The sequence below is a fragment of the Camelus ferus genome, chromosome 7 (assembly GCF_009834535.1).
Source record: "Camelus ferus isolate YT-003-E chromosome 7, BCGSAC_Cfer_1.0, whole genome shotgun sequence".
Classification (NCBI taxonomy): Eukaryota; Metazoa; Chordata; class Mammalia; order Artiodactyla; family Camelidae; genus Camelus; species Camelus ferus.
This window is the reverse complement of record NC_045702.1, coordinates 71,555,676-71,699,854: the sequence shown is the minus strand read 5'-3', so window position 1 is coordinate 71,699,854 and position 144,179 is coordinate 71,555,676. Positions and strand designations below refer to the sequence as shown.

The 144,179-nt window shown below is 36.0% G+C and overlaps 1 protein-coding gene across 7 annotated transcripts; it reads left to right on the top strand.

Moving 5' to 3' along the window:
• The first annotated feature begins 66,621 nt into the window (after window positions 1–66,621).
• On the top strand, window positions 66,622–139,947 carry LOC102523265 (platelet glycoprotein 4). 7 transcript variants are annotated; one of them, XM_014562323.2, is made up of 17 exons: window positions 90,026–90,085; window positions 104,202–104,279; window positions 109,573–109,731; window positions 111,162–111,255; window positions 111,738–111,949; window positions 120,397–120,557; window positions 124,539–124,686; window positions 125,123–125,302; window positions 126,872–126,963; window positions 128,940–128,986; window positions 130,754–130,823; window positions 131,924–132,111; window positions 133,040–133,158; window positions 134,106–134,179; window positions 134,719–134,773; window positions 135,609–135,773; window positions 139,008–139,947. In XM_014562323.2, exons 5-16 carry the CDS (start codon window positions 111,830–111,832, stop codon window positions 135,771–135,773), a joined length of 1,419 nt encoding a protein of 472 aa, XP_014417809.1. In that variant the 5' UTR covers window positions 90,026–90,085; window positions 104,202–104,279; window positions 109,573–109,731; window positions 111,162–111,255; window positions 111,738–111,829; the 3' UTR covers window positions 139,008–139,947. The 7 variants fall into 7 exon arrangements, with proteins under 7 accessions (XP_014417808.1, XP_014417810.1, XP_014417806.1 ...); XM_032484124.1 differs by lacking the exon at window positions 90,026–90,085 and adding an exon at window positions 107,402–107,499 and having other exon boundaries at window positions 104,065–104,279; XM_014562322.2 differs by lacking the exons at window positions 90,026–90,085; window positions 104,202–104,279 and adding an exon at window positions 66,622–66,772.
• Window positions 139,948–144,179: the final 4,232 nt, after the last annotated feature.

Sequence of the window (144,179 nt, the reverse complement as noted above, 5' to 3'; positions counted from 1 at the left end):
ACAAATTAGACGCTGCCTGTCACAGAGCTGAAATTCTACTGTGTGTGTAGGGGGTTCACACAGATAATAAATGCAATACATATTTAAAGTATATAGAATTATAGATGGTGACAAGTGTTAAGGAAAAAAATAAGAGAATGGACATAAGGACTATGGGGTTGGTGGTGAGGATGAGAGATGAGAATTTTATAGACTTTATCTAGGAAAGACCAAACTGAAAAGGTGATTCTTTTAGATCAAGTTCCATACAAACTGACTTTAACATGAAAAATGCCCGCAAAAAGTTTATTGGAAAGTGTCCTTTGGAAAAATCCATGTAAGTGAGTGAAGGAAGATGGAATATTGGCAGAAGGGGAAATTGGAGTGTAATGTAGTTGCAGCAGGGAACTCAGCCAACCCTAACAGCTGAGGACTGAGTAGGGCAGTAACAGAGGCTTCCATCTGACATTCTTCACTATGCTAACTCCTAGTGTACAAGCCAAAAAAGGAATTCTGCCACGTATATTCATTCCAACTGCCACATATGTTCATTCCGGGTATACATTCACGGACTCAAGAAATGACTGCTGGCTGGGTCTGTGAACGACTGTAATATTAATATGGTCCAGGATACCACTTACTACCTGGCTCCCATATGTGTCCAGTGTCACATGAGGGCTGCCGTGCTACTGCTGGTCCACAAGTATCAAAGTCCATGCACACCTCATAGGATTTGTTTGGTGAAGCTTCATTCTGTCCATTTATCGTGATGTTGAAGATTTCTCCTTCATGAGGACCTTTTAGTAATTGGGTTCTGCTTCTGAAAAATAGCTCTGTTCTGGAAATAGAAGGGATCATGACATTTTTTGACATTATCCTTCTAATGATTACCCTTGACTCTTTAGGTTGTTTAAATTCAGCAAACTTACACGGCCTGCTCATTTATTTTGGTTTTAAGAACACTCTGCTCTATTAACCATTTCCGTAGGTCAGTGCATAGCAGGCGCCCCAGGTTGCCACTCTGACCTTTACTCCTGTCTTTATAATATTACACCTGCTGTGGTTCTCATAATTAAATGCTGGCAGCTGGTCTCTGTTATTTTGGGGTATTATAATTCCCATTGCTTTGAGAAAGCCTAGCTCTTTAATTGCATTTTCTCTCATCAACCCCTTGCCTATATAAAGAACCATATCAATAATTCTGAAATTCCCACTCCCCAACTAGTGCATTCTTTACTATTTTAATACATGGAAATCTATTTGATCATTTTCTAAAATCTGATTATTAAAATTTTCCAATCAAGGATGCCAAGTTCTCTGAGCCTTTTGTTGCCTTCCTCTACCATTTGCCATGGGACAACAGTATATCCAGGCTTCCAAGAGCCATCCTGGAAAACATGTTGATACTGACTCTTAGGGTGTTGGCATCCTGTGTCATAGGAAAGGGCTTCTGTGTGATACAATTCCTTTATCCAACTTTATGCTCCACCTTCCTTTGATCTAGCGTCCTTAAAATACTAATATATGTATATATTATGTCTGGAGAAGGAGTATGGTGTTTAAAAAACAGAAACATTAAAGAATCTGCCTTTAGAAAAGAGTAACATGGGAAGTACTTAGTGAAGACAGAAGTCATGAGTGAAGGCAGAAAAGGGTAACAGCCATGCCGTGAAAGCCCCTGTGAACAAGGCTTCAGACAGTGTACATAGACACATATGTACACTCTTCCAGTTTCTGCAAGTACTTGTTGGTTAGTTTCTGGAGCTCTTTTGGTATGTGGACTCTTTCTTCAGGTAGCAGGTCCTGAATGTCCCTGGTCAGGTTATATCATAAGTAGATTGTAGCAATTTAACCTGGTCTCCTGGAGCAGTGAGTGTAGAGCCTCATTAGGTTGAATATTACAATACGAAGGACTGTGCATTGTCTTCATGAAAGAGAGAGTGCTAACTTTTAAAAGGGTAGAGTCTAATACTTTTGCCAGGCTAGAGGGTCCAAGTAGAATATAAGGATTCCAGAGTTTTTGATGTATCAACCCAGACACTGAGAATTCGAATTCTTTAGGTGCCATTCCTTTCCGTGAAAACCTTAACTTTGGTGTAGTAGTCTTGCCAAGTTTGAAATTCAGTCTTCTGTGGCACTCTCCTATCCTTTTAATTAAGTCCTTTGCCTGATCATTACTTCTCACCTTCATCTCTACTACAGGGGGTGAAAGTCCCTTTTTTTTTCACTTTTTAAAAAAACTAAAGTATAATCAGTTACAATGTGTCCATTTCTGGTATACAGCACAGTGTCCCAGTCATGCATATATATATACATGTTTGTTTTTATATTCTTTCTCATTAAAAGGTTATTACACGATATTAACATAGTTCCCTGTGCAGTGCAGAAGAAACTTTTTTCTAAATCTATTTTTACATATAGTGGCTAACATTTGTAAATCTCAAACTCCAGATTTATCCCTTCCTACCCCCTTTCCCTGGTAACCATAAGGTTGTATACTATGTCTGCGAGTCTGTTTCTGTTTCGTAGATGAGTTCATGGTGTCCTTTTTTTCTTTTTTCTTTCTTGGATTCCACATATGAGTGATGTCATATAGTATTTTTCTTTCTCTTTCTGGCTTACTTCACTTAGAATGATGATCTCCAGGTCCATCCATATTGCTGCATATGGCATTATTTCATTCTTTTTTATGGCCAAGTATTCCATTATATAAATATACCACAACTTCTTTATCCAGTCATCTGTCGATGGACATTTAGGTTGCTTCCATGTCTTGGCTATTGTATATAGTGCTGCTATGAACATTGGGGTGCATGTATCTTTTGAATTAGAGTTCCCTCCAGATATACCAAGAAGTGGGGTTGCTGGATCATATGGTAGGTCTGTTTTTGGCTGGTGGTTTCCTGTTAGAACACTAGACAGTTGATTCACAAGAGAGAAGGAAAAGTAAATAAATACAGAAGCAGGTAGCAGTTGGGTGTGATGGTGGAAGAGTTTAAATATCTCCTGATTGCTTCTATTTTCTCAGTGAAAGAGGAAACAAGAGTGGGAGCATGTGTTGGAGATAGCAGCATGAAAGAGAAAGAATGAAGGAGTTACCTACTGCCTTACCAGCTCTTCTCTAAATAACCCTTTATATGAGACATACAATGCCCCCCTTCCAGCTCTACCAAAGGTATCTTAACAGCCAATTTACGTTCTCCAAATCACCAAGTCCTTTTTCCTTTTAGAGGTTGTCCTTGAATTCTTTGCAAATTTGGAGATTGCTAACCACTCATTACTCTGAAGCCTTGTTCACAGGGGCTTTCACGGCATGGCTGTTACCCTTTTCTGCCTTCACTCATGACTTCTGTCTTCACTGAGTGCTTCCCATGTTACTCTTTTCTAAAGGCAGATTCTTTAATGTTTCTGTTTGTTAAACACCATACTCCTTCTCCAGGCAGTCTCTTCCTCTTTAGGGTTCAGTAATCATAAGATGAAGCCCCAGATCTTTACCTCCACCTAGACGCCCCTCTCTCCAACCCGGTCAGTTTGTGGCTAGTCTTTTAGCACTTCAAATTGATCGTATTTGAAATTGAACTCACCATAGTTGCTTGTGAACCTCCCTATTCCATTGTGCGGCAGCATAATTCTCTCCATCCCTTGCGCTTGAAATCTGAGTCATTTCTGATTCTCCCTTTCTTCCTGCATTTAATACAGTTCTATAGTGCTCAAAAGCACTCTAAAATCTTACCTCCCTTTCCGCTTCCTTTGCCAACTCTCTTATCCAGGTACACACTTCTCTCTCCCTGGTTATTGGGGCAGTCTCTTAAAGAAGCTTATTTCCTCTTTTCTTTCAACTACACTTCTATTCAGTCTAGCATCATGGGGCAGGAAGTTGTATCTTCCCAAGGAATAAACGGCAACATACCTTAGACAACTCTGTTCTTTAACACAAACGTTCAAGCTTGCATTCATCTTCCTCCTAAATTTTCGATTTCTCTCCTATATTTTAAAATTTTTTTAACATTTTTTTCTTCAGTTACAGTCGTTTTACAATGTTGTGTCAGTTCTCTCCCATATTTGTTCTAAATCCTAATCAAAATGAATCACTTACTATTTCTCACACATTTTGTGAGCCTTCATGCCTTTCATCATTAGCCTTGGGCTATCCTTGTTGCCACAATACCCTTTCTCATCTCAAAAAATTTGTTAGTGCCTGATTCTGATGTTGCTGCATTGAGTACTTTCAACTCCACCTGAACTGGAAAATTATTTATATACTCTCTGAGAAATAGAAAATTTTACTGGAAACTTTTTTTTTAAACATTTTTTTTATTGAGTTATAGTCATTTTACAATGTTGTGTCAAATTCCAGTGTAGACCACAATTTTTCAGTTATACATAAACATACATACATTTGTTGTCACATTCTCTTTCACTGTGAGCCACCACAAGATCCTGTATATATTTCCCTGTGCTACACAGTACAATCTTGTTTATCTATTCTACATTTTGAAATCCCACTCTGTCCCTTCCCACGCCCCAACGCCCTGGCAACCACAAGTTTGTATTCTATGTTTATGAGTCTGTTTCTGTTTTGTATTTATGGTTTGTTTGTTTTTTTTTTTTAGATTCCGCATATGAACGATCTCATGTGGTATTTTTCTTTCTCTTTCTAGCCTACTTCACTTAGAATGACATTCTCCAGGAACATCCATGTTGCTGCAAATGGCATTATGTTGTCGGTTTTTATGGCTGAGTAGTATTCCATTGTATAAATATACCACCTTCTTTATCCAGTCATCTGTTGGTGGACATTTAGTCTGTTTCCATGTCTTGGCTATTGTAAATAGTGCTGCTATGAACATTGGGGTGCAGGTGTCATTTTGCAGTAGGGTTCATTCTGGATATATGCCCAGGAGTGGGATTCCTGGGTCACATGGTAAGTCTATTCCTAGTCTTTTGAGGAATCTCCATACTGTTTTCCACAGTGGCTGCACCAAACTGCATTCCCACCAGCAGTGTAGGAGGGTTCCCCTTTCTCCACAGCCTCTCCAGCATTTGTCATTTGTGGACTTTTGAATGATGGCCATTCTGACTGGTGTGAGGTGATACCTCATTGTAGTTTTGATTTGCATTTCTCTGATAATTAGTGATATTGAGCATTTTTTCATGTGCCTATTGATCATTTGTATTTCTTCCTTGGAAAATTGCTTCTTTAGGTCTTCTGCCCATTTTTGGATTGGGTTGTTTGTTTTTTTCTTATTGAGTCATATGAGCTGCTTATATATTCTGGAGATCAAGCCTTTGTCGGTTTCATTTGCAAAAATTTTCTCCCATTCCGTAGCCTGTCATTTTGTTTTACTTCTGGTTTCCTTTGCTGTGCAGAAGCTTGTAAGTTTCATTAGGTCCCATTTGTTTATTCTTGCTTTTACTTCTATTGCTTGGGTAGACTGCCCTAGGAGAACATTTTTGAGATGTATGTCAGATAATGTTTCTTTTCGCCTGTATTTTCTTCTAGGAGGTTTATTGTATCTTGTCTTATATTTAAGTCTTTGATCCATTTTGAGCTTATTTTTGTGTATGGTATAAGGGAGTGTTCTAGCTTCATTGCTTTACATGCTACTGTCCAGTTTTCCCAACACCATTTGCTGAAGAGACTGTCTTTATTCCATTGTATATTCTTGCCTCCTTTGTTGAAGATGAGTTGACCGAAAGTTTGTGGGTTCATTTCTGGGCTCTCTATTCTGTTCCTTTGGTCCATATGTCTGTTTTTGTACCAATACCATGCTGTCTTGATCACTGTAGCTTTGCAGTATTGTCTGAAGTCTGGGAGAGTTATTCCTCCAGCCTCTTTCATTCTCTACAGTAATGCTTTGGCAATTCTAGGTCTTTTGTGGTTCCATATAAATTTTATTATGATTTGTTCTAGTTCTGTGAAATATGTCCTGGGCAATTTGATAGGGATTGCATTAAATCTGTAGATTGCCTTGGGCAGTATGACCATTTAACAATATTGATTCTTCCCATCCAGGAGCATGGGTTATCTTTCCATTTTTTTAAGTCTTCTTTAATTTCCTTCATCAGTGTTTTATAGTTTTCCATGTATAAATCTTTCACCTCCTTGGTTAGATTTACTCCTAGGCATTTTATTACTTTGGGTGCTATTTTAAAGGGGATTGTTTCTTTACTTTCTTTTTTTGCTGATTCATCATTAGTGTAAAGAAATGCAACTGATTTTTGAACATTAATCTTGTAACCTGCTACCTTGCTGAATTCTTCGATTATTTCTAGTAGTTTTTGTATGGACGTTTTAGGGTTTTCTATATATAGTATCATGTCATCTGCATATAGTGACACTTTTACCTCTTTTCCAATTTGGATCCCTTTTATTTCTCTCTCTTGCCTGATTGCTGTGGCTAGGACTTCCAAGACTATGTTGAATAGGAGTGGTGATAGTGGGCCGCCTTGTCTGGTCCCAGATTTTAGTGGGAAGCTTTTGAGTTTTTCACTGTTGAGTACTATGCTGGCTCTAGGTTTGTCATATATAGCTTTTATTATGTTGAGATCGGTCCCCTCTATACCCACTTTGGTGAGAGTTTTTATCATAAATGGGTGTTGAATTTTATCAGAAGCTTTTTTGCATCTATTGAGATGATCATGTGGTTTTTGTCCTTTCTCTTGTCGATGTGATGTATTACATTGATTGATTTGCGTATGTTGAACCATCCTTGTGTCCCTGGGATGAACCCCACTTGATCATGATGTATAATCTTTTTTATGTGCTGTTGGATTCTATTTGGTAGTATTTTGGTAAGAATTTCTGCATCTATATTCATCAGTGATATTGGTCTGTAATTCTCTTTTTTTGGTGGTGTCTTTGCCTGGTTTTGGTATCAGGGTGATGGTGGCTTCATAGAATGAGTTTGGGAGTATTCCCTGTTTTACAGTCTTCTGGAAGAGTTTGAGAAGGACTGGTATGAATTCTTCTTTGTATGTTTGGTAGAATTCCCCAGTGAAGCCATCCGGTCCTGGACTTTTATTTGTAGGGAGATTTTTTTATTGCTAATTCTATTTCATTTCTAGTAATCGGTTTGTTCAAGTGAAGGACTGGTATGAATTCTTCTTTGTATGTTTGGTAGAATTCCCCAGTGAAGCCATCCGGTCCTGGACTTTTATTTGTAGGGAGATTTTTTTTTATTGCTAATTCTATTTCATTTCTAGTAATCAGTTTGTTCAAGTGGTCAGTTTCTTCTTGATTCAGTCTTGGTGGACTGTATGTTTCCAGAAACTTGCCCATCTCCTCTAGGTTATCCATTTTGGTTCCATACAGTTTTTCATAATATTCTCATATGATATTCTATATTTCTATGTTATTTGTTGTAATTTCTCCATTTTCCTTTCTTATTTTGCTTATTTGTGCTCTCTCTTTTTTCTTCTTGTGAGTTTGGCCAGAGGTTTGTCGATTTTATTTACTTTTTCAAAAAACCATCTTTTGGTTTCATTGATTTTTTTCTATTTTTTTTAAATCTCTATTTTATATATTTCCTCCCTGATCTTTATTATTTCCTTCCTTCTTCTGCCTTTTGGGGATTTTTGTTCTGTTTCTAGTTCATTCAGCTGGTGGGTTAAATTGTTTGAGATTGTTCTTCTATTTTGAGGAAGGCCTGTATCGCTATAAACTTCCCTGTTAGGATTGCCTTTGCTGCATCCCGTAAGTTTTGTGTGGTTGTGTTTTCATGTTCATTTGTCTCGAGATATTTTTTAATTTCAACTTTGATTTCATCATTGACCCATTTTTTTTTTAATAGCATGTTGTTTAATCTCCATGCTTTCCTTTTTTTCTCCTTTGTTTCTCTGTAGTTGATTTCTAGTTTCATCGCATTGTGGTCAGTAAAGATGCTTGAAATAATTTGTCTTCTTAAAATTGTTGAGACTTCTTTTCTGCCCAAGTACATGATCAATCCTAGAAAATGTTCCATGTGCATTTGAAAAGAATGTATATCCTATGTTTTTCGACTGTAATGCTCTGAAAATATCCACCAAATCTAATTTTTCTATTGTATCATTTAATTTCTCTTGTTGCCTTATTTATTTTCTGTCTGGAACATCTGTCTAGTGATGTTAATGTGGTGTTAAAATCTCCCACAATGATTGTATTCCCATCAATTTCCCCCTTTATCTTTGTTAGTAGTTGTTTTATGTAATTAGGTGCTCCTATGTTGGGTACATATATATTAATGATTGTAATATCCTCATCTTGTATTACTCCTTTAATCATTATAAAATGTCCTTATTTATCTTTCTTTATGGCCCTTGATTTAAAGTCTATTTTGTCTGAAATCAGTACTGCTACACCTGCTTTTTTGGCTTTTCCATTTGTATGAAATATTCTTTTCCATCCTTTCACTCTCAATCTATATGTGTCCTTCTCCCTAAAGTGGGTCTCTTGTATGCAGCATATTGAAGGTTCTTACTTTGTTATCCAGTCTGCCACTCTACGTCTTTTGACTGGAGCATTTAGTCCATTAACATTTACAGTAGTTAATGATAGATGAGTGTTTATTGCCATTTTGAACTCATTTTTGCAGTTGATTTGGTATTTCCTCTTTGTTCCTTTCTTCTTCCTTTTGTGGTTTGGTAATTTTCTTTGTATTATCTTGTATTTTATTTAGTTTTTGTGACTCACTTGTAAATTTTTGGCTTGTGGGTCTATTAACCTATTAGTATAACTGTTTGTACTAAACAAATAATAATATAATTTCAAACCCATCCTACTGAGAACAAAAATTTTTTTTAAAAAGAAGAAAGAAAAAAATACTTTGTATTTTCTTGCTTCCCTCTCCCCCTCTTAATGATTTAGATGTCCTCTTTTACAATTTCGTGTTTATTCTATTTGTAATTCATGGTAGTTATCACCTTTCCAGTTATGAGTTTCTCATTTCTATAGCATCCTGCTTCTTTTCTATTTAGAGTAGACCTTTCAATATTTCTTTTAGCATGGCTTTAATGTTGCTAAACTCTTAGTTTTTGCTTGTCTGTGAAATTCTTTATGTCTCCTTCTATCCTAAAGGATAGCCTTGCTGGATAAAGTATCCTAGGCTATATCTTTTTTTCATTCAGGACTTATGATATATCTTGCCACTCCCTTCTGGCCTGTAGTGTTTGTGTAGAGAAATCAACTGAGAGCCTTATGGGGGTTCCCTTGTAACTCACTCTTTGTTTTTCTCTTGCTGCCTTTAGGATCATTTCTTTATCCTTGACTTCGGCCATCTTGATTATGATATGTCTTGGTGTTGGGTCTGTTTGGGTTCTTCCTGTTTGGGACCCTCTGAGCCTCCTGTATTTGGATATCTGATTCCTTCTTTAGGTTTGGGAAGTTTTCAGTCATGATTTCTTCCAATACCTTTTCAATCCCCTTTGTTCTTTCTTCCCCTTCTGGAACCTCTATTATGCATAGATTGGCACACTTTATATTATCCCAATGGTCCCTTATATTGTTTTCATTGTTTTTTTATTTGTTTTTCTGTCAGCTGTTCTGACTGGGTGCTTTCTGTTGTCCTGTCTTCTAGGTCACTTATTCGTTCCTCTGCATTATGTAGCCTGCTTTGTACAGCCTTTAGATCAGTTCTCATTTCAGCCAATGAGTTTACGAATTCTACTTGGCTCTTCTTTATAGCTTCATTTTTGACATATTTTATGTCTCTAAACACTATCTCTTTTAGTTCCTTCAGTACTTTGGTCACTCCTTTTTTGAAATCTTGATCTAGTAGGTCATCAATGTCTATTTTATTGATCGTGCTTTCAGATGATTTCTCTTGCTCTTTTAATTGGGAATGTTTTCTCTGCTTCTTCATATTGCTCATATCTCTCTGGCACTATGGCCTAAGGAGTATCAGTTATCTATTGTGGTCCATAAGGAGTTTATTTATCTATCTATCTAAAGCCTATGCAGGAATAAAACTTAAAAAAAAGAGAGAGAGAATTTTAAAAGAATGGAGAAGAAAAAGGTTTGAAAACTGTATAATCAATAATAGAAGAGCAAGTTAAAGCAGAATAGCAATTGAGTTGAGACGTCTTTTAAAAACCTTAATAAAAAGGAGAAAAAAATCAAAAACAATATTTGAAACCTGTGAATAATGAATAACAGGAGATCAAAACTAAGAGAATTAAAAATGAAATGAGGTGGATTTTTAAAAAAATAATAAGTTTTAAAAGAAAAATTTTAAATGGATTAAAACTGTAAACACATACAACTGTTTAAAAAGTATAAAGATTAAAAAGATAATAGAAAATAAAACATATAAAAAATTAAAAAAAAATAAAAAGATGTGTTCTCCTGGAGACTGTGCGCTCTTAATGATTTTATTGAGAAGTCTTTCTGTGTTCGCCCTGTTTTGTGAACTCAGCTTGCTGTTTCCAGAGGCCCTCCTTTGGCGCCCTCGTCTGTGCTGCTCCCAGTGCCTGTCTGCAAGAAGATGGCGCCCCCTCCCAGCACTGGGTCAGGTGCTGTTCTCCTTCGCGGTGGTTGGGCAGGTCATTCTCCCTCTGCGCTGGGGGCTGGTGGGGAGGCAGGTGGGTGGATCACGTCCCCTCCCAGCACCGCAGTTAGGTGCTGCATTCTTGCCAGGAAGTCAGGTGGCCGCCCGCCCTCTCCCAGCATGAGTCGCTCCGCTGTTCTGTGCTGCTGCCCGCTCTGCCTTGGGTAGGTGCTCCTTGCCGGGCTCGGGGAAGACCACGGAACAGCCCCGCCCCTGCTCCATTCCAAAACTCAGCTCCTTGTCTGTCTTACCTGCGCGAGTTCTCTGAGGTACCAGGGCAGAAAGATCCTATCTGCCTCAGGCTGTAAACAAGTCTCAGTCCTCCCTAGGAGGTTGCGGAGCCCTCAGGTGCGTAGTCAGGGCTCAGCCCCGCCCCCACCTGAGTGCTGGACACAAGAGGTAATGGCGGCTGTGGCTGTGCCCCGCTGCTCTTCTGGCGAGAAGCACCAGTAATGGCGCTGTGGGTCTGAGGAGACAAAGACTAGGCACCCCTTCCCCTAAGGGCACACCAGCAGTGTTGCTTTGCTTTTTTTCCATAATTTATGGGGGGCCCAGGTTGTTCTGCTCCATATCCCCTCCCAGCCACGGTGCACAGCACCCTGCAGTCCCCCGGGGCTGCCGCAGTGTAGCTTCCCCAGTCCTCTGTCCAGCTCGGGCAGCTTGTCCTGGCCCCCAGCTGCTGGCTGGGTGTCACAGGGACCCTTTGTGCCCGTTTAACTTGGTTCTGATGGTCAAGGGGTGCTCTGGGCAGATCTGAGCCTCGCGGGCTCTCCCTCTGTCCCTTTGGCCTCTCCGTTGGAAGGGGAGAACCCAGTGAACGAGTGCTATTCCTCCTTTGCCACTCCCTCCCTGCAGGACCAGTCCCGCACTGTTTTGCTTTTTCTTCTTTCTTTTTTCCTTTTCTCCTACCGGATTTTTGGCGTCTTTGTCTTTCAAAGAGGGCAATGTTCTGTTGGAGTTCAGCAGATGCTCTGGTTGCCTGAGTGGGTCCATAGATGTGAGTTTTGCTGTATTTATGGGAGAGGGTGAGCTAGGAGTATCCTTCTACTCTGCCATCTTGCTTCTCTGGGACCACTTTTATAATACTAATTGAATTTATTGCAATTTATTTCAATTCTTTATATATCTAGTTTATTACTCATACTAATTGATACACTATAGGTTTTGGAAAGAGAAACCTGAAAGAATACTGCATGTTACTTACAGTTCACTCAGAACTCTTCTACAATGAATGGAAATTTTCTGTGTCTGCACTGCCCAAAACAGCATCCACTAGCATCTTGTGACTGTTGAGCACTTGAAGTGTGGCTAGTACAACTAAAGAACTAAATTTTAAATTTTATTTAATTTTTATTATTTTGATTGAGATTTATATAGCTACAAATAACATTTAGACTGTACATGTTTGGCCTGCATATGGACACTGAGCTTTCCTGAGTCACCTTCCTCTGCAAAATCCATTGATCTCTCCAAATGCAGACCCTTGCTCTGAATGCAGCTTTGAGATTCAGACCTCCCCCAACTGTTGCAGAACTTCACTCTATGTGTCAGCTTTGGCACCCTGTCTATGACTCATGCTACGTGAACCCTAGTCTGGCTAGTTCCCTTTCTCCCCATAACCACCAGAACACGTCAGATCCTGAAGGCAGTCATGAAGCCATTACTCTCCTAATGCTAACGCACATTCCTGTAATTTTACTCTTGTTGGTTGTCATTTCTATTTTCTACCCACATATGGATTAAAGAGATATGACTGGCTGCTTGATGGATGCAGGAAGAGAAAGCAGTCTGTTTCAGTGACTCTGTATATTTGGGAACAATGGGAGATACATTTAGAAAAATAGATTGAAACAAAATTGTGGAGGGCATGTTATTCCAAGGTAGGGAGTTTAATATACAGGGTTGGAAGGAGCCAGTAAATATTTTGATTAGAAGTGACATTTTAAGAATAGAAACCTATCAGTACCACGTCAGCTGGCTTGGAAGAAAGGGAAATAGAAATAAAGAATCAAGTCAGGAGTCTATTACAGAAACTGAAACACTAGAAAATAAGGATGAGATTTAGAGTATTAAATATGGAAAAGTAATTTTAGAATAATATACAAATGCAAGAACTAATAATAGAAAAAGGTAATAGATGCTTGATGAAAAAAGGAACAAAATGAAAAAATGGTGTGGTGAAAGAAACCCCTTTTTTGGAGTCAGAGAGTCAGGCTCAAAAATCCTGCCTTCACTCTTTTTGAGTCTAATCGTATCCCCAAATCTCCCTGAGACTCAGTTAGCTCATCTGTAAAATAAAAATAATGATTCCAATGCATTTGCTGTGCGGTTATATATGATTAAATATTAAGGCATTTAAAAATCTGAATAGAGATAATTATGGAATAAATAAAGAGGATTTGGGGAAAAAACAACATATCTGAAATAGAGAATAATAAGACTAACATTTTATTTGTCTATTTTGACATAAGAGCAGGATCTCCTTCAGGCACCATATAATAGACTTTTCAAAATTCATGACTAGTACTCAAGATGGAGACTTAATATATTTTGAAAATGGAGGTTACAGGATATTTTAGAAGTACAGGAAAGGAATCTAGGCCTGGTATGACACCATCTTGTGAGGTTCCTGAATATACAGCCCTCCATCCTTGGGTTCAGACCATGATGAAATCTTATTTAGTCCATGGTAACAGGTTTCCTAGTCAGCTGCTGTCACCTCTCCCATTCAGTTTCCATAATTCGGCCAAATATATTCTCCTAAGCCCTGTTTGAAAATCTCCACTGATTTGGTGAGCCTTGACTTTTTCACCTCTCTGCTCTATGACTCCAATGGACCCATTTAATTTCATATCCCACTACTTTCCTAAAGTTATTTTGCTGTTAAATGTCAAATCTCCCAGAACTTTTCAGTGTTCCTCAGAACAAACACTTTGCTTTATCTCTCTGTGCCCTGAAGTTATTTCTAGGTGAAATATTACCATGAAGCCCATACACATCCAGGATACCAGGGTTACATTCATTCCAAAACTGAAAATATGTTCTATGTAAATTAGAAAGTTTCTTTTAGGTAAGCATAAGTCTATCAGTAAGAGTATTAGATTTAATGCTGTTATGTGTTGATGCAAACAATTTGGGTCAGATGCAGAATAAGCAAGAATCAGGTTGTCCTTCCTCTTTCTTAGCTTTAAAAAAATACTGCAAACCCAAACATTTGCATTAAGGACAGTAATGAACCATTGGCAGAATGTATAAAAGGCTTTATTATCCACCATGATTTTTGCCTAGAATGGGGCAGCTAACACTACTGAATTATCATTGAGTTATTTTTATTTGACCTGAGATGAATCATTTTAAAGAGAGTTATCCTAATTTAAAGTGAGTGAAATAATTATTTGTACCATCCTGTTTCCCTTCTCATACCTCTTGGTAGATTCTTCCTTAAAAGCTCAGAGTCCTCTCAGAACTTCCCATTTTCCAAATGTCACACTTCCCCCAAAGCCTCCCACTAAACAGAATGTTGTGATTCAGACCTTTCTGCCCTCTGAAGATGAAGTTATCAAAACTGTCTTCGTAAGCAGTATCAGGAAACAGAGAGTCAAGTGAATCTCAGTCAGCTTGTCTTCTTATCTAAAAATGAAGATACTAAAATACGTTGCCGTAAGTAAATGAACTAACACATGAGAGAATATCAGAACAGTGCCTTGTATATGGCAGTTTAAAAAAGTGATATTCTTCCTGGTCCTGTGCCAAAAAGAGATGTTCTAATAGCATTCCCCTAGGTAATGAGTAACGATACTCCAGCACGGTTCTTTATCCTGAGGGTGGCCTAATGGACATCTTGTTGTACTAGCCACCCTCACCCTCCTTCGGAGCTGAAGGGCTTACTCCTCTACTTGCTAGAATGTTGCTGCCTGATAGCTGAGAGCTGTCAGTTCTCTCCAGAAATTTCCCTAAGCTGAAAATGTCTACCTCACCTAAGATCACACACCTCAAAGGGGGCCTAGTCTATATGCAATGACTGGGGCCTCAAAACAGGACAACTCTGAAGGGCATTCCCAGTGTCAGAGATCCTGGTGGGTTGTCTGAGGCTTTATTATTACTGCACTGCAGCCCAGCTTCTCCCTCTGCTAATTTCACTTTCCCTACAGATGTTGATCTTGGGAACATTCCCTAATAAGCTTCCTTTACAATAATCTGTTTCAGAGTTGGCTTCCCAGGAAACCATGCAAAGTAACATTCCCCAAGCCAACACAGACTTATCACCACGCCAACTTTGAGGTGCACACTGCATTTGAGTGCTAAACAGCACCATTTTGACTCATCCTTGTCACTCATTCTCACCCTATTCCTGCACTCAAGGAAACACTGTCCATTCACTTTTTACTAGACTTTACTGTTTAAAATAGTTTCAGGTTTACAGCAAAATTATCAGAAGGTACAGAGACTTTCCCCATATCTTCATCTCCACACATGCATAGCCTCCCCTGCTATCAACCTGCCCCACCAGAGTGGTACGTTTGTTAGAACTGATGAATCTACGTTGACGCATCACTGTTACTCAAAGTCCATAGTTTACGTGGGGTTCATTGTTGGTGGTGTACATTCTATAGGTTTGGACAAATGTATGATGACATGTATCCATCATTATAGTATCAGAGTCGTTTTACTCCCCTGAAACTCCTCTGTGTTCTACCTGTACATCCCTTCCTCCCTGGCAACCCTTGGCAACCCCTGAATTTTTTATTGTCTGCGTAGTTTTGCCTTTTCTAAAATGTCATATAGTTGAAATCATTATAATATGTAGCCTTTTCAGATTGGCTTCTTTTACCTAGCAGTATATATTTAAACTTCTTCCATGCCTTTTTATGGCTTGACAGTGCATTGCTTTTTAGCATGGAATAATATTCCATTCTGTGGATATACCATAGTTTATTTTTCCATCACCCACTAAAGGACATCTTGGTTGCTTCCTAATTTTGACAATTTTAACAATAAAGCTGCAATAAATATCTGTGTGTAGGTTTTTCTGTGGATATGTATTTTGAACTCCGTTGGATAAATACCAAGGAGCATAATTATCTCATTTTATTGCTAGGTAAATACACCTCAAGGATTGCTATGTCTTCTTGGAGAGTTGAGCCTTTTATCATTATGTAATGTTCCTCTTTATTATTATTTCTCCTTCAATTTTGAAGGATAATTTCAAAATGCGGAATTCTAGGTTGGCGTGTTTTATTCCCGCAACAGTTTGAACATTTCACTCTATTCTCTTCTTGCTTGCATGGTTTCTGAGGAGAAGTCAGATGTAATTCTTATCCCTGCTCCCCAGTAAGTAAGGTGTTTTGTCCCTGTGGCTTTTTTCAGGATCTATCCTTTATCTCTGATTTTTTTAGTTTGAATATAATATGCTTAGGTTTGGTTTGGTTTGGTTTAATTTTTTATTTACATTTATCCTGCCTGGTATTCTCTGAGCTTTCTGGATCTGTGGTTTGGTGTCAGACATTAATTTGAGGAAACTCTGAGTCATTATTGTTTCAAATATTTCTTCTGTTCCTTTCTTCTCCTTTTGATATTTCCATTACACATATGTTACGCCTTTTATACTTGTCCCACAGTTCTTGAATATTCTGTTCTCCTTTTTTTCCTCCATTTTTTTCTCTTTGCTTTTCAGTTTTTGGAACTTTCTATTTAGATATCCTCAAACTTAGAAAATTTTCCTCAGCTGTGTCTCATTTACTAAGTCCATCAAAGACACTCTTCATTTCTGTTACAGTGTTTTTGATCTCTGGCATTTCTTTTTGGTTCTTAAAATTTGTAGTTCTCTTCTTATGTTGCCCATCTGTTATTGCATGCTTTCTACCTTATTCATTAGGTCCCTTAGTATTGTAATCATAGTTATTTTAAATTCCATTGTGGTAATTTTAGCATTCCTGTCATATTTGAATCTGGTTCTGATGCTTGCTCTATCGCTTTGAACTGTGCTTTTTGCCTCTTAATATGCCTTGAAATTGTACTAGGTAAAAAGAACTTCTTGTAAATAGGCTTTTAGTAATGTGTTGGTAAGGTGTGGTGGGGGAAGAGAAGCAGTCTACTGTCCTACGGTCAGGTCTCAGTTAAGTGAGTCTCTGCCTCTGGACTGTGAACTTCACAAGTGCTTTCAGTCTTGCTCACCCACCAGCATGCGACAGTATGTCTAAAGTGAGCTGGAGTTGGATGTTTTCCTTCACCCAGTTCCAGTTAGGCTCTGATAGATTCCCAGCAGGTTAGACTCTGGTTAAATGGCTTCTGCTGAGGACAAACCTTATAAAGAATAGAGTGCTCTGACATGTTTCAAAATGGTTCCCTTTTCCCCTCCCTCTGCTGAAATTTTTTTGTTGATACTCACAGTGAGAACCTGGTCGAGCTCTACGAGGTAAAACTCATCTGAGTATGAGAGCTTTCCTAGGATTGGGCGCACTTGGAATCTCAGACTTGTCCACAGTGAGCCTCCAGCAATTTGTCAATTTCAGTTCAGGTTTTCCCACCCTGGCCCTGATTCCCACAGGGGTTTCTGCTCTGGTAAGTTGTGATTCTCTGAATGTATTTGCCTTTATGTCTCTACAATTGGTGGGGAGGGGAGCAATTTTCCGTGTGATTTGACTTCTCTTAGGGATCTAAAGAGTTGTTGATTTTTCACTTTGTTCAGCTTTTTACTTGTTGTTAGGATGCAGTGGTGACTTCCAAGCTCCTTACATGCGAACCAGAAATTGCAAGTTGAGTCTGCATTTTTAACCCTGAAATCCCTCTCAAACCTATGACTCTTTTCCATTCATATTTCCACTCCTTTTGTTCACTCATTTCTTCTCTGATTTGTTGTAATTGCATACTAATTGGTGCCATGTTTTTCTCATGGGTCCTCTTCAATACATTTTAAATGTATTTGTATAGATTCATGTACGGATTTTTAAATATTCAGTGATTTCCTTAGGTCCCACAAGAGCACACTTGTGATTTATAGTAATTTTGAAGACAGAAGATTCTTAGATGGTTTGTTCAAAGAATCACTACTTCCTCTTCAAAAAACACAGTTTATATCCAGAAACATAAAAATGCTGAGTAACTTTAAGGTAGATTTTTTGAAGGAATATTGTTGTTACCATAAACCAAAGTTAAGTTGTTATTTTTCTCTGCTTTGCAGTGAATGAACAGACAACTGCTTCCTCAAACTAGATCTTGCTAGGAATTAAGGTAGAAGGTCATGAGGACTTAGAAGTGTGGTAAGGGTGTGGAAAGGATAACACGAAATGGGAGAAATTGGACAGAATAAATGAACTAGAGGCACAAATGGCAACAGTAAATTTCCAGTTTACTTAGGAGTTGACTTCCTGTAGCTCAGGAGCAAAATTTGTTCCTGAACATCATTGACCTTATTAATATTATCACTGTTATCTTCCTTCACCTGTAACACTACGTGTTCTCTGAGAATAGTACACACATAGTTTTGCCTGGGGTAACACTTATTCCAAGAAAATCACTAGTGGGAAGTAAATTAACTGCACATGTTCAATATATATTACTTCTGGGGAAGAAGAACACACCCATTCTTCTAAAAGAGTGATTTTTGAGTTTTTAAAAATTTTTCAATAGTATTCTAGAATAAACACACATGAAATGTTGTCGTCTTTTTAGATACATGAACTAGCAAGAATTAAAACCTTTCTCACAAAAGACTATAATGACAATTTGTAAATTGTTTCCATATTAATATGTTTTTTCAGGTTTTATGTTTTAGATTAGTTCTAACCAAATTCCAAGACTTAATTATTTTTATGGTTTCTTTGAAATATTTGGTTATTAGCAGTGACTCCAGTTCTTTGGGGAATTGTTTTCCTAGCTGATGCACTAGCATTCTCTAGCTTACTTCCCACAAGTGGAGAGAATGACTTACTTTAAGAATTTTATATTTTAATGTCTTCAGTTACTGACAGTACAGATTATGGCACTTTGTTAGGTGATAATATATATCACCTCCTACTATTGCCCACTTTCTTCTAGCTTACTGCCTCCTTCTGTAGGCTATAGTCACAAGAAAGAACCAACTCTACCCATGAGTAGAATAGGTAGCTTGATAGATGTATGGTGTAAATTGAGTGGTTTCAAATCCCTCACCAACCAGTTCCAGCGTTTTACAGTCCCACACTGGCCAGGCTTTGTGAGAGTAGCTATTTTGGCACATTATAATGTTAACTGAAACAAAAGTGTTAACTCGTCTTTTCTTTACTGTTCCCTGTTTTCATGTTTTATTTCTCAGAGTTCTAAAGAGCAACCTTAAGTTAGTGAGTTCCTTTAGAAATGTAAATTAAAAAGGGGAGAGGTAAGAAAGGCTTCATCCACAGGGTTTGGAAGGTATTAGCATAGCTCAAATCAGTCACTTCCTTTCTTGTCCCATAAGAATTAATCAAGGGAAGATCAGAAAGAGTCAAGGAAAACTATATTTCTTCCATGACTTGGAATACATTATTTCTTCTGTGAAGTAGGTGATGTGTGTGTGTGTGTGTGTGTGTGTGTGTGTGTGTGTGTGTGTGTGTGTGTGTTTCTTAATCCTCATTTCATTGACTTATTTCAAAATCTTCCAATAATTTCTCTAAGTTGAAAGATAAGTGGTAGGAAGCCACCCAATTCCTTTATCATTATTCTCATCCAGTTTTGCTTAGGTAAGATTACATGTCTCCAGAACTGGCCTGAGGACTTCCTGGGTAGAGTGATTCCATTTTTCTCACGATTTCAATAGTACCGGAGACATCAAGACCTTTAATAAATCTTATTAGAGTAATGAATGAATAAATGTATTGATGGATATACTTTAAAACATTATTCATTTATTAAAGAGGTTTCTGGAATAAAATCTATTCTTGTGAATAGTTTTAAAACAGATTTAAAATTTACTTTCCAATAAGCAGATGATTCAGTATACTCAGGTGAATTCACAAGATTGATATGAGCAATTAATAATGGTAGGTCAATTATCCTTCCATGAGAAACACAACGTGCTCAGCAAATAAGTTACCTTAAAAAAAAAAAAAGTGTATTTCCCAAGGTGCTTTTAAGAAGTAAGCCATGATGTACCAACCACAAAGAACATATAATCTGCTAACCAATTTTATCAAGGAAACCATATCCATATGAGTCCGAGTAGGCAATGATTGTGGCATCCAGTATCTCATTGGGGAGATTAATTGCACTATTTATGGAAATTTCTTTGGTATTAAAGTTAATTTGGGGCTTCTTTTTTGAGAAGGATCTTAGCCTCAGAATCCCATGACCTCTCCACTGAATGCACATGGGATCTCTATGTTACTTAATTTGTGTCTACGCCTCTATTTAATTTCTTCTTCAGCATAACTGTGTAGTATTAATTGTACTGGATTTATCAACATCAACAAAATTATCTTTGTAAGCAAATACAAAGAATACTTATAAGTATGCTTTTCAGCTTTTTTTTAAACAAAGAAAAAAAAATCCTTTTTATGCCAACAAGTGTGAAAACTAAAAATTCCTTACTGTGCAGACCAGTATCAGGCCTATGTGAGAGAAACACAAAGGAATCGCATGAAAGAGAATGTTAAATAATCAGTCCAGAATTCAGATACAGGAAATCAAAACAATTCAAAGCCTTACACTGTTTTATCATCAAAGTCGGTCATTCTCTCATGACTACACAAGTTGTCATGGTCAGGTGAGAATTAAAACGTTTCCATTTTTGCTATCATTTGTGTGTTATGCTAGTCTCTAATAATACAAGTAGTTCTGAAAGTTTGGCAAGGAAATTCTAAGTTGTTCATTTATATCCTTTAGAAAATTCCATGAAATGAGTTTTCTTGCATTTTACTTTCTTAGAGGCAGTGAAGTGCAGAAGAGGATACTGGGTGTCATTGGACTGATAAGAATCTCTAAAAGATTTCTTTTTTCCTTGACTACATCTGTAATTTGCCTATAGCCTGATTTTAAGGCTTTCTACCTATTGACTCATCTTGACAACCAGCCAAAAGGAATTCCAAGCAGGCATAAAGTGAAAAGGCTTATTCAGTTTTTTCTGCACTTCTGGGAAAGCATTTCTGTGCACAAAGTTATTCTTGTTTTCTTTTAGTTAAAAGTTCCATCTAGAAAAAGACTATGGAGTGGAAAATTTGGGGAATGTTTGGGGATTTTGAATTTTTGGAAACATTAAGTTGTCCTGAGGCTTTAATTCTTATTAGAACCTCTCCCTGCCCCTCCTCCTCCTCTCTCCTCACAGACCCCACAAGTTTACTGCTTCCCCTGGAGAACGAACTATGGAAGTCGAGAACTTAACTGAAGATATTTATGAGCAGGGAATATATTTTATCTTTTTTATTTTTGTCTCCCTTAGAGTCCCTAAGGCATAAAAGACCCTTAAGCATATTAATTGATTTCTGACTGCCTTAAAGATTAAATATGTCAACTGAAATAAAATCACACAATGTGAGAGTTGTGGGTTAAGTTTTACTGGGGGCAAAATGAGGACTATAGCCCAGGAGATAGCATCTCAGGTAGCTCTGAGGAACTACTCCAAAGATGCGGGGAGAAACTCAGTATTATACATGATTTTAGTGAAGGGGATACATGCAATCAAGCACACATTTAGGCAGAGGCTTGCTACTAGTCACGAGGAGCAGACGTCACCATTTTAGTGTAATCATTTTAGTGCTTTCCTAGGTATGAGGAGATGTAAGAATTTGAGCACATAAAATCTTCTCCTGAAAATATCTAACTATCTGAAGGCCTGTTCAGCCAGTTTTCCCATAGCACAGGGTGCCTCATTTCTGACCTCCACCCTGAACGCCTTTCAGGGAATGTTGGAGGTCATTGGCTGCAGTGGCTCATGATTTAATCCAATGAGAGGTAGATGGCAAGTGCCAATTTTTAGTTGGCAAATATCTATGGAAATGAGAGATTAAGTGATGAATAATCATACTGATTATTACAGATAATCTCCTACCTTACTCCTCCTCTGTTATTTCCAGTTATTGTAAGAGGATAGGCATTATAATTAGCTTATCTTCATTATATTTTGAATTTTAAAAAATAATTCTTAACATTATTTTGGTTTATAGCCTACTAAACTTGTTCTTTTAAATGCCTTAAATTTAAGATTAAAATAAACATGTAAAACTAGTGTGCCCTTATAAATATTTGAAACCCACATTGTTTTCTTTTTCTTGTTTTCTCTCCTTTTCTTTTTTTTGGGAAACATTAAGCCCAAAGAAAGCTCAGTTTGTTCAGGTCAAGGAGGTATTTCTCAGAGGGGATACAGTCTGCTTTCTTGTGGTCTTTATCTTTTCCTATAAAGCTTTCAGGAAGTAATGTCCAGAATCTGTTACCCTTAGGACAATTGGGAAAATGCTTTATTTTGCCTGCTGTCTCCTACCACTTCTATGTCTCTGTGGGTAATAGGAAATTTAAAAAGTGGAAGTATACCTGTCAGAGGTACCAAAAAAAAAAAAAGAAAGTGGTAAGGAAGCAATAAACAAAGTGGAACTCTTACTATAAACAAAGTGAGCAAAATGCAAATAAAGAATATTGTAAAGTAAGATATTAATAAAGTATCGACATGAATATCTGAGAAAAGCATGGGAGCTTATGAAATCTGGGAGAAATCAGAAATTTGGAATTTTATGGCTAAGTGACATGTTGTGATTATATAATAAAAGTTTTTAGGTCATGAATTAGAGACCTGGATATTTTTCTCAAGGTAATTCAGCCAGTTCAGGGCCAAGACAAAATTAGAAGCCACGTTTTTCTACTTGAAGCCTTTAAAAAAATTATTCATGTTATTAATATAAGCTTTCTGAGAACAAAGACTTTTGCCTTCTTCACTGTGGTGTCCCCAGGGTCTGAAACAATGCTGACCATATTAGGCACTCAACTAGTATTTGCAGACTATATGAATTTGCACTGATAAATCGATTCATTGAGAACCTTTTGAAAGGTTTGTGACAAAGCTTCCATGTTAATAATAAGGTCCAAGATATAAAAGCCCTAAAGTATTGGATCTTATTTTCTTTAAATACTCACAGATTTTTAGTAAATAAGTTGAATTATGTAAGTAATTATGTAAGTATGAAGTATGTAAGTACTGATATTTGAACGTTTTTGACCTGTAAAAATGGCAGTTTCACATTTCAGTTGAAAAATCACTGACAGAAATTCAATGATGTGTAATTCTAAGAATATGAAAAAATAATAGTGCTATACAGTGTTGGAGAAATAATTTATCAGCTATGTTAATGATCTCTGATAATGGCAAAAAGGTTATTTTATCCGATTAAGCTGGATGATTTAGCAAGAATCGTCCTGGAAGCTGGTTAAAATGTTCATTTTTGTATTCCTACCAGTAGAGACTCTGGACTAGACAATCAAGTGTAAATTTCTCGGTCTGGCTTTCAAGGCCCTTTGTAGCAGCTCATAGTTTCAGTGGGGTGTCCGTCACTGTCTCTTCACTGGCACCATTCTACCCTCTTCACTGTTAGTTACACATCTTTGCTGTCTTCATCTGAAATGCTGTACCAGTTTGTCAAATTAATACATTTCTCAGTCATTTCTTCTCAGATTCACTTAAGTGTTGATTTATTGTCTGTCTCACGTCGTAGTTTATAAAATCCCAGGTGGCAGGACCATTCACTTGCATTTACCAGAACCCTGGTACATTTTTCTGGTAAATTGAATGTGATCACTAAATATTTGTGATATCTGTAACTGAATGGCATGTGTCCACTTTCCTATAGTATAAAGCATAATGACATAAATATGAAATAGAAATGCATATTCCATGCAATGGGACTGTAGAGACTGGGTTTATTAGTTCTCTGGGGGTTGAAGGGTAGTGCTAGGAAAGTCTTCATCAAATTGATGGCAAGTGAGGGTTGAGTTTATGACTGAAGGCTAGGGGTTTTCTCCATAGGCAGGGACTGACTAGGAGTCTTAGTTTTAGTTCTCTGTCACTCTCTAGCTCTCTTACTCTTTCTCTGTCTCAAACTGGCACATGGCATAAATAATTTCTCGCCTGTTTATTACTATCTACTCCTTATCATAGTTTGAGAGCTCAGCTTTATCTTAATTAGTGATTGTGCCTTTTGTTGGCTTAATATAACTAGTTTATTTTTATACTATGACTGTTTTTCTCTTTCATAGTGAATTCCTATTACTTCTCTATAATTCTCTTGGTATTTGTGCTCAGTGTAAGAGGGAGTTGGCTTTTGGGAGCATTCCAGAAACTTTGACCTATGATTTACAACATTTAGTTAATGATGCAAAAGAAAACAAAGAGAAGAACATTTTTGAGCGTCCCCAGAGACTTTCCCCATTAACATCTAATTTTAGATGGCTTCAGTTCCTGCTATTGGAGGTCTTAGGAACTGACAGTTCACACAGTGCTTTCAAATTTACATAAGAAGGCAATAAGAACATATGGGAAAAAAATTCTGTTTTTGACAGTCTCCATTTTAACCTTTCCCTTTAAAATTAAGTCAACGTGAGAGGAAATAAACACTTTTTGTCTCCATTGTACAATGAGTGATATCCTCCTCCATTTCCCTGATGATAATCAGGTTCCAGAACGCTGCCTTAAACTGCAAATTTTAAATCAGGTTGACTCCAAAGAGCAATTTGGCAAGTATTTTTTACCAAGTGGAGGCCAACTGTTTCTAAAGTGGAGCTAAAGGTCCAAATACTAATCCAAAACTATTGGTAGGACTTACAACTCAAACTTGGAGTAAGATAGCTTGTGTTAAACAATTACTTGACATTTCACCTGAGATGTAACCCAGAAGGGAAAATAATTATGAGCAGACGACTTAGATTCATGGAGCACTATGCAGTTGTCAAAAAACTGGGAGTTGTAGTACATAATATTTTCTGAACAATTATCAAAGTGTAAAATTTAAAAGATAAATAAACAGAATTATTAAAAACCCACTGTTTTAATCTGAGCTATTTCTTCAGGAAAAGGAAAGAAAGAAATACTTCTGAAAACCCATATATCTTAAGACTTCTACCCATTTTTGTTTTTATAAAAGGAAAACCAAAAAGCATTAAATACCAGTTTCTCCATCCTGGTCATCTGTGAAATGGAATTCCCTACGTAGATATTTACTCCCTGTAGTGTTCACACTTAATGATTCTGCATTTTATTGACACCAGAATTAAAAACCCAAATTCTCTCTCTTAAACCTTAGAGGAGAAAAATATTCTAAATCTAAAAGAAGAAAATTTTACCTTTCAATGATTATACCATTTTGATGAAAAATTGAGTCTCTGTCTCTGTCTCTCTGTCTCTCTCTTTTAAGGAAGACTTGACAAATTTATATCAACTCCTAGTTCAAGAACTGGCCTGTGAACCCCAATAGACAAATTGAGACTCAGAGGCAGAATTTTGGGAGAATTAGAAAAGAACAGCTCTATTGTTTTGACAGGCAAAGAAAGGCACAGCAGGCTAGTGCCTTAGAGACTGTGAATCTGTCTTGGGGTTGGTGTCCTGAGGTTTTATAGAAAAACTGGACAGAATAGAAAGGTGACAACAGTTAGGGTGTTCTCTGGGGTACTGTATTCTTCTTCATCTTGATGAATCCACCTGGTGTCAAGGAGAAACTCGGGGAGGGTCTGTTCATTCTTCTGAGGCTATCAGCCTGTGACCACCTTTCTGGAATGCAGCTTCTGGGTTAAAGGATAAGCTATTCTGGGTAAAAAAAATGCACAGGGAGTGGAGAGTGTAATGGAAAGGTTAGGGACTGTTTAGCACAAAAGCTGTTGAGCAAGTGAAGTCAGAGAAAAAAGAAAAACAAGTTGCAAGAATTTTAAGTCAGAATGAATCAGCAAGCAGCTTTAGCATCAGGAAAGCCATTTTGTTAGTTTCCTACTCTATCATAACCAAATATTTTTGTTACTGGCTACAGTCTCTAGATAGTTTCACCAATTAGATGACTTCATCATTTAAGAAACTATTTTTTCCCCACAATGTAAAATAAATGGGTGATATTTTAAGTAGGAGTAATTTTTGTTAATTGAGCTCCACTTGTGCACAAGGGATTGTGGCAAGAACTTTGTACATGTCATCTCTAACTTATCAGAGTTTTTTCATGTATAAAGGGGGATAATAATGCTATTTTCCTCTTTGTGCTGTTGTATGGAATAAAGAGTTGGGAAATGAAAGCACTTAGAACACTGCTGGCCACATGGTAATCTCTATGTGTTAAGTATCATTTAATATAATACTTATAAAATATATGTATATTACAATATACATATAAATGTTTATACTTATATATAATATAAATGTTTATATTTATATATTGCTTAATAGAATTGTCCCATAAGGTTAATATTTGAATGCTGAGAAAATTGAAACTTAGAGAAGTTTAAGTAAGTGGCCTAATTTTATGAGGTAAGTAGAGAAGCCAAAATCTTGAACTCCAAAGCCCAAGTTTGTAAGCTGCCTCTCCTGAAACTGCTCCAGCATTCCCCACCCTATGTATGATACCATATATACTGGATGTATATATAATATAAACGTGACGGAGGACTGAGCCTTAGCACATGTGTGCAGCTATGAACCTGCCTGTTTTGCTTACTGGAGAAGCACTTGTCTGAATTATGCTCTACATATAGGCTCTTTCATTCCATTTAATATTTGCTGGACGCTACTCCTTTTTTCAAGTCCTATTTTTGTCTTAGGTTGGTTGCTTTCTGGATCTCCTACCCATTCTTCCTCTGATTCTGTCTTTACTTTCCATGCAGAGGTGGAGGAAGGTGACTCTAGAGTAAAGCTGTCCAGTCTTTCCTAGTGAAAAGCAGAAGGTTTTCCCCTACAGCGTCTCAGTGATCAGTAGGCACAGCACAACCCTCGCCTCAATTAATCTCTAAAGACTTTACATTTAGTTTGCAATTTGTAAGCATGGTTAAGAATACTTGAAATGACTCTTCAAAGATTAAGGTAGGCTCTCTGAAGTGACTTTGTGAATTTGTGTTGAAGAAATGAAACACCAGTGCATTTTTTTTATTTTTTATTTTTTTGGTGAATATGATGCTCAGAACCAAACAACATGATTGCTGTAAGGAGGAAAGGTTTATCCCTCCATAAAAAAGGCTGACAGAAAAGTGTTTCATTTCACAACTTGGTGCGTCACATGATCTTTGTAAAAGTAAAACCAGACAGAAAAAAAAAAAGATGTTTTAGGCAAGAATCCACAAATCAGGAAGATTTGTGGGAAATTTGGGGGGAAATAACTTTGAGATTTTATTTCATCTTTGATATTATAGATAAACCTGTTTGTCTAGGTCAAGAGACCCTCCTGTCTCTTTAATTAACAACTTAAAAACATGTAGTTACTGGGATGAAAATCAAGAGGAAAAGTCACCCTGCTACTTCCTGCCTCTCAGTATAAGCAGACCTTCCGTTACTGTTTCTGTTTCTCAGTGTTAACCTTCGGTCTAATGACCTAGAGGTAACCTTTCCTGATAATAAGTTTTTCCAGCACAAATAAATCAATTATAATTTCTCATGTAGAGTTGCTATGGAAATTGGGGCTACTTATACTGAAATTTCTTAAGATACTACTCTAAAATGGTTACTTTGAATAGTTTCATGCTTTAAACCTGCTTAAGTAATTTGTCAGGACATAGAACTTACATCTGTAATTTGTAAGACATTGAAAAATTCACACTGCTCCATTATATAGTAGTTTCTCTTTTTCTGACTTTTACTATCTCTGGGCCACAAATCCTTTAATGAATTGATCAGGTAGCCGATACAGCATTTCTAACTTGGGAGCAAGTGAAGGAGTCAAAATTACTAGTTGAGAATGACTAAATACTTAGTCTGAAGTAAGATATTTGTGGAACTAACTTAGGAGTACTTTCCACACATGCGGAAAAACTATCTGGAAAGTTGCAACTCAACTTCCAGGTGCTCATCTCTCAGTGATAACTTATTTATGAGACCAAATATATTCTTATACATGTAGTAATCCATTCCTTTTTTATGAATCAATATCTCTTCTGTTTAGCTAATTTCCACATCTCTAATAAACATTTTTAAATGTTGCTCAATTTACCAAACGTTATTTCCTTTAATTCTCCTCTTATGACTCAGAATCCTATGACATGCAAACGTTTAAACATGTACTGTGCGGTGTGGCTCTGCAGTCTGAGGATAAACAAGTGATGATTTCACTTGGCTGAAACTTGGATTCAAGTCTTAATAGATACTTTTGGGATGGAAAAAATGATCTGGTATGGAATGATCCTAATCATCAGAATTTTTTCAGTCATCTAGAAAATTGTTAATAATTTATAGGGAATTTTAATTTTCTTTTCCAAATTTTTCATTAGTTTCTCATGTTGAAAATATTTCTTTATAGTGTTTTATTGTTGTCTTTGCTGTTGTCTATTTTATTTTTTCTTCAGTAATTCTTTATGAAGCCAATTCTACTCACAGAATATGTGTACTAGATAGGTATGTCTCTTTTTTATTCAGCTAAGTATGCAAGATACTAGGTGCTATGGACTGAATGTGTTCTCCTAAAATTGGTATGTTGAAGCATTAATCCCCAAAGTGAAGTTACTTAGAGATGGGACCTTGGGGAGACAATTAGACTTAGTTGAGGTCATGAAGGCAGGGCCCCCTGATGGGATTAATACAGTTCTAAGAAGATGGAGAGCCCAGAGCTTGCTTTCTCTCTAAGAAGGAAGCTGTCTCTATGCCAGGAGGAGGGGCATCACCAAGAACAAGACCATGCTGGCACCCTGGTATTGACTTTCAGACTCTAAACTGTGAGAAATAACTGATGTTTAAACCACCCAGTCTGTGGTTATTTTTTTGTAGCATTCTGAACTGGCTAAGATGTTAGGGTTGTCTACTGAAAAGAATGCACAAGTGAGAGTTGTGAGTTAAGTTTTACTTGGGGCAAAATGAGACAGCCTCTCAGGTCTGAGGAACTGCTTCGAAGAAATAGGGGGTAAAGTCAGTACATATGTGATTTTGGTGAAGAGGGGATATGGGCAGTCCGGCACACAATTTGGCATGAGGTTGCTGCTAGTCACGAGGGACAGATGTCTCCATTAATGATTTTAGTGCTTTCAGGGTGTGTTGAAGGACAGTGACTGCAGTGGCTAGTGACCTAATCCTTATAGAGGCAGATGGTGACTGGCAATTTTTGGTTGGCAGCATTTATGTCCTTTTTTTGAGCTGTTCATATTGTGTGCACAGATAAGTGAGGCATGCATAAGCCCACATGGAGCTTACAATCTAGAGCCAAAATCAGTATATATACACCAACTGGCTACAATAACAAGCTGAAAATTGAGAGGTAGTATGAGACCCACATTCTACTTGCCACGTAAAAAAGAAAAGAAAAAGAAAGAATATGTCCAGTTTAGGGAGTTTTTTTTACCCTTGAGGAACAAGTTGGATATCTTTAAAAAATATTTTAAATATTTATTATCAAAATTTCAAAAATATGGAAATCTGAAAGAACAGTATAGTGAAACCCACACACCCAATCCCTTAGATTCAACTAGTGTTAACATTTTGTCATATTTATTTCAAAAAATTAGATTTTGATGGTAGAAAAGCCAGAGTAGACATTTTAGCTAAAAGAAACTATAAAGAAAGGCACTGAAGCAAAGTGTTTCAGGGATTGCTTAGGAACAAGACATTTAAGAGGGTAAGGGACAAACGGGAAAGCAAGGTTATCATATAACTGGTATCTGGAGCTTATGAACATCAAGCTCAAGGACGTGTACGTAAAGGGGTGGTGGGGACAGAAGGGGTCTGACTTCTTTTGTGTAAAGCACCATGCTGCGTGTTCTCCTCTATGTTATTTTGTATAAGATGTTCCGAACTGTCTATTGATAACAGATTTTCTTCTTAGAGTTGCTATTTGGAAAGAATTTCTAGCATGTTGGGTTGCATGGCTTTCAGGGCTGGAAGCATGAAAGCATGGTGGTGAGTTTCGGGGGCTGGATGTGAGAGCTATTTGAGTGCTGATGAAATGAAGCTGAGCACAGGGCGTGGCAAAGGACAATGGGTACATTTACGAGTACATTCTTAGGTCAGCTTTCAAGTATGTGACAACTAACTTGTGTGGATCATGAAGGGAAGGAAGAGGCACCAACGAAAAAGGAATAATAAAAAGTTAGTATTCGATGAACAATTACTTTGTGTCAAGCACGATGCTAAATATTTAACTTGAATTATTTTATATATTATCTGTGAACTTCCAAGTCAAATGCCGTTGGTTTTTCTATTTTTAAAACGAAGAAATGGAGGCAGAAATAAGTGAGAGCACTTTTACCCATAAAAAGAACTTGGAAGTTGAGGACTATATTCCAAGTCTACTCCTGTAGTTTGATTCTGCAGCCGCTCATTTTTCTTCATTACTTCCCTAAAATGCATTCAAAAGGGGAGTTTGAGTCTCACTGAAGGAAAAAGGGATGAGGCTATGGATTTAATGATGAAAGGAAAACGAGCCATAGAGAATGATAATGAGTCTGGTTTGGATACTGAAGCAGAAACTGCCTGCCATGCCTATCTTCCTCTTCTTCCAGAATCAGTTTCCTTCTAATTTTTAATAGCTACCTAGCTGGCTGGCTGGAATAAAGGGTACATTTTCCAGCTTCTCTTGCAAACAGGCTTTGACATGTGACAAAATTCGGGTCCATAGGAAGTAGGTGAGATGCTAAGTGTCCAGGGAATGTCATTAAGGAACAAAGTTATATTCCTCTTCCAACCTTTACCCTGATAAACGGAAGGCGGGGGTCATGGCTGAAGCTTCAGCAGGAATTCTGAGAGATTTATTGTTTGGATCGTGAGACCGGACGCTACAACCAAACAATAATAAGATAGAAGTAGCCTGGATCTGTGCCACTGTGAAATGAGAGGGAGGATAAACTTGTTTCAATTATGATTAATCTAGAATTTTTCCCATAAGAAAAACATGATCTTGTCCTACCAGATACAAACATAGTGATTCTGATTTCTCTTGTAAATTTCTCTTTTACTTATTGTAAAAGTAATAAGTACCTTCAGTGTATAAATGCCTGTACTTTTATTTACATGTTATTCTTATTCATCATCTTGGACTCACTGAATTACTATTTTAGCAAAATGGTTATTGTTAACATTCCTTTCTTTGGTTAAAGCATTTTGCGTAGCTGGAATGAACTTAGAAGTCAGATATAATTTAGGACTAAATCTCACCTATGTCATGTGTTAACTATCTATCCATGGAAAATTCCTCAATCTCCCTGAAAATTATTTTTCTCATCTATAAAATAAAGGTAGGAATATCTGTCTCAAAATTTGCTACGTAGATTAAATGAGCTAATACATAGAAAATGTTAAATAAAACTTTTTTTTGAGGTTCTTTTTGTTTTTCAGTGGAGGTGTTGGGGATTGAACCCAGGACCTTCTGCATATTAAGCGTGCACTCTACTATAATGAAAAAGAATATGAAAATGAATATATGTATGTACATGTATGACTGAAACATTATGCTGTACACCAGAAATTGACACAACGTTGTATGTAAACTAGCTATACTTCAATTAAAAAAAAAAAAACTTAGTTATCCTCTAGTTCCTGATTAGTGCTTGGCACACAATAGGTGATATTTGTTGAGTGAATTCCAGTTTTACAGAGGATAACCCCAAAATAAATGTAGTTTAGGTATTGAACTCGACCATATTATAAAAACTCTGGTCAAGAAAGGCTAAGTGGCTATTACAATTTTTTTTCCCCTAAGAGTTGACTATAACTTAATGTTTTACGTATTTTTTTATTTAAATTTTTATGAAAGAAAAGACTTCACAGAGAAGTAAGCCCCTGGTTGAGGAAGGAATGTAGATTAAATTTAAATTGTTAAATTTGCATGTAAATTTCTCAAAATTTACCGAGTACTGAGGTAATACAAAAGTAATGCAAACATTTGATTTTCATAATATATAGTATCCCTTAATTCTGATTCTTAGTTGAACTCTGGTAGACTAATCGTATAAATTTATGATAGTGGATCACATTTAAAAGGCCATAGACATTTTGAGCTAAATAAAGATGCTAATATTAGGATTGTTTATATAATTATCATCATCATCATCAAATAAATACTACTACTAACTGCATGAATAAGATAATAGTTGGAAAACCTTCAATGAAGAAGAAAAGCTTCTGAAATCACTAATGAGTTTTATATGCAGTACCTTCTTTGGTTATCAAAATGACCATGTTTGACTTCCAAGAAAATTGTGGGAACTTTAAAAACATACCTGTCTCTTCAGAATGAACTGTTAAGCATCTGTCTAGTCCTTACGGGGCTACATCTTGTTCCAAGTTACTTCCCTCAACAATTAATGAATGTATAGTACACAATCAATAATACAAGAAGTGTCTATATGGTCTGGAATTTGGGGAGAATTTTCATGTGTGTTCCTCTTGGTGGACTTGGAGGTAGCACTTTGCCTGTTATTTACGTTACATAGTGGTTGTAACATGAAAAGGTTTTTGATTTTTATTTCCTAATAAGGGCTGTTCTAACTATATATAAAGAGATAACAGAGATACTGAGACTAGTGGACTCTTCGGCTCAGATATACATGAGAAACAGTGTGGAGCCGTCGTTCCAGGTGACACACACTGCTGGTGTAGCAGATGCAGGAACTCCGGAGCTAAGCAGAAAGTAATGATTGAATTCTTAGTAACTAACCTCACACTAGGGCATCTATGTTTTGTATGCATTTCTAGTATCCTTTGGAAGAGGAAAACTAAAAGTATTTATAATAAGAGATGAAATCATGAGGATGCTCATAGGTATAGATATTGTTCTTCCTTATTCTGAAATAGAAAGCAGGCTCCTTTAGATGGAGACCAGGTCTGGTTTATTCCTAGCCTTAGGACAGAACTTAGAATACACTCAACAATTATTTATTAAGTGGCGAATTTCAATGCCCATCCCACCTCATGCTAAAAGAATATCTCCTTTGTGTGTGTGTGTGTGTGTGTGTGTGTGTGTGTGTGTGTACAGAGAGAGACTATGAGTGAGAGTTCGTACATAAATGTATACATTTCATATATACATGAATATAAGATCATACATAAAATATGTGTATTTATGTGTATATATAGGCAATATAATGAGATAAGTAATAGTAATAACTGTAGTTAACATATATTAAATTGTTTTTATGTTCTAGATACAGTGCTTGGCACTACATTTTTCTGTTTAAATAGTAACATAATTCCATAAACTATAAAATTCCTACAAACATTGTACTATTAGGAAATGAATTTTAATCAAATATCACTTAGTGGTAGTACAGAATTTGAACCCATGTATATTTGATTTCAGAGACCATGCTCTTAACCAGTGTGTATACATTTATGAAGATGGCTAAAAGATCAAATGGACAACTATGATTTTACTCGTTTTTCATGAACTAAAGTGTAACTCACTTTTAACAAAATGTATATAAATGTTTTCACTTGTGTACAGAGTCATATACACATGCACAGAGTAAAGAAAATGGGATCCTAGTTACATCATTCTCTTATTTTTAGTATGATAGTCTAAAGGTGCCAGAGTGCCCCAGTGAAGCTAACTATGAGTGTGTTCAGGGTTTTAAACTGTATTATTACTTGCTCTTTTTGACTTAAGCAGGAATCTGATTCCTAGTGCTATTCATTATGTACATCTAACAGAATAATACACAGAAGACAAATGTCTTATTCTACAAATTATGAAATCAGAATTATTTTTATCTCTATTCTTTCTATTTTGGAGTCATAGATTTGACTTCTGGATAAGTCTCTAGTCTGAAACTCTTGGCATGTTTCTCAGCTCTTAGTCTGGACATCCTCCAGAGTTCTCTCACGTTCTGGGCTCTCCTCAACACTGGCAGCTTTTGAGTCACCTGCTATATTAGTTGAAGTGGTATTTCTTACATGTCATATATGCTGCTTCCAAAATCCAAATAGACTAACCAAACTGTGTACTTTTTCCTTGGAGGTAGCAAATACAAGGTATAATAACCTGCTCTTTGCCTTAAAGGGGCTACCCTAAAAATCAACCTACCACTGGGTTCCTGAGACCCTCTCTGATGAGCTGGCCCATGAATCTTGGTACATTTGTCTTCTACTCTCTAGTTTAAAAGCATCATCCAGAGTACTTGTGCTTTATACTCAACAGTTCTAATTTGCTTATCGTATTCTCTCTCTCTATGGAGCTAGAGTGCCATTCTGCAGAAAACGAAGGTGAACAAGTATCCTGTGCACCATATTATGACAGAGGACAAGCAGTTTCACAAAGCCTTGGACCATGGCTGTAAATGTGTATTGCTGCCATTCCCATGTAAACACAGACAGATTTTTAAAATTCTCTTTATTGACAGAGAAGAAAAAAGTATTTTCCAGATCAATAGGTACATACTAAGTGCTCTATGTTGGGTTGATGTGTTTGAGTAAAAATAACACATCCACATAGCAGCTATAAATCGAGCCACTAGGTTAACTCTATGGTATTCCATTGTCATCCATATAGTTTTTGCAAGAACCATTCAAAATAATTAAATGGGAATATCATTGAAACCACCACACTTATACCATTAAATCTTTGGGGGTGATACTAATCACTGCAATTCTACCCAGAATATATGGTGGTGTTTCTGAAGTTTCAGTGGTGAGAAATTTCCAGGGGCTTTCACTTGGTTATTATGCTATCATAGTGGCTTTTACTCCACAGATCAAAGAACCAAGAAGATTTTTTCCAGCGGTGAAATGTATCCACCCCAGTTAGGCACATGGGGATCAAGGAAGCAACCACAGAGTGGGTCTTTGATTTGGACCCTAGACTCTTTCTATTACTTGGTCTACTTTAATCCACAGTCTAACTGGCGAGCCATGCTTTTATGTTCCTAAAAGCAATGTTAGATTATGTCTTGAGGCACTGAGAAGGTCTGAATATTCCCATTTCTCTTTGTGGAAGTATTCTGGTAAATGGCTTGATGTCCTCTTGGGGAAAGATTGATGGAGTATTTTATTCTATATGTTGCCTGAGGTGTTACAGTGTTCTCCCAGACACACAGTCACCTCTGCAAACATCACTTAAGTCCAGCCCCCGCACCCGAAGGAAAGGAATTAAGATCTACCTCTATAAGGAAGGAGCGGCAAATAATTTGTGGATAGATTTTAATACTGCTATAATGTCTGAGAGCAGAAAGACCATGTTAAATACAGATTTTTGTTTTGTTTCAGGAAAGATCCCAAAGATACTCTTTAATGTATTCCACTCCTCTTTGGTGCTTTGTTTCTCTTAGAATTGATGAAACAACAAAAAGAAGTGACTTCCTGGCCCTGGTTGTCCTTAACTTTTTTTTTGGCTGGATAATAAACTTTTTCTATGTTTAGGATAAATTATTTCCAGCTGAATCATAAGATTATTTCAAGTGGAAATAATGTATCCAAAATATACAACAGATACTCTTAACTAGTGCAGAGCTTTTAAAATCTGGCTGTGGGCATGTTTTTTGTTTTTCCTAGTATCTCTGCTGCACTTTTACCCGAGTAAACAGAATTTCCAAGCACTGGCTCCAGCTATCTGAACTTTTAACAAACTCTACAGCTGATTCTTGGTCTATTGGGTTGAAAACTGCTAGAGTTGGTTAAGTTTCTCTTTGTCTTAAATCATCACTTTCAAAGTTCTGTTTGGATTATATTTTCCTGTTTCACTAATGAGATATACATTGAAATGATGGCCTAGAGCCTAAGAAAATAATATACATCTCAATTAACCTATTATTATATTATTAAATTGTACTATATATTATATATATTATATCAAATTATATTATGATTATAGTCTCTCTTTCTAGGACTTTGTAGACTTCACACAGATTCCTGGTGTTGGTTATCTTATGTAATGGACTTATTTCTGAATTTTATTCTTAGATCCTAAGTTCACATAGGAAAAGAGAAAAATCTTATTGAGGGTGTGAATTTTGTCAACCTTGTGATTTTAAAGTTATGGCTCTTTAGGCTTTATGTACACTTTTAAATATTACAGAGAGTGGTCATAGAACTAATTGAAGGTTGAAAATGTGAGTTTCTTAATAAGTGAAGTTTTTTGGTTCTTGTTCACCTTTATGATCCTGGCATGGAAACTGAAAAAGAAAACTCTGGGCTCTGCGTTCGGCGGATATGAATATATTCACATTACTCATTACTCAATATTTTTAGCACCCTTGGTTTCGCTTCTTTTAGTAAATTTTGTTTATTTAATTTTAAGTAATATTTCCAAATGTTTATAAAATATGGAACCTCTAAAAAGGAAAAGGCTAATCTGTATCCCATTTCTGCCTGTCTGTAGTCCCATCTCTCTGAAATAAGCACTTAACTGATTTCTAGTTTCAGTTCTTGCTGTAGTTCCTCTGCAGTTGTATGCACAGTTAGCACAGTCTGGTGGCTAAAAGTGTGGAGTTTGAGTTCAAAGCCTGCCTTCACCACGTATTAACTGGGTGACCTTGGTCTCACTAACTTGCGTCTCTGTTTTCTCATCTGTAAGATAGAGATGAAGTATCAACTTTATAAGTCGTAATACATCAAAGTATTTTAGAATGATGTTTGGCATGTAGAATATTAGCTATTCTTAAAACCTCCAAATGTCCAAATACTATAGTTATATCACTGTTTTTTGAATCATCAATTTAAAATATTTTCTGTTAATGAGATGAAGATCTAACTGACACAAACCAGGGTTGTCTATATGCCCCACGGTAACCATTTCTGTGTGTGTTTTAGACCATGACTTTCTTGTTTTTACTTCACCTTTCAGTAATTTTTTTTTATCCCTTTAGCTTTTTCCAGAAATGTGTTGAAATCTCCTCTACACTGAAGGTTCTCCTCTCATTCATTTTAAGAGGTTTATACATTTACTATGTGTTTACTATTATTTGAGTGGAGTTTTGGAGGAAAGGAGGTAAACAATATGACTTTAGTGTCATATTGTAAGGTTTGACAGCTTCTTGAGTTTAAAAACCGTATGTATTTTCTTATAAAATTAAGAGGGAGATAGAAGAAGGATAAAAGAAATGGACTTTCATGTGAATAGGGAAGAAAGAGAAATTTTTGCAAAGTTACTTTAAGAGTGACCTAATATTTCTGATACTTAATTTCCCATCTGGAAAATAAAGTGGTTAAATAAGATGAGTTGTAAGTTTCTTCCACCTTGAACATTTTATCCTTATATTAGGTTTATTTTCCCTACAAATCTCTACCTTCCTTTTCACTGAGCTATGCTGGCCTAATCAGTTTCAATAAAACAGTCTGTACATACTGCTTTTTCCTTTCATCCTCCCTGTGTTCATGACTGCACATGAAATTTGAAAGATAGCGTAGAAGTATTCTGCCACCCTTCATTAATGATTACCTTCTTTAAAGGTTAGCAATTAAAGGCAAAGAATTTATAAGCTTTTTGATCTTAATTATTATTGAAGACTAGGCTCAGAAATAGCCATTTTTGTTAATGTAGTTGGGGAATACTTAGTTATGTATTTGGGAAATATATGTATATTTTGACCTAATAAAGCTGGCAACATATTGCTCTTTTCAGGAACATGTACTTGTTCCCCAAGGCTGAGTTTGACAGCCCTTCAAAGGCAGATATCTAGGATTCATCATGATTTTTCCTGTGACTCCATATTCAACATCCAAGCAACTCATCAGCGACTATGTCTTTACTTCTAATATATATTCATCCAGCCTTTTTTTTTTAACAGCTACACCAATACTACCCTTTGTTGGGTCACCCCTGTGCCTCTCTGGCCTCCTGCGCTAGTCTCCCAGCTGGTCCTCTTGTTTCCACTCTTTGTCCTACATTCCCTATTTTGAAATGGTTTCCCAACACACATAGATTCAAATCAAACTCCTACCATGATCCTACAGACCTTTCCTAATCTGACACCACCTCCTCCCACCTATCTTCTCTTAATCTCTTTTCCTCTCCTTTACTCCAATGCCACAGCACCGGCTCTGGTATTTCTCTAATGTGCCAAACCCTTTCCATTTTTTGCCTTTGTGATTGTAGTATCCTCTGCCTAGAATAGTCTCCCTGATGTTTCTATGGCTGATCTATTTTCCATTTACTTCTTGGCTCCAATACATCCCCTCAGAGAGGACTTTCAAAAGAGCTGTGCTTGTCATTCAGCTCCAGACACTCTGTTCCCTTTGCCCTAGTTTATTTTCTTCAGAGCACTTTTTGTTTTTGAGGCTTCACATGAATTATTTATAGTATGTATTTATTTGTATTTTACTTCTCTTTGTCTCCATCCCTCTGTCTCTCCATCTCTCTCTCTCTTCCTCTTCTTCCCTTCCATAGAAGGGTAGGGCAGAAGTTTTGCCTGCCTCCTTCACTGATGTTCTGCTTTTTCTAGCACCTAGGACAGTGTCTGAAAAATAATAGGAACTTAAAAATATTTTTATGTTGAGAGGGCCAGGGTCAAGATGGCAGACTAGGAAGACCCTGAGCTCACCTCCCCCTATGAACATATCAAAACTACAACTACATATAGAGCAGCTCATACTAAGAATGATCTGAAGTAGCAGAATCACTCTTCTGTGAACAAGACTATGAAGAAAGAATCAAATGGAGTTGGGTAGGAGGTGACAAGATATATAGTAAATATATAGCAATATATGTAGCAAATATATAGTAAAGGCAGTAGATCACTTAAATAAGCTACTATGAATGGTAACAAAAACTGTAAAATCAACTATAAGTACTATAAACAGTTAAGGGACAGACATGAAAATGTAAAATATGGCATCAAACACACAAAACATGGAGGATAGGTGAGTAAAAAATGTTCATCTTTTAGAATGTGTAATGTGTTTAAACTTAAATGACTATCCGTTAAAAAGGTATAGTTATAGGTAAACATACATGAACTTAATGGTAACCACAAATCAAAAACCTACAAGAGATACACAAAAATTAAAAAGAAAGGAGTCCAAACATAACACTAAAGAAAATCATCAAACCACAATGGAAGAGAGTAAAAAAAAAAGAGTTAAAAAAAAAAAAAAGAAACAGAACTATAAAAAGACCCAGAAAAAATTTAACAAAATGGCAATAAGTACATAACCTTCAGTAATCACTTTAAATGTCAATGGACTAAATGCACTAATCAAAAAACATAGGGTGGCTGATTGGGTAAGAAAATAAGACAAATCTACGTACTATTCACAAAAGACTCACTTCAGAGCTAAAGACATAGACTGAAGGTGAGGATGGAAGAAGATACTCCATGGAGGTGAAAACTAAAAGAAATCTGCCATATGTTAGACAAAGCAGAATTTGAAACAAAGTCTATAATAAAAGACAAAGGAAGTCATTATTTAATAATAAAGGGGTCAGTCCAAGAAGAGGATATAACATTGATAAGCACATATGCACCTAATATAAGAGCACCTAAATACATAAAGCAAATACTAACAGACATAAAGGGAGAAATTGACGGTAATACTGTAAGAGTAGGGGATTTTAACACTCCCCTTAACATCAATGGATAGATCATCCAGACAGAAAATCCATAAGGAAAATGTGGCCTTAACAATGACACGTTAAACCAGATGGGGTTAGTTAAACATCTAGAGGACATTCCATCCAAAATACGGCAGAATACACATTCTTTTCAAGTGCATATGAAATATTCTCCAGGACAGATCTTATGTTAGGCCACAAAACAAGTTTCAGTAAATTTAAGAAGATTAAAATTTTATCAGGCATCTTTTATGACCACAACAGTATAGAACTCAAAACCAATTACAGGAAGAAAATTGGAAAAGTCACGAACATGTGGAGACTAAACATTTGCTACTAAAATACCAATGGGTAAATGAAAAAATCAAAGAGCAGATGAGAAAATACCTTGAGACAAATGAAAATAAAATCACAACCTTCCAAAATCTATGGGATGCAGCAAAAGCAGTTATAATGGGGAAGTTTATAGTGATACAGGCCTACCTCAAAAGACAAGAGAAACCTCAAATAAAAAACGTAACTTTACATGTAAAGGAATTAGGAAAAGAACAAAGTAAAAGTAAGAAAAAGTCAGCAAAAGGAAGAAAATAATGATCAGAGCAGAAATAAATAAGAGGCCAAAAATAGAAACAATGAAACTGAGCTGTTTTTTTTGAAAAGATAAAATTGATAAGCCTTTAGCAAAACTCATTAGGAAAAAGAGACATTATAACCAATATCACAGAAATACAAATATTCATAAGACTACTAAGACATTTACATGCCAACAAATTAAGACAACCTGAAAGAAACAGATAAATTCCTAGAAACATACTATCTTCCAAGACTGAATCAGGAGGAAACAGATAACCCAAACAGATGAATTACTACTATTGAAACTGAATCAGTAATCAAAAAGCTCCTAACAAACAAAAGTCCAGGACTGGATGGCTTCACAGGGGAATTCTACCAGACATATAAAGAAGAACTAACACCTGTCCTTCTCAAACTACTCCAAAAAATTGAAGAGTTGGGATCATTTCTAAACTCATTAACCAGGCCAGCATCACCATGATACCAAAACCAGGCAAAGGCATTATGAAAAAAGAAAATGACCAGCTAATATCACTGATGAACATAGATACAAAAATCATCAACAAAATATTAGCAAACCAAGCTCAACAAGCGTAAAAAGGAACTCAGATGATCAAGTGGGATTTATCTCAGCGACGCAAGGATGTTCAGTATACACAAATCAGTCAATGTGATACGCTACATTAACAAAACAAAGGATTAAAATCACATCATCATCATCTCAATAGATGCAGAAAAAGTATTGACAGATTTCAACATCTACTTAAGCTAAAAACTCTCAACAAAGCTGGTAAAGAAGATACATACCTCAACATAATAAAGACCACTTGTGACAAAACCACAGCTGAGATCATGATCAACAGTGAAAAGCTGAAAGCTTTTCTTCTAAGATCAGGAAAAAGACAAGGATGCCCATTCACCATTTTTTTCACATAGTTTTGGAATTCCTAGCCACAGCAGTTAAACAAGAGAAAGAAAAGGGATCCAAATTGGAAAGTAAGAAATAAAACTGTCACTAATTGTAGATGACATGATATTATATATAAAAACTAATATTGTAAGTCAACTATACTTCACTTAAAGAGGTTTCTTTTTTAATTGACATACAATATTATTATTAATTTCAGGTATACAACGTAATAATTTGATGTTTGTATATACTGCAAAATGATCAATACAATAAGTCTGGTCTAGTAAGATCTAGTTACTTAGCAACTTTCAAATATGCAATACAGTATAATAAAGAAGAGGCATCATGTTACACATCACATCTAATTATTTATTTTATAACTAGAGATTTGTACCTTTTGAACCCTTCACCCATTTTGACCACGCCTGCCCCTTACCTCTGGCAACCATCAATCTGTTCTCTGTATCTAAGAGATTGTTTTCTTTTTTTCGAATTCCGCATATAAGTGAAATCATATAGTATTTGTCTTCCTCTGTCTGACTTAGTTCAGTTAGCATAATGACCTCAGGATCCATCCAGGTTGTCACAAATATTAAAATTTCTTCTTTATGGCTGAATAATATTCCATTGTATGTATATGCCATATTTTCTTTAGCAGTGCATCCATTCATGGGTGGGTTGTTTGAGTTGTTTCCATATCTCAGCTATTTTAAATAATGCTACAGTGAACATAGGGGTACAGATAGCTTTTTGAGTTAATGTTGTCATTTTCTTCAAAAAATTCCCAGCAGTGGAATCGTTGTATCATATGATAGTTCTATTTTTAATTTTTTGAAGTACCTCCACTGTTTTCCATAGTGGCTGCACCAATTTGCATTCTCACCAACAGTGTACAAGGGTTCCGTTTTGTCCACATCCTTGCCAATACTTGTTATTTCTTGATTTTTTGGAAATAAACATTCTAACAGACATAAGGTGATAGCTCATTGTTTTAATATGATTTGCCCTGATAATTAGTGATGTAGAGCATCTTTTTGGTACTTGTTGGCCATCTGCATGTGTCTTCTTTGGAAAAATGTGTATTTAGATCCTCTGCCCATTTTATATACATAAATAAATATATATAAGTATATATGCACTTATTGAAGTATAGTCAGTTTACAGTGTTAATGTCAGTTTCTGGTATACAGCACAATGCTTCAGTCATATATGAATACATATATATTCATTTTCATATTCTTTTTCACTATAAGTTACTGCAAGATATTGCATATAGTTCCCTGTGCTATGCAGTATAAATAAACTTGTTCTTTATTTTACATACGGTGGTTAGTATCTACAAATCTTGAACTCCCAATTTATCCTTTCCCACCCCCTTCCCCCTGCTGGTAACCATATGTTTGTTTTCTATGACTGTGAGTCTGTTTCTGTTTTGTAAATAAGTTCGTTTGTATCTTTTTTGAGGTTCCACATATGAGTGATATCATACGGTTTTTTTTTTTTTTCTCTTTCTGGCTTACTTCACTTAAAATGACAATCTCCAGGTGCATCCATGTTGCTGCAAATAGCATTATTTTATTATTTTTAATAGCAGAGTATTTATTCCATTGTATAAACATACCACAACTTCTTTATACCAGTCATCTTGTCGATGGACATTTAGGTTGTTTCCATGTCTTGGCTCTTGTAAATAGTGCTGCTATGAATATTGGGGTGCATGTATATTTATGAATTAAGATTCCCTCTGGATATATGCCCAGGAGTGGGATTGCTGGATCAAATGGTAAGTCTATTTTTAGTATTTTGAGGAATGTCTATACTGTTTTCCATAATGAGTGCACCAAACTACACTGTTATTAACAATGTAGGAGGGTTCCCTATTCTCCACAGCCTCTCCAGCATTTATCGTTTGTGGACTTTTGAATGATGGCCATTCTGACTAGTGTAAGGTGATACCTCATTGTAGTTTTGATTTACATTTGTCTGATAATGAGCGGTATTGAGCATTTTTTCATGTGCCTGTTGGTCATTTGTATGTCTTCATTGGAGAATTGCTTTTTTAGGTCTTCTGCCCATTTTGGGATTGGGTTGTTTGTTTTTTTCTTATTAAGTTGTATGAGCTGTTTATATATTGTGGAAATTAAGCCTTCATCAGTCTTATCTTTTGCAAAAATTTTCTCCCATTTCTATAGGTTGTCATTTTGTTTTGCTTATGGTTTCCTTTGCTGTACAAAAGCTTATAAATTTTAATTAGGTCCCATTTGTTTAATTTTGCTTTTATTTCTGTTGTTTGGGTAGACTGCCCTAGAACACTGCTGAGCTTTATGTCAGATAATATTTTGCCTGCGTTTTCTTCTAAGAGGCTTATAGTCTCTTGCTTATGTTAAGTCTTAAAGCCATTTTGAATTTATTTTTGTGTATGGTGTGAGGGAGTGTTCTAAGTTCATCGATTTACATGCAGCTTTCCAGTTTTCCCAACACCATTTGCTTAAGAGACTATCTTTACTCCATTGTATGTTCTTACCTCCTTTGTCAAAGATTAATTGACCAAAAGTTGGTGGGTTTATTTCTGGGCTCTCTATTCTGTTCCATTGATCCATATGTCTGTTTTTGTACGAATACCCTACTATTTTGATTATTGTAGCTATGAAGTATGTCTGAAGTCTGGGAAGTTTATTCTTCCAGCTTCATTCCTTTTTTTTTTTTTTCCCAGTAATGCTTTGGCAACTCTGGGTCTTTTTGTGGTTCCATATACATTTTAGGATTATTTGTTCTAGTTCGTGAAGAATGTCCTGGGTAATTTGATAGGAATCACATTAGATCTGTAGATTGCATTGGGTAGTATGGTCATTTTAACAATATTAATTCCTCCAATCCAGGAACATGGGATCTCTTTCCATTTTTTTTAGCCATCTTTAATTTCCTTAGTCAGTGTTTTGTAGTTCTCCATGTACAAGTCTTTAACTTCCTGTTCAGATTTATCCTAAGTATTTTATTTTTTGGATTCAATTTTAAAAGATATTGTTTCTTTACTTTCCTTTTCTGATACTTCATTGTTAGTGTAAAGAAATGCCACTGATTTCTGTATGTTTATATAAAACAAAAAGGTTTTCCCATGGAATTCTAAGGGCTTGTTTAATTGCTTCAAATGCCCACTAGTCTTAAAGCCCACTAAGTCCTTTAAGCTTAAAGGAACCATGACTGCCTTATTTTATCCCCAGTACTGACTAGAGTACTTGGCAAAATAACTCCATTAAAAAAAAAAAAAGACAAACCAGAATATTTTCTGAATTCAATGATGAGTCTTATTTGGAAACTGCTCTCTAAGACATTTATATGAAACATTCTAATAAATTATTGGCTTCATAGCATTTTAGGCTGATGGGCTCTTTGAATAATTAAAAATGACAGTAAATTTAAGAAATTTTTAATGTATTCAAATCTTACTTATGGCCATTTTGCAAGTTATTTGTGATTTTCTGTTACACATAGGCTACTTGAATCTATCAGTGTTCTACATAGCAATTGGACAGACTATATTAGAAATGAGGACACCTTCAACTCTATTAAATAACAGTATGCATTTATGCAAGTCACTGAATCCTGGGGTATTCCATTTGCTTTGTTTGTAAGCTGAGAAGAATGGTATACCTGCTCTCCAAAATGCTGTTCTTGTCATACCACATGTTTTGTTATAGCAATAATATTGGCTTTCCATTAAAGAGTAGATGAGTTATCATTAACCATATAGTCAGACTTCAGTATTACTTGAAGATGGATTCAGTTCTAAATGACTGTTTCAGGAACATTGTTTTTGTGTGCAGGCAATAGTGACCTAGTAGAACATTTTTTAATGAGCTGAGTTCACTAGCATTTGCTGTGCTGTTTGTATGGAAAAATACAGAGCCTCTTCAGTTAGGCACGTTACTGACCCTTGAGATTATTTGCCTATTGGATCATGATGACTTATTAAGGCGGGTGATTTTCTTTGAATTAAAAAAAAAAGCTACTCTAAAAAATTCTAAAAACCATGTTCAAGGCTTCATGCTATTGTTTACCAATATTTAAAGGTAAAACAAATCTATTTTTTAGATTAATAAACTGTATGTTCAGTGGTGGTTTCCACTCAACTATATCCTCTTACATACTATATTCATATCAGTTCTTATCTCAATTTTTTTTTTTTTTTACTTCTCTCTATACCACTATTTGTCTAGTCATTTTTAGGTCTTTCTCATGAGTTACTCTGTTTTTCAAGTTTCACTTAATCTAGAACCCAAACTGCAAAGGCAGGACAATGAATATGATTAACAGAGAGCATAAAGGAATTCCTTTACAATACATTCATTTTCTGCTCGCACTGTAGTGTTATTTAATATTGCTTAATTTTTTTAGAAAAAAAGAAAACACTGGTGGTATAAATCAATCTGAGCTCTATCAGGAGCTTATTAGTAGCCAGAGATAGATGTGATAGGCTACGTATAATGATTAGGGGCATGCACTTTGCTTTAAAATAAAACAAACAAAAAATACGAAAAAAGGGGGGAAATCAATGAAAATGAAACCCAGGCCACCATTATTTTTATATCTTTAAACTGTTTTGGTTCTATAGAGCCACCTACTGAGTTGAAAATGTCCTCATGTTACATTGAGTAATAAGCAATATCAGAATGTTGCTATTTAGTTGTAATTTCTTTGTTTTTAATTTTTCTTTTTTCTTTTTAACATTTTTTATTGATTTATAATCATTTTACAATGTTGTGTCAAATTCCAGTGTAGACCACAATTTTTCAGTTATACATGAACATACATACATTCATTGTCACATTCTTTTCTCTGTGAGCTACCAAAAGATCTTGTAAATATTTCCCTGTGCTATACAGTATAATTTTGTTTATCTATTATACTTCTTGAAATCCCAGTCTGTCCCTTCCCACCCCTGCCCCCTTGGCAAACCACAAGTTTGTATTCTATGTCTATAAGTCTGTTTCTGTTTTGTATTTATGGTTTTGTTTTTTGTTTTTTGTTTTTTTTTTTAGATTCCACATATGAGCGATCTCATATGGTACTTTTCTTTCTCTTTCTGGCTTACTTCACTTGGAATGACATTCTCCAGGAACATCCATGTTGCTGCAAATGGCATTATTTTATCATTTTTTATGGCTGAGTAGTATTCCATTGTATAAATATACCACAGCTTCTTTATCCAATCATCTGTTGTAATTTCAAAGTTTAGAATACAAAACAGTGTGTGCTGTAGGTCAGTATCAAGGAGATCAGACAGAGTCAAGAGCAAAACACTAGAAAAGACTGGAGAATTTATAGATTAGAATTAGTGTTCTTTATAGGTGTAAATCAAGATAGGCAAGTGAAAATCCTGGCAGCAGATTAGATTGGGTTGTCAAAAATTGTAGAAAGAACAGACAAGGTAGAAACTAAAGAAAATAGTAAAATTCAGGAAAGGATAAAGAAAGAGGGTAGATCCTAGAAACATAAAATTGAGGATCTGGGACCCCCTATCATCAAGACGCAGGGCCAATGACCATACAAAGGGGAGTCTTTATTTTACTGAGGAAAAGAACTGAGTTCACAGGGGTAAGAAAGCAGAAATATCTGAGTTATGAGACTGGTGATGTTTTATTACTCCCTGCCAAGTTCAGTTACTGAATCCTTATCACCTAGTAGGAGTTATCTGAAATAGGGCTCAGGGTAGTCACCTCCAGCATTTGTAGATATGGTTTCTAGTGGATCTGGCTTTATGCCACCAACTGAAGAATGAGAAACATGGCATATGCCTATGCCTTCGTTTTATGCACTCAGATTCAATTGTAAGAATCACATCAACTGGGAGGATTCAGTCGCTGTTATTACGGATGTTTTCTCTCTTCCTATCAAGGTTATGGAAAAATCCTGGAGAGTTAATCTTCACGAAACCCCTGGAGGCTGTTCATGTCTTTTGTTTTCACTGGTGATTACTAAGATGCTCAATGATCAAGTCTTCATGGTGTTATAGTTTGGGTACCAAAAAACCTTTATGGAAGGTAGGAGTCCTGGAGACACCAGGAAATGCTTCCCCAGGCTCAGCTCAACCATTGAAATCCTGTGCCCCTCTCCAGGGTACTGTAATAAAGATGGAGGAAAGTCCTCTTTCTTTGGACTTTGAGTCCTTCCCATCCACCTTCTACCAAAGTCACTTTTCCTCCTTTCCTCTCCCTGATATCAAGCACAGCCTTTTCAATGAGTTTAGACACTTAAAAAGCCCTAACATGGTGTTAATGTTAACAGACTTCAGTTTTCTGCTCTACAAAAATCTTTATGATAAGAATATTCAAATGGCATAACAGTATGCTTAGAAATATGGGAAGGAAAAATGGAGTTCAGTCACATGTGTATAACCCAATCATTTCTCTAGTCGCTTTCCACCATTAGTAGACCTTTATGTCCTCTCAAAAACACTTCGTTCCTGTTCCTCGCTGACCACGTACCATCACCACAGTCACCATCTCTCCCACCACCAGAAAGCTGAAACATGTACACATTATCCCATGTGATGTGACCCCAGCATACCGTGACACGTACACAAAGCAGTGCCTGTCAACATCTCATGACCTCTTTTAGAAGCTCACTTTTCTTAATCTTTCTTCTCCCGCCATCAGCTCCATCGCACCCACGGTCTCATTCTTAAAGAGGCTCTAGGGCCTGCTTTCCTCAGAGGTGTTTGTTCTAAACATAAGCAAGTCGGACCTAAAGGCAGTTACATAAAGTTTCTGTTTATAACTGGCAATTATAGCACTGAATATTAGTCCCAGCAGAACCATGTCTTCTTCCTGATCATCCCTTTCCTTCCACTGCATCTGTATCAAGATCTCCTGCTGATAGTTTCCTAGATTATGCTAGTTTGGCCTCTCTATCTCACCCATATGAGGTTCAGGCTTCGAGGGTGAAAGAAGAAAGAATTGATATCCACTGCAGCTGCCCAAGGCTCAGGAGAGCTGCTTTGGATGCATCCCTTTGCATCTTCTGCTATGCTCTTACTTGTTTTTTAATCTAGGCAATTATATATATTTATAAATTTATATTTGTATAGTCTGTATTTTGTTATATATTTATATTCATGTTAGTTACTTTATTTTTACATAAAACTGCCTAATAGCCCATATCATGAGACAGTAATAAGAAGTATAAGAAAGAAAAGATAAACAATGGGTAAGACCATCACAAACTGTGTATCTATGAAAGAAAAATATGCAGGACACTGCGTATTTCCAACATGATTAACGAGGCTGATAATCTGCATTCAGAAGCATGTAGTCCATGTAGCACACGCTACTTAGGGCTCTCAGACTGATGATCAGAATAATAATCATGAGTAATTTTCCTGAATGCTTACCAAGTGCCAGGCACTACATTAAGCATGCTATGCTCTTTTAAAGTCAAATATTCTGAAATTCTACAGTGTGTTTTATGTAATTATGACCAAGTTTATTGAATTGAGGTAGTTTTCCAAGGAGTGACTTATGTCTTGACAGTTTTAATTTGGAACCCTTAAAACATCATCTATGATGGTTTATTGCGCATAATGACCACTGATGAATATTTGTTGTTTGAAAAGATTTGAACTTAGTAATATCGGTATTAAAGAAAAAGGAAGGCATAGATGCTCGCTAGTTTGCTGTTCTCTAAAATAATCTTTTAATGTGTAAAGGAGTCTTTTGTTTCCTGGCTTTAATCCTATTCACCCTTTTATACAAAAGTGTTACTTCCTAAAAGAAGCCTTCCTGGGCTCCCTAAAACAGGGGTATTCTGATTCTTACAGCTCCTTGTGCACGTATCTGCCCCTGTACCTGCCATGCTGTCTTGTGTTAATGCTGCTCTATCGCTATGCCTGTCTTCCTGGCCAGACTGTGAGCTTCCTAAGAGCCAGGAATATATGTGTTGCATCTGCTATGCCTGGAGGATAGAATGTACTAAGTAAGTGTCTCTAGAATCAATGTATCCATTTCTTTTTCACACCACTTACTATAGTATTGTTCCCCATTTTTCTCTGTCCTTTCCACTATTTCCCGAGCACCTTTTGCTCTTTGGCCTGGACATTGAATATGTTTCATCATATCTTAAATGGCCTGAGCCAGAGGTTGCCATGATAATCTCTGCTTAAGTGTTGGCCAAGGTGCCAGGGAGGCGGGAGGCGTGCCAGCACATTGCATAAGTGCTGGGATCATGTAATCAGATACTGTGACACAGGACAAAGTGAGCAGCGGGAGCCAGAGGAGTAATACAGAGTGAAAGGGGAAGGAGGAGACCGCAGAACTGCTCCCACAGTGCATTGGAAGCAGGGGAGGCTACCGGGGTCTTCTGCAGTGTGCTGTCATGGAGTTTACGGGCAGAAAAAGGTTTAATAAAATCTAGAATCTAACCAAAGGCGGAGTTATTAGACCACTTGATCGATGATCAAAGACAAGAAGTAGACATTTCCTTTGCGGCACTGAACTTGTGATCTCCCAAGTAAAGCTGGGACACGTGAGCTGTGGTGGAGCCTGGGTTTGCTCACTGTTTGTACTTCATTTTTTTCTGAAATTTGTTACAGATTTTGTTCCAAAGGATTATAGGAGAATGAGGAAAAGTTTTAGAATGTACTTTCATGCAATCTCTGAAATGTCATTTGTTTAAAAAATTTCAAAGGAAAGGGGTTTCACTTCATACTGCATTTCCCTCATTTTCGGCACCATCATTTTCTATTTATCCCCAAATGATTGTTTTCTAGTATTTTTGCATATGGGTCCAAAAAAAAGGTTAACCAATATACTCTAACTTTATATATAGCAAAGGTTAGAAAATGATTATGGTAACGGATGCTTAGAAGACACTAACATCTCTACCTGTCCCTGTGAAAGAGGTTTAAGATGTTATTTTTTCAAACCGTCTTCTTCAGCCTTTGCTGTTAGAGATCTTAATGTCACCAGTTAGCTGTACCCGAGATTTTCTAAATAGCTTTACTATGACAAAAAGAAACATTCTGGGAAGGGGTGTATAAGAAATGTCTGGATGTTGATAGTTTAGGATCTGAGCTCATTCTGTTTATTTACAGCTTGGTTTCTCTAGGGAGGAAATGTATTCCCTTTTTATTTACAGGATCTCCCTGGTGGAATACAATTGTTTTTAAGTCATTCTGCCTGCTTTTTCAATCAAAGTTCTTAGACTCAAAGCTGATATTTTTTTCCCAAGCCTGTATATATCCTAGAGTTGGTAGAGGAGGGTTCAAGATGGAAAAAAGGGTACATAGATTATGAAGGCAGTGATTCAACATAATATTTCTTGTAAATCCTTAATGCATTTTTAATTGCATGATCAACTTCCTAAACAGAATGAATACTAATTTTACACTGAATTAATAACTCATAAAAGAGTTATAAAGGCTCCAGAAAGAATACTGTTTATGAAGCAATGCTGGTTCTATTTCTTACTCTAATGTAAGTAAATAAACATTTATATTTTTAGTTCTTAAACTTTTATGCAAACTAAGAATATAAGTATAATTCTGGCAGGTAGCATAAAGTGATATTTCCTTGGAAAAATATTCAAACTGTAGCTTTCATGTTGTCTTTTCATAATTTTTATTTTTAGAAAAGTAATATTTTTTCTGTATTAAGATGAACATATTCCTCAAGTGTAATTAGGGAAATACTCAGAAATGAAAAACAAATACATTATTTACTCCACTAACTGAAGATGACCACTCTAAAGGTTTTATGTATTTTCTTCCAATGAAACGGGTATTTCTTACTGCTTAAGAGTAGTACTTAATGAAGATCAACTATTGTATAAACAAATTAAGAAATTCAGTGTAATTAATCAGGACTTGAAAGAAATGATAGAAATGAAATAGTCATACTAAATTCATCATGACAACTTAGTCCTCATTCATTTAGGCTTTGCTTCTATTGGATTCATATATATATATAATTTTTTTTTTCTGGCTGGGATATTTTTCTGATGCTCTAAATATCTGTTATTATAGTTCATTTGACCCCTATTTCTAGATATTATGACAGGAGATATCTATAGAGCATGGAAAAAAAACCCCAACTTGATTCTGATTTCAGGCCATTTGTGCATGTCCATTTCAAATTTATATAGTGGTAAGTCCAAGGCCAAGTTTAGAATACATACAACCCACAATCTAACCTTCGAGGGCCCAGGATTCTGAATCCTCTTGTTCATAGCTGAGAAAAAGTGGTCCTTAGTTTTGGCGGGGTGGGGGAGATGTTGGGGCAGTTTAGTACTGAGAAATCATCCAAGTGACCGTGTTTAAAAAATATAGATCCATGGGTGACCCATTGAACATTCATTTCCCATTCAGAACTGTAGTTGTAAGGGTAAAAATAGTAAGAACTGACTCCCAGGACAAGGAAGGTTGTTATAATCAAACTAAATTTGACACTAATGGAATGAATAATGCCTGGCTAATAAACAGGATAGCTCCCTCATCTAGTAGCTTATCTGCACTCTAGTGGTCTTCACAAAGAAGACTTAATGAGGCTTAAATGAGATGGTTAATATGTTCATTCCCTGATGGCTAAATAACCGTAAGGTGCAGAGCAGCAGGAGTAGGAGTGGTAAAAGCATAGTTATAAACTGTACATCGAGGGACCGTAAGTCCCAAGTTATGCCTTGGAGTCATAAACTCAGTGTCACATAAAGACCAGGAGTTTGCGATGGAGTCATCCACTGGTAGCTTTGGAACCTTAAAAGACATATAACTTTCTTCATCTGCCACATGTGTGATTTCAGTTCACACTCTTAATTTGCACTCAACACAAATACATAGCTTTATGTATATGTGTCTGCAAGTCTGTTTTTTGTGGTCACAAGTCATCAGAAGAGAGTTTCTCTTGTCAATCTTGTTTAGAAAATGAAAACATAGGAAGTCACTAAGAATGGCTTGACATTAGAGAGAATTCTGGGATGCAAGGGGAAAGATGGTTTAACTTGATTTTAAAGCTAAACTTTAAAATTGTTTGATTGTACATAGGAAGTCCTTATATGTAATGAAGACTCATTGTTCATGATTCTGATAGACAGTACAGATGACCAGGATTCAATCAAACTATTTATTGATAATTGATTATTCCCTTAAAGTATTAATGAATCCATGCCTCAAAAATACTGTTGGGCTTCCACTGTGTTCTAGATACTGTGGTGACCATAAAGCCACAATCACTTCCCACCAGAGGCTTCTAATTTAGTGGATAATAATAATAACACAAAGTGGCATTTATTAATTTTCAAATGAGTGTCACTGACAGTAAATTCTCCAAGAGTTCGTAAGAAGAACCAATCTGTTTGAACAGCGGGGCTCATTAAGTCTCTGTGCTTCCTGACAGTATTTTGTCTGGCTTCATGGGAAACTAAATGTCCATGAAATGTACTAAGTGTAGTTACTTAAGAATTACTAAGTGTAATTCTTCCCCAAGGAGAAGCAGCTGGTGTTTATATAGAATTCCTTTTGGCTTTATTATTGCCGTAAGTGAGTTGTTCTTTATTTCTGTTTTATAACATGGCTGGGAGCAGCAACAAACAAATGAAGACCTTACTAATATTCTCTAAACATGTTTCATTTATGTCTTTCAAACATATTTTTAAGCCATGTTGCAAAATTACTAGAAGTTTATGTAACATGACTGTAAATGTGAAAATTTTGCTTAAAAAGGAAACTCCCATGTCTCATAAGAAATAAAGAAAAATGTCACTTCTACTGATAAACTAAATCAAGTGAAGGTTTATCTAGGACCCAGGTTCTTGGTGAAGGGAAAAAGAAGTTGCTTTGATAATATGTCTTGATCATTCTCTTGCATTACAGTTGTATAAATACATTTAAACATTGTATTAACCCACCAAAATAGTTAATCTAATTGTTCCTTCCTGAGGGAAACCATGAGAGAAAAGGATATGTTCCACACAGTTTGTCAAGTAGTTATTCAGAGGTTTGCAAAAGAAAGTTTGTGAATTCATAGAATGATCAATGGAAAAGTTAAGATGATTGCAAAAATTTTCATTAACTCCAAGAAACCACTCAAGGGCATACACTGAGATACCTCAGATAATGGAGGCATATAAATATCTTCTAATTTTTATGTACCCCATCTAAATGCTGCTTCCTCCAGGTTCTAGAAGGGATCTAAGTGTGCGTCAGTGATTTGAGACAAACGAGACGATTGTTGAGACCCTCCTAGGATATTTTCAAGCTATTTACAGATCAGACTGCTGCACGAGTTACTTATATTGTTCCTGGGAAGGTGGGAATGAAATCCTCAGCATGGGAAAGAGAGGAAGGGGGCCTGGAAATCTGGCTGAATTATACGGTCTGAGAAGATTTTCAAAGATGGGGAAGGGAGGCTGGGTTTAAGTAGGAGAAAGGGAAGATAGAGAGTCACTAGTTACATACACCTTTGGTTCTTGGAGCTTCTATGAGGCTCAGTGGAGTGTGGGAAGATTTGCTAATGTCTCTGAGTGAGCTCAGCTAACTCTCTCACGTGTCAGAGCTGATATGGCTCGAAAATGGAAGGTGGGTGACTTTTGTCCTCACAGTATGACCAGCCCTCCCTTTAATGACTCTTGTCACCTTGGTAGCACATTAATCTCTCTATTGCCTATTCTGGTACCCAGGAACATGTTTTCTCACATAGCTCATTTGAAATAATTTATCCAGTAAATTTTCATAGAAAGCTTTCAGTGTGCTGGGCCTCGTGCTAAACAAGGGTAAACTTAGTTGCTCACTAACACTGGCAAAACAAAACAAAAAACCAAGCCAAACGTCCAAGGAATTTATATTATAATGGGACAAAGGTCCTATGTGACAGAAGGCAACAGAAAAGTAGAGTTGACATTTTTAGACTTAGTGATTTATATTATCTCTTTGATTCAACAGATTTCTTAACACTGTAACTAGCATTCTATAGTGAAATAAATCCAATCAGTTTTTTCTGGCTTGTGAATTGACAGGTATGCAAAACAAAACAGTACTTTCAGGACTGTTTTTTCCTGGTGACTCTGGACCTTGGTCTTTGTGATTTTAAACTAATCTCTGATTTAACTTCCAGCTCCCAGTATTCCCATATCCACTTATTTTGTATGTGTCCCCCATGTTTCCTCTCTTGTTTGTCAAGGCCTTTGCACTGAAGATCTAAGAGCAATTTGCTGTCCAAATGGCAAAATGTTGATAAAATTGAAGCAGGGGGATGGTCATATAAGGTCATGATACTTTTATTTCCACCTTTGAAAAGTTCCAAAGAAAGTCAAGAGACAAAGAAAACCATAATTAAAGTGATTTTCAGATACTGTGTATATGAACAAGATGAGTAGAAAATCGATGTTTAACTTTACAGGAAGAGAGACATTTAGAGAAAGATTCACAAGCCTAACCTGTACTTCCTTGGTCCATCCAGAAACACAAGTATTTTCTGCTTGAAGAATGTCGTGTGCAATTAAGTCTTGATATGAAAGATTGTCAGTCTCCTATGGCTTCTAAGTTTCCTTGATGGGGAGACGTCACATAAAGCTTGATCCAGAATGAGGCCTTGAAATCTTTACTGCTAAATTCACCCATTCCTATGTTGTGGTCATTGTTGTTAACTCAAATTTAACATTCCTCAGGTCCAAGTTTCTTTTTTAACATGATAACACTCACGTTAGGGACCAGATGTTTCCTTTAGATCAGGTTAGGGCTTTTCAGTCGCTTCCTTTTTTTCTTTTACAATACACACCTACCGGTATCTTCCATGTGGTTGTTTGTGAGCTGTTACAGTGCAGAGTCCTTGAACTGGAAGCTTGGAATAGTGGCTTGGGGAGGAGGAAGGAAGCTCTAAGCAAAAAATGTGGTAAAAAGGAAAAAAAAAAAAGAAACAAGCACTGTATGGATATACTAGGTGAGGCTAAGAAAAAAGAGACAACATTGTCACAGCTTGTTTAACTGTGATCTTAATGTAGAAGGAAAAAATGTCTTATGGGGAAACGTTCAAATTTGCATTCTTAGTTTAATATTTCGATAAGTTTTTAATTTTCTTTTAGAATATGACTGAGTGTGTAGTTTAATGTTCTCATTGTATTATCACAGTTTCTATTACATATCATTTAATGGGAAAAACAGAAGTACTGACAGTGTTATTCACTATGCTTTTTTTGATGTAACTTTTGCTCCATATGACCAACTAGAAAATGCGCACATTCAGAAGGCACTCAGGAGTGTATTGGCTACTGTAAGAACCAAGTTCCTCAGGCCCTATAATTTATCATCTTTCTGCTGCATTTCACAATTGATAAAATTCAAGTTTAGCAAGGTTGAATGTCCTGTGTTCACACATCTTACATACGTGGTAGAATCAGCACTCCCATTGTAATCTTGCCCAGATCTCCTGATTCAGAATGGTTTAATTTTCAAGTGCCCTATTACAGGAAAAGCACTTTTGTTTCCTTTGACAATAAAAGAAAAATAGCATTTAAATATATATATTCTGAGGGGTTTTTTTTCCAGCTTTTCAAAAGTCTACAGAAGACTGTAAATGAATCTCAACCAGGTTGTTAGTTAATTTTCAAATGTGTTGAATTGTTGATTTTATCTAAATTTTATCTAAATCTCATTGCAAGTGGTGACATAATGTTTTTGCCTTAAAAAAAAAAACTACATTATTTCTCAAGAATTCATTAGATTTAGAACCAGGATATTTCCAAAAAAAAAAAAAAAAGTGACAAGACAATCTTTTTAATTTTTTAAAGCAAATGCTGTATTTTAGGGATGAAGGTAAACTTTTTCAAAGTCTTATTAAAATGAGGATGAGAAATCATGTGTCAGTAGGAAAAAGTCACTAAATTTTGTGTTTTGCATACATGCCAATTCACAACCCAGAAGAAACTGGATTTATTCTGCTACCAGGTAACTTTATAATCATAACACACATTATAGAAATAAATTCTTACAATACCTATAAATACTCCAACATCTCTTTTGAAATGCATTTTAATAGGTGATAAATGAATTCAGGAGACCTAATGGCTTTATTTTTAAACCCCAAACTGTTCACAAGCTGGTCATTTGGGCCACCATCTGAGTGTCAAGGATGATGATTGATTTTTCTAAGGTCCTCACTGAAAATATCCCAATAAAAAACTAGGAAACCCTATTTTGATGGAATAAGCCTAATTAAAGACTGTAAGATAAAGCTGAGATCAATATTCCAGGCAAAGAACCTATGAACACCACATCCAGTGATGAAGCTTGAGCTTTACATCACAACACATCGAGAGAAGTGTTCAGAGCTGGACGAGAGAGTTAGGAATGTCATGAACATAGACTGGAAATGGGCAAATAGGTCTGAGTTTTGCAGGCTGTTTGAGGTGAGCAACAGAGTCACTTGCCTGTGATGCAGACTAACTTCTTGAATATTCTGAATGGAAACCTAGGTTAGTAATTAGATACAGTGATTGAGGAAAATTCTCTTTCCTTTCTGCTGGGCTTTTTTTCCGTCAGGAATAATAACCTGTGTGTATTTTATTTTTGATTTTTTTTGAAGTATAGTTGGTTTACAATGTTAATTTCTGGAATATAGCATAGTGTTTCAGTTACACACATACATATATTCCTTTTCATCTTTTTCATTACAGGTTATTACAGGATATTGGATATATATAGTTCCCTGTGCTGTATAAAGTAGAACCTTGTTGTTTATCTGTTTTTATATAGTAGTTAGTATCAGCAAATCCTGAACTCCCAATTTATCCCTCCCCATCCCTGACTCCCCCGATAACCATAAGTTTGTTTTCTATATCTGTGAGTCTGTTTCTGTCTTGTAAATAAGTTCATTTGTGTCACTTTTTTTTAGATTCCACATATAAGTGATATCATATGATATTTTTCTTTCTCTTTCTGGCCTGTTTCATTTAGCATGACAATCTCCAGGTCCATTCATGTTGCTGCAAATGGCATTATTTTATTCTTTTTTATGACTTGAGTAGTATTCCATTATATATATGTGTGTGTGTATGTACACCACATCTTCTTTATCTAATCATCTGTCAGTGGACATTTAGGTTGCTTTTGTGTCTTGGCTATTGTAAATAGTGCTGCTATGAACATTGGGGTTCATGTATCTTTTCAAATTAGAGTTCCCTAATCCCTAGGACATATGCCCAGGAGTGGGATTGCTGGATCATAGAGTAAGTCTATTTTCAATTTTTTGAGGAATCTCCCTCCTGTTTTCCATAGTGGCTGCACCAAACTTCATTCCCACCACTAGTGTAGGAGGGTTCCCTTTTCTCTGTACCCCCTCCAGCAGGAAGGCCTCCAAACCCCTAATTGCGTCCCCACCCCACACACACCAGGCTAAACTGAAAGTAAAAGGAAAGAAATTGCATTATTGCATGGTCAACAACTTCTCAGCATCTGCCTCCTTGTTTGTGCCACTTATACAAGGCATAACTTGTATAATTTCTGCTGTATTCCTTCACTGAAAAATGCATGATGGGTCCTCACTGAGTATTTCCCCACTCCCTATGGCAACTATTGAAACAGTGTGGGAACATTAAAGGAAAAATATTCTCAAGTTCGACAGTTATGATATGTCTCAGAACAAAAAGTCACCCAAGGGCAGGTTGCAGAGATCCAGAGTTACAAACCACACTAGTGATACACGTCAAATGCACAGTTGAATGAGCCATCATACATTAACAAAACTGGTAGAATTGGAAAAAAAAAAAAGTTTCCACAGTTGCATGGGGAGGGTGGATCCATACAGTTTTCAGACCTTTGACCTTTGCTCAGCTGATGACCTAGTTAGTCTTCTATGTGTTGGCCTTTATATTTTATCTGACTCTTTGGACTAATTGACATGTAGTCAGTCTACAGGCATTCCTTAATATTTCCCATTTAAATCTGTGCACTTTCAAATAGAATTTGACATGCCCTCCCTTCCGATGGAATGGTTACTGCTTCATTAAACCACTTTAACCCCCGTCAGCAATTGTGGACAGCAGTGTCCTTTGAGTGCTGTGTATAACTTAGTCAGTCTACTTATTTGTGCTTGAAAAGGCAAAAATAAAACAGCATGTATAACTTTAGAGAAAAAAACAAAATTAAAACTTCATCCAAGATAAAAATTCCAACATGAAATGCAGAACAGAAAGCTGTTATCCTTGTCACCTGCCCTGAAAGGGATCATATCTACAAAAGAAAGGGCAAAAGTTGAAATCGCTGAACTTAGCTCACATTTCTCAGGAATCTATCGCTACAGTGCCTAAACTCGGTAATAAATCAGACAACTATGATCAGCAAACATACTGGCTTTATCATCTAATAAGAGACTATTGTGATATGCTGTGCTATTATTAAACAGTTACTTGAACTTTACCTCATGGAAAAATATAAAAACACCCTGTTATATAATATTATTAAGTCTTTAGGCTTTATGGCAGAACTGTTTCTCCTCTTTGCACCCTTAGAATTATGACTGATTTTGGCTACATATTGAGTCACCAGCTGAATCATGGATAGGACCAGTGATTATGACCTGAACTCAGTAATAAGGTACATGGACTGGACATGGCATCCCTTATCTTCCCCTAATAGTAAGTTGTTAAAGACAATTTACTAAAACAGAAATACTCCTTACATGTACCTAGGGTATACTCAGAATATGGAGTGGCAAAGAATATTCAATTTATATGTTTAGAGTTCTAAGATAAAATACAGAGACTTGGTAATTTAATGCCAGTTTGTGAATAGGGAAATGGAAAACCATGGAGAGTAATGGATTGCAAAAGTTTAAGATAGTAAGAGTAATATCAGGGCAAAAGGTAGTAGAGGGATCTTGAATATCATTCTAATGTTCTTTATTACCACCCTGAGATACTTATAATTTTCAAGGAGAATACAGGGAGTTAAAAATAGCAAAGCAAAGGGAAAGTATGAGCCAAGATAATGCAGAGATTAAATCCCACCAACTTCTTTCATAAATCTTCAATATTTCCACAGTCCCTACTGAATGGATACTTTAGCCAAGCATTCAGCTACTTCTGTGATCAGCAAACATACAGGCTTTCTTTTCCTTTTTTTATATGTTTAAAAAGTATTTCCTACTTCTTGAGTTGGAAGAACTTCAGGCAAAGTGATTGACTGTCTATTTTCTATATATATCCCACACCTTTAAGGGCCTCAGAATCTTTCTTTGTGTTCTACTTTAGAAACCCCCATCCCCCCTTTTCCACTTGCTCAAATCCTGATCATTTTCCAAAACTTGACATAATAAGCTGCTATCTCTGAATTTCCTCATCTCTAAGGTCTCAAAGCAAATTATTTATGCAAATATTATGGTTTTATAACTAGCTACCTACCTATTACTGTAAAGCAGTTTTCCCAACCAGTAATTTAAAATATTCAGGCATTAACAGTGATAAAGATAGTAAATGTGTGTGTTTTGACTTCAGTTTTAAAATCAATTTGAAATATAACCGCTTAAAATAGAAAGTAACAGTCTGAGATCTTAAAGGCTATTAAATGAATATACATTCAATTTATCAACACTGAACACTGCCAGCTTTAAAAAGTTTTAAACTGTATTTAATTTTAAACTGCCATTATTCTTATTTTTTAAAAAAACTATTATGTAAATGATTGATTAAAGACATAGATAAACCTAAGCGTATTGAAAACCACAGGTTAAAGTAGAAGTAGAAAATTTGTGTATCTGCAGATTTGCACCAACACCATCTTTATCGGATGTGAAAATTGCATTCAGTTGATTCACATTCCAATAAAGCAGAGAGTCGTGTCTAGCAATTGAAGATCAATAACCAGTGTAAGGTCCAGATGTAGAATCTAGTTTGACATGTTCAAGGAAGGGCAGTATGGTTTGAGCAGAGTGTGTGAAGTGGAACATACTAAGAGTTAAAGATGGAAGAGAAGTCAATGGCCAGCCATGTGAGGTCTTTTAGATTCTGAATCTTTGACGATATTTTTTACTTTTGAACCTTTTGTTAGGATGCTTTGAAGACAGTGTCCATTTTAATGTTTATCTCTCTTAAGGATCTACTTAATAATGTTTTCTTAGATTTTGGTACATGAAGAAATTTGATGCTTTCTGAAGGACTGCTAAGTTTTCTTTTATGATAAGAACTTTGAAACACATGCCAGTTCCCTGTGGTCCTGGCTGCCAGGAGACACCAACCTTGGGCTTGAGTGAACTAACATTCCTCAATGATGGTTTGGGGGCACATCCATCTCCACTCCTTTACAGTTTTTTTCTTTATTTGTTACGTATCTTTGTTGATTTTCTGTTGTTTATTGTTTTAAATACCTTTTGGAAATAGGTATAATTTTTAAAAAATCAATAAAGCCAGCACATTTGTCAGTCAGATCTTTCTTTCTAAAACTATGATTCATATGAAATTTATTTACTAAATAGTGTTAGTGTCTAGAGACTATGGATTACATTAAATGATTAAGCTCTTAATTCCATCAGATAAATCTGTATGCTAAGTATGATAAAATAAGATTTAAATTTACAGGGAAGTAAAGCCACATACACAATACTATGGGAGGTCAACTCAGGGAGAGCTTTTGCTGGCTAAAGGGAATTAAAGAAAAATATCACAGAGAGGAGATGCTTTCATTGAATCTCAAGGGAAGACTACTGCAGAATATGGTAATATTTACTGCACACAACAATACTAAAGGGTGTCATTCATATTGTATATGTGATAATATATGTATAATATATGTGACAATATATACATATATATGGCAATTTTCTTGTAGAGTGCAGCAAAATATCTTACAGAAGTGGTTCCTTTCACTTACATAAAGTAACCACATAGGCTAATAGTAGAACTAAAGTAATTTTTAAGCATGGATGTATCCATTAATTCCAATTTAATTTGCCTGGGATGCAAAATGAACATGTTATGTTTTTTAAAGCTTTCAATGTACATACCATTTTAAGGATCACTGAATTTGGAGAGTAACATTTAGATGGAGAATTGAAAAGCTAGGTAGAGGAAATATTTGAAGCAGTGAAAGGTCAGAATGCAGAGACCATTTCATTGAAGAGCAGGAACAGAAATAACTGAAAACCTTCAGTACTGGTCTGAAGAGTTTAAACTCCATTCTCTAGGCAGTGGGTGCTATTAATGTTTTATTTAAAATAAATAAATCATAAAATCAAATTTTTGTTTTAGAAAGATTACTCTGAAAGCAGTGGGAAGGATAAATGAGAGGGGATTAATTCTGCATGCAGGAAAATCAATTAGGAGACCATGGCAAAGGTTTAAGGTAGGTAGTGATCGACACCTGATTTTTTGGTAGAGGTGGTAAAAATGAAACACAGGAGACCAATGGAAAGTATATGGTGAAGTTAAAGTTGTTAGGAATCAGAAGATGAGTGGGTTTATGGGGAACAGCTTCAGGCTGGGTGACAGGAAGTATGGTGATATAATCTTACAGAGATTAAGAACACAGACTGAGAGATAGGGAAGCGGAGACGTGTTTAAGGCAGCATGGTAGAGATATCCACAGACAGTTGACATGCAGTTGTATCACAGTGAGTCAATTACAACACAGTGTTTACGAATTTACTTAAGACCTGGAGTCATGGAGATCTGAGCCCAAATCTGGATACTTGGGGCACTGTAACAGTGAAGTAAGTTACCTAACCTTACTAAACCTCCATTTAAATTTATAAAATGATAACTATTAGTTTTATATCCAGAACTTAGAAAAATTAAACAAGTTAATACCCATTACTAGTGTATAGAGAATTCTCAAAAATGTTAACTAAATTCACTGTTAGGATGGAATTTAGGGGTAAAAAATAGATTTGGGGATTAACTGTACAAAGGTGCTAAATTGAGTTCATAGAGTATGAAACATCGCCAAGGAAAAGAGGATACAGGAATAAAAGAGAAAGGACCTAGACCTTAGTAGATACCTATACTTAGAATGCAGAAAGAGCAAAGGGAACCCAAAAATGGATAGGGAAAGGACAATCAAGAATGTGGGTATCTAATCTTTATGTGAAAAATATATGCAGAAACAGAGGAATCATCTCTGAAGTATGTTCTAAGGGCTAGAAGTCTTGATTCTGGAGCTTTGTTAGAATGTTTTGGTTGATCAGGATTATATTTAATTTTCCCCTGTTTCTCTTGAAAAAAAACAGAGCTACATGCACTAGACAGTTTTGTACAAATGCTCACCAAGGAAGTACATATGAATTATTAGCTGATTATCATGTGGTAACATCAAAACCAACTTTTATAAACAGACAGTTGTGTAGCATGTAGGTTATAATTATAACAAACCAACGCTCTGTGTCTGATTTTAAAAACCAGTGGGACATCTGCTTGGCTGCTACTGTAATTGGCTACCAGCCTGTTGTTTTGTTGTGCTGGTAGAAGGACTTTATGTCCTTTGGATATTATTTGCTTTTGGTCCAGAGGGACCTGAGTTTCCATTAGATTACAAGCTCTATACACATAGCCAGATGTATGCAAGACTCTTGCACAATTTCTCCAAGTCACTTTAAAGTCTCCTTTTCTTACTGGATTCATTCAGTTTCCTTTGCTCCTTCCTCTGTGAGAATTAACCCTCTCCCTGGACTTGCAGTCTCCAAGGTGTCACTTGGTGTGTTGTGACCCTCTTAGCCATAGCCTGTGAAAACTTCCTATGAAGCCAAACAAAAAAGATACATTGACGTTGCAGTCTGAGTGTTCACTCCTGTTCACAGTGTACTCAATTCCACCCATGCACTCATTCATTTATGCAACCTTTCATGCCACCCACTCGTTCATTTATACAACCTTTCATTCAACCTTTCAGCAGCAGCTGTGCGCCAGTCAATGAGTTTGATGCATTCTCATATGTTATGAGAAGAGTCAGTGTTTCTGTTTGAGTACAGCATGATTTCTAGAATAGCTTCAATCTAAAGAGTTCCTCAATTAGGGGCAAATGTAAATGTAAGGGAGACAAGCATTATTTAAGAAATCTTCATGTAGTTGATGAAGAAATCTTCATAAACTGAGATAAATGAGGATAAATTTTGAACGAATATTACAGTGATAAGCTGAGAGGTCAGAGAGGCTTTCCTGAGATAGATAGGTGTCCTTATATAATATGTACATGTATAGACACATATATGAACATTCAATATCCATGTGTATCATATATATACACACCTACACATATATAAATAAATGCATACTGTATATACATATACATACATACACACACATATATAATATATATACATTTAAATATATATGTATATTAGGGAAGCCTCTCTGACCTTTCAGCTTAGTTTATCACAATAAAACTTTTATTTATCCCACTCTATGATAATACACTATGATTTGTTAAATAGTATTATCTCCCTTCACTAAACAATAAAATACTTCAGAGCACAAACGTTAGCCCTTTACTCACCATTTTTCCCCAAAGGAGTAGCACAAGACTGTACACATAAACAGAATCTCAGTATGTTTTGCCGTTGGATGAATAAGTGATTAAATGATCACCCATCCACCTTACAAGGGAAGAATGCCAGTTTGGGGCTGTAATGTTTCATGTAAATTCTGATAAGGCTTTCACAATTAATGAAGATGACCTTGGAAAGGAGGAAAAAATAAGGGTACACAATTTACCAATACTTTTAGATTTTAAAGACTTAAAAGTATGACTCCATCAGATCATTTTTAGTAGTATAGATTTCAGTCAATCTTCATTACTTCTGAATAACAAACATACAGCCAGCATTCTCCTCTAAAGCCAGCTTTGAGAGGAAAAGCTTCACCTTAAGCTGATGTTTGATAAAAGGGGATTTCACACATGTATAGATTTGAGATCAAGTTAAGCAGGGGTTAATTGTAAGCATTTGTCACAATTTTCCTGCAGGAAGATGTTCCTTACGAAGAATGTCCTTAGGTGAAATTATTTATTCTAGGCTAACATGGGAAAGCAAACAGACAAACAGAAACCCTGGAAAGAAGAGTATGTTAATAAAATCAGTTACAAATTAGCCCCCCAAATGTCTTTGAGATCCTAAATATACAATTTAAGCAAGCATAATAACCCAAGGGCCTTTTCCAAATGTGTTTTTCCTAAAAAGAAGTTAGCAAGGTTAACATGGTGAAGCACCATGAATATTCTCATTGTTTTCAAGTGTGTACAAGGGTTAAAGCCAAAATTTCCTGACAAGGCCACAGACTATTCCTTTCCTGTCAGTGTTCCAGAGCCAGGGACTGAAGAACAGCTTACTGTTAACCCTTGCACAATGGACAGGAATATAAATGAAGGGGCAGATCTTTGATTTAAAGTCTGAATTTTTCTGAAGGGGATTTTTTTTTTAAAGCATTGTATTATTGATTTAGAAGGCCTAAACAAAATCAGCACGACGTAGGACTTAAGGATGAAGTCAGTGCTGTTGATGATACTTGATGAAGCACCCTGGATGGTGCTGGTTGGATGAAGAAGAAATAACTGAAAGAAGGCGAGCCCTCCCAGGGCATCAGGGAAATAGGATGTGGGTGAGGGGGTGCGGAGACAGAAAACAGGAGTGTGACTGCTATCACTATGCAGGATGCTTCGGGTGTGGACAGATTAATTTGATTGCTGTTCTGAGAAAAGGTTTTCACATAGAAATGGGACATTTCACAATAATTTCTCATGAGGGACATTCTATTGATAGCTGGCAACAGGATTGTTCGTTCAGCTTTCATGCCTGAAAGTTTATAGCACTCACTGTGCAACAAAAACTGGGTGAGATTTTGATTATGTTTAGTTTTAATACTTTAGATTCACAAACACTTGGAAGACAACCACTTTGGGGTGAAAAAGTCCTAGATTTAATTAATATCCTGTGATGAAAAGTTTAATTTTGAAGACAGTTGTTGAATAAAATCTCTGATGATCCTCTGGTTGAAGGGGGTCAGAGGTCTTGCCCCAGTTAGTTATCCCAGTGCCACAGTCTATTCTTCCCTCTCCCTCACCACCCACCCTTCACAAGTCAGTGCCCCGCAGGGAGTGAACAACTGAATGCTAATGAGTATGTACTTGATAGGCAGGAAATTCCAGATTTCCTATCCTTATTCATAGGACATAATTCATATTTAAAGACAATGGGGCCTAGAGTGTCCCATTTGCTGATGCTTACTGTGATTCCTAGAACATATGTGTGATCCTGAGTTCACTGAATTTGTAGTTTGTCTTTTCACTTCTTAGATAAAACATTTTGTTTAACAAGTTCCAAGTTCAAGGAATGGAAACACTTTTTACACACATGGAATACTTTTGTTCTGTAATTAAAAAGGTCACATTCTATGATAGTCGAGAATAGGGTCTTCCTTCTCATGCAGAAATTTCTCATATTGACCACCTGACCTCAGCAGCTGACTGCCTGCCACCTGGATGTCACTCCTCTCTGACTGCCAAACGTGTTAGTGGCTGAGAAGTGGCCATCGGCACTGGGCCTCCAGGCTCTGGTAGGTCAAACTCTGCTTTTGCAAAGAGACAAGGACAAGCTGAAAAAAGTAAATGCAAGAGATGAGAAATAGCTAGCGTTGTGCTAGCGTTGTGCCTTTACAGATCTTCTATCTTCTCCCTGTGTTAGGGACATAATGCTTCTGGGGATTTCCTGGTGTCATAGCAATACTCCATAGGGACCATTTCGGTATTTTCCCTAATTTGGTAGAAAAAAAAATTAAAGAAACCTTGGAATTACTCCTAGGATGGCTAATCTGACACAGATACAGTGTGGATGAAACTCTTTTTAACCTGTAGCTATATTTTAGGATGGGAAAGAGACACGCTTGCTGTCAAAACTGAGTCAGACTCTCATCTGAACTGCTTATTAGCCACGTGCCAATTGCCAGTATTTATCCTCGGGCGTTTCAGTTTCCTTTCCTACACTCATTGGACCTAAAAATATTAACTTGATTTGAAAGGATATTTTGAGATTAGGAAAAAAGAATGAGATTATATGATACCTACTTAGCAAAGTGCCAAGCATGTAGACAGTGCTCAATATGTGGGACCTTTTACCAAGATATGAAAATACTAGTTTTGGTCATTTGAAAACACAGTCATTCTCCTTTCTGGGATGATAGGTAATACTGGTTACAGATCAGCTTCATTTAGAAAGTAGTTACTCCAAAATCCATCATTCTTCTTTAATACCATTCTGTAAAAAACACTGAAAACAGTACTTGAAGATCTCAGGAAAGCAGCATGACCTTTCCAGTTCCTCTGTTCACTTTGGTTTAATATAGTATTACAGAGTCTTAATATATGAATCCTGGAGAGTGATTTATTGTTAGAAATCTTGCCATTATAGCTTTAGAGTAATAACTTTAATCATAAGAGTCTGCTCAGGCTGAGGGTAGAGCCTTATTCATATGCTTACTAACAGTACTAAGCAAAATTCAGTTTAAATCAACTGCATTATACAATTATACCAGAAGATTAACTTCAACCAAAGCACCCTGGCAGTGTATTGACATTTTCTGCCTTATTAATTGAGGCAAACAAAAAAAGGACCAAATTACTACTTATACCATATAGGAGAAAAAAAACACTAGAAAGCTTACCAAAGAAATAGTCATATTTCAAGGACTCAAGTGCAAAATTAAAAAAAAAAAAGTTTGTTGAATAAATATGTAATATTCACTATTATGTTTCTTTCATACTTAAGGAAAATTTGAACCTGACTCTGTACTATCACAACAAATGCTAACCTTGGAGAGAAACAAACTGATTATTAGTGATCGATTATCTTAATTCCCATGTTTCATAAGTCAAGCAGCTATCTGTGAAGGAGCAAAACAGGTTTTAACAGGAAACGGATTAAGGGTTTTATTTTCCTCAACAGAGGCACAAAATGAGCGAGATTTTTCAAGTTAACTTTCATTTCATCTGGCTCAAGTGTCAGGGATCTATATTTATCTGGGTTTAGGCATGCAACCCAAGTGCTGCAAGTTTCAGGGTGTCAGTGGCTTTCAGATGTCAGGACAACGTCAAAGACAGATGACTGATCAAGACCCTGTTCCTCATTTCTGAGTTCTCAGCTGCTGTGCTGTGGAAATCATGTGTTTATTTTCTGCATCTTCTCCTTCTGCACTCTGTGCTGCCAATTTTAAGATCCTGCATCGGGGCAAGCAAGCTCCTCTAGAAGTTGGTGAGCGGAATTATTTTTGTTTAGGGGTGTGGCTATAAATGTCTTTGTAGTTGACAGACTATCAGCTAGTAAATATTCATAATTATTATTTGTAACTCTTGAAGAAGTTAAATACTATCTGGTATAATAATTTTCTGTGATGCTTCTTTTAACAGATTTATAAGCTTTCAACTGAATGGACTGAATAGATTTTTAACACTTAAGTTTTCCAGTTCCACTAGTCTCCAAATTCATCCCATGAAATTTCCATTTGCACATGTTTATACCTTTTACTTAGTACTTGAAAAACTTAATTCTTTTAAAAAGTAAAATTTTAGTGGAAAATGTTATTCCTTCAGACTTTCTAAGTTGATCTGGCATGTCCTAATCGAAACTGATTTCTTATTTAGATTTTTGTTTACCTTCTTTTAAAAATATTACTCTTTGGAAAAGGATACTTGAAAATTCTGACCAAATCGATTTTTCCCTTCCAAATTGAAAAAAAACTTTTTTTTAAATGATAATAGAATTTGAATGACCTTTGATTATGGGACCTGAAAATGTTTTGGGGTGTGTTGTCGGGACTGACAAGTATACTTAAGAAATAATTTAAAAGGCTCAATTCTCAAACTGATCACTAGGAAAAAAAAATCCATGCATAAAACTATTGATCATTAGTGATCATAGAAATTGTATAGACAGTGGGTACCTGATATCTTACTTTGAGGGGAGGGGATTTTGTTCCATAGTTGAATTTTTGTTGCATGGTGTGTTTCATAATATGGCTATATAAGATCAGGAAATACTGCAAAGAGTGACAGAGTAATGACTTATTCAGACAGGAAACTTAAGGACATACTTATTTAGAGATTAGTTGCTGATACTGAAAAAAAAAAAAAAAAGCAGTTCTCTATGCTATGCTACAAAGTGTAGGAATGAATTGGATAGATTTCTCTACCTTTAAAGAAGATCACTTCCTTTTATTCTTTGCAATGGTTGCTTGGAGCTGTGCTGAATTCAGGGGGAAGCATTTTGGGTTGATACTTAAAGTGTTAACTTCTCCTTCACTTCCTGCACAAGAACTCAGAACTCAGGTGGGATCTGGATCAGATGAAGAAAAACAGGCAACCCGTCTTGTTCTCAGGTATCCCTGACTAAATAAAAGTGGGATTTGTAGGGCAATATATGAGACTCTTGCCATCCTGACCCAAGGGGAAAGGAGAAATATTTTTGAATGATCACAACATAAACACTAATTATTTGGAATTAGATCCTTTTGTAAAGGACAATGACTACTTTGCAATGAACTATTCTGAGAGTTTCAGAAAGAAAGCAAACATCTGAGGATAATAAAACAGTTTTCACCTGGGAAAAAAGATAAGCTTCTGAACTCAGAAGAATCACTGCTAGGCAAAAAAAAAAAAAAAAAAAAAGAAGAAGAAAGAAAAAAGAAAAAAAAAAGGCTTTAGAGTGCTAACAAATCAGTGGCAAAGGCTAGATAAGACTGCAGAGTGGACCAGTTAAATGGAAGAACATGTTTTTCCTAGAGCAAAGAAATACTCAATAATAGAATGCTGTTGATGTGACTATGGCTGATTTTGCTGTTAGCACAGATTGCTGATTAGGATGACCAATGGATTTAATCTTTGGATTTATAAACTAAGCTTCACAGTTGAATTCTCTGGAAAAAATTTCACAAAATTTTGAAATTACAAGGGAATGTTTTAAAATGAATGAAAAGGAAAAAGTTTTTTGTTGGTCAGTTGTTTATATGTTTCTGATGGCTTTTTGGATGAAAACTGTGAGGTGTGTCACCACTTTACTACAACATAAAGGAGGGATCTGGAGTGAGAGGCGGGGAGGTGCCAGAGGAGAGTGACACCATTTCTGAATCAGTTACTGGAATCTGAACTAGTGCCTAATCCAGAATGATTCTCTCAATCACAATGAATTGTTTATCAGGAAAAGGAAATAGTCTAAAACTAGCTTAAGTGCACAGAGAATATAAAAAGAAATATAGCTTTACTGTTGTGTATATTTTATGTTGAAGTACAGACACTAGCTAAGCAGCCGACAAGTCAGTGTGCATGCCACTGCTTCCTCACTGAGCTCTCCAGCAGTTTCTTGAGGGAGAAAGGTCAGGTGAATTCTGTTTTGTATCTTCTGACAAATTTAGCTGGGTGGAGAATAAATAACACTTTAAAATAGGTGCTTGGTGGTACACTGTTAAATAGTTTAAGATGTTTTGAAACATACCCAGAGACCTTTGTCCCACAAACACAATCATGTGAAGGCGGAAATGACAGAAAATTGGCAAATGTTATGGAGGGGACAGAGCAGACTGCTTGGCTACAAACACCAAGGACTCCAGAGTGTGTTCAAATAGAAAAGCGTTGTTTGTGTCCTTCAGTGCTTGTGTAGTTTAAGAGTTTTTAAAATATTAGTTTTATCTCTTAATATTTTTTTCTTATTAAATCTTCCAAACTTAAATCTCACATTTCTCCCATTTTAATCTATAAGGAATCAAAAGGGATATTAGTGGTCATGAGAACACATTCCAATTGAAAGTCATCTGGAAGCTCCCTCTGGTCCGTGCGGGACGTCCTCATCACTCTGGCTGAAGTGTAACGGGTGCCGCTGTAAGGAGTCTTTCTCATGTGTCACTCTAGAAAGTTTTATAAGTAAAGTAATAAAAGTTAACTCAGCACAGTGGTCCCACAGCATGGACCCTAAGCATGGTATCTTCTCAGAGCAGGCATCTATTTTTGTAAGTGGGATCTTTTCTAATCATCCTCTTACTTTCAGCCTGAACTCTAAAAGAGCAGAAACCTATTTTGGTTGAATGTGTGATGGAGTCACTGTCTTTCAGACTCACTTATTCATTGGTACATTTGGTAAATACTTATGGGCACTTACTGTCAGACACTGTTGTATACTCCAGAGAACATGATTAGAAATCATATTGTGCTGGACATTTATAAGAATCCAAGGTCTTTTATTTTTCTTTTTCTGGTGATTGTTCTGAATTTTGTCTATATGGAATGAAACCTTTTTGTAAAAGTTGAAAAACTTAAGTTAGTAAGTGATGAAGACATAGGTTGAATTTTGGGTGTACCATCCCCACCACTGCAGCCAGACAGACTCCTTCATGAGCCATCATTCTCCTGAAGAAAATAGGCCAAACAAGGGAATTAAAAATAATGCTATATTTACAGGAAGAGTAGAAGGAAGATACTGGGCAGAGCTGCTTCCCTCATCCACTCTTAGCTTCTTGCCATTGCCTTTCCAAATGCATACTGGACTCTAAATTCTGCTTAACTAACAAGCAGTATGTGGAAATCCCTCCAGAATAACTACGCTGTGCACTCTAAGCCTATCTAAGTCAGATAGCTTCCTAAATTTATTTCTTGTTGAACTATTTTTGTATGAAATTGTAGCTTAATTTTGGGGCAGGAAGACCTCTAGTTTCCATGGAAACCTCTAGTCTCTATGAGCTGCCTCCTTTTAAGAGCTGCTTGGTCAAAAGTTATATCCAAACAGACACGTAGACAACAGTTACAGGGCAGGAGAACACAAGCTGTGATAAGGGCAATAACCAGTGGTAAGGGCTCTGTTTACAGACCTTTGCTGTTGTGAAGCATCACCACTTCCTGCTGGGCTGTAAACTCCCTGAAGACAGGGGTCACTTGGGGTCATTTGTAACTTAGTGTCAGCAGTACCCAGTTTCTGACACATGGTAAGCACCCAATAGATAGACGGTATCCATGTATTCAAAAATATTATGGCTAAATATTCTCTAACCCCAAATGTTTACCCTCCAGTGAGGTCTATGAGCAAAAATTTAAGAATTTTTAGTCATTTAATACAGTTTAAAATTGATTTTTCCCATCTCTTACACTTAACACTTTTAAAAATATCCAAATAGACATAAACCTCTACCATAAGGTAATACATAGATGTTTATAGCTTTCTGAATAAGAAATTCTCAGGTAGGTATTTTCATGGAAATATTACCACCACCAGCACCACCCCTGCCATTCTTAAAAATTCATTATGAAATTTAATAGAGAAAGATTCTGTATTTCATATTACACTCAGTATTTACATTCAGACATGGACAATTTCTCAGTGAGTCAAGTCCATGAAGCTCATCTGTCTCACCTAATGCCACTGAGTCTACACACAAGGCTTAGAGGTGCTTGCTTCTGTGTTCAGGCTGTTAGATGTCTACACTGCGTGTACCCAGTTTTTGGAGAAAGTCATTCCACTCTGGGTCCACTGGTCATCTTTAAGATTGCTAAAAAGCAAAGTAGAGATTTTGATTTCTCCACTTCTTACTTTATGGGAAGCCATGGTATGTATAGTAGTTGTTCTTTGCTAACTTAATCACGCATACTTCCACAACCCTTCCTGGGGCTGGACAGGGTGGCCAGTGTGTGGTAGAGGGGCAGGTGTCATCATCTGTTTTCTTCCTCACTTCACTGGTCAGAGTTCCTTCATGGCCTCAGTGGGAGCCTCTTTGCCTTCAGTTATCCAAACTTCTGTGTTTTGCATTCTTATACTGCAGTCCTATTACAATAGTTCAGTGAAATTCTGCATTTTACCAGATGAAGTCAGGAAAAACAGGATTAGGCAAGGAAAAAAGTAAATTCTAGTATTAAGAGGCAAACAGAAAGGAAGCTTACTCTAATGACTCCCACTTTCTTCTCTACCCCATTAACATTCCTCTTGAGTTTTCAACATGCCATTTTGTTTTCACTCTAAAATCTCCCATGCAGAACTCTGTACATAGTAACAGCAAGAGCATTTCTGAAGCTGAAATCCTGTAGAATAAATAAAAGCAGCTGAATCAATCTGAATAGTCTTTTGTGAAAAGAAAACTTAGTTTATTACTATTTACCATGGTAGGGCAGCAGCTATGAAGCTTGGCTTTTTTTTCCCAAGGTGTAAGGCTGGAAGTCAACTTTCAGTGGGTATCCCAATGTTCACATTTGTTCATAGAAAAAGCTGCGAACAATAGAAATGGGAATAGTTCTTGGCACACTCGTAAACCAAGATTCACTGATTTTTACAAGTGAGGACTCTCAGGCCCATAGAAGTTAAGTGAGCTTTTATGCCCTGGGGTAGCCATTGGATTACCATTTTTCATTTTCCTGTTTTGCAGTTTTTCTAGGCTCCCCCTGATATCATCATCTACCATGTGGTGTTTTCTATTTTTATAGTTTCAGCTATAACCTGCATGTTGAAGACATCCCAAATCTACTTTTCATGACCCCAGTCTCTTCTCTGGGCTTTAGACTCATCTGTCTACATACCTGCTGGTCGAATTCTACATGTGGATGCTCATCGTCTTGAGTTTAAAGTGTCTACCCTCTTTCAACACACAGCCTTATTGCTGTGTTTAATCACCATGTGTGTTTTATGCTCAAAATGAAGTTGTAAACAACCCCAAGAGAGATAGGCCTCTGACTATGCCTGAAGCTATTCTAGTGTTCAGTCAAATGTGTGCACCTATGTGTACTCTGCAAACATTTTTTGTACAGATAAGATGGATTAAATTATCATAGCTAATTATAACCTACTGGTGCCCTCAAGGCACTCTGATAATAATTATGCAAAATGCCTAGTATTTAATGAGAGGTACTATAAATTATTGGTGGAGATACACTCCCTGCAGCTAGACTGAAAAGCTGTGAAACTTGGGATCTGCCACTTTCCAGCTCTGTCACCTTGGGCAAGGTAGTACACATCTTCTTGCCTCTGCTTCTTTGTTAAATAAGGATAATTAAAATACCTTCCTCATGGGTCAGTTGTTCAAAATAAACAAATTACTATATGTAAAACACTTACGCAGGTACCTTGCACACAAGTGCCAGAGGAGGGTTAACTATGATTAATTCTCACAATTATTTTTAAATGGTCAGTGTTACCCTCATGTAAGAATGAGTGAACAGACTCAGAGATTAAGAAACTGGCCCAGGAGTTAGTGAAACGCTAGCGAGAACTATCCTCTCCCAAATCTAGTCCTATTATTTCCTCTCTGTTCTTCCCTTCATCTCGTTAGTCTTAGCCTGAAACCTAGGACTCATTCTTGGCTTCTTCCCCCTCTACTAAGCCAATTATTACTCACCAAGGCTCAGCTGTTCATGCCTTTTAAATAAATTCTCATCTCTATTAAATGTAGCTGAAATCTTTCCCAACTTCATCCCTAACCACTGCATTAGTTCAGACCATATAATTTCCTGCCTAGATTATTTCAACAGACTTTCTCTTGCCTTCCTTCCAGTTTATTTTTCCATGTTACACCAGACCCCTCCTCCTCTAAGTCCTTGCCTACAACCTCTGAGTGCCTGGCTCTCCATTGCTTTCAAGAGAAAGTCCGAGTGAATGATTTCCTAGGTGTTCAGGCATGACCTTCAGTCTGGTATATTATGCATTATATTAGGGCTCTGTGATGTCATCTGGTCCTATCATTCCAGTGTCCTGTCTTGTCTTTCCAAAACTCATAGATTGGACCAAGCTACTTCCATTTCCCCAGTTGTATGATTTCTTACGCATCTGTACTTTGGGAGAATGCCTTTAATCCCTTTGCTCTCTCCTACTTGTTTACCTGGAACTGTGTTCTATATCAGGTAAGCTATCACTTTCTCCACCAGCTGTCCTTTCACATCCTTCTGGGATCCATCATTTTTCTCCCCACCTGGGTGTACATGTCACGATGTACCTTAACTGTTTACAGATCTGTCTTACTAGCCAAGCTGAAAGCTACTCGAGGGAAAACATCAGGTTTCTGTTTTGTTGATTCTCTCATTTTATCCCAATTAAAAGTCCAAAGAATGCTTAAGGAATTTATTTCATTCTTGGGAGGGCTATAGATTAATGAAACATTTGCCAGGGGCATTGGAGGAATAAAAGCATAAATGAAAAACAAAGTGAATGGTTCAAACTATTATAGGAAAGTGCTTTCAAAAGTAACCTGAAATTTTCAAAAAGGTGAGTTTGCTAGGGGAAATGATTCAGTATGAGAACCAGTAAAAATAACTGCAGGAAGACTGGAGCAGGAATTTGCCTGCCTTTTGGGTTGTGATCTGGTTGGTGGTGAAGGGAGCCAGATCAGAACTCGGTTCAGGTTGCAGGCATGACTGCCCAGCAGCTGCCTTCTATGTAGGCAAGAGGTTGAGGGCAAGATAAGATTCGGGGAGGACATGCACTGTGATGAGTGAGCCAAGTTCAGAGTCTGATCTACTTTTAAATTCGTCCTTTCAGAAAACAAGGCCTGGCAAGTGAATGCTGAAAACTAGAGAGTAAGAAGTAATACCTCATAGCACTCAGCTCAGTTTTAACAGCTGTTTAAATCAGACTAGATTTAGCTTAGTAGAGCTCAAAAAATTGGGGTGCATGAGAATAAGCAAGTATGTTTGTGTGATCAGACCATTCAGGATGGCTGCTCTCTTGCTCTCTGTACATCCCCTGTTGGACCAGTCCCTGCTTCACCTACACTTGACACTACGTGACTGACCTTCCCTCTTAATCATAGAGCCTAATCAGTGGATGCCTACGTACTTGCCCGGCTCCAGCTTGTGATTGCTCTAATCTTTAGATCAGAATATCTTCATGAAGACAGCTTATCAGAAGGTCAGTGAGGGCATGCTCCTCTGCTGGTTTCTCTAGTAACCGATGAGCCAACCTGATGTCAGTTCTCCCTATAACTGGTAACCTCTCTGCCCTCCACCTGCTCCATCACCCCGACCCCAGGAGCGAATACTGCGGCCATGTCCTGCCCAGCCGCTGCCGCACTCGGTGGGGAGTCGCTCCAGGACCTTGCTTCAGAGGTGTAAGATCCCCCATCCATGGAACCACTGATGTCTCTGTCACTGACTCCGGGCTCTTCCTTCAGTCTTGAGGCTGAGCAGGTACCAGCTTGCAGGCCTGCGGAGTGCAGCCCGACGACGCTTACCTCAGTACTCATGATGCCTGCTTTCAAGAAACTCATTGTTGTCATACTGGTGTAATTATCTTCATCGTGTTCGTTATTACTCTTACAGTTTTCCTCATCTACATTTGTACCCTGTTCTTCCCACCTCACTGATAACTTAAAATTTTAGTCCCACCTAAATTGTGTTTGTCTTAATCCCTTCTAAGACGTAGTTTAAAATTCACCTACAGTTGTCTTGATAGCCCTTTACTGAAAGGATCGTTAGTTCCCAGTTGATGCTATGCTATCCCTTTGTGCTCCTTTATAGATATGAGAGCCATATAATACCTTCAATGTAGTGGCTGAGACTTGGTGATTTAGACTTAAAATTCTCTTCAAGCCACTTCTGAAATGAGGCTTTAAGCTCCTCGATGTTTCATGGTGATGATCTGTGGCTCCCTGTGCCTGGGCTTGTGTTCCCATCCCCGTAGGAGCGTTCGCTCCGTACTTGAAACAGCTACTCTAACCTCAAAATCTTTGCCCAGTGTCATTTTGCACACCTCCTAACAGTCTCTCTGCTTCCTGGCCACTATGTCATCTTCTTATTTAACTTGTTTGAAGTTCCATCTACTCTTCTCCAAAATTCTGGGAGATTATACTACCAATTACATCAAAGCCTCCTGGTAACACTGGCCCAAGCCAAGCTTTATAGCTGCCTTATACTGTCCATGCCTTTCAGTAAGAGAGCACCGGGACACCTGTAGTTGAAAAAGTTGAGTTCATTGCTTCCTGCAAAGAGGGAGATGTGTACCGTCGGGAACCGAGGGTGACTGGGTCAGAAGGTCTTAAAAAGAATCTTTCAGAGATTTTGAACTCTGGTCGATTTGGGGAAGGGGTTTAAGGAAGTAGAGTGTTGCTCTGAATTGAATGTTGTCAGGAAGCAGAGTAATTTTACAACTTGGTGTCTTATTAAATCTTATCTAAGAAGAGGGAAGATGAGACTGGCTTGGTAATGGAGCAGCGGTGGCTCATATTAGCTGGGAAAGGGGGACATGTGGTGTCTGTGACTGAGACAGTGTTCATAATTGGTCTGTGTTCAGACATGATTACACAGCATCTTGCTTTTATCTTGATTCCTCCTGACTGTAGAGTGCCCTTATCTAGAGCTGATGTTCTGTGAAATTGTTTACGCTCAACAAGAGGAAACCAAGTCAAGGCTGTGAGAGCCAGGCCAGCGTCCAGAAACAACACGACCTGGCAGATAGCACCGGGCCAGGTCCTGGATCTCGGGGGCTGTTTTCTGTTTCTCATATTAAAATGCTTTGCTACTTCAGTGATTAAACCTACTTCCATGAAATCCACTTTGCACTGCTTTGGCGATAAGATTCCAGTGGGGTTTCTTTGTAATTTCCTTGCTAAGCCCTCTGGTAGGGTCAGCACATTGGGTATTTGGATAAACACATTTAGTCTTCTTATGCTAGCAGTTTGATAGTGATTAATAGGAATCATAAGAGGAGATTAATCTATGTATAATAACTATAAAGTGCACAAATTGTTTAGGGAATTGATTAGTTTTGTTGAACTTATACCATAAAAACAAATTTGTTATGTAAACAAAAAATATATGCCATTGGCAGATAGGAGATAAATGGAATAAAATTTTAATTTTATTTAGCAAAATTGACCTGTGAAGAAATTAAGGGGTCTTTCCACTTACTATATAGAAAAAGAGCTTAAAAATCAGAGATGATAGAACCTTGGAATTGGAAATTATCACAAATCAGCATATCTCTGGAAACATATATCTAAGCTAAACTCATATAAATATGGTTAAAACATATATGCCACACTATCTACTTAGACATTATAAGTGCCTCCTAAAGTAAGTGAGATAACACTTCCCTTTTTTACATTAATAAACTATCATTATCATAAGGTTTGCTGAAAGAAATCTAGTAAGTGATTCAAGTTTATGATTGAATAATATTCAACATTTAAGCAATGTATGGATTTTAAGTGAGTAGAAACATTGACAAATGTCCCAGCTTACGGTTTCCTTTATAACTTGTTATAAGTCTGTAGAGAAGGTGTTGGGGTGGAGCCCGTCTAGGGAGAGGAGATAAGGCAAAGCTTGATTCTGTAGTTCACACATGCAAAAAATCTTTTGATAATGTGATATTTAGACTGTTGTTAAATGTACCACTTTCTTTGACTTATATACATGTGCTTTTTAAACATGAGCTGTATACTAAGTTCAAGGATTTAGTCCCATACATAAGGTTGAGTTTCTTCATCTCTGAGTTCTTTTGATTGATCTTAAAGTCAATACAAAAGAAATATTTGTTTTCCAACTCTGCTTTTATTTATCATACCATCTTGTTCATAAAGAGAAGCTGTTTTGATTGGACGTCACAGATTGTGCCCTTTAGTTACCTTTCAAGAGACGATCTAAACAAAGAAAGATGCTCATTTTTACACTTTCTCCTCGAGGTTTACCCTTTTGCATGAGCCTGTTTTATGTGAGTCAGAAATCGTGATTAACTGAACAGGAAGCTGAGATTGAGAAGTTAAAACTCCAGTTAAACTTTCAATTAAACAATGAAGCTTAAATCTTTTTAATGATTGCAGACGCCTGTCATGGGCCTCAGTGGGGGTTTATTCAAGCCTCTTGCAGCCAGTGGAAGCAAGAGGGGTCACTGTATCTCAGTGGTTACATAACTAAATTACAGCAGAGTCCAGGTAACTGATTTAGTTCTTTGTTAACAATAATAAAAAGGGAATGATACTAATAAATATCCATTGGTTACTTGGGAAATTAGTATTCTTGGAGTCTGTTCTTCTCTGTTGTATGTAGGGTCAAATTTGTGTAATGTGCTTTTGGATTTGTATATTCTTTAATACTACCGTCAGGAAGTTTTCTACAGATGAACATTTATTACTACTTTTGGGGATGGTCAAAGGCATATTTTGGGTGCCCATTTTAGGTACCTATTTGAAATGAAAACAAAAGAGGATTAGAGTCAATCAGTTTCCTTACCTGAAATATTCCTGCACTTGTGTGTTTCTGCAAAATCTTTACACATCACAGATAGTCTTAAAATATTTGTGGGAATGAGGCCAAAATAAAGTGGTAGCTTTCTCTTTTTTGCTTACATCTAATCCTTGTTTCTCAGAGCATATCAGACTAGGGGGCAAACAGTGGTGTTTGTTTTTAATTGAAAAAACCACCCAGATGATTTTTGGGGGAGTCTCCTTGTTTTCCACTGTCTTTAGGCCTAGATTCTCTTTTTCTCTTTATCCTATATGTCTTCAAACTGTCAATGCATTGACATTTTACACACCTACTGGCCAAACAAGATAATTTATAAAAATGTTCAACAAAAAGCAGGTTCATGTAATCATTTTGTTTATTGCTCCTTCCTGACAAGGTCCAGTTACTGACTCTAGACTGTGTAAATCAGATGACCCATGTTTCTTGCTTATTGTGCTGTGACCTTTCGCAGCAGAGCCCTCCATCTCCTGACCTGTGATGCCCACCCTCACCCCCTACGTCTCTCACTCAACTCCCATGATGCTGAGCGCCGCCCTGATTGCACAAACCCCAGCCTGGAATGTGAAGTGGGGAAAGTGAGAAATTAGGAAGTTAAGTGCTTCCCAACAGCAACTGAAGGCTGTGGGTGTCCTTGTTATCTGCTCTGCCGTTTGTATAGCAAATACTAGATTGGCCATTTCTACCAGAGCCAGTATGAAAGAAGCATGAGGTCCCTCAGCTCCTTTGGCCTTGAGGGCTTTGTCTCTGCTTGTACAGGGATTGTTACTTCACTTCTTACCCAGTTGTCATTACTTTCCCTCTTTCTACTTCTGCTGTTATGCTCCAGGGCACCATCAAAAAAAAAGCTTAGCAAGAATATTTCTCCCACTCATGATGATGGCTGTCAGGACTTGCTTTTCACTTTTAATTACAGCCCTCTTTGCCATGACTGCTACCAGCAGCTGTAAGCATTTTCCAGCTAATCCAAACTCTTGTCTAAAGTGAATCCACCTTCTCCTCATTATGCTGAATGCAAGTCTTAGTGCACAGCTGTGTCTCTTTCCATTGTTATTTTATTAGTCTTCTATGCTGACTCTCATCCCAATTTACTGCTTTTAATATGACCCTTTAAAAGTGAAAACTCTTATCCTGTCACTTCCCCTATTTACAAGTACTTAAAGATTCTATTCTGCTTACAGAATAACCTTCAAGCTCCTTAGAATATTTTGCAAGGGGCTTCAGCATCTGGTCTCCACCCATTTTTCTTCTTGGCACTGCCCTAAAAATCAGTCTTTGTGGTTTTCCCAATACATCATTCTGTCCTGCCTCTGAATTTCTGCCTGCTGTTCTTTCTGCTTAAACTGACCTTTCTCCTTCTTGTGTGATTAGGAAAATGTCTGCTATCCTTTGAAGCCCTTCCACTATTTTATAGTCTATCTCCTCTCAACAAAACCACAGCTCACTAAAGACTCTGTGTTATTCATCTTAGTATCCCAGGGCCAAGTTCAAAATCTGGATATAGGTGATGGTCAGTAACTGTTCAAATGAATAAATTAGTTTCTGAACACCTTTCTTCTCTTTTAACCTTAAGCTTGGAATGTCTTTATTGCTACTTTTTATAATTTCTCCCAAAAAGACTTAGTGAGGAAGCTTCTTGAGGAGTTTTTCCTAATAGTAGTTCCCAAATAGAAAAACTAGAGGTTACATGGCATTGGGTAGATTTGAGTTCAAGTGTTAACTACTACATACTGGTTTTGTGACCTTGAATAAATTATGTTAACTTCTTAGTGACTTGGAATACCCAGGTTGTAAAATGGGTGCAGAAGTATCTTAGGGTTAAAATTTTAAAGCCACTCTATATATGAACAATTTGGAACTCTTGTTTCCTCATCTGAAAAATAAATCATTTAGATTAAATGAATTTTAATATCACTTTCAGATTTCAGAATCGGGGGACATGAACTTGGTCCCTGTTCTCTTATTCTCTGTGACATTAAAATAATATCTAACATCACATCTCTGCTTCTTTGCTAAAATGATTTAGCAAAGAATCTTTATAAATCGGATGATTTATAAAGAATCTTCCTGTGCTAGGTTTATTTGATCATCTATTATCCGAATCTATGCTTCTGTTTCCTTCCTTTTTTAATGAATACTGCTAAAGTTTCCCAAGTTGTTTTTTTTTTAACTGACAAATGAACATAATTTCAACAGAAGATAGTATTCTAGATTTATAGGGTGGATGACTGGGAGCTGGCAAGCAACTGGCTGTAATATCTTGGTCAAATTCCGAACAAAGAATGACATTTTTTTTGTTGTTGAATTTCTAATGTGTAGAATTATATAGCAACAGTTTGTAAAGACTTCAATAAAATTTTTAGACTAAACAGGAATGATGTAAGCAAAATGGCAGTTACAGACATTTCAACACCCATCCTCATTTCCTCCCAGAAACATGAATTTAAACAAATATCCATGCACCAAAATACCTTCACAAGAGCTAAGGATTCCAGGTAAGGGATTATAGCGCCTGAAGCAGGCACTGTATCTTGAAGAGATGTTAAAGAGATACACAGTGGATGGCCTCAAACTTTTCAGTGAAGTAGACAATAAAGCTGTCTCCTGAGAAGACAGGTTTCCAGGGAACTTCCTAAGAAAATGAAGAAGGCACAGCCAAACCAAGAGAGTGAAGGTAACAGGCACAAGACAGGGAAAAAACCCTAAAAGTTTGGTAAGCAGTTATTGAGCACAGCTCCATTCAGATATAATCTTGTTTAAAAATGTTTTAGGTTATCAAATAAATGTTTGTTAGTTTAAAAAAAGGTCAGATTATATTTTAAAGCTTAAAGGAAATAAAAAGATAACTGCCCTATTTTCCTCACCCTCTCTCACACCCCATGTTTCTTTCCAGGAGAACACTGAACTACTTCTAGATAACATACTTAAAGTGTTATTCCTTGATTTTTTTTTTAAATTGTTTTGTTTTACCCAGTGTCCTCTTGTGGAAGAGAAGGATCTAACTTTTATAGTACCACACACAGGACCTCTCCACCTGTCTGCCCCCACATCCACATACATACTTCTGTTCTACAAACCCAATCAATGTAGTTACTTTTTCAATATCATTGACTGTTTCCATTATTACTAGAAATTTTCTGAGCCAAGAAATACACAATGAGTGCTTTCTTCTGGTACAATTTATGTTTTCCTGGTGACAACTGCCTCCTTAAATCCTCTGTCCTTCTGGTCTAATATTAATTTTTTTTTCTTTTCTTTTTTTTTCTCCTTGACTTGTGACATATTTCTTACACTGAAACTTCCTTTCAGCTCTTCCTGGAAATTCCCTGTGTCTCTCAGTTGTCAGATTAGCTATTTCCTTAATCCTGTGTCTTCTGATTTCTTGGTTTACTTCCTTGTTTTGGTGAAATTTGTATTCTGGGAGTTTGTTAGGCTCTTTAAGAAAGAGCAAAAGAAAAGTAAAACTGAGGCCCTTGCATATGTTGAAATGTCTTTATCCTCATTTTTGAAAATTTGTTTGCATATTGAGTAACAGTTGGAAATCATTTTTGAAGAGATTGCTCATTTGACTTCAAAATTGCCAGTGCTGCTATCGAAGCGTGTTGTCTTTGCGATTTCTATGTGACATTACTCGCAAGGCCACCAGAGGCTTTTAAGATCTTCTGTTTATTCTTGATACCTGTGGCACTGTGAAGACAGGCAGGTAGGCCTGGCCTGTGGCCCTTTTAATCTACTCTCATGTAGCTGGGTTGCTTCCTGTACTCTGGAGACGTAGGTCCCTCAATCTGGAAAATACTCCTGCATTCTGTCCTATTACCCCATTTAGTTTCTGGTCTTACTTTGTTTTCTCTGGAAATCCCATCATATGGATACTGGATCTTTTCTACAGCTATGCTAATGATGCTCTAATGGCCCCTCTGTACCTGATGCTGCGGGCCCAACTGCTCACTCTGCTGCCTGTGTGATTTCTACAATCACGGTTTAAATTTTGTGGATTGCTGCCTTTTATTTCTCTGCTTTTTGTGATTTCATGGTTTTGTGTTTCACTAGTTTTATGATGCAGTATCATCTTTTAGTTTTCTAAGGATATTAATCACAAAATATTTAGTGTTTATTATTACCTTTTCTTGTATTCATCCTTAGTGTTTATTTGTTTTTAAATTTTTTCCTGCAAGTCAGAGGTATTCCTCAAATACCTGGTGATCATCCATTTATATTTAAAATTGAAGCCAAATAAATACAGGTTTTTTTCTAGAGCTGCATTGTCCAGTACAGTAGCCACTAAACACAGGTAGCTATGGAGAACTTGGAATGTAGTCAGTTCAGATTGAGATGTGCTCCAAGAGTAAAATAAAAACAAGACTTCTAAGACTTTGTACCAAAAAAAAAAAACCCTCATTAATAATTTATATTGATTGGAATGTTAGTATTTATGATACTGACCTAAGTGATATATAATATTAAAATTAATAGCAACTGTTTATTTACACTTGTGTGGCTACTGGACATTTCAGAAGTATATTTAACACGAGGCTCCTATCTACTTCTACTGGATCACTCTGGAAGGATCAGATAAGGTCTTGGCTATTTCATTGGGCTCTCTTAGCTCCCCACTGCCACTGAAAAGTATCAGTAAGGGTTTCCTCCTGGACCAGTCAGTGTCCAGGAAGGAATCTGCAGTCTTCTGCTTGGTAGAGTTGTGGAAGCGGCAGTGGAAAAGTAGGCAGTTTTTGTGACTTTGACCTGAACTAACTTCAGTGCGGCGCTCCCTCCCAGCCCTCGTTGGACCTCCTGGTCTTCTGTCCAGAGTTCTCTGACTCCAGGGCTCAAAGAGGAAGCACCCTACTTTCTGACAGGTGAGGAGCGAGAGTGAGCAGGCTGTGCCAGGTGTATGGGGGGAGAGCTCGGGCTTAGGACGTGTACAGATACTCAACTGAGTTTGACTCTGCATTCCATGCACCCCATGCTGCTGGCTCAGGGCCCCACCTGGGACCATAGAGAGATGCTTTTCACTTTTTTTTTTTTGGCTTTCTGCACTTGGCCTAGATGTTTAGAATCTTACACATTAGGGTCTGTTAAGCAGTTACCATTAGCCCATTCACTTTCTCTGTAGGGACTGATTTTCTGTCTTCTCTCATCTAAATCTTTGGGCTGAACACATGTGTTCATAGGTCTTGTAAATTCTAGTACTTTCATTTTAATGAGATTTCAGGTGCAAGTGAAAATATATTCAATCTGCTACGTTTAACCCAAGGTCTTGGTCATAATTTTAAATCTTAAAATCATCTTAGCGCTCCCTTTTCTAGTCTTTTTGGTCAGATAATGCTCAGGCATTTGTCTCCTATAAGCTGGTCTGCGTGTACTTCCCTGCACCTGGAGGTACAGCCTTCCTGTCAGACGAGGCGTAGCTTGTGCACATGCCTTTTTTCAACCATACCAATCACATTGCTAAATGCTTTATGTAATGACCTAGTTTTATTTGCTGATAATCCCACTTCCTTCTACTTATTTCTATTTAATCTTCTAGGGAAGATTAAGGATCAAAGAGTTCTGTGAACATAGTCTTAGGGAGTTCCCACTGATCTCTCTCTCAGCTAAACTTCTATCATGTATTTGCTGTCCACATTTTATAGTTCTTATAATATGATAAAATGATACTGTGAGGTATTAAATGCCCATGGTTTTGTCCTCCCCACTCTCTTCACTCTCTTTATGGGCTGCAAGATGGAAGCTGCAAATTGAGGGAGTCAAGGCACTGACATTACGTTACTATTCAGTTTTAATAAAGACTCAAAAAAATAGTTATGATCGAATTGAGACAGTTATTTTCGACGCCATCCTAAAAAACATAAAAGAGCCATAAGCTTGAACAGAAGTGGGAACACGGGAGCTTAGATGTGATTGAATCCCAGAGAGCTCCTGTGATCTGTCCTGCTGTTGACTCATTCCTAAAGGTAGGTTCTTTCTCCCCTTCCAACCCTGAGACAAGTGTGAGGCTCTCAGAGCAGAGGTGTCACTCAGAAGAAGCCTCAGCAAGCAGTCCACCGGTCATGGCTCCCGAGCAGTGGGGTGTCACGGGCTGTGTGTGGTGTGTAGGCAGCTGTGTTTAGAAGCAGATTCGTGGAGCCCCTGGGACTTCAACACTGTGCTCAAGACCCTTGAAGATTGTATATGTCCACTGAGAACCAGAGAGCCACCATCTGCAGAGTGCTCAAGGCCAGGACAAGGGAAAACCATCGCCCCAAGTTTAGAAAGGGCGTGTCCTGTGTTCTGTTCCCCTCTGAATACAGCACCCATTGAGAAAGAGATGTAACTGAGTTTTAAACATAAAACACAAACAAAAAAGTTTCTTAAAAGTATTTATTTTAAATATACAGGACCAGATAGAGTAGAGGCTCGGGGTAAAATTAAATTTAGTAAAATAGAATTTTTGCACAGCTGAATCTGTGTCTGGGAAACTCATTCCCATTTCAGTTATATATAGCCACTCCCCAAGTTTCTGACTGTATTGGTTCTTTCTTGCCAAAACAAATGGAAAACCTTTTCCAGGTTACTGTGATGGCTTTTCTTTGTTTTAGAACAGTTTATTTTATATTTCACGTTCTCTTTGTCAGGATAGACAATTCTGTTTCCTGGAGTGATAGAAACTTGGACTTGATTTTTATTTTGAATTTTGATTTGATTTTGAAACCTTAACATGTAATATTTTCTCCCTTTAAAAAACTATACCCTTCGAGGTGACAGGAGAACCTGTGGCATTTCTTTGGTCTTTATTTTGAGTTGGTTGTGTATACGTACACACGCATATGCAATTTGAGCAAAGAACTGTATTATCAAGATTGTATGATAGCCCAATTTTTAAAAATCGCTGCTTTGGAGAAAAGCTAGCATTTTGGAAGCTGATAATTACTTCCTAATGTTTATTATTTGACAAGTACATAAATGTTCTCCCATATTCTGATCTACTTTTATTGGAGTATTCTGTTACTTGCAGACAAAAGGATTCCAACTGATATAACCATAGCTCAGCACTCTTTTACCTTGAGCAAGTTACTTAACCTTTCAGTCCTTTTGCTTCTCAGTAATTTGGTACTTTTGCTGTTTGTAATGTTAGGAAAACAACAATTCAAATCAATGTAATGAAGATTATTTTAGCTAATTCACATACAGTTCTTGGAATGATGTCTGGCCTATTGTAAGTGCCCTCAGTGTCAGCTGTTCGTATAACACAATTTGGGTTTTTCAAAAAACCTTGCTTCAGACAAGGTGATCATTTCACACATTAAATACCAAGTGATATTCCAAGGAATAAAAATGGTGATGTGTTTATTTTAAAAATCAGTCAACACCCAAGACAATGTCACGTGCCCTCCAGACAGATTCTGGAGATAGTTCAATGACATTTACAAGCACTCACCAGAAATAGCTTTGGTTATACTTAGCCTAAAGGGGGAAAGGGCACAAGATACCATCTAGGTGGTCTAGGTGGTAACTACAATTAGACTTACATAATTATTTGCCAGGTTATCTCATCCTAGGAGGTTGCCCGTGTACCTGAACATTTATTTGTGAATTTAAATGCTGACACTCAGTGAATTTCACGGCAAGAGGAATCCAGTCTCTTCCCCCAGGGGCTTGGGAGTTACGTGTTTGATAGCAGAGAGCAAGACTATTTCTTATTGACCTAATCCAGGTGAGCAATAGAGAAAAGAAAGGGACTCCAGGACAAACTGCCCAACAGAGGCCGGAGTGAGGATTTCACATGGCAAGTGTGTGCCGTCCTCACGTTGCCTCTGAGTCTGGTAACGTTAGTTGAGCTTGGAAGTGAATATGATCAGGAAGCATTATAATTGGGTGGCACCTGTAGAGCAGATTTTATAATGAATGATCTGAGATGGTGGAAAAACTTTGAAAGTGAGGGGGAATAAAGGGGACAAGAGGAGAACTGGTACTTCTCCAAAGCCAGCTTTCATGACCTAGTACCTCAGTATAGGCTCTCCATATTTTAAGGCGTTTTATGGTGAGAGATAGAAGAATCAATAAAATTTTATTTAAAAATATTTTTCCTCTGTGCTTTCAAATGGAAATACATATTCCCCACTTTAAAAAAAAAAAAAAAGAATGCATTACTTAAGTTTCCATCTTATTGTGAATTAGTATTTATATAAGCTCAGGTTTCTTGTTTCTTCAGGCCTGAGTATGAATGTTTGCTTTCTTTAAGCCCTAACATTCCCAGTAGAATGACATGCTTTATCCGTAGTAAGAGATGTACAAATAGTCTAAGATCTTTACTACTTAATACAGCAAAGAAATCTGTAAATGTCTTAAATACTTACTTTGGGATATATTTAATTTGGCTGGTTTTCAATAAAAAAATCATTTAAGTGCTTCCAAACTCATATACACCTTTACTTTTAATTGTCATTGTTTTCAAATTAAATCAGTATGTTTTTATAAGTAAACATATTTACCTTCATTTTCTAAATTTAAATGAGCCCTTCTTTATCTGTACAGCTACCAAATAACATGGCAAAGATACTTTAAAAAATGCATCCAGTATATTCTTTTTCCCACATTTGCTTAGAAGAGAATTTTTAGTTCTTTTACTTTTTTTAATGGAAGAAAAGTTACAACTTTTGGCAGTTTAATACAAAGTTCTTTTGAATTCTTAGGTGAAACTACATTTTTTTTCCCTTTCAGTGCCCAAACATAGCAGGCACTCAATTAATATTGAAATGTATTTCCTCTAATCTTACACATTTTGATGTTGTCACAGCAACTTTTTATATTTTCTTCTTTGAAGTCACTGGATTCTGGGAGAAACTGCTATACTCCTCTCAAAATGAAGAAATAATCCTCTGCCTTTGTGTTAGCCGATGTTCTCTGTGTTAGTCAATGCATGGTCACTGGTCTGTGACTCATGCTGGAGGAAGACACTGGAGTATCAGTTCCTCTGTGAGCTTGTCATCTCTCCTTCTAAAACCTCCCACCTCTGTAGGTCTCCCACTATACTGTAAATCTTCCATTATACCATCTATTGTAAGAAGATTTTATATTTTCCTATATATCTATCTGTCATCCCAAGAAGCTAGGGTTTATTGATTGATTGCATAATTTCTGGACCCAGAAGTATCTGGCACCCAGGAAGAATGGCTTATTAAAATAAATATTTGAAAAAATGAGTTGTTTAACTATAATCTATATATGAAAATAATTCTGAAACATCAAAGTAGAATAGCAAAATGTATCTGCTGAGGGATTTATATTGATGAAAGGTAAGGATTTAGATTTGGGCAAGAAAATGCTTCATATAATCATGCATCCTTATGCCTTCCTACTAATCTTTGATACTACTTGTCATCTGGATGCATAAACTCTGGGTGACCTAGTTCACACAAATGCTGGGAATCTTAGCATTTAATCTCATTTTCCTAATTTTCTCTTTCAGTTCTCTGTAAAAATGTGGCTAACAATACCTAATTACAGAATTTTTTTGTAGACTTAAATAATGACACATGGAAGCCTTTAGCATAGCACCTGACCCTGGCAATATGTTAACAAATATATGTCCTCTCCTTTATGCTTTCTTAGAACTTATCAAGTTGTCCTTATAAGGGGGAAGAAATACACTATATTAATTAAATATAATTCTATTTTTATGTTTAATTTTTAAAACATTTAAAATAAAATGAAAATTTAAAAGTCAAAAGAACACTGGAGTCAGAATAATTCTAAAAAACTAACTTCACTCTAGTAACAGGGTCCCATGTAAGGAGAACCAAACAGGTATAAATTGTTCCAGTTATCCAGGAACTTAATATTAAAATGACTAGCATTGCTGAAAAAGAACAAAGTATAACAATAATACACAAAAAATTAAAGTAATACTTTGGCAAATATCAGTCCAGACCCTTAAGGAAGATATGTGAACAGAGGTAAAAATAGGAGAAAAACATCCAGAGAAGGAGAGCAACACTCTAAGTTCAGGGTTCTTGTTTTTTAACTACCAGTAGGGCAGTGCAGAATGAGCATGTCTAGCTCTCTGGACCTCTGAAACTTCATCTGTTAAATGATCAAGACTAGGTGATTTTTAAGATTCCTTCAAATTTTATAATATAAAGGTCATGAATGAAAGAGAACTGTGTCATACATGGAAGTGGGTGAAAGGTCTTTGAGCTAAGAGTCACAGCTATTTATATCTGAATAAATGTGGATGTCCTGTGAGCCCGGAGACTTGGGGTTGTCTACTCTAGAATCTTTATGTAGCAGTTGTCCTCTGTGGGAGCTATGTCTTAACCTTCCTGAAGGTTAAGTTTGCTTAAACTCCCCAAGCCAAATTGGGCACACACTATTATTGGGCTATCTTAGTACATATTGGTAGTCTTCACTCAGTAACAGTAGGGAGAGCTATGTATCTCCTTCCCAAAACAGGTACAGAGAAAGCCCTCTCAGAATTGGCTTCTGAGGGAAGTGGTTAAGTAGCAAGCAGGAGCTCAACCTGTCCCATGTACTCTGTGAAGTCCCTACTCTCTGTCCTCTTTAAGTGTCCCAATAGTCCCTGTATGGAAGGTTCATCACAGGCACACGCTTACCATGCTAACTACAGAATTCAGCTAAGTATCCAGTCAATCAGGCCACTAGGAATATCTTGAAATCAAGAGCTAGACAATAGGCTATTTTTGAACTTGGTGGGTTTTTATAGCCTAGATGTAAGGGTAGAGAGTTAGCCAGTAATATTTCTAGCCAATGCATAACTGTTTGAAACCATTAATTTCATCAGTGAACACCTCATTGTTACACTTATCATGAAAACTTCCAGATTTTAGGAGATAAAGATAATTACATTTCCAGATTTCAGTTACATTCTAAGTAAACAGCTCTAAATTGAGTGTTCACAACTAGGATAGCTATCCACAGACTTCTAGGTACATAGAGGCCACATGACAAACCTTCATTGAGTGTGTGTGTATGATGCGGGGCATCAACATAAATCCCTACAGAATACCGCCTTAAATGATATGGGGAAAATCTCATTTTTTGTCTAATTTAGCGTATACTATAATGGCTTAATTAAAAAAATATATTTTTATTGAAGTATACTCAGTTTACAGTGTTGAGTCAATTTCTGGTGTACAGCATAATGCTTCAGTCATACATGAACATGCATATATTTGTTTTCATTTTCTTTTTCACCGTAAGTTACTACAAGATATTGAATATAGTTCCCTGTGCTATACAGTAACTTGTTGTTTATCTATTTTATATATAGTAGTTAGTATCTACAAATCTCAAACTCCCAATTTATCCTTTCCCACCTCCTTCCCTCCTGATAAGCCAAAGTTTATTTTCTATGTCTGTGAGTCTGTTTCTGTTATATAAGTAAGTCCGTTGGTCTTTTTCTTTTCTTTTCTTTTTTTTTTAAAGATTCCACATATAAGTGATATCATATGTTATTTTTGTTTCTCTTTCTGGCTTACCTCACTTAGAGTGACAATCTCCAGGTCTATCCATGTTGCTGCAAATGGCATTATTATTTTTTATGGCTGAGTAGTAGTATTCCATTGTATAAATATAGCACAGCTGCTTTATCCAGTCAGTCTGTCAATGTCAATCTGTCAATGTTTCCATGTCTTGGCTAATTGTAAATAGTGCTGCTAGGAACATTGGGGTGCATGATGATTTGTTTTCAGAATATACTTTTGTCCTTGTTTTTTTATTCTTATGAGTTGCATATATAATAGTATACCCACCAAATATTGCTGATCTTAGTTCTCTTACGTGGCAAAAGAATGTCATAAGTCTCATAAACCTGAACTTTTGCAAGGCCCTACCCAATGTTGTTATCATCTCCAGCTTTCCACAAACTGGAATATTCACTGGTGCTTTGTTTCTTATCCTAAAGACCAGTGTGCATGTTGTTATATGATTCCTAGGAGGACTGTAAAGTCCTAAACAAAGACAAAGGATGAAAAGAGTCAAGGGAATTGCTGTGAGAAAATAAGTAGGGATATCCCTGGAGAGAGAGCTGCTCTGTGTTCTTTTAAATGTCACAGAGTAATTGTTTCTTTTTTTAAGGAAAGAACCAGGGTGAAGAGCAGCTCATTTCCAAGCTGGAGAGCTTGGCAAATAGAGGCAGCAGGGTTTACTTTGGTTTAGGAATCCTACTGCCTCACTGGAGTGTCAATCAAAATTCCACAGCCACTCTTGGATATGTGGAGGTGGGGTTGACTGATGTACAGCCCTGATTTGACCCAGCACTTGAGGCAAACACAACCAGAGTCATCAGTGTTAATTCTGTTGTCTTCCAACCAGCATTTTGAAAGTGCGTTGACACTGGTGGCCTTACACTTTTTCATCGGACTTCTAACTGGTAATTATACTTATGTAATCGCTGTGAAGTTATCTAGCCTAACAACCCAGGACTCAAAACTGGTGCCTGCAATACTAAATTCTCTTTGCTCTGATTTTTGCTTTGTTCTTGTCCAGTTTAAGCTATACTTGCATTTTTCTCTTCTTTCAAGGAGTAGAGTATATGGGATACTATAGGCATTCAGGCACTGTGTCTCAAGCTTTTAGATAAGAAGTTGTGTCTAAAAGAAAATGGAAGGAGTTGGTTAGGGATTACAGTTTTACTGTGACCTTGTAAGTAATCACTTCAATACTAAATGGTGAGAGGACATTTGAAGATACTTGAAATTGCCCAAACCCTCCAACATACATGTGCTTGTATACATGCAACAATGGAGGAATACCTTAATAGAAACACCTATTAAAAGGGCACAATCATGTGCAGCTATCTTTTATTCTTAAGAATATATATGCCCAGGAAGACTGTTAAATTATAGATGGTCACTGTTACTGAAGAGGCAATTACAGTGACTTATTATATAAATTTTAGACTCTTACATTAAGATTGTTAAGGTAGAGTGGTTGTCTTCCCAATCTTGGAGAAAGAAGAATCTATCCTCCCTCGCTTCTTGTAGTCAACAGGAACCAGTAGAGGTCACAGGCAGTTTCCACTGAAGCCTTCCTGGAATGGATCTAGTCAACAAAGGGTTACTGTGGCTTGCTTGAGAGGTGACTTTGCAATTTTATTTTACCCTCAGGTTAGGGAACTCAGTCTTCATACTGTATATCCGACTTGGATTACTGCATCTTTGATGCAGTAGCTAACAGGATATAGGAAATAATGTTTGAAAAATTAGCCATTAAATTAAAGCCAGTTTTCCATTGGCGGATCATTTCTATGATGTTTTTAGTGGCAAGAACTAGCTTAGTAGAATGATAACGGGAGGCACAGAAAACCAAGTGTATGAATTATGTAAAATTTTATAGATTCCAGACATCATCATTTTACTGATTACATATAACCATTTCTATTAATTGACAACTTATTTCAACCTGTATTGTGATATAGTATTCTGTAGGAACAAACAATATTTGTATACTTTATTTTATTCTGATTATCTTAAATAGTTGGAAATGTAAATAGTTGGAAATTGAATTATAAGAGAGCACTGGAGGCAGTGGTTTGCCTCGGTGAGTGTTGTGTGAAGATAGTGACTAAAAAAAGTGTCAAACAAGGACAGGAAGTGTTAATACAAGCTCATTTAAGAAATAATTCATAACCTTGCTTGCACCTCAGACTTACACAATTCTATTTGACATTTTGGTAGTTAATATTGTTATTTAAGCATTCCAGATAACCCATAAATATTTTGATTCATGACCACAAACAATTACTGATTTACAACTATGTATGTTATCTAAATGTAAATAATTAGAAAACAAAAAAGTTGAAATGACATGCTGTATAGTAATGCTACTAAGCAAATACATATTTTAATATGAAAAGGCAAGGACTTTATAGATATGAGCATTATGTAAATGACTTTGGAAAATTGGATTATGTGTTGAATCTTGTTTACTCATTCAACAAATATTTGCCCATTGCCTACTAGGCACTGACCATTTTCTGTACCTGATCTCATCCATGTAGCACTCTGAGTGATCATTTAATTCCCCAGTACAAATACCAGTATTTAAATTAAATCTATCAATCCAGGGGACACTTTGTAGGGGACACTTTGTAGGGGTCCCTACTCTACTGGGTAATCAAGGAAACCTCTGCTTTGTTTGGCACCACAAGTTTTTGTATTTTCCCCTTAAGGATGATGAAAGATCAGTGGACGCCTAAGTATCTGAAGTCTGTGGCGTCCTGGGTTGCTTAGAAACTCAGTGACTATGGACTTGCTATGGCAACCCAATTTATCAGTGAAAGCACAGCTTGCTTAGCTGGCATTTTGCCAAATCTCCCTATTTTGCTGGTAAGAATATTCATATCAGCTAGCTCATCTATCATGTCAGTATTTATTACTTATACAATCAAACAATACTACAGTTTACCAAATTTAAAAGAATAATTTATAATAGATAGCGACTACATGAAAATTAAGCTTAATTCACTGTGTAATTTTAGTTATTTCAAATTTATTACATCAGCTGGTTATTATCCTATTGCCAAAACTTGCTTACATACATATAAGAGTTGCATTAAATTAGAAGCATGGGAAAGTTAGACTAGCACAGTGTATAACTGATGTGATGATAAAAAGGCTCTGTAAATTTGATGTCTGTTAATTATACAAATCCATAAATTTATCCATACATATGCAGTACCCCTTAATGAAATTATTTTACATTATTAACCACATTCACGTATAAATGTAATACATTGCTTTAAAATTATTTACCGTATTATTTCTCTTTAAAACCTTAAGTAATATGCCACGTAATGTGTATACACAAATACATTAGAAAATGTATTTGAAAGGCCCATTTCTGCAATAAAAGAAAAGACAAGAGGGGATGTACTCTCACCTTCAGTCTAAGTATTTGCTCCTTGCCGCACATTTTCAACTATTTTGCCCTTTCTGATTTAAGGCATGTTTTTAGATTTTAATAATACCTTCTACTTAACAGTTTTTTACATGCTCATGCTATATATAAGCTGTACTCTTTTCTGTACCTCTTCATATGTAGGCATTGTATTTACTTTATCTCCCTGTTGATTCCACCTCTCATGTTTATCACAGCCCACAGCAGAGGCAGAGCGGCAGCCTCTCCCGAGACTACCCTGCTGCAAGGTTCTAGCTACTGCCCTTTTCTCTTGGGTTTTGGCATTTATGCATTTTGTTTTGATATTTAAGATTTTTTCATATTAAAGACTCTCTTGAGACTGAAAGAATCGGTGTGCCAGGTTTATGGGACAAGGATGCATTTGGTGATATTTTCAGTTTTTCTGTATACCTATTCATTTCTACAGAATTCTGTAATTGATCAATTTTTTTAATCCTCTAGTGTGTCCTTTCAACTGGACAGTGCCTATGTTAATGATCATATATGTCATCTCACAGATGGAAATAAGTCCGAAGACAAAACTTAAGCTGTTTTCCTTGAATTAACTGCCATCAGAACAGAAAAGCCAATCCCCCAGGGTCCTTGTTTAAGGCTCCGATGACCAGGCTGCAGTAACACCCTCAACAGAAGTGAGTTTTGTAGTCAGATAAAGGTGTACTGTTTTTCAACAAAATAAATGAGCAGTCCAGTAAAAATCGACTAAACAACCCAAAGGAATCAGACTATTAGCAAGGGATCACACCTGTTAGTTTGCAAAGAGATAGCAGATTGGCATGTAAAAAATTAGATGATAGAGTATATTATAGAGGCTTGAAAAGCATTTGTAATGGGCAGAAAGAACCAATGCAACCATTTACTAATGATCTACATTTAATATTTAACCATGATTTTTGATGTGTGATTGACTTATTTTCATAAATTTTAGAAATACTCAGTTTAATTGATATTGTCTGTTCTTGGCAATGGAGACCACCACAATTGGTACATTTATAGTTTCAAATGTTTGGGGAAAGCTTCCTGGATAGTAGCAGGTCATCTGTCCTTGTATTGTAGTTACCCAGTAAGTATCTGTGGAATAAAAGAAGTAAGTCCTTTATAAGAATATTTGCCAATGTGGAAAAGTCAGGGTGTTTAATACATTCAGATTGTTGCTTAAAGTAGACTACGTCTGTTTTTTTCCATTACCTACCTGGTTTCTACAAATTGTTAAAAAAAAAAAAAAACACATCTAGAAAATAATCTGTCCTTTTAAACTTGACAGCAGCTAAGTTGGAAAAGTAAATACACTCTCCTACCAAAGTGTTATACCATACCCATGTCTCTTTAATGCACGCTGTGAGACCTGTAGTGTAGGTTTTTCAGCATCTAGTCTAGCATGAATATTTGAGCACCTACTATGTGTCAGGCACTCTTAAAATCTGGCATAGAATAGCCAACACTACCAACACAGTTCCCAGTGAACATATTATAGGGAGTTTCATTGTGACCTTCTCCCTTGCAACTTGTGAATGAACAAATGATAAAATGACCTTTTTGGTCACACTTTCTACAAGTAGGACACTAAAGTATTCTGGAGATACATACATGAGTAAAATACAGTCTTGTGGTATTTTGTATGTGTTTAATATTAGTATCTGTTGCATATAATACAGAAAATCACATGGCAGGAATTTTTTTTTCCATTGCTTTACTTTCTTTTAGAGACTATTGATTAAATCTTGACATTTAAAGAGCTAGAAATTTGGTTAAATGTTTAGCTGTTTAAAATGTATGTGATTTTAAGCCCACAGTTTACCCAGAATCTCAGGGAATCAGTTTAGCTGTTTTTCAGCTCAAACTAACTGAATCAATCCAGGGATTAGGGGATGGGGGTGGGTACCTAATTGAAAACTCCAGCATTAACATTCCTCAGGCACATTTGGATCAAACTGTTGGCTCTTGTTAACTTTCTTTGCTCTTCTCTTTATTTGGGTGCTATCTTTTAACCCAGGTTGACTTTCCTTGAAGTTCTAAGATAGTTCCCAGCAGTATGATGAGTACTTGTGTCCTTATTCTTAAACACAGAATGTGGGGATGGGGAGACATGATAAAGATTAATTAATTAGTTAATTAATTAATTAATTAAAAAGATTAATTCCCACCCATACTGAACAAAAGAGCATAGCTTTTGTGAGTCTTTAGGAGGTGTATGTTCTTGTAACACTAAAGTTCTTAGAACACTTTAACTTACAGCCATTAAATAGGGGTTTATTTATAAAGGAAAATATTACAACACTGACATTTTTAGAGGCAATATCATGTTAGTACCATGTTAATACATGTTTTATAAATCAAAATATGGAGGTAGCTTTTGAATCTTTTCCTCTGTTCTCAATATTAAGGGATATCTCTGAAAGCAAAGTCAGCTGCTCATAACTTCTGGAACACAAGTTCCTTCTCACTACATAGTGAGCCCTAAGGATCTAAGGATAAATTCTTGAAGAAACATCACTATCTTCCTTTACTCTGGGAAATTTTTAAGCATATGGAAATAACCCTTAAAGATGACGAGTTAGTGAAAATGGCTAAATATAGTTATATTTATTCATTATGTTTTAGCCTTAAAAGTGGAAGCCAATCCCCTACAACACATCTTAACACTTACGTATTGGAATTTTTCAAAACACAGACATTGCCTATTTTCAGTTTTAATTTTATTCACCTAAGATTGGATGAAGACTGTCTGAAATGATGATACATTCAATGACAGAGTATTTTATCAGAAAGAAAAGGTTTTCCATGCAATTAATTTGCACCCAAAGACTTAAAAAGAAAATCACCACAGTATTTTTTCCCTAGTCTAAACAACATGGCAGATGAGCCAGAGAAAATTTAGTAAATAGCACAAATTTAATCTTCCTTTTTTTTTTTAGTTTCATAGCTTTAAGAATTTAAACATTTTCTACTACATAGGATGGTAAATACAAGGTTAAAAGAACAAGTGGCAGTTATGACTCAAAAATTTTTTGGTAATATTTGGAAACCCATGATATTGTATGGAACTGCCCCTGGAGACTACATGTCTTTCAAAACAGAAATCTGTTAAGTGGATAAGGTGAGCATAGCAGTAAAAGGAGTGAAGGGCCAAATCCATTCATGGATTCTGCTAATTGAGGAAGAGCTGGGATTTGATAACTGCAAGTGCAGTAAGTTAATTTGGATGCAATTCCAACTTTACATACCTAAAACTACATATCATTTAGAAAAAAAATACTAGATGAAAATGAGATGTCAAATAAAAATCAACTAGGATGGATAAAAGTAAGGTAACCAAGGAAGAAAAGGAAAAATTAAAATAGAACTTCTAGGGGAGAGAAGTCTATACTGAAACTTGACATAAAATAATATTTAGGGACAGGCTTCTTTATAACAGGAAATATGTTGTCATTTTAAATTTTGAGTTGCATGAAATAGTATGGTTTCCATGTTTTTATGGACTTACTTCACCTCTGAATATTACTTACTGTAGCCATCTATCCTCTAACCTACTGTGATTCTCCAGTCTTCCCTGAGGACTTGTAGAAAATTAGAGGGAAAATAGATCTGCAACAGTATAGAAAATATTTTTAGTCCTTGGAATAAGTGGCGGACGCTGCTACAAGCCTTGTATATGCAGCTTGGGAAAACAGTAATTGCATCTTCACGCTGAACAGGAAAGCACTGTGTTAACAAAAAGTATTACCGAGTACACTGGACCAGCAGTGCTCAGACAACATGAGCATCTCAACTTACATTTGTGTCTTTACCTGCAAACAGGAGGCATTGTGCAGTAGGACAGTTTGCTTACTAAATACCACAACTGAGAGCCCTGGGCCCAGAAAGCCGAGAAGGCCGCTGTCCTAGCAATCTGTGAGGAGAAAGCTACACTAACCCAGCAGTGCAGAACTAGCAGGATGGGTAGAGTCATTGAAGGGTGACATTCCATAGCAATTCAAATTCTACTACCTGCCACTGTTTGCTTAAATCACAACCTCCGAACAAAAGAGGAGACATTCAGGAATCCGAAAGGGGATAGTTAGAACAAACATCAGTCCTTGGTTGCTTGTTGGAGAACAACGAGGATGACAGACGCTTGCATAAAAACAAGGCTGATGTTACCTAAACCCACTTAAACCTACCTAGTAAACCTACCTAGTACTGTTAGAAAAATGGAAGATTTCTTTTTTATTAACCACAAGGTAAATTCCTTTCAGGTCCACTTAATGTGAAGCAGACTTTAATGCTGCTACTAAAATGTCAGGGCTAAAATGAAATTTAATAGGTAATTCGAACTCATTTATTATTCAAATTTTAAGTCTGGAGATTCTAAAGGGAAGATTTTACTCTAACCCCTGACTAGTCGTCATTTCTTTCATTCAAACAGATCACCAGCTGTCACAGATACAGATGCAAGACATTTGCAGGGTTCTCATATTATAGAATTCTGAAGTTTTGTGTTATCTATCTTATGTATTATAGAGTAGTAGTCCGCTACTTTTCATTCTGTTTGGATTCTAATGTTTATGCTTTACAGAATATACTCAGGGGAATAAGATGTATAAAAATACATTTAAATGATTGATAACATTTCCAGGAAAATATTTGTTCTGGAAATTCTATCATATATATATATGTGTGTATATGTACAGATAGACTGATACCCTCACATAGCCTTACACTCTGTATGTGGGTGTATTATACAGTTTTTTTGGGGGGGGGGTTGGTTGGTTTTTTTTTTAACAATTATATGAGGCTTTGTTCAAACTGAAAAATACATTAAGAGCAAAATGTTCCCACTTTTAACCCTTATGGATTCTTGAAAATCTTAAGAATATATTTGAAGTTCTTCCAAGGACTTCATTTGTGAAGTAGCACTCTAAACCAAAACTTTTGGTCTCTTGGGAGATAGAAAACTCAGGCTTGCCCACAAATATATCCTTCCCTTAAGCCCACTGAGAACCAACCTGGAAAATAATGATTTGATTTCACTGTTTTAGACTCTTCTAGATTCCTTTAAAACTTCTAACAGAAGCTGCTGTGCTACTGAAATCAGAAGTTTGTGTCAAGTATTTCTTTGAAATGTCAGGGCAAAAAGATCAGACCTCTCCATTTCAAACAAACAGAAAAAGAAAGGCATCAGAAACGTATTATTTCCTGTGTGGTGATTTCTAAAATAAACTATCGTTACATAACATGCTTCTTAGGAAGTATTTTCTCAGCTTTAAAGGGAATTTAATTAGGCATGCTTCCATGTCCCTGGAAAAGTGTGTTTATGTGTGCATGTGTGTGCATGGATGTGTGTGTTAACTCTTGCAGGAATCTGATACCCAAGTGTCGTATATCTCTAAACTTAACAGATTGTCAGATGGCATAGATGTCAATATAATTGTGTTTAAAAGATACATTAGCCAGTATGGTTAGTATGTCTCTTTATTTACTAACTGGAACAAAATCACTTTGTCTCATCATCCATCTGATTTCTTTATATAACACTTTGTTTTTAATATATATTTATTATGCTCTTCAACTTTTTTTAAGTGGTATTTAAACAGAACTAAAAAAAAAAATAGCATTTTAAAGCTTACATTTTGATAAAGCCATCAACCAGAGTGAATGTAAGTTGAATTCTCTAACCCTTCTTAAACCAATTTTATTTATTTCATTTTTAAGACCCCACTTCAGAGACTCTTTATAGTCTACCGTACATTTCTCAACATAAAAATTTGTTGTACACTCAATTCAATGAATTTTATATTTCTCCTCTGAGGATTTCAGAATAAGTGTTCACATCATTTTTTTCTCAACCTTTCTTTGGCATTTGTTTAACTAAATTCTTATTTATGTTATTGATTATTGCTTTTTTCCTACTGTTTCACAACGGCATGCTTTGAGGCCTAGTTATTTTCTTACCTCAACTCTTCTGTTTTTCCCTCTAATAATTTCCCTTCTAATGTATGAATACAAATTGCCCTAACAACTATGCTGATCTCATTAAGATTTCATTAAGTTTTTTAGCATCATTTACACGTTGACTTTCTCCCCATCTACTTAGAGAGATACGTCTGTCAGCTTTAAAAACATTTCAGGTGAAGATTCCATCCTCCAACATTTTTAGGCCTATGTAATTTACATATTGATCTGGCCCTGCCCACATGAAACCAACCACATACACAAAGGTGCTCTCTCTTTAATCTTTTACACACAGCTCCTACCAGGGCTTCTATGACCCATATGGGTAAGTTTATTTTACATCTTTAATGCAGTAAGTAGGTTTGCCTTCATCCTGTGCTTTGATTCATTGGACTACATGGTTGAAGGCTAAACCTGGTTAATGACCCTAATATTCTGCATTTTATCTTTAATGCTGTCCTAGAAATTTTCCATTAAAGGGGATATTAGAAACCTCCATTTTAGTCTCTCACGCTTTCACTGGCTTTACTGTATTCTGCTATGTCTTGTGCATTTAATACTCTTTTAAAATTATGTACAAATATATTTACTTTTATTCCTACGTGTGGAGACCCTCCTCACCACATAAAGCAGGAAGAACTTGCCTTTGATTTAATACTTCTATACATAAAAAAGGCAGCTATTGAAAAAATAGATGTTTGTTTATAAAATACACACAATGTGTTATGTGTGAGCATAAATGTGTGTGTATAAATCTCCATGGTTAGTTACCCCAACGATTAAAGTGATAAGACAAATTTTACCTTATGGTTTTTACCCTGGTAACTAATGTTTTGAGATACTTTATAGTGTATACGGGCAGTGTACCTGTTACAGGCCTTTGGAATAAATTTTATTTATTTAATCTCAAAATACGTCTGTTAACTTCCACTTACAGAATATGTTCATTGTTCAGGCCTTGTTTGTTGTATTTAGTTATCATTTTCTTTTCTAATATCAGGTTATTTAAATTTTGTTACTCAGACATTGTGCAAATGTCTTGAAGAGTCTATAAGTTAGGAATTGATCAAGAACTTATTTATATATATTTTTCTTTCTTTCAGAAAAGAGTACAGGCCCTTCAGTCACTCTGTCTTGATTTCTAATCTTGTTTTGGCACATACTGGCTATGTGACCTCAGTCAGTTGTCCAAAGATCATAGTAAGGTGGTGCAATAGGTCAACAAGATAACATATGTGAAACACTTATTTCCAAAACTGTCAGAGCAGTAAGCCCCCAATACATGTTAACTCTGTTACTGGATCATCATCATTATTTGTAGATCTTTGTTTACCCATACAATTTAGAACTGCAATGCATATGGTACTAAAATTCTTTTCATATAAAACTGAAAAAAAAAAAACCCAAACAAACCAGAAGTGAATCACTTAAAAAAATTTTATCTAGTACATAAATTTGGATCCAGATGTACATTTTAAAATGTCAGTCTACCATATGACTTGATCTGCAGCTTGAGGCTACAGGTAGACTCTGTAGTTACTCTCTTGGACAAGAAAGGGAATCAGGAGTATCAAGACTGTGTTGCCCAGTTCACAAATCCTACTATTAATAAAGCTGTGATCAGAACTTGGGCTATGTGATTCCTCTTCTAGAACATTATGCATCCATTATCTGCCTCTCAAATATGCTGCAACAGTTATATCACTCAACGGCTTTGCTCTTCCTCTTTTACTGCACAGGTGTTCAATTTCACAAATCAGCTTATCTAGAAATACTGTTACAGAAGACTCCTGAAATCACACAAATGCTAAAAGAAGGCTTGCTTACTGTTTTTCATATTCTTAGAGAAAGCCAGTCAAAGCATGACATAGAACTTAAAAGGAATTACTGTGAAAGTTAATGGCATAAAAATTGAAAACCTGAGTAATTTGAGATTACGATAAGAATAAATTTTAAAATAGTAAAAAATGTTTAAAAATTACCAAATGTCAGAACACTGGCTATTTCCTTACTAGTTAATAAGGAAGAAACAAACCCACAGGAAAAACAGAGTTGAACAAAGATATTGTAACATATTTTTAAAAAATGTGCCAATATACTTAAAAAAAACAGTTTAAAGTTCACTCAAATATTTACCAAGAAAATAAGTACTTGTTAACAACTTAAAGTTCAGATAAACCAGTGTGAGTGACGTATGGAGATACAAATTTTCACTGTTGGGTACACCGATCTACAAACAGAAATTAGGCAAAATTACCTACCAAAAAACAAGTATTTTTAACTCAGAAATTTCACTTTCTGCCATTTACTAGTATCCCAACACAGTAAACAAAACATGTACATGAATTTTTAGAATCGATTTTATAAGATCAAAGAACTAGAAAAAACTTTTAAAGTTCCATTAAATATGAGACTATTTAAATTTAAAAGACAATGCTACATTTATCATGCAGTATTTTTCAATAATGGAAGAAGAAGAGTTAACACTTTCCATGATATGAGAATATCTCCAAGGCACCTAATATTAAAAGAGGCAAGTTGCAGAAAGTGTAATTTGGTGTACATATTAGTCTGTATGCATACATATGTAAGTTTAACATTTACAAAATTTCGGGGTATGGGGGGAGTGGTCGGGACACACCTAACATCGTTTACTTCTGAGGAACAGAGTTCGTGATCGAAAGAGAATTCACATTTTATACCTTTCTGTAACTTTCAATATTTTTTACTTGTCCATGTTACTTTAATAAATTCTCTAACCTAAAAACTTGCTTAATAGTCACCTGTCACCATAGCAATTATTTATTAAATAAATACTGTATGTCAGGCTCTGCACTAAGTCCTTCATTTTACCACTCCTGATCTTTACAACAACTCTGAGAGGGAGCTATTTCCACTACAACTAAGAGAGGCGAAGCGGTTAGTGACAAGTCACACACTGTAGGAAGGGATGAATCCAAATTCCAACTTAGGTGCACTCACTCCCATTCAGACGCTCTTCATCTCAAAGCACCGCCTACCTGTGGTATGAACATGCAGTGTAATAACCTCTCATTTCGGCTCACTCTCATTCCTTTCCAAATACTATCGTGCATCTCATCATCGTGTGTGTGTCCACTCATTCAGCTGATTACCAGCTATGAGCCTGTTCTGGGGACTCAGCAGTGAACTGAACAGACAAGCGTCTCCCTCCTCACGGGGCCAACATTCTAGCAGATGAAGAGACGCGACAAACGTATGCCAGCTGGCGCTGTGTACCTGCAGTCACCAGATGGAAGGGAGGGAAGGGGCAGAGCCCGATCGAAGGGGAAGCACCTTGAGTGCCTCGTAATCAAGTGTTGCACACAACTCGCCTCACTTAGTTCTTATGATTCTCTTATTTAGTTTTCTCCATCTTTTAACTAAGAAAATGAGAGTAAGTAGTCATTTGACTCCGAATCTGCAGTCAGTATATCTAATGCCTGGTAACATCAGGATTCACTTATGTCTGTCTGACTCCAAATCCATGTGGTCCTTTCAGAAGAAAAGAGTTCCCAAGAACTGAGCCTAAGCTGCCTTTACTGATAATTTTATCTTTCATTCTGCTAAATGGGTCTAGTGCTACGGTGGATTTACACGAGGCCGGTATACCCTCAAATAAAACATATCCCTTCAAAATCCTGCACGCACATAATCTTTTCAAATAGAAAACCCCAACATTATTTAGAAATAGGTATAGCATTTTCCTGCCTTACTGTTCAAGGTTAATATTTTTGCTCAATGTATAAATACATAGTTGCAGATTTTACTTAGTTCTCCATTTTTCTGGGTCCTGTGTGCTAAGAAACGGTTGTCTATGGGATTGAACACTTAACAGCGGCTTCTGGGAATTTGCTTCTCTGGACTGCTCATGAGGGTGGGACATTTTCCTCTTCAGAGACAGAGGATTTGGATGACATTAGGCTACTGATTAAATAGTGATCCAAGTAAGTTCATTGTCAACTTAGACATCTAATTTGCATGTATTTTTTTCTGAAATACATATTTAACAGTGTTCATAATTTCATTATAATTTAACTAACCTTTCAATATTTTTAAGATATGCTGTTTAAAATAGGCCCTATCTGAACTCCTGTGTTGATGAGCTATTTCTGGATTGTCACATTGGAGGGTGTATGTATATGTGTTTGTGAGAATTAAGGCTGTGAAGAACAAAGCAGCTTAAATACAATCAATATTGTTAATCAAAATATTTATTAAATTAGCTTTTATCCTACCTTTTCACTGATACAACAAAGATAAAAGTTCAGTTAGAAGAGAATCATCTTTTTAAGTAAATCTGAAATCTGTTATTCTTTTTAAGTGAAAAGCATAAATCATAATGAGGTTACACAAGGCCATTTCTACTTTATCCTAATTATATGGTCTGATGTTTGAAAAAAATCACAATACACCTAAAAAACATTATTACTTATTATTAACCTAAAAGAAATGTGTCAGTATAAGTATCCTGGAAAAAGAGCAATGCTTGAGGAAAAAGAGTGCTTTGAATTCCTTTCCAGTTGTACTGCAGTGCTAGCAAATGAAAGGGTTCAACACATGTCCCCAGAAGGGACACCAGAATGCAATGAGGGCTGGTTTAAATCTGACCTAATGAACTAAATATATTTCTGCACTGTTATTGTTAGCTTGCTGTATTTCAAGGTTGACTTAGAGGCATTTATTCAGCTGGTCTGTCTCATAGATGGCAGTTTAATCTTCTGAATATTTTGATTTTGCCTGTATGATTCTGGGAACTTCTTTATAAGAATGGATTTTTCATATTGAGGGTCTATTTCCCCCCAAAGTTCAAGGCCTTCTATTTTGATTAGATTTTAAAATAATTAGTTTCTTTGAAATTAACATTATCCTAAATAGTAATTATATTTAAATCTTATGTAATAGTTGTCTTTTTATCTGAAGAAATCTAAGAGAAATGTAATTTTTTTTTGGTTTTCATAGAAGAATTTTGCTGTTCATGAAACTTCTATAAAACTAACAGAAAATCATAAATAATGAAGACCTTCCAGTTAGAACAATAGGTTATTTCCCGTCATCTTTGTTGATTGACAGAAGCTCCAATTGTTTTTGCAATTGTTAGGCTCAACACATTTTAATGCTGAACAGAAAGTGTATTTTATTCAAACTTTGTGAGATGAGTTTTGCAATCTGAATCATGCAGGAATGTGAGACTCTGATCATTCTCTTATCGGCACTTTCCACCCCAGAACCCAGTTTATCACCTGGAATAACGACTATATAGTAAAACAGAGTGTATTAGAGGCCACTCAGCAGATCAGTTCCTTTTGTTTCTCTGGCCTCTGACTGACTTGGATGGAAAAATGTCCCCCTCCCCCACTCCTTCCCCCCCCCCCCATAGAGTGCTGTTGAGGATCTCTGATATGGGTGATAGGTCCTCACTACCACATACAAACAGACCCTTAAGAGCTAAGTCATAGTGAGATGTGTGTGGGTTTCTTATCTTTTTTTTTTTAATTCCTCTTTGGAGTAAACCACTCTCTGGGATGTTGTCTCTCGCTCTTTTTTTTTTTTTTTTTTTAAGCGTATTTAAACTCACACACTTTCTGTAATGAGGATTTCAGTGTAGGGTTTTTCTGCAGAATACCATTTGGTCCTACTAAGAACTGTCTCTTCAAATGTTGGAGCATTTGACTGAAAAATCCTTAGCCTTTTTAAAGGTAAGTCATGATGATTTTTTAAAAATAGATTTCTATCTCCTAAATTATAGATGACACTACTGTAAACACTCTTAAGATGTTACAGAACAAGAAGCAGGAACTGTTTTCTTAAAGTCATTAGGCTTTATTTAAAAATTAGGTTTGTGTTGTTTTCCAAGTTATCAAGCTTCCTACCCTTTATGTTTCAATATTAAAACCTTGTCCGATAGCGGCATTTTGCTCCTTAATGTTTAAAATCTTATGTTTATATATGTATTTATTAATATTTGAAATGATCTACAATCCAATTTGATTACTGTAGAACTTTTATTGTCTACTTAGGTTATTTATACATGATTTTTAATTTAAATTGTGAAAGGAAATCAACATAGATATAGTGGGATTAGTTCTTATAAATGAATTGCCACTTTTATGCCAACATACTTTCTAATGTGCAGTTATTAATGACTATTTTAGAGAGCATTATTTTTTGTTTAATCTTCTAGATGAACTGCACAATTATAGGTGAACCTGACTTTGTATGGTTAAATGCAATGTGTATTTTGCATATGTTCTTATTAAGCATTTTGTCTAAATAAATGTTCTGTAATCGCCACTGGGAATGGTAAATTACATTAACTCCTAATAATAATTCTGAATTACATAAATTTGTATAAATTATATAAAATTTGGAAGCAGAATAAAAATAAATTAATGGTTTGGGATGTTTCAGAAGTTTATTACAAATACCAGAAATTTTTTTTCTTGACTGATGATACCAAATTTAAATAAAGGACAAATCATTCTGGAGAAACAAAGTTTTAATTTAATTACAGTAAATGAATCCATACATAATTGTAGAATTACTAAATAACATACTGAAAAATGTTTTTAAAATCTTTGCATGTACTTTTCAGTCCTTTACTATATAGTTTTAAATTAGTAAAATGATACTGCCTTTAATATTGGTTCAAAATATAATCAAAAATATATTTTATTTTATTATGTAGAGTCCAGTGGTCTACTTGGATTTTATGACAGAAAAAAATACAGAATTTTTTTCATTTATCAGAATCATTATTAGACCAGAACAATAAATCAAATAGACAATCCTAGAGAGCAGGTTAACCTGGGAGGACTCTCATAATTATAACTATAATTAGAGAGGTACTTGGACAGAGTATACTGAAAATCCTGGAATTTACCTTGGAAGTTATAGTTGCTACACTTTTTTTTAATGTTGGCAAAAAATGTGGATTTTTTGTTCCCAAAGGAACTGATTCTGTAATTATTTTTTGATTTATTCAAAAGGTGTTATAATTCACTGACCTAAGTAATTACTGAAAGTTCAGAGGAACACTATTTAAAGCTAGAAGCTGCCTCTTCATTTGCATGATCTTCCAAATTCCATATACAGAAGAATAAATCATCTTACCAGATTTTATTGTAATCTGTTTTGCAAATAATCATTCCTATTTGTGTAAACTACATACACTTACTAGATTTTCAAATAATACTTGGCCAACTAGCAGTAACATTTTACTGTTATGGTTGTTCAAAATAATATTTCATACTAACATTTCAAATAATACGACATGTGCTGTGACAGGATTTTTTTAATATCTAATTTTGTTTGACATTTATAACCATATATGATGTATTTATTACACCCATTTGAGAGAATACTAAGCCACAGAGAAACTGTAATATTAGAGCCAGAATTTAACCTAAATTGAATTCAAGCCCAGAATCGTAACTGTTGCACCTCTTAACACTATTTTAGTTTATAGTTAAGCTTGTGATGGGAAATAAAGATAATAGAATTTTTATCTGGGACTAAAAAAATTAAGAATGGCTCTAAATAGGCCTATTTCAACCAATATGACTCCAAGAGAATCATCTCAAACCTACAGTAATCTCTAAAATCAGGTACTCAAAAAGATTAGTTTGTTTCTAGAATATTTACTGTAAGATGTGAAGTCAGTGTGTTTATTGTTTTAATTTTTTAAGACCACCACCAAAACAAATTTTAAATTACAGTATTTGAAAGACAGAATTTGGTAAAGTGTATTACTGTTTTCTATTATAGGTATCTATAATTTTTCCTATTATATGTTTTTACCTCCATATATTGATAGGATGGAAATGTCCATATAAATTTAAAAGATTATGGTAACTTCAAAAAAAAAAAAAAAAAGGGTCTTGGAGAACTCCTAATCTAATTATTTAAACATTTTCCATAGAGCCTTTGGATTCTGTAGAGATAACACACAGCCCAAATGAGATGTGACTGGAAGGGGAAAGGGCCACAGTTCCTGCCCCTTTTGACCAGAATTAGCTATTTCTTTTGTTTTTATATATTGGAATGGCATGTAAAGTAAGTACTAATCTAATGACCTTCTGTTTCCATATGATGAAACACAACCAGATATAAATTACTGATCTGACTAATATGGATTTGAATTTGCATCTTACTCATGTCTACAAAATCACGACTCTGTAAACACACCTAGAGATGGTGTAAGGTAAGAGTGGAAAGGAATTTAATTTGGAAAGCTAAATTTCATAATTCATATTCAACCTGTTGTTGAATTAATTACCCTCAAAACTCCAAAACCGGGTTTTGTGGGCAGATGCTGAATTTATTAGGTGAGGAAAACTGTGTATCAAAAGAATAGCAGTATGTGTGGTGGAAAACAGAGGGGTGTGGTCTGGTTTCCTCTTCCAAGGAAAGTGGAAGGAAGGCTGATGGATAGAAGAGGAAATCATGAGTTAGAAAACGTCATGCAGGCTCTGACATTTATTTATGGTACAAGAATGTAATCCTGTCACCTGAAACTGTTGTAAAGTTTCGTACTTCACATCTTAGAAAATTTTACTTCTGGGCTATGCGTTTTCCGGGTGGAGTTTCCCAGGGAACACAGCTTCATCCACACATGGGAATAATTAGATTCTTTGGGAACTTTCTCTGATTTTCTGACCTACTTATTGGAGATGCGTCTTGTAGCTCAGTCTCAGTTCCTACCCCCAGGTTTCCAAGAGAGTGGAAAGGCATAATGCTCATAAGTTCATTCTAGAAACACTCTGTTGATTTGACAGCAAAAAGAGAAACAGAAAAATTCTATTTCTTCTTTCAAATATAGCCCACATGTAGATATGCTCATGAATTCTACAGAAGGAATAGGATTTAAGATCTATAAACTGACAGGATACAGCTGATCTCCCTGTAGATTCAAGAAAGGTATGTGATTATTGATGTCTTAACACGTACTTTTTTATTGTCTCTTCTTGATATGTCCCAATAATTAGCTTTCGTTCCTATACCTGTGATTATTCTTTCTTTTCTAAATTTAAGTACTTTAAGCAAGCAGTAAATTATTAGAGAAATCAATGTCTTGTCTACTTCTTATGAAGCAGAAATAACAATGAAATTTTATCTAAAATTAGCAAGAAAAACAAATTTTATTATGTAAGGAGCTTCATTTTTAAGCAAACCAAGTGTGCTTGACAAAGTTTTATACGCTCTTTATAGCTAAATCTGAGAAGAGTGGAGACAAACTATGCTTGTTTCTGAAGATAAGTGTAAGTGGAGAAGCTCTTGAGTAGAATGTGCTAAGGAATCTGAACTTTCCTTGGATGCACTCAGTGCATGTCCTACATGATATGTTTGCCCCTCCTTTTCTTCAGGGGAATAAAGCTACAGTTGACACTTGAACAAAACAGGTTTGAACTTTGTGAGTTCACTTTTACAAAAGAAAGTTTTCAGTACAGCACTGCCTGATCCACAGTGTGTAGTCGGCTGACTCTACAGACACAGAACCACAGATGAGGAGGGCTGACTGTACAGTTACAGGTGGATTTCCACTATGCAAGGGTCATTGCCCACAACCCCTCTGTGGTGTTTAAGGGTCAGTTATATTTGTAATTTTGTAGTATGAAGCAAAGGTTAAAATATGATTATGATTAAGTATTGCTTAATACTTAATTCCTCATGGTGACAAGGCACTGAAGCAGAATGAAGGAACCCAAGTACAGCAAGTCCCCCATATCCACAGGTGTTGGGGGATGCCTTCCACGACCCTCAGCAGATGCCAAATGCCTAAAACCACAAATAGCACCAAACGCTGTCTTCCCCCCATATATCCATGGTTGTGCTTTCTAAGGATTCAGTGACCTACAGTTGACCACTTTTGACCTTAGTCAAGTAAAATCACAGAAAGCAAAGCCGCTGATAAAAGAGGACTACACTGATGTGAAATATTGTGCCTATTCTTAGAGGGGAAGAAAGTGGAAACCTCCATCAAGGTAACAAAAGTGAGTCCGTGAGGTGAAAATTTGGGAAAGTAGATAAACTTGATTTCTCCTCAGAAACATCAGTGCATGTATGAAGTCGTTTGAGTAACTGTATCTTTGCTATACATCATCCAGACCAGTGTTACACTAGTAACTGTCTAACCACCTAATTCAACGAAATAAATTATTGACACTTCTGTTTTCTGGTGAAACTGACTCAATAGCAGTGGGCTGTGTGCACTCTCTCACTTCAGCTTTAAGTTTATAGCAGACAGAGTCTAGGCAGCAGCCAGGTCTGCCCATGACTACATCTCACGGTGAAGGGTCCCTAGCAGTCATAATGAGTTTCCAGGTTTAGTGAGGGAGGCATTGGAGAATGTGCTGCCCTCTGGTCTTCCAGTGGACTTTCTTGAGACTCTGCGCCTTGCACAAACTCTTCCCTGTAGCCTAGGGGGCTGCTTGAATAAAGGAGAATGATTCCGGGAAAAGTCTGACAGATTCACAACTAGGTGATGGCACAGAATCTAGAAAGAGGCAAATATACATATGTATATCCATTTTAGCAACAACATTTTTATAATTTTTAAAAATTTATATTCCATCTGTCAGAACTGCAAAGGATATTAATACTGAATAATTTTTAGTAATGTTTTTACAGAACATACAGCATCTTTCTAAAAGAAATGATGTCATCTTTGAGTTATTTTTTAAACAGATTCATCATGTTATATCAACAAAACTGGAATCTGACCTTGGGGATTTCTTGTCCCAATTTTTAAGTTAATTGCAAATCATAGGTTTCTACAGAGATTCTCCTTGAGCTTCCTAAAGATGGGACCAGTCAGTCGGAGAAGGGAATCGGGAGACCAAGTTAAGAATCAGGGTATTGGGGCTCCCACCACTGGTGTAATCACAATCCCTCAGCCTACTGGACTTCTGTGTAAGAATCTTGAGTGAAGAACCGGTTCTTCTGCTTCAATTAAAACCTGCTGATCTCATCTTAGCATCTTACATTACACAGGAGGAAATTGAGGTGTAGAGCGATTCAGTGGCTTGCCCATGATTGCCTGGCAAGACAGTGGCAAATCAGGCTTTGGTTTAATCTCCAGTCTGCCAGTCTCAATTACACCGCGTTGGACTCTTTCCTGTATTTGATGAATACCTTATGTATAACTTGCAGGTAAGAACGAGGAATGGGCTATGAAGTGGGAATTCAGTAAAATATTACTTAATAACCTCCCCTGAATGTGATCACTTGTGTACATAACACTTAGATGATACTCTCTACCCAGCAATTACCATGATAGTTTAAAAGATTATGTTTCAAGAAAACTTTAAGGTGCTGTATAAGTTATACTTTGCAAAGGAGATTCTACTTGAAAAATATCTAGTCCTTATTTTCAGGTTTATGTAAGTTGTTGCATTGCATTATGATAGCCCTGGACAAAGCCACAGGAGGTAGGATGTAACATGATTTCAGAGAGCAGGGAAGACTATTCCTCACACTCCACCCCCAAGCAATTAATAAAAAGCCAACTCTGCCTGCTCAGTGAGACATAGAATTCCACGAAGAATAGATCACTTGTTAAGGCTTGTATGTTTTTCATTTACATTGGAAAAAACATGTGACATCAATGACTATTCAAGCTTCTTAGCCATGAGGACCTCAGTGTGAATCAGTCTGCTCATCCTGATTTACAGTGGAAGTATCCTAGGCATAAGACGAAAAGGGAAATACTACCAGGTACAAAGAGTGAAAAATAGACTGCCATGAAAAATGTTCATAGCATTTGTCTTTCTACATTTTGGGGAAAATCTATTTTCCCTTATTTTCTTACCATTACTTTCTTAGCTGTTTAATTAATACTCCTGAAAAACTAAATGTTTCCTCAAGTGGAAAGAAATACTAATAAAATCATAAGAGTGGTACTTCTATCACAACAAAGCTATGGAGGGAAAATCAGGGACTATAACAAAATACAATTTGTTTATCAGTGTCAGGTCAACCCCATTTTATAAAATGCTGTTGTAACCAATATAGCTCAAATGAATATGTTTTCAATATTAGAATACTAAATTCTTAATAACTTTGTACATAGGATCTACTCATTTCACTAAGTTTTCTTCCAATCATTATGAAATAATCATATAATTATATAAATATACCAAAGATTAGACTGACTACATGAAATACATATTGATACAATCTAGTTGATTTTAACAGAATTGGCATGAGTCAGCTGCCTGTCACAAAGTGAACAACATTGCACTCAAATGTTAATAAATATATATTTGAGACTAGTAAGAAACCAAAACCTATCCCAGAAATTAAGCATCCTCTACATTATATATTTTCTTGAAAATCTTTTCACCTTTAGACTATCCAAAAGCCAGTTATTAAAAATAAAATTGAAAATAAAGTACTCTTCTTTAAAATATTTCAATGTTTTCAACATTGTGTAAAAGAAATAATTCAAGTATTAACTAAACATTCACAAAAATGGAATTTTCTTTTAATAGTGATTATAAGTTTGATGATATTAGAGAGTATAGTATTAATTTTCTCACAATGTATTTTCCATGTTTATTCATGCTTTTCTGTTTTAACAGATAGCTTACAAATGATTAGAAGAACTGATTCCTTCTGAGACTCATCAGATCATTACCTGTAAAATCCAGATCTTGCTGTCTGTTTGTGAAAAAGGTATAGTAAACACCTGTCCCCATTCTTGGTCAGCATTTAGAAGGAAAAGACATCAGTCCACCCACATTCAGTTTGCAGACGAACTCCAGGCAGGGTGCAGATGGGTGTGTTTGGGTGCAGAAGCCACATTAAGAGATTCCAGTAAGTGTCCCAAGTGGAGGGAAGGCAGAGAGAGGGCAAGGTGAGAGTGCAGTAAGCATGCTCTTCTTAGATAAGATTTCAGTGTGTTAATCATACATAGGAAGAAAATTTTAAAGAGGAAAATTGTGAGGAAATGCTCTATGTGAGAATATTGATTACTTCTACCACTGATAGACAGTTCAAATCGAGAAAGGAAAACACCTAGAAAATTTTGTTAAACCCATAAAAAAGCATTTGTTTATTTACGGCGGGCAAAATGGTCTGTTTCAGTTGGTGTTTTCCTTGTACTTTGATCTTTTTGTAGTGATATTTAAGCTTCGGTTTTATGATCTCCTTCTAAGGCTAGAAACAGACCTCTTGGAAACCACATTAATTAGACCTGAGAGTGAAAGAAGCAAGTGCTGAATCTTAATTTCTCCCCTGAACAAGAAAAATGGGCTGTGACCGAAACTGTGGGCTCATCGCTGGCGCTGTCATCGGTGCGGTCCTGGCTGTGCTGGGAGGTATTCTAATGCCAGTTGGAGACATGCTCATTGAGAAGACAATTAAAAAGGTACAAGTCGTATCAACAATATTTCTTGTCATTCTGATTTATTCTGTCTTCCATCCCTTTTTGGTTCAGGGTGCCCGTTTTGTATTTCACTCTAATCGTCAATTTTGTGTCTCCAACACAAAGGTGATTATGAACCACAGAACTCTACATGATAGAGAAAGGGTCAAAGTATGATGTACATTCTGTATGAATGCACTGCCATCTTAAGCATAATTATCCAAGTTTTAATGAAAAAACTATTATAGGTATGCAGATTAGTAGGATTAATTGCTTTTAATTATGTCCATAGAGTATGCTGATATGCTTTTGAATGAGAAATGAGTGTTATTTTGTGAGGGTACATTTATAAAAGTAGTTGCACTTTGGTTAATGTTGAAAAAGTAAAATCATATTTCACATATGTAACTTCAACATAGTTGTTTAATATTGATCAGGAATAGTTGGTAAAACTGTAGAAGTTATTTTTGTTTGGTAAACTGCTCTATATAATATGTGTAATAATTTATGATTGTCTTACAAACATTTCCTATTGATGAAGTTTTACAATTGACTTTGAGAAAATATTTTCAGAAATATGTCAAACATATCCCAGTATGTATGTTACAAGCTGACTGTAGTTATAACTAAAAAATACATAGGCTTTGTACAACAAGCCAGAATTTATCTCCCTTCCTAGTTCCTTCTAATTCAGCTTTCATGCTCAAAACTTTATTAGTAAGGAGTGGGAAGGCTAGAATAAGGAGAAGATCTGCTCAAGTCCTGAACCAGGAATGGTAAATTTAAATGGCTTCAGGGTTTTGGAGACAGAGTTTTTTAAAAAATTCACTATTGTGCATTTAGAAGTGTGTGTCCTGCCCAAAGGCATCTATGTTTTTTTTTTTTAAAACATAATGCTGCCCAAATAAAACATCAGAGTGCTGGCCTCAGCTGTCAGCCTGCTTGGGATGTCGGTGACCGAGATGTTAACATCACAGTGCACAATGAGAACAAGAACGGAATCGTCAACTAGGCTTGACTACTCATTCATCCTGCAGTGTCTGTTCCTGCCAAGACCTTTAACTGTCTCATCCATCTCCTTCCTTGGAATTCCCAGTTTTCTTGACATTATTTTTAACATAGTTCAGTAGAGACAGACAGGCAACGGTGAGGTGAGAGTTACCTAACAGTGTGAGAGGGACTTGCCTTTATTCAATACCCTTTCTGTTCTATAAACTGTGCCTCCCTTCTTCTGTGTGTATCTTCTGTGGAGAGAGAACAGGACCACTTCTGACACAGACACTGTAACTTACCTTTCGGAAAAATCTTCAGAACTGAAAAACCACAATAATCTTTCAGTACACAGCATTTGAAGTTATTTTTTCTGATATATAATTAATGACAGTAGCTGAGTACTGATGATCTATTTTTTCTTATTATTCAACAATATTAGACTCTCTGTTAGATGCCATGAGAGTGCTAGCATCTATTTAAATGTGAAATATTTATCTCATTCATAATGGCTAATCCCAAGGAAGTAAGAGTTTTGAGACATCAGAAATTTGCTTTTGTATACAGGCTAAGAGAGAATAAAATATTTACCCCAAGGAATACAAATTTTAACTGGGGAAAAGCATATTGTAAAAAAAAAAAAAAAATCCTGTGAAACTCCAGAATTGAATTTTAAAGTGTATAATATGGGAAATAAGTACTATTTAGAAAGAGAAATTTATCACAGTTTTCAAAAACTTCAGGAAGAAAGTGAGACCTGAGTTTGATTTTGAAGTATAAAACTTTGAATGTATATAGAGGACTGCAATAAAGGTGTCAAAGGACTGATTAATAGTATGGAAAAAGTTGTGGACATGTAACTAAATGTCATAAAGAGGGAAGGAAGAACACAGAAAATGTGCCAAAAATATAGGGTTAACAAGAAAAATAATTAGAAGGACAGCATGGGGTAAGATTTAGGAAGCTTTAAACATCAGGCAGAAGACTATTAACGTAATGATGTGATAGACAATAGTATTTGATGTATGTGTTCTGGTAGGTGTTAGATATAACAAAATGTGCATTCAGAGATTTCTTTTTTAATGGAATTGCAGTCAGTTACAATGTGGCAATTTCTGGTGTGCAGCATAATGTCCCAGTCATGCATGTATATACATATGTTCATTTTCATATTTTTTTCATTGAAGGTTATTAGATATTGAATATAGTTCCCTGTGCTATACAGAAGAAATTTGGTTTTTTATCTATTTTTATATATAGTAGCTATCATTTGCAAATCTCAAACTCCCAAATTTATCCCTTCCCATCCCCTTTCCCCCAGTAACCACAGATTGTTTACTGTGTCTGCGAGTCAGTTTCTGTTTTGTGGATGAGTTCATCAATGTCCTCTTTTTTATTTTTTTTAAGATTCCTCATATGAGTTGTATCGTATGGCATTTTCTTTTCTCTTTCTGGCTTAGTCCACTTAGAATGACAATCTCCAGGTCCATCCAAGTTGCTGCTAATGGCATTATTTTATTCTTTTTTATATCACTGTGTAGTATTCCATTGTATAAATAAGTATTCCATTGTATAAATATACCACACTTTCTTTATCTAGTCATGTGTAGATGGAGATTTAGAGATTGAAATCAAATATATTATATACTAATATACAATACTAACATACTATACACGAATATACTAAATAATTTATTTAGTCCTACAAAGAGCTTCATATATACCAATTCATTTAATTTCACAATTATCTATGAGTAGGTACTATTACTTATCCCATCTTACAAGCACAAGATCTTAAATCAACTTGCCTACTCATCTAGCCAAAAGGAAGAAGAGTTTCCAAACCTCAGCAATTTGAAGGCAGAGACAGAAGATTTACACACTCTTGTTCTCTTTAATTCTACAACAGAAAGTGCTGGAAACTGAGGAGACCCAAAACAAGAAAACCAGGCAAAGCTATATAGGACATGAGCACTTTCAAGGAGAATTTAAGACTCTTTTAGAAAGATCTTGGCACAATCTGTACATAAAAAGCACTCTGGTGTTGTGTGGTGGAGTACGTAAAACTGCTGGGTGAGTGATGCAGTTGGTTAGAGGGACTAAATAGGGAGAGAGAGGAGTAAAAATAGCAAACTGCAAGATGTCCAGTTGATGTACATTACTCATGGAAATGTATACCTTAGAATAAAAGGACAGGTTTCATAAGCGTTTTGATATGAGCATCAGTGTATATTTCAAAGACCAGAGCTCAGAGATTTGATCATTAATATAGAGATTACAGGTAAAACTGAACAGTAGATTTGCTTCCTAGGGAGTTTGAATGTAGAGACAAAAGAACAGAGGACCTGGCATACAGTAGGAGTCACATCTCTGAATCTGTGTAATTCCAGAGAGCCAACTGTCTAACCCCTGCCTCAGGAGCATTTAGGCTAATGATGTTATTTTACAAATACATACAAGTTTTACTACTGGTCAGTTTTTGTTTACCATTGAAACTCATTACAGATTACTTGCTTCATCTAATGGACTATTACCAAGTTGGGAAAGTTATTACCTGTATATGTGCCATTAAAAAAAAAAAAAAAGGACTGAAAGTGCTTAATTCAAAAAGATGAGAAAATCATTTCATGTTATCATCTAACTTTTAGAGGGCTGGGACACTTGATGCCTTCCAGTTTTAAAAGATGGTGTATCCTGATACCAGCATCTTAAATGGCCTGATATAGTCCATACATTTTACTTTATATATATGTATATTTCTTTATTCTTTATTTCAAAGGAGTGTTTTGTAGGGACTTCATGCTTTTCATAGATTATAGCTGAAAACTTTCTTACCAGTATTTTAGACTATGATTCCTCGTAGATTTGTGTGGAGCCAGCAGGTTTATGTAATATTGCTAGAGAGACTAAAAGTCAATGGTATGAGCTGCCATGAATGTGAAATTTAGAAACGACCAAAGGACTTTAGAAAAAGGTCAAAGTTCTGCCACCATTTACAAAGGACAATTTATCACTTGATATTGTTAATGCCATTCAATAACGTTTAGTGAACACTGTCTAACATAGGCAATTTTACCTATATTTTAATTTAATTTCCCTGTGATATCAATGGTAGAGCACCAACAAGGGGATTGAAGATTCTTTTTTTCCGTTAAAAGACTAATGTTCAGTGCTACCATCTTTCAGTTACACCATCGTTTTCTCCTCCCATTCTTGAATATTTTAGTAGCTTAAAAAATGCTTTCAGATAAAATGAATTGAAACAATAATTATTTGTTTAGTAAAATGATTAAATTTTAAATCAGTAGTCTATATTTACTAAAAATCTGTTTGTGTTAATTTCATAATATATGAAAGTGTTTCATTAGAGTATTTCCAGATAATGATAAAATAGTTTGTACATTTTCATAGTGTCTAAACGCAAAAAAATGCATGACGTATAGGTTGTTAAAGATGGTAGAATTGGTTTTAAATTTAATGACAATATATGAGAACATGAAACAATCTAAAACAAATTATAAATTTAAATAGCAGTATAAAAATGGATTAAACATTCATATATTTGCATATTAACTCCAATACTAAAGTCACTTAAAATGTTTTAAGAAATAGCAGGTCAGCATGTGTAATTTTCTTCCTCCAGCCAGATTTAATATTAATATAGTTAACTATGCCAAATACAAAATCTCCCATTTTAGGTTCTTATGTAAACTCTTGGTGGCTAATTTCCTGAGTTTCAGAAACATTAAATCTAATGTGTTCCACCAAATTTATTCTGGGTTTTAATTGATGTCTTGATAATCTGAGAATAAAACCACTTTCTGAATCTCAGCACATGTCACTAATACTCTAATTCACTCTTTCTCTCAGCATGCACACAAATGTGCAAAATAGTCATGTATGAGAAAAAAAACTTAAACACTGGAAAATTGCTTGTAACTGGTCCTAACAGAACAAATTGTGGCCGTGAGTGGAAAGGATGAAAAGTATTTTCAGCATGTTTCTGCTTTTTAGGGAAGTTTCATGTCACTGGATACAGAATAAATTTAAAAATGATTCAGTAGCAGAAAAAGATGTGTTACAGGATTTTACATGAGGTATTGCCACATGACTGGTTTAGACAGTAATGCTATGAACCAAGTAGTTAAAGCAAACTGGAAAGTAAATGAGATAAGAATTCTCCCTCTGAAGGGTGGGCAGGATTTGTATAATAATAGCCAGTATTTACTAGATGCTTGCTTTGTGCTAATGCTGTTCTAAGTGCTCACATTTATTAATTCTTGTAACAACATATGAGGATAAATATTTAATTACACCATATTCCACTTAGTTTGACATTCAAAAATACTAATTTTATAGTTCAACCTATTATTATTATTATTATTATTATTCCCATTTTACAGATAAGGAATCTGAGGTCCAAAGAAAGTAAATAATCTTCCCAAGGTTAAATGGTTAGCATTTGGGGATTAAACTTACAGCCTCTAGTTTCATTATTAACCAGTGCACTCTAGGTTTTGAGTGAGAAGCCAGTATACTTTGTCTAATGGAGACCCGGGTAAGGAAATCTACTCATAGATTAAAATCTGCTGTATGTGATGCTGTCTCTTGGCACTCTGTAAGATGCTTGAGAAATGGGATGATATATTTTCTACATATGTGCTCTATATACACTTCACTCATTGGAGATACCAGAGACATTTTAATAGTTACACTAAATTTGCCTGTCATGTTGATGAGTACTGCTTTTCTGTAACAGCAATAATCAAGTGATCATGTGACTAGATAGAAAATATTACCGTCCAAATATCTGCTTTCAAATTAATGTAGCAAAATAGAAGTTTCAAGGTAAATGGAAGTTTTAACCCAGCTGGAGACTCTGCCATGTGAGAGTCACCAGGTTGGAATCCAGCTGTTACCAGATCTGGAGAGTCTGAATGCTTAAAATCAGGGACAGATTTTTGTCCCTGTAAACAAAAACTGACCAGATGTACACATCAGCCAAGTGAGGGGATTTTAAATTATATTACTTTTCTTTGCACATAATTTGTGCTGCAAATTTAGTGAAAGATTTGCAAAATAGGCCAGATAGTCCAAAGTCCATTTGAAATCAAACTTCAATTCACAAAGGACATAAAAACTTTTGCTCCTTTTAAAATTAAAGGAACTTATGACATGTTTAGTCTTGGTTTTGAAGGAGGCCTATACAATTTTCAAGTACACATGATAGTGTTAAGAGAAATGCATTCCTATTCTGCCTGCTTCAGTATTTTTCTCTTTGTCTCTGGATCATGGTGTTATGGAAACTACACAAGGTTAGAGTGAAAGGCCTGATTCTCTGTTATCTACTACTAAACTGTCATACAACATTGAATCAGACATCTTTTCTGTAGGACCCACTTCTACCTCTAAAAAAAGTGGATGGGGTTAGATGACTCTAACAGCTGGTAATTCAGTGTGTTCTGTTCAACTCTTTGTGTTTCAGCTTTCCCATTTAAAAAAGTATCTCCAAAGAAACAAGTAAAGCAAAGTGATTCATGGCTTTTAGAAGAAAAAGGCATGCTACACTTACAGTGTCTTTAGAGTTAGGGAGTTTTCTGTCCTGCCAAGTATATTCTATCACAGTCTCTTTTGAATTCTGTAAGCATTTATTTAAGACGTACATGATAAATAATTGATATAGTATTAGTCTTTAAGATTCTTATACTAAGAGAGTAATCATGTGTATGTGTGTATGGTCCTGTGTCTTTTCCCCTCATAGTCTCTTGAAATGGGTAAATTAACATAGCTTTAAGCTTCCATATGGATTTCAGCTTCTATACCCTGTACAGTGAGGGTAAACCCTTTACACTTAGAAAACAGCCATAATACTTGACCTATATGCACTTTTTCTTAATTTTGGCCTTGCTGTGGAAATAGACTTTTTAGAAGTAAGTTTCTCAAGTACAAGTGTTGGAAAGAGTCAGAAGGTCTCACATCACTAGCAGCACCAGTGGACCCAGTGTGAAAGGTTGCAACAGCACAGGATTTTGCAATGGTGTCTCAGCTGACGTCTGTCCTTCTCTAAGGAATGCCTTTATTCTCTGCATTAAGCAATAAGTATCCTGAAGATACGAAATTTAGTTTGACCTCTACCAAGTAGGTGCAGAGGTGACAGGAAAAAAAGACAGTAAAAACATGATGTAAAGAGGACTCGCCTAAGGGTCAGAGACTAGGATGCTCATCATGACTGTACTTCTACGTGTTTGCCGGGTTGCCCTTGGGCCAGCCACCTGGGTTCTCAGAGCCTCAGCATGCTCCACTAGAAACGTGCTAACGCTCACTGTCCTTTCCTGACCCATCATTCCCTGAAGTGATGCTTCCAGGTGAAGGAACAAGCAGGTCGGCCTGTTCTGTACCATGGGTCTTCGGCTCGCTGTCTGTGGAGGACTCTCCTCCTCTCCCTCTGGCGCACCAGGCTGAGTGGGAGTTTTACACCTGGGTGCCCGCCCACGGTTCTCAGTTGGAAGCACTGCCTGCTGCAGAGTCAACTTGTCTGCCTTAGCTACTGCAGTTTCACAGACTTCCTGCTCAGAGAAAGACTTGGAAGGAAACCACGAGAGCATCTATGATAAAACTCCTCATTTTACAGAAAGCAAAACTGACCTAAGGGATTTGATGACTTTCTACTCGTTCCCACAGCTCCTAAAGCACAGGAGAGATTTCTAATGTCGGGTTTTCTGATTGTGTCACTGGTCTTTTTTCCACTTGTCTATCTTCACTACCGGGGGCATCAATGATCTTTAAGGAGTAAGACAACTTCCTTATTTCATTCTTTTATCTAAAAAGTGGTAACCTAATAGTAATGAGTTAGACGGCTGTAATATTTGGAAACAGGGACTAGTAGGTTTTTGCAAATAGTATATACTGAGACTTAGGAAAGCCACATGGAGCAGGATTTTAAAGGGGAGAAGTCAAATTTGTATTTTTCTTAATTTAACAAATGGTAAGTCATCTTCCCCTGAAGTGTTCAACTTTTAAAGAAAAGGAAAAAGCTTCTAATACCACTAGATTTTTCTGAGTTTTTCTGTTTTGCCTCCTCAGTCCAACTGAGGGCAGAAGAGAATTTAATGTTTGACGTGATAAGAATTTTTTGGAAAAAGCTTTAATAAAATTTGCTTAATAAAATGTGTTCCAAACTGTCGCAATACTGCCACAGGGTCACTCTAAAGCTTGCCAGTGGTTGGCCTTAAAATCAGCAGACATGTCTGCAACATCACACCCCTTGTAAAATGCTGACTGAAAGAATGTATAATAATTTGTTCAAAATAGTTCTGCTGAAAGCGTGTGACAAGGCTGTGAAGGTTCTCACTGACAAGGCACTTGAGCTTGGTCCCTACATTGACTAACTACAGGTTTTAACCTCCCATAAGTGCCCATATTTACTACAAATATATAACCCAAACTTTTTCCCCCCATAGGAAGTTGTCCTGGAAGAAGGTACAATTGCTTTTAAAAATTGGGTTAAAACAGGAACAGAAGTTTACAGACAGTTCTGGATCTTTGACGTGCAGAATCCAGAGGAAGTGAGAGTTAACAGCAGCAAAATTAAAGTTAAGCAAAGAGGTCCTTACACATACAGGTGAGTCCCCACAACAAAGTGGCACTCTTTCCTTGACTTCATGTATTTCTGAAAAAGCTTCCATTTGACAAATGTCATAGTATCAAAACGTACTTTGTATTTTCTTGTCATTAATATATATTGAAATACTTTGTTTCTGCCTATATAAAATCCTAACCTAAGGATTTAACTAGTAAAAGTGATACAATTTCAGGAAGAAAATTATAGTTTTACCTTTGTGGCTTATATTCACAAGAATTTTAAATATACATGCTAAATAGAAAAAAAATCTATCAAAATTTTAAAAATCAAAGTATTTTAGAAGTCCTAAAGTTGAATGTGTTGGTTATAGGAGTGGATCCCACTGTGTGGCTCCTGGACCAGCAATATCCACATCACCTGGAAACTGAGCAGAAATCCAAATTCTCAGGCCCCTCTTAGATCACATGAATCCAAGTACTCTTGGTGTGGAGCCCAACAAGGAGTTTTACAAATACTCGGGATGATTTCAGTACATACTCAAGTTTGAGAACCATAGCATTAAGCTGACTTTACATAACTACAATACCTGAAAAGGATTTATGTTCAATCTTATTTCTGGGTCATATGAGTGTTTGTCTATTCAGTAGTTTCATTCTTACATTTTCTCCAGTACTGAGAGTGAATTAATAGTTTAACACACTTTTGAATAGAATCATAGAATATCAGAACTAGGGGGAAAATAATGAGGCAGAAGTTTTCATTTCATAGATTAAAAAAAAAAAAAAAAAACCTGACCAGGGGACTTGAAATGACTTGTCCACTTTAACACAAACCTAGGACCTGATAACTCTGACTTTTGTGTACATTTTCTCCTAATTAAATTATAAACTATGCTTTGATAGGAGAAATGATTTAATTCAGGGGACTATACATATGTCTTTTCCAACTATCAAAGTAAGAAAAGGGGAGACTGAGGTGCTAAAATTACTAACCTTATCCAAGGATTAGGAATATATTTATGATATCCATATGAGAACAGAGTTAAGTCTTACTGGATCATTTGTTATTACAAATGTAGATTTTCCCCTCAAGAATAATTACAACTAGTTGTACACTGTGATCAAGTATTACCACAAAATTTCACATCTGGAATGATTTCTTACAGTTCACAGTATTACTTTCTCATCTGTTTTGTAATCCATAATTACATACTTTCTTTGCTTTCCGTGCATTAATATGTTCCTAGAGTGACAACTCACACTCAAACATAGCACATGAGACATAAGCCTCAGAGAGGCCTTGGTGGCTGTTCTGTCCTGGTAATTATCCCCAAGTCTCCTGTCTCCATGCAGTTGTCTGGGACAAGTCACAACTCTGTGAAAGATAATTTGATTTTCATTGTTTTTTAAAAAAAAAAAAATCTCTGGAAAATATTTTTATTTTTTCATGGTCATATAGTTACATTATGATCAAAGCCCTGTATGACTATCTTGTTCCAAAAAATGTTGTAGCTATGTTGTATATACCTATGAATATCTAAGACTCACATATGACTTAATAAGAATCTAAGCATAATTGTTTAAAATAAATACCCTGAAAGATCTGAATGCCTATGAGAAAAGAAAATAGTTGTTAGAATTTGAAAACTCATTGTGGTTTTTTGTTTAATATTTATTTTCTGTGGAGGGCCATGTTTTTACTTTAAAGGATAAATTGGGGAATGGGAAAACATACAACAATCAATCCGGTTCTAGTCCTGCTCTGGCAGGTGCCAGCTACTATCCATTTTATTCTTTAACCTCTCTCTCTAAGAGATGGAAGTGGGGGTGGGTGAGATGTGATTCACTTACTTACAGGGGCAGTGAGGGAGGGCTGGGGAACAGAAGGAGGATTTACAACTAAACTATAGAAATAATAAACTCCTATTTACATAACAACGTTAAAGGGATTTATGATCACTTATAAGTCATCTTGTCTCATGGTGTCACCAAAATGGAGATAGTGTCTGCTTGGATGCCTTAAATAATGGGAAAATAGCTTTCAGCAATAGTTAATAGTTTCAGAGTCGTCCATGTGTGGAACTGAGCCTGCCTCCCCATAAAATTATACCCTGAATTCATTTGAAATTGTAAGTGGAGGAGGATGTCTCTCCTCAGTGAGAACCACAGGCTTATTTGGCTGCTGAAGTGAGCCTGATGGAAATTTGACTGACAAGCTTTAAAATGGGTCAAAACATGAAACTGCCCAGATTAAGATCTGAATTATATACATTCCAGCCTACACCAGCTCTCTGAATAGCCAGTAATTCCTTCACAGTATTCTAAATCCAACATAAATCTTTTTTTTTTTTTTTTAAGTTACTTTGGCAGTAGTACAAAGAAAGCAATCTTGGGCTAAATCTGAGGCAAATTCCTGCCTTTAACCGTATTAATCAACACTTTCTAAAACTTGCATATATTCTAATTTTTAAACAAAAAATTGAGTGATTATATTCTCTTTTTTAAGAGTACATTCTAAACGCAGCCGTCAGTTTAAAGATTATTCTGTTAGTACCATCTACTGGTATAATGTTGTAAGTACAACTAAGTAAAGGAATTTGGGTCACGATTCTTTTGCTATTTCAATCCATATATAGATAAATATTCCTGAAAATAAAAGGGTTGTAATTTTAAGTGTTAATAATATGTAATCTAATTTTAAAATACAGTTATCTAAGAGAAAATAGTAATTGAATAGTAATAGACTGTCCTGGCTCTTCGTATGTCTCCAGTACTCCAAGAAGAGGAAATAATAAAGTTTTGATGAAATTATATTAGAAATAAAATTTAATTCTATCTTTTTGAGAATTCCCTTTTTAAAGAATATGAACAATTAATTTATTCATTCAAAAATATTTATCGAAAACTTAACATGTACCAGACGCTGCTTGGGTGTACAAAATACTTATTTACCTTATCGGCAGGGATTTACATTTTTATTATACCTAGTCAAAATCAGGTGTGGTTTTTCTTGGTTTGTTTTGTTTTTACATTTCAGTCCTATGTTTTTTTACATTCTTAAGTTAGGTAACAAAAGACTATTAGAAACTCACACCATAGACACTGAGATATATGACAGCAATGAATAATGCATGTATCTTATGTCATCTCAGTAAATATCTTGTTCTTGCAAAAGATTTTTTTACCTAAACATCACCCTTCACCATATTCCTATAAAGTAGTTGGTACTTTGCCTAGAGATTTTAGAGTCAGGAGCTTAGAACTAATGAGGATACAACACATGGCAAGGGATGGAGGGGAAATGATCTGTAAAATGGAAATTATATTCCATTAGTTCTCTTTAATTCTCATTAAAATACTAGAAATGATGGACAAGCCAGTGCTAGGAAGGCTGTGCACTTTGAACACTCTTTCTAATATGAGAAAACATGCTGTTACCATTCTGCTACTTAAACCTCTCTCCCGTCCCCTGCTGACCCTCCAGATAAAAGCTGAACATTTGAGTATGGGACACAACACTTTAATATTTGAGATCTTGTTTATTTCAGTGGCTTTATTTCCTATGACTCTCCTTACTTGGGCTCTGTAAACCAAACTTACTGAAATGTGCATTTCTAAAAGTACACCATGTTCTTTTTATCTTATACTTTGTACCCTACTTTACCTAACTAAACTTCGATTTGTCATTCAGACACTTAATGTGGAACTGTATCTTGTCCATTATCCCCACCATGACTATCTCAAGCCAGGGTTTGAACCTGTTCTGTTTTTTCCCACAGACTGTGTAAACTCTAATAATAACACATATTCCTTCTCCCCTGCTATGCAAACCTAAGAACCCCCTTCTTGTTAATTTGCTAGACTCAGGATTGGCTTGTTTATCATTTTAATCTACTTGTTTAGCATAATTTCTGACATAGGCTAGGTACTCAAAAATTATTTGCTGCATGCATGAATGGCATTTGAGAATCAATGTTCACTTGAAACAATTTTTAAAATTTTATTTACTTCTGTTTTTCAGAGTTCGTTATCTAGCCAAGGAAAATATAACCCAGGACCCTGAGACCCACACGGTCTCTTTCAGTCAGCCCAACGGTGCCATCTTTGAACCCTCACTATCAGTTGGAACAGAGAATGACACTTTCACCATTCTCAATTTGGCTGTAGCAGTAAGTATACAAACAGCAAAATTACTTGTTTTGAAATATTCTATAATCCAAAATAATCTCATGATTACAACTCTTATTAGATATTATTTAGTCATTTTTATGAAAGTGTGTTCTTATGTCATTAATTTGAATTAAGATCATTTGGAAACATGACAAGATCATATAATCAACTGAATTACATGACCACTTAAAGTGCACCATTAAAAAGGTAGGACTTACCTTTTTAAAGTCTCTTCCCGTGGCTCACACTAGGCAGATAAATGTAATCATTCAGAGATTAGGAAACATTACACTCTTAGTCGTGGCAAGATTTTGTAGTAATTTAAAGAATACAGTTAAAATTGTTCTATCAAACTTATTTCTAGTATTTATCCATTTATTTGTTAAACACCTGACGCTGCAATTGATCACTTAAACAGTGATTTTGTTTTTGTAGGCTGCAGCCCACCTCTATCCAAGTACACTTATTCAAGGATTGCTCAATTCATATATCAAGAAGTCCAAATCTTCTATGTTTCAAAGAAGAACTGTGAAAGAACTATTGTGGGGCTATACAGATCCATTCTTGAAATTGGTTCCATACCCTATTGCTACCACAGTTGGTGTGTTTTATCCTGTGAGTACCAAAATTGAATGTTGCTATTGTTACTTTAATTGGATAAATATAATGGCATTGGCAATTTCATAATTCTATAGTTTAATGTACTAACCCTATTTGTGATCTGGGAATACATACTCTGCTTTTTAGAAAGTCTCTATATCTCCATGGATTTAGCTTTTCTTGGCAAAATTCACTTACCCAAATTTAACAATTAAATTTAAAATTCGGAAACTGAGATTTAATAAGATTTCTACTCATCAATAAATATCCACTTATATCCACTTGTTTAAAGTTAGTTTGTAAATTGGTAAGGTTTTGAACATTGTTTTCAGTTTTCTTTTCCTGTCAAAAAAAATCCAAGTTTAATACCATATTTTTATTTGCAATATATATATTCACGTCATCTTCCTTCTCTAGACCTCTTACAAATTGGTTTTAATGTAAATTTAAGTTAGCCAAAATTGCACATGAGACTGATACATCAGCAATGTCATATTTTCATAGAATTAGTTGATAAGAACATTTGTTAATCTACAAATATCATGAAATGGCAGTATGAAGATGAAAGAAAATGTGAACTTGGTGATGTACCTAGTTACAGCTTAATGTTTTGAATTATAAATAGGACAAGATGACTCCTCAGTTGATATTTTGAATTCATTTGGCACTATATGTGATATTACTTATATTCTGCAGTTCATTGTTGTATTTTACATTTAGATGGATTTCAGGGTTGCAGGGTTATATATCAATTAAATATGAATGTACAGTAATTTCAGAGATCAGAGATTCAGTAACTTTTTTTTTAATTGAAGTGTAGTCAGTTTACAATGTGTCAGTTTCTGGTGTACAGCATAATGTTTCAGTCATACATATACATACATATATTCCTATTCCTTTTCATATTCTTTTTCATTAGAAGTTACTACAAGATATTGAATATATAGTTCCCTGTGCTACACAGAATAAACTTACTATCTATTTTATATATATTAGTTAGTATCTGCAAATCTCGAACTCCCAATTTTTCCCTGCCCGTCTCCTTCCCTCTATGGTAACTGTAAGTTTGTTTTCTGTGTGTGTGTGAGTCTGTTCTATTGTAAATAATATTTTTTAACTCAAATACTCTTAACTCTTTCCTGGGCTAATTCTGTTTTTAATTTTGTGTACCTAATCTTCAGTAAGCACTTACTAGAGATCATGACATTTAGAATACTTCTAGAAATCTGTCATTGTTCTCATAGGTTTTGTTCACTATCCCCTCACCTCAGTGTGATAACAGCAGTGATCAAAATGGCATTTCTGGCTTAAGGATGACAGAGTGCTGGAGCTGGGTCATGTCAGCTTCTGATTGTTGTTTTCTTCCTTTGTCTCAGCATCTAGCACTTATTTCTAGGCACCTGTTAGAGTCTACCTTTTTAAAATGTAAAGACCAATCATTTAAAAACTTTATTGCATATATATTTCATATCATGTAAGTTAATTATGAATAAGTAGTGTTTGACAAATGTTAATTATATATTTTATAACACAGAAAATATGGCTTGTTCTAGAGGTAGTGTTTTTTTGTGCATTTCTTTCCAGTACAATAATACTGCAGATGGAGTTTATAAAGTTTTCACCGGAAAAGACAACATAAGCAAAGTTGCCATAATTGACACATATAAAGGCAAAAAGTAAGTATCCAGGTAAACTCTGTGTGTGTGTGTGTGTGTGTGTGTGTGTGTGTGTGTGTGTGTGTGTGTGTGACACTAGGGGACTGTAAGGCAGGTAAGTGGTTTAGTAACAACTGCTAAGGCACAGGCACCCACCTGTGGAACACAGCGGCCTGTATCTCAGCCCTAGGATCGAACTCCTGTTGTGCCAGGCGTTATCCCTTTAGTTGTGACGACTGGCCACACCAGTACAGAGCTGCCGAGTACCAGCCCCACTTGAGGGTTGACCTCTATGCACAAGTTCTCTTACCTAAAGAAATCTAAGGGGACTATTTCCATCTCTGCGGCATAACCAGCACTATCACGTACCCATACAATTATGTAACCATGAATGGAAAGGAAGACAACACATCAACTCTTTGTCTAGCAGGTAGGAAAATATATCTTACTGTTTTTTTGTTTTTGTTTTGTTTACTGAGCATGTCAAATAAAAATTGTTCCTTCCAGTGACATGATGTAATGTGTCTATAAAGATGGAAGCTCAGTGAATCCATGCCAGTGCTTTCATGATCTTCTTCAAAATCTTCTCGTAATAGTTTTCTATATTGCTAACACAGCTTTTTAAAGACTTTATCAATGCAAAAATGGAATTAGTATTTTATGTTCTAAAATTTACATACTAAATTTGAAAATAAAGAGCCTGCCTCCTATGAAGTAGTAACAGAATGAGATATATTCATAGAGCCAGGATTTCCTTTCATTCCCCAGCTCCTGCCTGTTCATCTGTCTAAAATAGGAAGAACCCCAGTATATATCAAGAAAATCTTTTTTTTCTCAGAGTTAAAATGTGTTTTAGAGCAGTTATTTCCTGACAAAAAGAAAGTAATGAAAGTCAAAATATATGAAATCTTTTTATTAATTAACCTCACGCTAAGTCCCTATCTCAAAATTGTATACAACAGTTAAATACTTCTGTATTCCTTTATCTTGTATTCCTTTGTCTTCTGCAGAGACCATAGTCACATATATTTTATAGAAAAGTCTAATGGAGGAAAGCAAACACTTGTAAATACTCATTTCAGGGGAAATCATATCACTGTCTGGTGAAAAACATGTGTATTTCCTCCATTTAAATATTACAGAGAGGTTTTGAGAAGAGTTAGTAGGTGCTCCAAACTTGGGTAAGAATTTCACAATAAGATTATGCTAAGGTTAATTTAACTGATGGCGAGACTGAGCATGATTAACAGCTTATGTTGTTTAAAAAAGCAACAGCGTGCCTTGACATCTTACTAGATGGGTTTTTCACCATCCTAACATACCATTTTCCTGTCATCAAAAACTGGCTAAGAGTACAGAGAAACTATCACTACTGTTGTTTTTATTGTTTCCAGATATTTTAACATATATCTTATGTAGATACCAGAGTATAAATGAGTAAACTCTGTCCTGCTTTAATGCCAGCTCATACAAGAGTTAAAAGGGGGGAGAGTATAAATCCATCTACTACACGTTTCCAGTCTCTATTGATCAAACATCTGCTTCTCTTTCTTTCCTCCTCCACACTCCCCTCTTGTCCCCAGTTACCCACTTAATATTTTCCTCCAGTTCAGTTTGAACACTCAATGTATGACACAATCCAGTTTTCCCACTGGGGAAAAAAACTTTCCCCTAAAAGATCTAAATTTCTGAAATGTATTTCTCAATGCTCTTTTCTGCAGAATTCTGTCAGTTCCAAGTTGTTTCTAACATTTGGCAGTTTTTATTTTGTAATCTGGTCACTTAGTGGTATCAGACATTTCATTCATCTCAACAAGATGAAAACTTCAAACAAAACATAGACCAAATGATCTAGAACATTTCTTAAACTTAGTTTGTCATGTCTAATCAATATTTATTATTTTAGTAGACGTAATGAATCCTAATAGACAAAGAAAGTAATGTGAGAAAGTGTTCTGGAAATGAGAATGTTAATTTTCTTTTCTTTAATCCCTAAGGAATCTCTCCTATTGGCCAAGTTATTGTGACATGGTTAATGGTACAGGTAAGGGAAATGTTTTGTGGTAATAATCACAATGGAACCACCTCCTTTCTCCCCACATAATCCACCACCATACCTACACTGTTCTGGAGGCTGAGGGTAAGCAGTTACCTCTCTTTATATCCCTCCACCATAATGCAGAGTGTCTATTCTGGTACAGGCTTAGTAAATGTCTGTCTAACATGATGGGATTTCTGAAGATTAACCACTGAGGATTAGCCTTTACTGTACTACTGGGGAAATGTTCGCTTTGTAAAAACTTGACTTAATCAACTGCTTTCCTGGCCACAAAATTAAGGGGTTAGAAAAACTTAGAGTAGTAGTTACTGTTTACATCTTTTGTAAATACTCTAGGGATGATACGTTTTAAAACTGAAAGTTTTTAAAAATGAAGATATTACAGAAGGTAAAACATATGGCCAACTGGAGCTTTCGTATGAGGTAGAATCAGTGAAGTTGCAAGACAGGGCCATACAGTTGGAATAAGATGGTCAGAATGAGAGAGAGAACAGCAGGAACAAAAACAAGGTGAAGTACTAACCAGAAAAATGTATGCAAAAATGTACATTCTGAATTAGACTTGGGAAGAAAGAAGGTACAGTGAGTCCATTTACAGATCCAGCTTATTTTTTTTTTCTTGAAGAAAAGCAAAGCATACATATGCCTATTAGTTTAAGAATTAATATTTTAAAAAGCAATGGAAATTGAATACCATGAGGTAATTAAAATCAAAGGTGAGCTGTCAACTATTAAGAAGCCAAAGCAGAGCATAATGTTTACAAACTTGGTGAAGCAATACTTATAGGAAAGTATAATATATTGTTATACTGTTAAATTTCATTTATCACAAGATTATCACAAAAGTGTAAATGAAATGTAGTAAGATTCCAAGGTTGGCGCACTTACCAGAAAAAGAACATGGTATTCATAACTGAAGGGTGGGTCTTACTGTTTTCATCAAATGAATTCAGTGGTGGGTCATTTTGGTGATACTCATTTGTGGAGCAAAGGGAGGAATTATCTAGTTATTTCTTCTCCTATCCAGTGTGTGCCATGGATCTTAACCATAGTAGAGATTCAGTAAACTCAACAAATGCCCTTCTATTTTGATGTATACATTTTCAAACTATTTGCATGGAATTCTGTTTAGTGAGAGAACTTTAATAAGTGATTTAAAAAATATTAAACAGCCATTAGGCAGATGAATGACTATCAAAAGTAAAAAACAACATTTACCAAAACAGGAGTTGTAACTGACCCTGAAGGTAATAAAAGTGCACTCTACTGATAGGGTGGGGGCGTTCTAAAACCAAACACAATCCTTATTTTAACAACATGTGGTTTTGCTATTGGTTTTTTAAACTCTTGTTTAAGGAGTGGGAACATTTAATATGAAATTGAGTACCAGTGAATGTGTACAGTACAGAGTTGTTGAATATCTGGTAGCTGTTAGCCATACATCACAGTTAAGCACTGGAACTCTGCTAGAGCAAACAAATATTCCGTAAGTATAAAGCACACTGACTGGATTTTGAGACTTGTTAACTTTTATATAGATTACATGTTAAAATGATACTTCGGATGTATTGGGTTAAAGAAAATAGAACTGATGCTTTTATCATTTTAAAATGTGGCTTCTGGAGAATTTTTAAATTGCATATACAGTTTGCATTATATTTCTATTAACTATGCTGGAATCAAGATTTCTAGATTTGTCTGGGACATACACACTACATCTAATCCTTTGCCCCTGGCCTGATTTTTAAACAGATGCAGCCTCCTTTCCACCTTTCGTTGAGAAGACCCGGGTATTGCAGTTCTTTTCCGCTGACATTTGCAGGTAAGACAAAGACACCCAGCTATTTCTCCAGCTCAGAATCCTTCCCCCAACTGACAAAACACAGACCACCAAGATCACACTCAAAAATCAAGTTATTTGAGAAAAATAAATTTACGGAAGTTTTTCTTGATAGATTAAGAATACACACAGTATGAAAATCATAGTGTGTTTATTAAGTCTTTAAAAAATTAACGAATGTAGAAGTAGTGCAAATCACTCTCTTGTCATCTTTAAGCAAGAACTATTTTTTCTGTCTTCTATTAAAATAGTAGTATGTTTAATAACAGTCAAGTCTAGAAGGGCGTGCCCAAACTTTCTAAAGATGTCCAGAGATGATATACCATTGTCACTATGTTAATGTGCTCTACTGACACTACAGCACCTGTTCAAGTTTATGGGTCAAAGCTACCACATAGGGATTGGCACCCACACCGCTGTGTTGAATCCTAGCCCTGTTTCTAAACTCTGCATGGTGTGGGCAAGCCTTTAATATCTCTGAAACATTTCCCTATCTGTAAAACTGAAGACAGGAGCATTTCTTCAAATAGGGATATCTGAGGATTAGAAAAAAAACATGTATTGAGCCCCAGTACGTTGCTGAGATTATGGTGAACACTTGGGAAATGATGGAGGCGTAGGAGACATTTATCAAACACTCACATGCACATACCCCAGCAGGTGAGCAGCCTTTCTCTCCAGGGTTAAGTTTTAGAAGACTAAAATTTTATTTTTATTTCACTTAAAGTGGACATAAATGAAGGATTTGATGGAGTCATATAAATATTGAATCTATAGAGGAAAACTATGAGAAATGTCTTCTGTATAAATATTCCAGGGTAGTTCAAAAGCAGGTAGTATTCTCAGAAGCTTTTCAAAACAAAGGTCAGGACACCTCATACTCAGGTATTGAGTTCTGGTATGCTTTAAAATTTCACAAGATCTTTCTTTTCCTAAGAATTAAGCAAGAATTCTAAGATTATATCCAATTTTCATAAGTTAAGGCAATAATATAAATTTAAAAATAGGAAAAAAACACCACCACCACTCTCCAGAGTGAAGTTCTGGTTCCCAGAATGAAGCTTTCTCTTCCCTGTCTTTAGGTCAATCTATGCTGTGTTTGGAGCCGAAATTAATCTGAAAGGAATCCCTGTGTATAGATTTATTGTTCCATCCATGGCTTTTGCATCTCCACTTCAAAACCCAGACAACCATTGTTTCTGCACAGAAAACGTTATCTCAAAAAATTGTACATTATATGGTGTGCTAGATATTAGCAAATGTAAAGAAGGTAAGTAAAAGTTCTTAACTTCACAATCCATGGCATAATTTACAGTCTTGTTTAAAATGTAAATTTACCCTGGATTCCTTACCATCAGAAATTTAAACTGAAAAAGCAGTAAGGGGCAGATAATAAGGCTGGTAGTAGGGTAATTTTGTTTTAATTTTTGAACTGCTTTGGCAAATGTCTCTTTAGGTCCATTGCCCACTTTTTGTTTGGGTTATTCTTTTTTTTTTTTTTTTTTGAGTTGTATGAATTCCTTGTATATATTAGATATTAAGCACTTATGGCATACGTGGTTTGCAAATATTTTCTCCCATTCCATAGGTAGCCTTTTCATTTTTTGATGGTTTCCTTTGCTGTGCAGAATCCCTGGGCCCCATTTACACACAGGGTAAAATGAAAACAGTTCCTAAAATACACTTGAACATCTCAACTTACCCATCTGATATTGTGGTGACTTTTTCTACCTTAGAAAATGATAAATAAAAGTATATTTTCAGTATGTCTCTGAAATAAGAACTGACTCAAACATGAAATCTGGAACGTATCTTGTTTTGCTCACTTTCTTCATACTAGAGTGTATAAGAATAAAGAAAGAAAAACCTCTTAAATAAATTCTCAGTCCACAGACATATTACTGCCTGAATCATGAAGGTATATACTTGTTACTTTGTGATCAGCAGCTAAACTTTGTTCATTCCCATATATAACAGACATTAACGGACTGGACGATGCAGAATTTTCTATTTTTTTTTCGTTCAGTAACGACCAGATGTCAGAATATACCCTGACTTTCATCCCTTAGTTAGTATTCAAAGCCAACTCTGCATTTTTTTTTTAACTAAAAAGCTTTATTTTCAAGGGAATCTTTTCTACGAGGTATGTGAAATGAGGTAAATGATTTATTTCAGTTGTCCTTAAAACTTGTTTTCAGGAAAACCTGTGTACATTTCACTTCCTCATTTTCTACATGGAAGTCCTGAACTTGCAATACCTATTGAAGGCTTGAATTCAAATGAAGAAGAACACAGGACCTATTTAGATGTTGAACCTGTAAGCAAATACATTATTGATCTGATTTAATATTGCTTTTTAAAAATGAAGGAAAAATTAAATTTTCTTTTTGTCAGTCACATTTATTGATTATATTTACTGTATCAAAATTTTGATAAATTACCTACTTTTATTTGAAGGAAATTTACATTGATTTCTTTTATTGTTGCTTATGAAGTGCCAACGCAATTCAATTTTAGTTTTTCAGCATATGCAACTTTATAAGCCTTCCTGAATTTCTGAAAGGTCAGAAATAGCAATGATGGGAATGATTCTAACTGGCTTAAAAGAATTCGGTATAAATTAAAATTTCATGCTTATTTTACATCTAATTTCTGTGTAAACAAAGGGACACTGGATAGGAGGGATTAAAAAAAGATTTTATGGGTATATGTGCATTTCATGCAAGATCTATTATACTTAGTGCCAAGAAAAACCTATTAGATTTCCTACAGTGAAAGTTTCAACTTTTCATTTATTTGAATATTCTCCTTTTCAGCAGTCAAAGGAAATGCCAGAATTTTAGTAGTCATATTTGACCTGAAATAATGATAGAAGTAGGATTCTAATTATATGGATGATAACACGGATTCTGACTGAATATATATTTGACCATGCATAGTTCAGGATGTAAATTATCTATATGACTAGTTTTCAGTATTATTATTGACTCCCCAAAACAAACTTAATTAAATACCACAAAACTATCTTAATCCTTGAATTAGGCTTGTAAAAAAACTGTGTGCATGTCTATACATTTGTATACACATAAAATGTAATTTTGGAGTTATATATGTAGTATTTAATATGCCAATTACTTTTTAATACATTGCACAAGTTTTGAGTAGTAGTTTCACCTTAGGTTCTACGTAACAGTAAAACTTAATTTCAGATACATGAAATAATGTTTTTAAAACAAATCAATAATTAGTTTGTTCTCTTTCTAGATAACTGGATTCACTCTACGATTTGCAAAACGACTGCAGGTCAACATGTTGGTCAAACCATCAAAAAAAATTGAGTGAGTCTCTTGGACAGGTTCATTATGATTTTTAATATTTTCTTGTAAGAATGTGACTATATTCATGAAAGTAAGTGGAAATAATACAAAATTTAAAACAACTTGGTTTAATGTCATTAATTATTAAATGCTTATAACTTTTGAATTGTAACTAGTGTGTATTGAAATGGTATCAGCACATACTTTGGAATGAGTATTTTTGGCACTTCTCATTTTGCTCTTTGCCCAAATATTTCCATAACAATTGTTTCTACAATTCATATTTTAATTTCCTGAGTATAATTTGTTGAAAGGAAAATACATGCTTAGAAAAAGTTAAATATTTAGAAAGCTGTATTAGAAAGATTTGAGTGAAAGATGTCTGAGAAAGATCTCTATTAAAACTTAGTCAGTGACTTTTTTTTTCCCCTGTAATGAATCATTTAAGTTGTAACAGCCAATGATTTCTGAACATATATTTACAATGGTAAATTACTAGCATTTGTCATACATGTGTTATTAGTATATATTTTCATAATTATTTTCAATGTATATTACAGAGCATTAAACGGTCTGAAGCATAACTATATCGTGCCTATTCTTTGGCTTAATGAGGTTAGTATTTTTATCTATTAGTCACCAAAAACATTAACCTTCTTTATATAGAGAGAAAGCTTTTGATATTTGAAAACTGAGTCTATATGTCTAGTATTGGAAGTTGTATGTGTTTCCCTTGCCCCTATGGGTGAGTTTATATATTGTCAATTATATGATTAATTATTTGGGGAGAGCCAAATCACACAGAAATATCACCTTTCTTTGATTTCAGTGATTTTATTTTAGAAATATAAAAATAATCTAATATGATAGGACATATTTTGTAACGTATTAAACACTTTTTTCTTGTCATAGTGCTCATGTAAGGAAAAGAGCCATGCAAATGTGTAACTCCAGATTACTCAATGTGGATACTGCCGTGCTAATAAAAATCAACCAAGCTTATAAAGACCAGGTTAGAGTAGGTGTAGACAGTTTACGGTATTGCCTGACAAGATATTTTTAGTGTAAATCGTGCAACTGATTAGCCATAGAATTAGAAAATGCACTGCATAAGCCTTTAGAGGATGGAATATGTTGATCCCCTGCCATTTCCCTCTGTCACTAGGTAACAAACATCCTTCGGGAAATATTTCAGTGAGACCACCGTACAGATCACCGAAACCAGTGTATTGAAGAGTGCTACATAACATGTCTGTAGGGAGGGGGACTATGTTTTAGTCGCTAAATATTCTACCTTGGCATTTGTTGCCTTCTTTTGACATGCAAAAGGAATTCCACTGGCTTCTCTTATAGATACAGATGAATAACACCTATATACATCAATGGAGGGTTTTGAGTATTTTGCTGCACTAACCTACCAAATTAATGCTAATTATTAACTTGATTACAGACTGGCACCATTGGTGATGAGAAGGCAGAAATGTTCAGAAATCAAGTGACTGGAAAAATAAACCTCCTTGGCCTGGTAGAAATGATCTTACTATGTGTTGGTGTGGTGATGTTTGTTGCTTTTATGATTTCATACTGTGCGTGCAGATCAAAGGGAGTAAACTAAGTAAGTTTATAATTTAAAAAAAAACTTGTTTTAATTTTATCAAAAAGGGGTTATAAATTAGGCTGTTGATATTTCTGGAAAAGTCCAGGCAACTATGGTTTTTAATGTATCCTTGCAGTTTTGAGCTGCTAAATGTAAATTAGAGCATAAATGAAGACTGAATGAGTAATAAAGCCTATTGGTATTAAGCAGGTCACTGAAGTTTACCTTTATTCTGGAAAGGATAGGCTAAAAGACGAAGTTGTCATTTTTGATAAGTTAAAATGTTGCACAAAAGATATATATGTATTGACACAACTTTTGATTCATCCATCTAGGAACATACCTCCCTATCTTTTAGCCTACCTATCCACCCACTCACCCTCCTATCTATCTTTTTCTTTACCTACATATCCTTTTGTCCAGGTACACACCCTTTGATCCATCCATCTAGGAACCTACCTCCCTATCCACCCACCTACCATTCTTCCTGTCTTTCTCCCTCCATATCTATCTCTTTACCTATCTATCCATTCGTTCAGCCACACACCTTTTGATCCATCCATTGAGGGACCTACCTCCCCATGCACCCACCCACCTTTCTTTTTCTTTCTTTTTCCTTCCTCCCTCCCTATCTATCTTTTTATCCTACCTATCCACCCACCCACCTTCCTATCTATTTGTTTACCTACCTGTCCATTCCTCCAACAACAGACCCTTTGATCCATCCATCCAGGAACCTACCTCCCTATTCACCCACCTATCTATCTTTCTGTCTTTCTCTCTGTCCCAATCATCGGTCTCTCTGTGTGTCTGTCTGTTTGTCTGTCTTTTAGCCTACCTATCCACGTACTCACCCTCCTATCTTTTTACCTACATATCCATTCGTCCAGTCACAGACCTTTTGATCCATCCATCTAGAAACCTACCTCCCTATCCACCCAACCACCCTATCTTATCTCTTTACCTACCTACCCATTCGTCCAGTGACAGACCCTTTCATCCATCAATCTAGGAATGTATCTCCCTATCCACTGACCTTTCTTTCTTTCTCTCTTCCTCCCTTTGTATATCTATGTTTTAGCCTACCTGTCCACCCACTCACCCTCCTAACTGTCTCTTTACCTACATATCCATCCATCCAGCCACAGACCTTTTGATCCATCCATCTAGGAACCTATCTCCCTATCCACCCACTCTCCTCTCTTTCTCCCTCCCTATCTATCAAAAAAATATATATGTATTAACTTTTCTTGATATTTTTGGCTAGTTAATTATAAAGTCACAAATAGTTAATTTAATATATTACTGACTAGGAAATTTTTTGTAGAATTAAAAAAAAGTAGATATTTGGGGAGACTGAAATTTAGAAGAAAAAAATGAAAAGGGAAATTCAATAAGCTAGAAATTAATGAAAACTAAAAACTTAATAAATGATAGCGACAAAATAAGTTTAAGATATGCTATTTTAAAATTAAGGTAACCTTTAAAAATAAAAACAGGATTGCTGAATATACATAATCTGTCCAAAATCAGGATGTGCACACTAGATGTTTAATGTGGAAGTCCTGATGAATGATTACAACTCACAAGCTAAAACAATGTATCAGTCCAAGTAAGTAAGAGAAAAACAATGTTCAACACAGTAAAACCAAATCAGAGTTAACAGGAAAAATCAGGTAAATGTGGACAGATATGGGCTTTGGAAAAATTGTGGAAGTGGCTCAGGCCTCTGCGATTTAGATATTAGTGCTCGTGACCCCTTGCGCATAAAGAGGAATGAATGTCTGACTCTACCAGCCCTAAGTTGAAGCCTTTCTTTAATACTCACATGTGGCACTGGTATAGCCTGTGGGGGAAATTTTTTACTTCCCCCATACTTTCCATCTGCCCTCCCTTACCAGGAACCTCAAATATATGTATACAATCTAAATCAAGGCCATATTATTGCTATGAAAAATCACCAAAACGTCTTTCTACTCTACTTCCAGTCAGATTATTGACTATCAACTGTCTTACGTAGAAATTCTAGAACAGCCACTGGTAATTACAGAGCTTGTATTATGCAACAGAATTGTGCTAAATATTTCACATGAATTATCACAGCTAATCCCTAATACAATTTTATGACTTTCCAACAGCCAGGAATTCATCAACATCCATTCTGTCTTTTGCAAACATTCCAGAACACAATTTTAAACATGCAAAATTGCCTATATTCCAAGTGTTAATCAGTCAAATTGAAGCTTTAAAAAAATAAGTGGAATATTTGGGCCAGTATTTTTACATAATATGAGATTGAGAGCTTGGGCCTAGAAAGGCAACTCAATCTTTGGTTCTGATCGTTTCTGCCACCATTTACTCACTACAAAGAAGATGGACCCAATTCTGCCTACATACAGTTTGGACAGACTGTATTCAACATGCTAATCTAACGTATTAACATTATAATAAAGGAACTATTGGGTCTCCTTTATGACCTGTCATTAGTCTAGTAACAAGTAAGTTATGATTAAACAAAATAATTCATACGACCATTCATATGATAGATAGAAAAGATTATTCACTGAAAAGCCAAATTACAAAAACTGTTCTAGTGGGAAAATAGGCTTTTCAGAATGAAGTACAGTAGTTACAAATATTTTACTACATTATTCTCTATTAAAATTACATGATCAGTTTCATAGTGCTTAATAAGGCCTGCATGCCAATTATTTTGGGTCTATACATGTCTAGAGTATCTTTGTCAATAGGTAAATTGATTTGGCTTAAACTATGTATTTTTCTTTATAAACAGAGAAAAACATTTTTCTCTGGAGATTTCTTGATATACTAGATTTAGAATCACAGACATAGATTTCCTTAAACAAGCCTCAGTTTTGAGTATTACAATAATTACACCTATGAACAGATTCATAGATAACCGAAAAAATGAGAACATGGATGTACAATAGGGAATAAAGCATAAAATTGTGGAGCTTAGTGGTTTTATTCAATAGGTCATAAAGAGAATAAGCCAACCGTCCTTTCAAAAGTAGTCATAAGAGACAGCACAGAGTGCAAATGCTCATCCGGAGCAGATTTAATTCACTGCCCCACCTTACCTGGCTATGAGCAGCTCTGGAGAGTTGGGAAGCAGCCTTCCATGCATCCTTGAGTGGGAAAACAATGTTATCGTTGATGTACAAATCTGAGTATTACCTGTTTTTCTTCCACCGCTTTCTGATAAGTATTTACCTGTGTTCTACTTTCCAGGAAGCAAATGAGTCTGTACACTTATGCACCAGCTACGTCAGGACTTTCTTCTTATCGACCTACAAAATGAAGATTTAATATGCTTTATTTTTTGCAAAACACATCTTATTTTATAGGTGAAGAACTGGCATCTTTTTTTTTTTTTTTTTTGGCACTGAGCAGCAGCACATTTTTAAAGGATTATTAAAGTGTCATTAAAATCTATACTTTGAACAACAACAAAAAAAGCACCTTTTAAAATTCAACATGGACACACAATTGAATTGATTTCAGTTTCTACCAACCTCACATGAGCATAATCCAATTATTTCTAATTGGTGCTGATTCACTAATTGGTTCCCCGGTGGCAAACTGGGCAGAGGAGTGGATGTGGTAAACATATTCTGGACCATGAACTCTTGTCTTCATCATCAAGGGGAAGTATCACTACCCTCATCAGTGTCCCTGCATACACAGACCCCAGGACTCTCACTACTCTGCATTTCCTGAGCATCACCTATTTTGAAAGACATTTAAGAATGGAAACTCAATGACTGGCCTATGAACCATCTATTATACTATAAATTTCTTTCTCTACGGACTCCTTTGTGCAGTAACAGCAGGCATTGTAACCATGCTCTGTATAACAATATGGGCTTATATTTTTGTCAGTGATTGTGCAAATGGACATGTTTGAGGACTGTGTCATTTTCCACGTTCGTCAGCTCTTCTGGAAATCTGCCCAGATTCTGATCTTTCTACTCAGTTGCATACAACTTATGCTTGGCAACTTCAGCATGCTGTGCTAGTGTTAAGAGATGTAAATGATAATAAAGAAATCATTATGTGGAAGGTGACAAAGAATAGAATGTGCATTAATAGCTATTTGTTGTAATATTTCTTCTTTCATAGTCACCTCAGAAAGATTGGTTTCAATCATTAAAAGATGTTTTTCCTTAAATTCCTCCTGTATTTTGCCTAGTTCCTGTTGTGTCACAAAACATTTACTCTAATTTTCTGTCTGAAGTAGTCTATCTAAATTTTTAGTTCTTTATGAATCTATATTTCCCCTCTGAAACATTTCCTTTTGAAACTTTCTAAATGCAATCTTGACTCCCTTTTCCTAAGCTAATTTTTAAAGCAAGTTGGGAGAAAAAGTAAAAAAGATACTTGGTTTCATCCTTTACAGCAGCCAGACTTAAGTTCTAAATTGTGAAAGATCGTTCCTTTTGATTAGAAAACTTAGTGTTGGGTATCCTGCTTTCTTTAGCAGGGGTTCACTTATTACATACAGCACTAGTCCTCCTGGAAAGGCTCCCATAGAAAAGGAAGACAGATCACATTCTGTCATGTTTTACACACAGATGTTTACAGGGCAAAGTATTAGTAACTGGTTTATCTGGATATTCAAGTCAAGAATAATTTAGTCTCTTCATGTTAGCTGCTGGGTAAACAAACAAAAGCCCAAACGAAAGTACTACCAGTTTGGAAGGATCTTTAGAAAACCTGAACATACTCGAAACATACTGATGTACTTTCCTTTTATTTAATAGGGGAATACTTTTTCTCTCCCCCAATGACATGGACATGTGAGGTAAGGTCCTAGACATCCTCTTCTGATACTTCAGAATTTATTTTCTTTGCACTAGGATATTTGTGGACAAGTTTTTCTAAGAGAAATATAAAAGAAGTTTCTTTCATTCTTAAACTAAGTAGGCCTGAATGTTGTAAAGTAGAAACTGTTCAAAAGAATTAGATGAGAAATTACATATCCACCTCATGGTAGAACTGTATAACCAATGAGAGTCAAGTTTTTAAGTCTTCATACAGAAATGCATCTCCTAGTATTTAGGTATAAGGAAACAGATTTTGACTTAAGAGTCTTTAGTACTGTTTAGCTAAATACATGTATAGTCTAATCTTTATCATTCCTCAGCATATTTTCTCTAAATTCTATAAATTATGTACAAGAAGAAAGATAATCCATAGACAGAGATAAGTGAAATACATTAAAAAATACCCAGCAGAAAATATCATGCTTTCTTTAAAAAATGAGAGAGATTTTCTATATTAAAATGATTTTCAATGTATGTGAATGTCCGTGTGCATGTGTGTCTGCTGAGGGAGGAATGGGGCACTTTCGGGAATATATTCAATGTGTGGTTTACTGTTTGCCCTAGAAGAGTGTAATTGTACACATGGATGAATTTGTATACTGTATTCCGTAGGAAAAAAAAAAGGCACTATTTTGTAAAGAGGGACATTTTCATTCCAAACTGTTTAAACACCAGAAAAAAAATAGTTGTTCAAAACTTGAGTTTGGACATCTATAGCATCCACAAATGGGATAATATAAGCAGAGGGTCTACACAATCTTAAAATGGGCTAAGGCTTATTGCTGCTGACAAGTGCATGAAGAAGAGAACCGTCTATACAGCTTTTAGTTCTCAAAAAAAAAAAAAAAAAAAAGACAAAAAGAGGTAAAGGGAGTAACATTCCAGGAAAAATGTAGCTATAGGCAAACTGGTAATCCCCGAAAATTTGCTCTTGTGAAAGTGCTATTTGTGTTTCGATTTTTATACGTGCCATTAATCTGTCAACTGTAGGCCATTATCAATGTCTGAGCTACAAAATAACCTTTCTAGCTGGAGTTTGTTTCAGGGGTGCTCCAACTGTCAGCTCACGCTTTCTGGATGAAGTTCAATATATTAGCTACACTGTGGCTGCTCTCTCTTTGCCTGCCTCTTCCGGCCCTTCCACCACTTTAATAACCACTTTACTCAAATTTTCATTGTCCATTACATTTTGCTGCCTATACCACCAGAATTACCTATGATAGCTTTTTCTGCGTTATTTGCAGTAAACTCAGCTAATGAACTACAAATGAGCTACTGTTTAGTATTTGTATCAAACACATACAGGCTTTTTCCTTTTATGGCTCAGAAGTAGCTGCATTTTTAAACTGTTGTGAAAATTAAAACTTCCTTTATTAGAAAAATGATTTTACTTTTCATTTAAAATTTCTGAACGTGTCTTATGTCAGTGTTATTTGATACGATTACTCTAACTGTATATTAGATGTTTGTGTCCATGCATCAGTTACTGACATATTAACTCCTATTTCCTTTCCCTGGCTGTTCTCAGATGCCAGTAAGCTTATGTGTACACACTCCAGAAATGTTCCATTCTGCACACTCATGAAGGGGAACTGAGACATACCTAGGACAAACCAAAATGTTTCAAATTTTAATTGTCTGAAATCCAAGTCAGCGAGCCTCAACATCACCTGCAAACCTGTTAAAAATGCAGAAGCTCAGGTTCTATCCCAGAACTACTAAACCAGAATCTGCAGTTTTATGGGATTCTCCAAGTGATTTACTTACTCAAGAAAATGGGAAAAGCCCAGATTTAAGTCACACAGAATTTCCAGTACCCGTGGAACAGTTTTATTTGATCTGTTGCTGACATTAGTTTGATTTATCAACAGTATGACTTACGAGAGCAAAGCTACATAAGCATCCTGAGATGAAAGCTCCCAGATTTGGAAATTTGCCATAACTATTCCAACTAATTGTCATTTGGCTGTTGAGCTTGTAAATGCTGCTTTCACATGGTAATAGAGCTAATCTATATGGCAGGGCAGAGGATGAAGTGGTACTAACTTGATACTCTGAATTTTCTGGACTGTGTTACTTGAGCTGCTTGACAATATTCATGACAAATATTTACTGCATGTAAAGTGGGAGATAGTCTGGGGCGGGTAAAAGATATTAACGCTGGAGATATTCCCCAGAATTTATCTGAGATGGAAATTATCCGCTTGGATAAAGGGACTCTTCAGGATCCAACAGTTCTATATATTACATAAATTATAAGAAATATATTAACCAGCTGTAGAGCTTTACTCTGGGCAGAATAAAAAATAAGGGGCTAGATTGCTTGCTTGCAGAATGTCTAGACTGGAATAAGGAGCTGGTGGAAGAGAGGAGAAAATAAAGATGAGGGCTGATTTCCAGAGGAGAATGAGTGTCTCTGCACTTGTGTAAGATTAAATAAGGCCAGTGCGGAAGTGAGAACTGAGCTGGGAACTATGTAGGCCCAAAGAGCCAAGTTGACAGCTGCTGTTCTGCTCTAATGCCACCCTGAGTCAGCACAGCTGAGGAAACATGGACCCACAGGAAAGAGAAGGGTAGGTAACTACTGGTGGCTAGTTTTATAAACTCCACCTCCTATGCATTAAAGAAAAGAATTTACTGAGTAGAAAGTTCTGAGGAACCAGCTTAAAATGGAAACATATACTGTCATAAAGTCTTCATCATCTTCAGCTTTTGTGATAGACCAGTGAGCGGGAGTCTAAAAATTTTCTTTCTCTGGAACCTCTTTGAAATATTAACATATGTTAGTGTTGTATATTTCCAAACAGATAATCCGAATAATCATTTAATATTAAAGATCCTGTAAATTGTGAAAACTATCTATATTGACTATTTAGTCAGCAACTTCTTTTTGCCCACCCCCCAGTCCCTTCCCACCCCAGTCCTGCCACCAGCATACATGTAGCATGATTAGTAGATGTTTAAGTAGGTGTAACGGGAGGAACCAACTGAACGGAGAGTTGAATCACTAGGATTCAGAAATTTCCCTACAAATAAGTTCTTTCTGACATGGGTTATTTTCTGGATTATGTGTATTTGCTGTGTTATTAATGAATATCTAGCTCTGTTTCCAGTTCAAGACGACAACATAGGAAGATTTTGAACTCACCTTCTCCTTGTCCCACAGACACACCAAGTCTACAGCTACATATGGAACAATTTTCTCTGAAGAAAACTAAAAACTAAGTGAACAAATGAGGAAAACCTCACTTCAGAGTGGGTAGGAGAGGGTGAGCCACAATCGTGCCATAAGCCCCACCCCCAGCATGGCAACCAACATCAGGAGGAAACTTGAATCACAGATTTACTCCCTAAGGAGTGAAGGGTTTGAACCCTACAATGGGCACCCAAACTTTTTTAAGATTTGCACATGAGAGAAGAGCCCCCAAAATATCTAGCTGTGAAAGCCAGTGGGGGTCTTGCATCCAGGACGCCCCCAAGTGCAGCAAACTGAGAAAGGACTCTGAAAGGGCTCAAATGCTCAGACTCACCTGCCCCAGGGATGGGTGCAGAAGCAGCAGAACAAGAGGCACCCAGA

Coding starts and splice junctions, on each gene's coding strand:
- LOC102523265 (XM_014562322.2), top strand. CDS start 111,830: ATGGGCTGTGACCGAAACTGTGGGCTCATCGCTGGCGCTGTCATCGGT. Junction 120,558..124,538: donor AGAGGTCCTTACACATACAG/GTGAGTCCCCAC, acceptor TCTGTTTTTCAG/AGTTCGTTATCTAGCCAAGG. Junction 133,159..134,105: donor CCTATTTAGATGTTGAACCT/GTAAGCAAATAC, acceptor TTCTCTTTCTAG/ATAACTGGATTCACTCTACG.